The sequence below is a fragment of the Chamaea fasciata genome, unplaced genomic scaffold (assembly GCF_029207755.1).
Source record: "Chamaea fasciata isolate MVZ Bird 193981 ecotype frontalis unplaced genomic scaffold, bChaFas1.0.hap1 SCAF_32, whole genome shotgun sequence".
Lineage (NCBI taxonomy): Eukaryota > Metazoa > Chordata > Aves > Passeriformes > Sylviidae > Chamaea > Chamaea fasciata.
Window position 1 is genome coordinate 3110604 of NW_027094117.1, and position 144179 is coordinate 3254782.

Consider the following 144179-nt stretch of genomic DNA (forward strand, 5'->3'; position numbering starts at 1 on the left):
CAGGATGTGGTCAGACAGACACGCATGGCTGAAGGAGACATGGCAGCTGTCAGTCGGGAGGTGAGGGATCCTGCTTGTGCCTCCCATGGCTTGGACACGATGCTCCTTCCAGAAGGGCAGGAGAAGAGGAGCGGCTCCACGCTCAGGGCTTTGTTTCTGTCTTGTTTTTATGAGCTGGAGAGGAAAGAGCCACTGAAATGAATGGCCTGCCAACATCACTGCACTTCTGTTCTTGTCCCCTTTCCTGCTGTTGGGGTCCTCTGTCTTTTTTGGGTTTGATTTGCTCTTCTCAGCTTTGCCTTGGAACCATTTGCCTGGAGCTTGTGTGCACTGCACTCCTGGCCTGTCACAGCAAAGTTTCTGCTGGCAGAATTCTAAACTCTCCTTTCTTGGCTGATATATTCCTGCCATTGATTTTTACCCTGGTGTTTCTTTTTCTCTCTCAGTGTCTGCAGGGCCTGGATTTCCTCCATTCCAACCAGGTGATCCACAGAGATCTGAAGAGCTCCAACATCCTTCTGGGAATGGACGGCTCTGTCAAGCTGGGTGAGTGTTCCTGGCCAGGCACGGCGCTCCCGGGCTGCGGGTGTGGGGCTGCTTGCCAGTGGCGGCCAGAGCCCCACAAGTGCTGCTGGTGGCACTGCCACAAACGCTCCTGCTGCCCCTGCAGAGAGCTCAGGGGAGGAGCAGGAGTGTCAGGAGTGGCTTTGCTCTGGCTATGGCCCTTGCAGAGGGGCAGGAGTTGGAATGGAAATCTTCAAGGGAATCAGTAAAAGCCACTGCATGAAAGCTGAGGGTTTCTTGAAGGGTCCAGTTCCATCTTTCCTTGCCTCCAGCCGTGAGGACTTTTGCAGCTGTATTCACGACTGCATTCTCACACTGAGAGTGGGGAATCTTTGGGGTTGGTTTCCTCATTCCAGCTGCCTTTGACAGGGTTTGTTTCTGTCCTCAGCTGATTTTGGCCTCTGCGCTCAGCTCAGCCCTGAGCAGGACCAGCCCAGCTCCATGGTGGGCACTGCTCACTGGATGGCCCCAGAAGTTGTCACCAGTTCTCCTTACGGCCCCAAGGTGGACATCTGGTCCTTGGGCATTGTGACCATCGAGATGGTGGAAGGAGAACCTCCTTACTTCAAGGAAACGGCGGCCATGGTAAGAGGCAGATTCTCCAGTGTTTGCAGAGGCCTGTGAGCACAGCGTGGCCCTGCCCTGGCAGGAGCAGCTGAAGGTTTCTGGACATGGGGAAGGGAATTCCCAGAGGACTCGAGCCTGAACACAGAACAATATTCTGCAGTCTCTGGCAACAATGTGCTTTGGGCTTTAAGGTGTTCAGCTCTTCTATCTGTGAAAATGACCTGAAAACGTCAAGCCAGTATCAGCTCCAATGTTATCTTGCAAAAAAACCCCAAACGAACCCCAAAAGCCACCCCCAAACACAAGAAATCTATGAAGGAGTTTGTAAAACAGGTTTGGCGAGATTAAGTCCCTCCCGGCTCTTCTCACTGGGAAAGTTGTCTAACACCTCAAGATGATTATTTAACATGCCCAAAGTCTAACACGTTTCTTTCCTAGCCCAAGCTCCTTTCTCCATGTCACCAAGCCTGAGCTTTCAGCAACACAAACCTGTTTCTTGTCTGGCAGTTTCTGGCATGGGGCATCACAAATGAATTTCCTTGAGTGTCAGTGTCCCTGCAGAGATGCGTTGGATGTAAGAATCCTTTGAAATAACAGTCAGACCACAGTGACTCTTGCAAATGGCCTGGAACGCTGGTGTCGGTATTTGGAGAAGCGAAATCTGCTCTTTCTGATGGAAGTGCCTACTAAGAAAGCCAATGAGATTGGCTCTCCAGGCCAGATCATTTGGATGTTGCAATGGCTGTGGCTGCATCAGGCTTTGGGTTTTTTGGTTGGTAAAGAAAAATGAGCTGTGAGCAGCATCTCTGCCAGGGAGGAAAGTGCCCCTGGAGCTGGGGCTGAGAAGCAGGGCTCAATGTGAGCACTGTGAGTGTGACGGAAGCTGGCAGAGCGCTGTGTTTGCTTTTCCTGCAGGCTCGCACTCTGATCCGGCAGAACGGGACCCCGCGGCTGCAGGAGCCCCGGCGCCTATCGGCTCTGCTGCGGGACTTCCTCGAGTGCAGCCTGGAGTGGGACGAGGAGCGGCGCTGGTCTGCCCAGGAGCTGCTGCAGGTGAATGCCAAGCGGCTGCAGGGGAAACAGCAGCGGCAGGGAGGGGTTTTCTTCTGGGGCCCTCTCCCGTAATCTCCAGGCTGGCTGCTTTGCACGCGCAAAGCAAGCAGAATCCTCGCCCGGTTTGGCTTGGCAGGCTCCTTTCCAGGTCCTCTGCACCTGGTGCCCTCAATGGGCGCAGACATCTTCAAGCAGATCAGGTGCCCCAGAGCCCTGCCTGAGCTGAGCTTGGCTCTTTCCAGGGAGGAGGCACCTCCCACATCTCTGGGCACCTTCTGTCAGTGTGTTCCCCACTCTCCTGGTAAAAAACCAAAATTCTCCCTTACATCTAATCTGAGCCTGCTTCCCTCCCTGCAGTTCAAATCCATTCCCCTTTGTCCTGTTGCAGCAGAGCCTGGGAGGAACTTGACTTTGGAAAGTAACGCTTCACTTCTTTCTTTTTTATCCTTTGGCCAGCACCCATTTTTAGCATCAGCCAAGCCTCTCTCCAGCCTGACCCCTCTGATCACTGCAGCAAAGCAACTGAAAGAGCAGCGGAGGACATGAAGCGCTTTCTCTTCTACTTGGGACAACTACTCAGTTCTGGTAGTTAGCACTGCCAGTTAGTTCTGGTAGTTAGGACAGCCTGTTTGTTCTGGTTGTTGTGACACCCTGTTTGTTACGGCAGCTTTTGGAATAAAAACTCCCTTCAACCTCAACTCCCTTGACATGTGCCATCCTTCTCCCCCTGTGACTCAGCTGCGCGGAGCAATGCGAGGCCACAGTGGGCCCAGCCTTGCCCAGAGCTGAGCCCCAGCAGAGGCCTGGCAGAGGCCAGAGCAGCCTCGGCATCTGCAGAGTCAGCCTGGAAGGACTTGCTTGGAGCCTTCTGGGCTGCACTCGACTCTGGGTTACAAACTGCGTGTGGCGGAAAATGCCACTGGTTCTGCAAGAGGGCAGAAGGGGCCTGGGGAAGGCCAGAAGGGCCATGGGGAAGGCTCCATGCTAGAGAAAAAACCTGCCCTGTGTTGGAGAAAAACCATGCCTTTATCCCCTCGGACAGAGGCAAGAAAATTGAATCCTAACCCAAGGCAAAGAGAGGCAGGGGAGCAGCCCCGGCCCTTCCGCTCCTGCCAACCAAAGCGTCCCTCACCTGCTTCTGAGCCCTCGGGCGCTGGTGGCCCGTGGCTGTTGGTTTTTGTCAGGCTGGCTGCCACCAGCCCAGGACAGGCTGGGCACTGGAGGCTTCAGGTGGGGAGATGGGATCCTGAGATGCATTTGATGGCACCTGCCAGCGCAAGCAGGGGAATGGGCTCAGCCGAGGCAGCGGCGGGAAGGAGACCGCGGGCAGCCGCTCCCGCAGCGTGTCACGATCCGCTCCCAGAGGCGGGGCTCAGGATGGTTCGTTTTAGGGATCTCAGACTACAAAAGACACAGCGGGGGACAAACTCAGTTTACTCAATCACAAATGCACTTTGATTTCGTGCCAACAAATGCCATAGTGGGGAGAGAAAAGAGAATAGCAAGAAAGACAGAAAAGAGGGCAAGGGGATTCTAGCTACCAGCATGGAGGGTGGAGTCTTCGAGGCTTTTGAAGATGCCTATAGACGTGAGTTTCTCCATTGGGGTGATCACAAAGTCTGTGTTAACTCAGGGGTTTTTATAGTCCTCTCCGAAGCGACAGGCAGTTGGCCAAACAGGTGGGGGAAATCATTGCAGTGCGTTCATTTAGAGAACTCAGAACAAGTCGGTCGTCAGCAGGTACGGTGTCGACCAGTACGAGTCAGCAGGCGCGGTCACTTCACCGTGACTTGCCCATTGTTTCTGCTCAGGTCCTGATGTTCCCATGTGGGTGCTGGGTTTTTCCATCAAACACACCTGCAGGCAGCACTTGGCCAACATCCCAGCTCAGCCAGGCCACAACTCCCGTCTTGAGATTTTCAAGTCCCTTCAAGGGGTTTCAGTCTCTGTCCTTGACCATGGTGGTGAGGCAGATGAGGGATCTTCAGACCGTCTCTTACAGTCTGGAAGCTCCAATCTGGTAAGACACTGCAGGGGGGTCAGGAAGGGGCATCCACCCAGCACCGCTCCGGGAATCCTGTGCCACTGACACTGATCCCACTTTGTTTCCCAAGGGAAGAGGGACAGGAATGGATACAACATGGCAGCCAGTGAGTGCCAGTGGCAGATCCAGCTCTGGATCCCCTCTGTGTGGATCCCAGGATGGATGCTGGGATTAATCCTGGTGTGTGATCTGTGCTGGAATCTGATGGATCTTCTCTTTCTGCAGGAAAAGATGTGGGAACCAAGGGCCTGACCTTAGGTACGGAAGGGGATCAGCGTGGGATTCCAGAGGGAGATTGGGGCAGGATGGACGGACTTGGATCAGGGGGGGATTCCAATCAGAGCAGGGGTCCAGAGCAGGATTAGATGAAATTGTGGAGTGGGATCGGGGCTGGATGCTGGAGGGGGATCAGTTGGGATGGATGAGGCAGGATTGGTGCAGGTTGGATGGAGCAGGATCAGTGGGCATGGATAGATGAGGCAGGTTTGGTGCAGGATGAATGGGGCAGGATTGGTGTGGAATGGATGGAGCAGGATCAGGCTTGGATTCTGGAGTGGGAACAGGTGGCATGGGTGGAGCAGGACTGGGACAGGGTGGATGAAGCAGGATCAGGTGGGATTTGGGAGCAGCTCCCGCTCTCCATGGGCTCCACAGCCCAGGTCCATTGTTGAAGAATGGTTAGCAGAGCAAGGCCACGGATCATTAGAGGCCTTATGGCCCGATACCAAGTGCTAGCAGCCTACATGCTGCTAAGACAAGCTGTCCTTGGGACAGCAGTAAGCACGGTTACTGGCCAAAGATAAAAGAACTTGTGGTTAATAGAGCGTAGCAGTAAGCACGTATCCAAAGTTTTCAGCATGCCAAGGGGAAGAACCTTCTCACGCTTGATATAGCCAATCAAGTATAGATGAGTAGTGGATGCTAACCAATTATAATTTGACAAGTACGCTGAACGCTTCGGGGAAAAGTATAATAACGGATGTTATGAGCAATAAAGTTGAACAATGCTTTACCAATCATAATGATTGATTGCATTCTTCCATCGCCGAAATCCTCCGCAGTCCATCTTGTGCACCTGGGACAAGATAACACCACGACCCACTCTCATCCCTGCAGGAATCACCGCCTGTGCAGTCCTGCGCAAGGAGCTGCATCCAGCCCCTTTCCTCTTCCCAGGGAAAGCCAAGAGCTCCCGCAAGAGCTCATCCCGCTGCTCCCACCCACCCGGCCCTGCCACCTCTCTTCCCCATGGATCAACTTCCCATTTTCCCCTGTTTCAAGCCAAGAATTAGTTTTTAGAACTAGAACAAAGATGCCAGATGGAAGGAGCCTTGCTGGTTTCAGTCAGAAGCATCAGTGACCAAAGGTCACGTTTCCTTTGGTTTTCTCCCATCCTTGTTCCTCCTCAGTGTTCAGGCTGGGCTATCAGGCGTCCTTAGGGCTGCATTTTCACAGTTCCTCTTGCATCCTTTGGGCAATAGCCTGTGCCCTGGGAGGATTCTTTCTGCTCCTTGGTGACACAGGAGAACCTTCCAGGCGGTTTTTGCATGAGCTGCTGCTGTGATGTCACAGGAGCATTGCCACGTCCCCGTGGTGTTGCTCTTGCTGTGGGACACAGAGGCCGCAGTGTCCAGAGCGACTCTGGGTGCCTGCTCCTTGCAGGAGGATTCTCCTGTCCGAGGCATTCCCAGCGGTCAGCCCACACCCTGACGGCTGTCCTTCTGTGCTTGCAGGGCTACAGTCTGCAGACGTGTGCAGCGCAGCCAAAATGTTCCAGAATTTGGTTGCTGCAGTTTGCAGCCTGTACTCTGTGGCTTATTCGGTGTATTTCTTGACCCACTTGGCACGTAAGTCAAGCTTTTCCCTCGGTGCAGCATCTGTGGCTTTGAACTTGCTGTGTGCTTTCTGTTCTTCCTCGGGAACTGGGTTGACTTTGTAACCAAATTGCCATGAAGACACCATTGGTTTGGGAGAGCTGCTGCCAGCAGCTGCAGCTGAAAAAAGGGGGTGTCTGCAGCCAGCAGGGTGTGCACAGCATTTGCAGGGGAGAGTTGCTGGGGGAGTTCCGTACTCTCAAGGGGAGAGTGTGTGGCAGCCGAGCCTGGAACTCCCTCCGTTTGCTTGTCGGGCCCAGAACTGACACAGCCCAGTATTTGGTGCTGTTCTCTTGCTTGCTGTGTGAAGGGACTGTGGCTCCTGGAGGGATGCTGTGAAAGCAAAATGCTCTCTTGGGCTTGCTTTGCTCTGTGGCATTTCCCACCACAGGCATTTCTTTTCCTGACAGCATCTGCTTCATGTTCCTTCTCCCATTGCAGGGCACCTGACAGGTGGATCTCGAGCAGCTCCTCCTTTGGTGAGTTCAAAGGGAACCTTTGGTGTTTGGAATTGTGCAGCAAGTTGTGAGCTGAGCGTGTGGCAGCCGAGTGCAAGCCTGGGAGGCTGAAGGAAAGTTCCTGTCAGTGTCTTTGCAGCAGCAGCAGCAGCAGCAGCAGCAAAGGCATCCCTGGCAGTTTTCTCCTTTTCTGTTGAAATGCTTTTGAAGAGCTGCAGGTGTGGTTTTGCAGGCAGAAGATTGCTTGCTGGCTTTAGCCATGGTGGAGTATCAAATTCCCAACAATAAGTGGCAATGTCGACTTTAGCCCATTGATTGTTTGTTTGAACAGCTGGGAACCCTATTTCTGCTTAGTGCAGCTGGATGTGTAGCTGAGGATAAATAAGGTGATAACTGAGATGGAACTTCCCGTCCCTCACACTACCGTCTGTCCACAGGGCACAAAAGCAGCATCAGCACCTCCTCCAGCTCCCTCTGCCTCCAAAGAGGAGGCCAAAGAGGAGGAAGGCAGCGGTGAACTTCCCACTCTTCAGGGAGATAATGGTGAACTTCCCTCTGTGCCGGGAGACGACAGTGAACTTCCCGCTCTTCTGGGAGATGAGAGTGAACATCCCGCCGATTGGGAATACAACGGCGAGGCTCCCGCCGTGTGGGACAAGGACAGTGGACATCTCCCAGCATGGGACGAGGATGGTGGACGTCACTCGGCACAGGGCGAGAATGGCCAAGCTGCCATGGCGTGGGACGAGGATGACGGACATCTCCCGGTGTGGGATGAGGACAGAGGACATCCTGTGGCTTGGGAAGAGGAGGGTGAATGTCTCCCAGCATGGGAAGTGGAGGGTGAACGTCCCATGGCTTGGAAAGACGATGGCCAACCTGCAGCGTTTTGGGAAGAGGACGGAGAAGCTGCAGCGTTTTGCGAAGAGGACGGAGAACCTCCCTCTGCTGCGGGATCCTGGGCTGAAGGTTCTGGCAGCAGCACAGCCCTGCAGGCAGAGGAAAGAGGGGAGCAGTGCCTGATGCAGCTGAGTACGTCTGCTCTGTTCCTGTGTGCCAGAGCAGGTGCTGTGTGTGTGTGTCAGCATCAGCTGCAGCCGGTGTTGCTCTGCAGCTGAATGTCCCAGAGTGACTGATTGTCCTTCCCCAGCTGAGAACAAGGGCCCCCAGGGAGGGGGGCTGCATTCTGGCTCTGCTGCAAGGTGGGGTCTCTGTCTGGGAGAGAGTGTCTTCCATGTGGTTTCTTTCAGGAAACAGCGTGAGCGTGGGGGAGCCTGCGGAGAAATACCTGGAACTGGAGCAGATTGGCCAAGGGTGAGTGAAAGGCAGTTACTTCTACACGAGCAGGGCCCAGGTATTTTGCTGGTGCAGGATCAAGTGAGAAGTCAGGAGAGCTGCAGACACCTTCAGGCACTGGGGGATGATGCTGCTGTCTCTCAGTCCTGATCAGAATTGACAACTGTGGTCAGATGGCACCTCCAAAAGCCCCGGAGGCTGGCAGTGTCTTGCCTGCAGCAAGGAGCAGGACATGGAAGATCTTCTGTCCATGCAATTGGATTGCCTAAGAGAGCAACTCACCATCTGCTGACTGTTGGAGAAGAGTTCTCAACAAGATTGCTTTCAAATCTTTTACTTGCAAAACTATTCACCGCTCAGGATTATCAAGAGAATGGCTTCCAAACAGAAAGCAGAGATGAACTAAGAAGGGCTCTTTTCAGCACAAGTAGTAGACCCCACACATCCAGTAACAGACACAGAGCTGCTGCACTCAAGGGGAAAATGCATGATGCCCTGATGCAGGGCTCTTGTGGATCCTGCAGCTCTTAGGCAGGAAACGCAAAAGGATGAAATACATTCTTTTCTAGTTCTTTAGACAGCCGGCCCCCAGCCCAGGTTTTGAACTAAAGGAATTCATCACGGACATTTGGGGTTTGCTCCAGCACTTTTCCTTCATGTTTGGCCTCAGTTTTCCCTTGCACACCTTGCATGGCAGAGGGCTGGTGGCTGCCGCGCCCTTCTTTCAAGGCTTGACACACCCAGGTGTTTTCTGAATGCTACAGGTAGAAAAGATCTCCTGTCTGCCTGACTTTCACTCCCAGGGTCTAAAGCACTGCTTCTTTCCTCTCTGCTGTTTTGTCTGCAGGGCTTTCGGAGCCGTTTGTAAAGGACTCGACAGGGCCACTGGACGAGAGGTGAGTGTCTGCTGACAGAGAGAGAGGGAGAGCAATGAGAAGATGGATGTCCAGAGCAAAGCTCTCTCCTAAAGCCTGCAGTTGTCTTTGGCTCTGGTGTGGGTGCCAGCCTGTGACAGGGATCATCTGAGCATGGGATGTGTGTGTTTGCTTTGTTGTGCAAGCCCAAGCAGAGCAGCTGCGTTTGAAATCATGAGCAAATGCCATAGAATTGCTAAAGGGTTCCCAGCTCTTTTGCTCTGTTTGCACAGAACCAGAATTACCTCCTGCTTGCAAAATGTGTTTGAATAATAATGAACATCATCATCATCATTCTAAGAGTGGTGGTAAACTAGAGCCATTTGAGAAGAGTGTAGGTGCAGGGAAGGTTGTTAGAGCTTTGAAGCTGAGGGACCATTTCTGCAGAGCTCACAAGGCCAAATGTCTCTGGCCACGTGTCCTGTAAGCAGCCCCCAGCCAGCAGAGCAATGGGCTGTGGGAATGGCACTTGCTGAGCTCTGGTGTCCCATCCCAAGGCAGTTTGGCACAGCCTGGCTGCGGCGCTCCAAAAAGACTCGCTCCGTGTTTGCTGTGGCCTCCTGCCACAGACTCCTCCAGTTGAAGGTCTGCAATGTCCCTTCAGGTGGCCATAAAGAAAATGAGTCTCCGAGGGCAGAAGAGGGAACGAGCTGTGAATGAGCTCCTGCTCCTGAAGGACAAGAAGAACCCCAACATTATCAACTCTTTGGACAGGTGAGTGCTTCAGCTCTCATCCCGTGCACGAGCCCTGCGTTAATCTTTCCTGGCATCCGCAGTCCGTAGCCTGTTTTGAGAAGCCTGACCCGGCCATATCTTGCCAAAACAACAGCCTGGCAGTTCACTCCCTCCATGTTCCTTTGTTGCACCACTTTGGTTTTCTCTTCAAGCGGACCCTATTTTCTGTGTCTTACAACAAGTGCTGATAATCCATGGCAGAAATTATTTCCCTTGGTGTCTTCTTCCCAAATCTTTTCCATTGCTTCAGTTACCAGGAAGAGCAGGTTCTTGTTTCCAGAAAGGCCTCATCTGCCCATTTTTCAATGGCCCTGCCTGTTGCTGAAGAGACTTTCTGCAAGGTTTTCCAAAGAGTTGACCACTTTTATCCCAAGTGCTGCACGGCCTCCCTCCCTGGATAGCTCTGAAAGTTGTGTTGCCTTGTTGTGGAGTGAATGGTGGAAGTGATGAGTTCAGATGCTGAAGCAGCTGGGGGCAAGTGTTGTGGTTTCACATTGATCTGGGCTGTTGCTAAAAGTGCATCTTTCACTTGCTTGCCATCTAAGGCCTCTCCTTTTTCACAGGTGTCTCCTGTGAAAATCAGATGGGATTCTGTCCTCATTGACAAGTGACCTGGAAAGAAAACCCCACTGGAGGCTTTGCCATGGGGGAATTGAGCACTGCACATTCATCTCTGTGCCATTGTTTTCCTTTTCCAGCTTCCTTGTTGATGGAGATCTCTGGCTGGTGATGGAATACATGGATGGAGGAACTTTGCAGGATGTGGTCAGACAGACACGCATGGCTGAAGGAGACATGGCAGCTGTCAGTCGGGAGGTGAGGGATCCTGCTTGTGCCTCCCATGGCTTGGACACGATGCTCCTTCCAGAAGGGCAGGAGAAGAGGAGCGGCTCCACGCTCAGGGCTTTGTTTCTGTCTTGTTTTTATGAGCTGGAGAGGAAAGAGCCACTGAAATGAATGGCCTGCCAACATCACTGCACTTCTGTTCTTGTCCCCTTTCCTGCTGTTGGGGTCCTCTGTCTTTTTTGGGTTTGATTTGCTCTTCTCAGCTTTGCCTTGGAACCATTTGCCTGGAGCTTGTGTGCACTGCACTCCTGGCCTGTCACAGCAAAGTTTCTGCTGGCAGAATTCTAAACTCTCCTTTCTTGGCTGATATATTCCCGCCATTGATTTTTACCCTGGTGTTTCTTTTTCTCTCTCAGTGTCTGCAGGGCCTGGATTTCCTCCATTCCAACCAGGTGATCCACAGAGATCTGAAGAGCTCCAACATCCTTCTGGGAATGGACGGCTCTGTCAAGCTGGGTGAGTGTTCCTGGCCAGGCACGGCGCTCCCGGGCTGCGGGTGTGGGGCTGCTTGCCAGTGGCGGCCAGAGCCCCACAAGTGCTGCTGGTGGCACTGCCACAAGCGCTCCTGCTGCCCCTGCAGAGAGCTCAGGGGAGGAGCAGGAGTGTCAGGAGTGGCTTTGCTCTGGCTATGGGCCTTGCAGAGGGGCAGGACTTGGAATGGAAATCTTCAAGGGAATCAGTAAAAGCCACTGCATGAAAGCTGAGGGTTTCTTGAAGGGTCCAGTTCCATCTTTCCTTGCCTCCAGCCGTGAGGACTTTTGCAGCTGTATTCACGACTGCATTCTCACACTGAGAGTGGGGAATCTTTGGGGTTGGTTTCCTCATTCCAGCTGCCTTTGACAGGGTTTGTTTCTGTCCTCAGCTGATTTTGGCCTCTGCGCTCAGCTCAGCCCTGAGCAGGACCAGCCCAGCTCCATGGTGGGCACTGCTCACTGGATGGCCCCAGAAGTTGTCACCAGTTCTCCTTACGGCCCCAAGGTGGACATCTGGTCCTTGGGCATTGTGACCATCGAGATGGTGGAAGGAGAACCTCCTTACTTCAAGGAAACGGCGGCCATGGTAAGAGGCAGATTCTCCAGTGTTTGCAGAGGCCTGTGAGCACAGCGTGACCCTGCACTGGCAGGAGCAGCTGAAAGTTTCTGGACATGGGGAAGGGAATTCCCAGAGGACTCGAGCCTGAACACAGACCAATATTCTGCAGTCTCTGGCAACAATGTGCTTTGGGCTTAAAGGTGTTCAGCTCTTCTATCTGTGAGGATGACCTGAAAGCGTGAAGCCAGTATCAGCTCCAATGTTATCTTGCAAAAAAACCCCAAACGCACCCCAAAAGCCAGCCCCAAACACAAGAAATCTATGAAGGAGTTTGTAAAACAGGTTTGGCGAGATTAAGTCCCTCCCGGCTCTTCTCACTGGGAAAGTTGTCTAACACGTCAAGATGATTATTTAACATGCCCAAAGTCTAACACGTTTCTTTCCTAGCCCAAGCTCCTTTCTCCATGTCACCAAGCCTGAGCTTTCAGCAACACAAACCTGTTTCTTGTCTGGCAGTTTCTGGCATGGGGCATCACAAATGAATTTCCTTGAGTGTCAGTGTCCCTGCAGAGATGCGTTTGATGTAAGAATCCTTTGAAATAACAGTCAGACCACAGTGACTCTTGCAAATGGCCTGTAATGCTGGTGTCGGTATTTGGAGAAGCAAAATCTGCTCTTTCTGATGGAAGTGCCTACTAAGAAAGCCAATGAGATTGGCTCTCCAGGCCAGATCATTTGGATGTTGCAATGGCTGTGGCTGCATCAGGCTTTGGGTTTTTTGGTTGGTAAAGAAAAATGAGCAGCATCTCTGCCAGGGAGGAAAGTGCCCCTGGAGCTGGGGCTGAGAAGCAGGGCTCGATGTGAGCACTGTGGGTGTGACGGAAGCTGGCAGAGCGCTGTGTTTGCTTTTCCTGCAGGCTCGCACTCTGATCCGGCAGAACGGGACCCCGCGGCTGCAGGAGCCCCGGCGCCTGTCGGCTCTGCTGCGGGACTTCCTCGAGTGCAGCCTGGAGTGGGACGAGGAGCGGCGCTGGTCTGCCCAGGAGCTGCTGCAGGTGAATGCCAAGCGGCTGCAGGGGAAACAGCAGCGGCAGGGAGGGGTTTTCTTCTGGGGCCCTCTCCCGTAATCTCCAGGCTGGCTGCTTTGCACGCGCAAAGCAAGCAGAATCCTCGCCCGGTTTGGCTTGGCAGGCTCCTTTCCAGGTCCTCTGCACCTGGTGCCCTCAATGGGCGCAGACATCTTCAAGCAGATCAGGTGCCCCAGAGCCCTGCCTGAGCTGAGCTTGGCTCTTTCCAGGGAGGAGGCACCTCCCACATCTCTGGGCACCTTCTGTCAGTGTGTTCCCCACTCTCCTGGTAAAAAACCAAAATTCTTCCTTACATCTAATCTGAGCCTGCTTCCCTCCCTGCAGTTCAAATCCATTCCCCTTTGTCCTGTTGCAACAGAGCCTGGGAGGAACTTGACTTTGGAAAGTAACGCTTCACTTCTTTCTTTTTTATCCTTTGGCCAGCACCCATTTTTAGCATCAGCCAAGCCTCTCTCCAGCCTGACCCCTCTGATCACTGCAGCAAAGCAACTGAAAGAGCAGCGGAGGACATGAAGCGCTTTCTTCTCTACTTGGGACAACTACTTAGTTATGGTAGTTAGCACTGCCAGTTAGTTCTGGTAGTTAGGACAGCCTGTTTGTTCTGGTTGTTGTGACACCCTGTTTGTTACGGCAGCTTTTGGAATAAAAACTCCCTTCAACCTCAACTCCCTTGACATGTGCCATCCTTCTCCCCCTGTGACTCAGCTGCGCGGAGCAATGCGAGGCCACAGTGGGCCCAGCCTTGCCCAGAGCTGAGCCCCAGCAGAGGCCTGGCAGAGGCCAGAGCAGCCTCGGCATCTGCAGAGTCAGCCTGGAAGGACTTGCTTGGAGCCTTCTGGGCTGCACTCGACTCTGGGTTACAAACTGTGTGTGGCAAAAAATGCCACTGGTTCTGCAAGAGGGCAGAAGGGGCCTGGGGAAGGCCAGAAGGGCCATGGGGAAGGCTCCATGCTAGGGAAAAACCTGCCCTGTGTTGGAGAAAAACCATGCCTTTATCCCCTCGGACAGAGGCAAGAAAATTGAATCCTAAACCAAGGCAAAGAGAGGCAGGGGAGCAGCCCCGGCCCTTCCGCTCCTGCCAACCAAAGCGTCCCTCACCTGCTTCTGAGCCCCTGGGCGCTGGTGGCCCGTGGCTGTTGGTTTTTTGTCAGGCTGGCTGCCACCAGCCCAGGACAGGCTGGGCACTGGAGGCTTCAGATGGGGAGATGGGATCCTGAGATGCATTTGATGGCACCTGCCAGCGCAAGCAGGGGAATGGGCTCAGCCGAGGCAGCGGCGGGAAGGAGACCGCGGGCAGCCGCTCCCGCAGCGCCCTCAGGCCACGGGGAACACGGCGCCGACACGGCACAAGGAACCCGCCAGAGCCCCCTGCCGCCCCCTCCGCCCGCAGCCAGCCCCGAGCCCCGGCAGAACCGAGCGCGGCTCACACCTGCGCTGGGGCCGCCTCCGAGCTCCGCCACCGCCTCAGTGGTGGTTCCTGGTCACCCCCAGGATGTTCCAAATCGCCCCCGCTAGGATCCCAGTTGTCCACAACATGGTCCCAGTGGCTCCCACTCATGCCCTGTACGGTTCCTTTCAGTCCCTCTCAGGAACACCTCAGTGTGGCCCCAGTCAATTCCACTATGAACCCAGTGACACCTTCTATGATGCCATTTGCCCCTGCTGTGGTCCCACTTGCTCACAGTGTAAGTCCAGTTACCCAGTATGATCCCGGTAACCTCCCGACACTCCCAGTATCAGTCCAGTTTGATCCCTGTCTCACCCAGTATGATCCCAGACACCCCCAGGACTTTGCCAGTCACTCCAAGTGATCTTGTATGACCCCAGCATGACCCCAGCATGGGCCCACCTCCTCCCAGCATGATCCCAGTTATTCCCTGCATTGTTCCAGTTTCTCTTGTTCACTCCTACGATAGATCTGATCACTCCCAGTATGATTTCAGTCAGTGTCAGGATGATCCAAACCACTCCCAGTCTCTCGCAGTACATCTCAGTTGTCCCCAGCATGCTCCCAGTCATGCTCATCTGCTCCCAGTTGTCTCCAGTATGCTCCCAGTAGCCCTCAGTGTGGTCCCAGTAGATCCCAGTACGATCCCTGTTGCCCCAATTCTGCTGCCAATGGGTTCTTGTCCCAGTCCTGGCGTGTCTCAGCGTCCCAGTCTGTCCCAGTCCATCCCTCTCTGTCCCGGTCCCTTCCTGGCAACCACCACTGTTTCCCAGATCCTACCCCCCTGCCGCGTTCCTGGGCACTGGGACCCCCCTGCATCTCCATCCTCAGCTCCGGGATGCCCTGCAGCCCCTTATCTCCCACCAACACCCCCCTGCACCCTCTTTCCTGCCTATCCTCCTCTCCCAGACCCTTGATCCCCTGTTTCCGTGGCCTCGGGGGCCCCCAGACCCACACTCCTGGCCATCCTGGGGCACCTCACACCCAGGCCTCCCTTTCCTGGGAAACCTGAACTTGCAATGGGGCTCTTAAGCTGCTCTGGGATTTATGATCACCCAAAGGGAGAGAGAGGAGAGGAGAGGAGAGGAGAGGAGAGGAGAGGAGAGGAGAGGAGAGGAGAGGAGAGGAGAGGAGAGGAGAGGAGAGGAGAGGAGAGGAGAGGAGAGGAGAGGAGAGGAGAGGAGAGGAGAGGAGAGGAGAGGAGAGGAGAGGAGAGGAGAGGAGAGGAGAGGAGAGGAGAGGAGAGGAGAGGAGAGGAGAGGAGAGGAGAGGAGAGGAGAGGAGAGGAGAGGAGAGGAGAGGAGAGGAGAGGAGAGGAGAGGAGAGGAGAGGAGAGGAGAGGAGAGGAGAGGAGAGGAGAGGAGAGGAGAGGAGAGGAGAGGAGAGGAGAGGAGAGGAGATTTGGAATCAGGGATTGGAGTCCCAGTGCCCAGTCCTACTCCCCTGGGGATGGGAACCTCTGGTGGTGGGTTTTGTTAAGCTGTTTTGGAGTTGGATCCCAATGGTTCATCCCTGCTTCTCCCCCCAATAAATCAGGTACCGTCCAAAGGTATCTCCTCCCCTGTCCCTCTGTCCATCTCTCCTGACCCTGCCCTTGCTCTGGAAGCTTTGGTCAGTGTCCTGGGTTGAAGTATATTCTATCACCATCTTCAAGAACTGTTGAAACCAGGTGAGGCAGTGCTCCCTGCCTCCTCCACTCTGGCTTATCTTCTGTTAATGGGCCATCAGCACCTTTGCTACACAGCTCACAGATAACCCCCTCCTGGACTACCTCCTGTTAATGGGCCCATCAGGCCTTATCACATGACTCACCATCCCATTGTGGGATGCTCCGCCCAGAGGGAGAAACCAAGCATTCCAGCCTGGATGTAAGCTGAGACTCTGAACACCAGAGGGGCGCTTACCCACTGGATTCCCAGAGGACCCGAGCTACCAGACTTTTCTACAGGATCACTGCTTCAGGAAGACCACCTCATCTGGACTGCTTCCATCACTACGCTCAGGTTGTATTCTGACTCTGTCAGTGGTCTTTTGTATTATTGCATTGATTTTATTTTACTTTCTTTCCTTTTTTTCTTTTTTTCCTATTAAATTGTATCTCTGACTTGGAGCCTCTCATTTGTTTTGCCTTCAAACTACTACATTTTTGGCGCCCAACGTGCGGCACAAGGCACTGAGAAAAGTCAGAATTACAATTTTGTATTGAAGAAGACACCTGTTCGCTATGATGCTCAACATGCTTACATGTGTCTTATATCTATCTCTCTATATTTTTCCACAACTGGGGTACTATCTGCCAGTCTTAATGCTCCTGCGTAGACCAGGGTATGGTACTAAAATTGCTTTAGTAGTCTATTATGTCCATTGCTTGATAAACTCTGAGGCAATGAACATTATTCAGAATATACACCCAGTTTTGTTTTCTTGTTCTGGTCTAGGATGCTACATCTGGGGCCTCAACAATCTCACCCAGCCCCTGTGGGGAGGGGTGAAGAATGATTTTTTCCAGCTTTTTAGGCATGACACAGCAGTTTTTGAAAATATGGAATACCCTCTGGATGCCAAGGACAGCATGATGTTGTTGTTAGTCCTGCTTTGTCTTCTCTGCACGGCCCGCACCATGCTTAGAATCAAAACACTACATGGTGTGATACAGCGTGTTCTGAAGGAAGAGGAAGAGGGAAAAAGAAGCAGAGCAACGATATCAGTGTCTACACAGAGTGTCACAGAGGTGAAAGGAACCAAAGGCAAGGCAACAGTGTCCTCATCTACACAGACCGTCACAGAGGAGAAAGAAGCCAAAAGTGAGGCAACAGTGTCCACATCTACGCAGACTGTCACAGAGGAGAAAGGGACTAAGGGTGCCATCAGCATCTCCACACAAACCATCACCGAACCTGAACAGCCTAAACCAGTAGCAGTTGCCCCCGTTCAGAAGAAGAAATCAAGGACCAAATCAGTCCGCATAGTGACTGATGAGGGTGCAGCAGGACCTTCACAATCAGCAGAAGAGACAGAGCCAGAAATCGTCACTCGCTCTCTATCCCTGGGTGAGCTGCGTGACCTGCGAAGGGAATTCACCCGCCAGACCAACGAGTCCATCCTGACCTGGCTGCTCCGCATCTGGGACGCTGCAGCCAATGACACCATTCTGGATGGAAGTGAGGCCAGGCAACTGGGATCGTTGTCCCGGGATGTGGTCATTGACCAGGGGATTGGGAAAAGCCAAGAACCTCTCAGCCTCTGGCAGCGACTGCTAACAAGTGTGAAGGATAGATACCTTTGTAAAGAAGACCTCCAAGTGCACCAAGGAAAATGGAACACAATAGAACAAGGTATCCGATGCCTGAGGGAATTGGCTGTGTTGGAAATCATTTTTTCAGAAGATGAGAGATTTCCTAAAAACCCAGATGGTGTCCAGTGCACATCACGGATGTGGTTGAGATTTGCACGGCTTGGACCCGAGATGTACTCACGTTACCTGGCAACACTGCAATGGAGGGAAGGTGAGGACAGGGTAGGTGTCTTGGCTAATAAACTAAGAATTTACGAGGACACTGTCACTGCCCCAGTTCGTACCCATGTCTCATCTGTGGAAACAAGACTGGCTGAGCAAGTCCGGAACTTGATTGAAGAAGGCCATCAGAAACTGAAAAAAGAACTTAAGGAAGAAATTTACCATATCCAGCCAGAGCCAATGAGAGTCTCTGCCATTAGGAGCAGGCGCTCCCCAGCCAGGGAGAGAGGATACACACCCCGAGGTAACCTCTGGTCTTTTCTTCGGGAGCATGGAGAAGACATGAGGAAGTGGGATGGAAAACCCACCTCCTCCTTAGCAGCCCGGGTACGTGAACTGAAAAGAGAAACACCTACCACAAAGAGCCCATCTAGAATCAATGTTGCTCCGGTCTCTCGTGCACAGAACTCCAGACGGTACAGGAATGACGATATGACTGATCCTCTTGAAGGGACCTCAGAAACATATTTACAAGAAGAGAGCAATGTATGCCATGACCAGGAATAGGGGGGCCCTGCCTCTAGCCAGGTAGAGGAAAGGGACAATCGGATCTACTGGACTGTGTGGATCCGATGGCCTGGAACATCTGACCCACAAAGATATACGGCTCTGGTTGATACCGGTGCTCAGTGTACTCTGATGCCATCAAGGTACGTGGGAGCAGAACCCATTTCCATTTCTGGGGTGACAGGAGGATCCCAGGAGCTGACTGTACTGGAAGCTGAAGTAAGTCTAACTGGGAAAGAATGGCAGAAACACCCCATTGTGACTGGTCCAGAGGCCCCATGCATTTTGGGCATAGACTGTCTCAGAAATGGGTATTTCAAAGACCCAAGAGGATACCGCTGGGTTTTTGGCATAGCTGCTCTAGAGACAGAAGGCATCAGACAACTGAGTACCTTGCCTGGACTCTCAGACGACCCCTCTGCTGTGGGACTACTGAAAGTTGAAGAACAACAGGTGCCGATCGCCCGAGCAACAGTGCACCGTCGGCAATATCGCACCGACAGAGACTCTGTGGTCCCCATCCATAAGATGATTCGTGAGCTAGAGAGCCAAGGGGTGGTAAGCAAGGCTCGTTCACCCTTTAATAGCCCTATATGGCCCGTGTGTAAGTCCAGTGGAGAATGGAGACTGACAGTGGATTACCGTGGCCTGAATGAAGTCACACCACCACTGAGCGCTGCCGTACCAGACATGTTGGAGCTTCAGTATGAGCTGGAATCCAAGGCAGCAAAATAGTATGCGACCATTGATATTGCAAATGCCTTTTTCTCCATTCCTCTGGCAGCAGAATGCAGGCCTCAGTTTGCCTTCACCTGGAGGGGCGTGCAGTACACCTGGAACCGACTGCCCCAGGGGTGGAAGCACAGTCCCACCATTTGCCATGGACTGATCCAGGCTGCACTGGAAAAGGGTGAGGCTCCAGAACACCTGCAATACATTGACGACATTATCGTGTGGGGAAACACCGCAACAGAAGTCTTTGAGAAAGGAGAGAAGATCATTCAGATTCTCCTGAAGGCCAGCTTCGCCATCAAGAGGAGCAAAGTCAAGGGACCTGCTCGAGAGATCCAGTTCCTGGGAGTGAAGTGGCAAGATGGACGGCGTCAGATTCCCACTGAAGTCATCAATAAGATCACTGCAATGTCTCCACCGACCAACAAGAAGGAAACACAAGCTTTCCTAGGTGCCATAGGTTTCTGGAGGATGCACATTCCCGAGTATAGCCAAATTGTGAGCCCTCTCTACCTGGTCACCCGCAAGAAGAACGATTTCCACTGGGGCCCAGAACAGCAGCAAGCTTTCGCCCAGATCAAGCAGGAAATCGCTCATGCAGTAGCCCTTGGCCCAGTCAGGACGGGATCAGAGGTGAAGAATGTGCTTTACTCTGCAGCCGGGAGCCATGGTCTGTCATGGAGCCTTTGGCAGAAGGTGCCGGGTGAGACTCGGGGACGACCACTGGGATTCTGGAGCCGAAGCTACAGAGGATCCGAAGCCAACTACACTCCCACAGAGAAGGAAATCTTAGCCGCCTATGAAGGAGTCCAAGCTGCCTCAGAGGTGATTGGTACTGAAGCACAGCTGCTTCTGGCACCTCGACTACCGGTGCTGGGGTGGATGTTCAAGGGAAAGGTTCCTACCACACATCACGCCACCGACACCACGTGGAGCAAATGGATCGCCCTGATCACGCAGCGCGCCCGTATTGGAAACCTGAATCGCCCTGGGATTCTGGAAATTATAACAAACTGGCCTGAAGGTGAGACCTTTGGATTATCCTCTGAAGAAGAGGAGGAGCAAGTGACACGGGCCGAGGAAGCCCCACCATATAACGAGCTACCAGAGAGTGAGAGACGATATGCCCTTTTCACCGACGGTTCCTGCCGAATTGTAGGTGCTAACCGGAAATGGAAAGCTGCTGTATGGAGCCCCACACGACGAGTTGCACAGGCTACCGAGGGAGAAGGTGGATCGAGTCAGGTCGCAGAGCTTAAAGCTGTCCAGCTGGCTTTGGATATTGCTGAACGAGAGAAGTGGCCAAGGCTCTATCTCTACACTGACTCATGGATGGTAGCTAATGCTCTGTGGGGATGGCTGGACCGCTGGAGAAAGGCCAACTGGCAGCGCAGAGGGAAACCCATCTGGGCTGCTGAGATTTGGCAGGACATCGCCACCCGAGTAGAAAGGCTGACCGTGAAGGTTCGACACGTGGATGCGCATGTACCCAAGAGTCGGGCTAATGAAGAACATCATAACAACGAGCAGGTGGATCGAGCTGCCAAGGTGAAAGTATCTCAGGTTGATCTAGACTGGCAGCACAAAGGAGAATTGTTCCTAGCTCGTTGGGCTCATGATGCCTCTGGTCATCAAGGGAGAGATGCAACATATCGATGGGCTCGTGACCGAGGGGTGGACATTACTATGGACAGCATCTCCCAGGCTATCCATGACTGCGAGACCTGTGCTGCGATCAAACAGGCCAAGCGAGTGAAGCCTCTGTGGTATGGCGGACGATGGTCAAAGTATAGGTATGGGGAAGCCTGGCAAATTGACTACATCACCCTTCCCCAAACCCGCCAAGGCAAGCGCTACGTGCTCACCATGGTGGAAGCAACCACTGGATGGCTGGAGACCTACCCTGTGCCTCATGCTACTGCCCGGAACACCATCTTGGGCCTGGAAAAGCAGGTCCTGTGGAGACATGGCACCCCTGAGAGAATTGAGTCAGACAACGGGACTCATTTCAAGAATGGCCTCATAAGCACTTGGGCCAGAGAACACGGAATCGAATGGATATACCATATCCCATACCATGCACCAGCTGCCGGGAAGGTGGAACGCTGCAATGGACTGCTTAAAACTACCCTTAAGGCACTTGGTGGAGGGACCTTCAAAAATTGGGAACAGAACTTAGCGAAGGCCACCTGGATGGTCAATACCCGAGGGTCCATCAATCGAGCTGGTCCTGCCCAGTCTGAATCCTTGCATACAGTGGATGGAGATAGGGTCCCTGTGGTACACATGAGAGGTATGTTAGGAAAGACTGTTTGGATTAATCCCACCTCGGGCAAGGGCAAACCCATCCGTGGGGTTGTCTTTGCACAAGGACCTGGTTACACTTGGTGGGTGATGCAAAAGGATAGGGACACCCACTGTGTACCACAAGGAGACCTTATTTTAAGTGAGAACTGTGTGTAGGATTTCATTATATATATATATGTGTGTGTGTGTAGTTTAAGGAAGGTATTGATTTGGGATGATGTAGATGGTAATAGAATAAGGGGTGGATAATGTCCTGGGTTGAAGTATATTCTATCACCATCTTCAAGAACTGTTGAAACCAGGTGAGGCAGTGCTCCCTGCCTCCTCCACTCTGGCTTATCTTCTGTTAATGGGCCATCAGCACCTTTGCTACACAGCTCACAGATAACCCCCTCCTGGACTACCTCCTGTTAATGGGCCCATCAGGCCTTATCACATGACTCACCATCCCATTGTGGGATGCTCCGCCCAGAGGGAGAAACCAAGCATTCCAGCCTGGATGTAAGCTGAGACTCTGAACACCAGAGGGGCGCTTACCCACTGGATTCCCAGAGGACCCGAGCTACCAGACTTTTCTACAGGATCACTGCTTCAGGAAGACCACCTCATCTGGACTGCTTCCATCACTACGCTCAGGTTGTATTCTGACTCTGTCAGTGGTCTTTTGTATTATTGCATTGATTTTATTTTACTTTCTTTCCTTTTTTTCTTTTTTTCCTATTAAATTGTATCTCTGACTTGGAGCCTCTCATTTGTTTTGCCTTCAAACTACTACAGTCAGCTGTCCATTTTCCCCCTGACCCTGCCCTATGTTATAGAGAAATACCTGTCAGTCCAGCCTGGGGTCAATCACCTTTCTGCTTCGCGCTCTCTATCCCCCAGTTGAAAGGTGGGCACACAGGCTTTGTTCGATCTCTTTTTCGTCCCCCCTCTCTTCGGGAATAAAGATCTCTGAGAAACCATATGGAAAAGAGCCTTCTCTGATCCTTGCTCTGAAACCTGGACACTCCAACACCTGTTGCCGTAGAACAACAGCCTTGTTCTGCACCATTACCTGAGACTGCAAGCAGATTCAGGAACGGCCCCTGGCGCTGCCAGCAATCAGAGCTAACTGGGGATCTACCAGCCCAGGGTCAGGAACCCCTCCCCACAAGAAAAACTGGATCCACTGCTCCCGCTGCTTCCCCTGCTTTGGGACAAACCCAGCAAGTTGCAGGCAGAGTTTGAGTGCAGGGCCCCAGAGCTCAGCACAGCCCGGCCCGGGGGTCCCAGAGTGCGTGGCCATGGAGGGTGTCAGGGCAGTCCGGGGAGATCCAGGGAGGTCTGAGGAGGGGACCCAGGTGAATTCCCTAATATTCCCCCTTTCCCCCTGTCCCCTCACACTCCCTCTGTCACTTTCACTTCCCCCTCTCCCAAACTGCACCACCGGGATCTGCCCGCCTCTCTCAGCCCCAGCCCTGGCTTTCAAGTGACCTGGGGACCCCCCGCAGAATGGGGGGTCCCTCCTGTGTCCCCCGGGTGTTGGGTGGGGGGATGTGAGGGCTGGGCGCGCTCAGGACAGCCCCGTCCTCACAGCCAGAGGCTCTTTACTGCTCCAGGGGAGAGGTTCATATCCCATCCCAAGGTCACTCTGGTCCTGGCTCTGCTCGTGATCCTGGTCCTGGCTTTGGTGCCGGCCTTGGCTGTGCTGTCAGGTAAGGGAGGGGCAGCTGCCTCAGCCCAGCCCCTGGGGGCACAGCAGGGTCCCTATTGCCTGTGGAGGGGAATCCTGGACCTTCTCCTCTCCCCTCTGCAGGGGGAAGACAAGGAAATATTCCAGTTTTTCCTGACACTCCGCAGCTGCTGGCCTGTCCTGCTGGGTGGGTTGGGTACAATGGGATGTGCCACTTCCTCTCGAAGGATGAGCGCACCTGGGATCAGGGTCAGGCTCAGTGCTCTGAGCTCGGGGCCTCCCTGGCCGTGCTCAGGGATGAGGAAATGGTGAGTGAGGGGCTGGGAGGGTGTGGGGTGGCCGAGGGGAGCCTGGGGGGCTCCTGGGCTGGGGGTGCAGCTCCCACTGCCGGCTCCTCTCCACTTCCCAGGAGTTCCTATTCCGCCTCAGCTGGAAAGTCGGTTACTGGCTTAGGCTTCGCAGACGGGGACAGCAGCTTCAGTGGGAGGACGGCAGCAGCTTCAACTCCTGGTGAGTCCCAGGGAGCCGAGCAGGACCTGGGGGGCATGTCGGGGCATGTGGGAATGAACAGGGGATGGGGCAGGAAGTGTCCTTTTGTGTGCCAGCATTGTCTCTGCTCCTCCTTGCAGGGTTCCTGTCCTGGGCAATGCAGAGTGTGTATACCTGGCTGAGAATCATTTTGGGAGTGTGACCTGCTCAAATCCAATGCCCTATCTGTGCAGCAGACCCCAAACTCGCCTGTGACAGGGGATGGACAAAGCACCTTCTCTGTGCTGGGCAATCACAGCTTTGCCCCTTTTTCAAACCCTGGGATGTCCATCCTCAGGCGCAGTGTCTGCCTTGCACTGACCCTCAGGGTCACCTCAGTACCTGATCTCATCAACATCTCACCCTGTTTGGTCTCAGGGTCACCTCAGTGCCTGGTCTCCAGGAGATGAACCTGCAGGAATAGGACGTGATGTGGAAGCTGACGTGTGGCTGCCTGTGCAGGGCCTGGGGGTTCCTTTCTCCTTCTGCAGCCACTCCAGGACTCATCCTGTTTCTCTTGCACTACACATTTATACACTAAGCCTGTATATATATGTAGGTACAACACTCTGGAAACAGATTTCAAATGCATTCTTCTAACACTGTATTTACACACTAAGCTTTTATATCTATATTGGTATAACACTGTGAATACAGACCACAAACAAGTGCTTCCATGTGGATGTGACCTTGGTTGGGGCAAGGTGCCAATAATGCCAATGTGTGATTTAACCTCACAGGTACCATTACCTTAAGGGTTGGACTCGATCCTTGTGGGTCCCTTCCAATTCAGAGCCTTCTGAGGAATGACCCTGCATGTCCTCCATCAGTATTTAGGGTGCCACTGTTGCTGCTGTTTTTGTATTCTTTATAATTTTGGGGTTTTTACTGAATGCTTGCAAAGTGCCCCCGGTGTCCCTCGTGTTCCCCCGGCGCCGGCAGCCCCGTCCCTTCCCTGCTCCCCCTCCCACGTCCCGTCCCGGCTGGCGGAGCCTTGGAGCTGCCGTGGGGGCCGTGGGGCTGCCCCGGGGGCTGCGCCCTGAGCCGGGGCCCCTTCCCAGCGCTCCCAGTCTGCCCATCCAGCCCGGAGCAGCCGGCGAGGGCTTCAGCTGGGACGGCAGGGGGGCGACGCCGAGGGGTGGGACCCACCTCGCTTGGGTTTGGTTTGCTCTTCCCAGCCTCAGGAAAAAAGATTTTTGGAAGTTTCTGCCAGAAATCTCTCCCCTCCTCCACTCAGCCCAAGGGCCTGGGGGGTTTTCCCTTTTATTTGGCGAAATCAAAGCCGTGCACTTCATGCTCATAATTAGGGCCAGGAGAAGTGACGGCTTTCCTCGGAGCCGGTGCCGGGGAACACGCCGGGCTGGGAAAGGCGGGCCGGGAGGTGCGGAGAAGTTTGTTTGTGTTTCCAGCTCAATCCCGACTCGGGCCCGGGCCCGTCCCAGCGCTGTTCCTCATCTGCGGCTTTCCCCTCACACAGCCCGGGGGCGGGGCCTGAGAGCGCGGGGCGGGTGTGGGCCGTGCACAGAGCCCGCCCTTGGCTCGCTGCCATTGGCGAATTGTGGCCTCACTCCAGAATCTCGCGCGCCGATTGGGCCGAGCGGGGCCAAGCCCGGCCCCGGGGCCGCCCCCCGGGCTGCCGTTGACCGGCAGAGGCGCCATTGGCGGAGCGTGTGTGCGGGCCCGGGAGCGGCGGCAGCGGCCGGAGCCCGGTGAGGCGGCGGCGGAGCTCGGAGGCGGCCCCAGCGCGGGTGGGAGCCGCGCTCGGTTCTGCCGGGGCTCGGGGCCGGCTGCGGGCGGAGGGGGCGGCAGGGGGCTCTGGCGGGTTCCTTGTGCCGTGTCGGCGCCGTGTTCCCCGTGGCCTGAGGGCGCTGCGGGAGCGGCTGCCCGCGGTCTCCTTCCCGCCGCTGCCTCGGCAGGAGCCGGTGCCGGAGCAGCGCTGCCTCGTCCCGCTTCCTGCGGGTAGGACGGAGGTGGCCGCCCTGTCCCCGGGGCTGTGCGGGAAAATTCCCGTGGCCAGCGGTTTGTGTCCCCGGAGGAGACCGAGGAGTCCTGTAAAAGTGACTTTATTCCTGAACAAAGGGAGAGGCCGTGCGGCGTTTGCCGTGGGGTCTCTCCAGTTGTTGTCGTACTCGACCTCCTTTTTATCCTGATTTTCCCTTCTGCATCTCCCTGTCCCTTTGCCCAGTGGCGAAGGTCCTTGGAAAGTTCCGACTTCCCGATCCGCCGCCTGCATGTCCTCGTTAATATGCACCCCCCTTTTGTATAACATCCGATATTCATGGCTCTGTTCAGTCTTTTTTCTTCTTTTTGATGTTAAGGAATTTCGCAGGACCTTGGCTGAGCAGCAGTCCATGTCAATGAGTAACGTTTTCTGAAACTGATGGTTTTTCTCATTCCTTCCGTTCTCCAAGTCCCTGTCCCTATGTCCAAGCAGATTCACTGATTCACTCTGTTTTTTCTTGCTGGGTCCTCTTTGACTTTGGGATTATTGTCAGTGCCCTCATTCCCTGTCCTTTTGTAGCCGTGTGTGGATCAGGAGGCCTGGCTGCCACCTGCATCCCCTTGCTCAGCTGCTGAATGAGCTGCCCTCAGCGAGGTGTCCTGCACGGTCCAAAGATGAGAGTTGCTGGAGCACAACAGAGGAGAAAGAGCATTCGTTTAACCCATGGTGTGCCAGGGAACCACGAAACCGTGTCCCATTCCCATCCTTTCCACGTTTGGACCGGCACATGAGCTGCTTTCTTATTTCCTTTGTTATCTGTTTCACCAGTTTTCTGTTGTCATCTATTTGTCAACGACATCTTGAGTCATTTAATTTTCCACCCTGTCCTCCTCCTTCTGCTAATATATAATCTGATCCCATCCCCCGGTGAAATGTTGCATTCTTCGTTTGAGTGGATTGGTGAGCCAGACTGAGGAGCTGGATCTGTCTTGTGGACGTCTTGTAATCTAATTCTGCCATTGAAATGATCAGTGGGTTCTCTGGCCCCTGATCTGAATTGGTTCGGGTTCCCTGGGGCTGGTCCATGGTGTTGCAGGATTTGTTCTGATGGCCGTTCATCTTTTCCCCATTTTTGGGTGCTCCCTCCAGCCAGGGCTGCAACAATTGATCTCTTTTTTCTAATTAAATCCTCACACACTTGGATTCCCAAGTGATTTCTCTGAACTTGTGGTAGCACAAACACCCCAGTGGTCTAATGCTCCCTGTGTGACACAGACAGTGAGAGCACATGTTGGAGTGGGGAGAGGGATGATTCCCCCCCTCTTATTTTAGTGAAGTTTTCACAACATTCTCCATTTGCTGTTTCCCTTTGCAGCTGAAGCAATTTGTGTTGCAGAGTCAGATCTCCTCACTGTGGGCTCTGCCTTTGGCTGTGCCAATTCCATCTGTGCCAGCAGGCAGAGCTTGGGGTGAGGGACAGAGGGAATCAGCCCAATTCCTCCCCCGGGCAAGTAGAGCCTGGTGCATTGTCCACACTTTTCCCCAGCAGTGTTAATTTGCATTTCTAAAGCTCCTCTCCTGGCTGCCTGGAAGGAAGCTTCTCTTCCAGACCAGCGATTGAATGACTCTCATGTGGTTCCCTACAATCTACTTTTGTTTTAACTGTGAATTTAACTGTTTAATTCTTTTCACTGTTTACTGTTAAAGGCTCGCTTTTAAAGCTCTTCTGGTTTTGTAAAATGCAACCTAACGGTGAACATCGAAAAACCCATACCAAAATTTTGCCATCACTAAATGCCTTCCACAAACATACACAAAAACATTCCGAAGCCATCAAGTTTTTTCTGCTTCTTCTCCTAGGACTAAAAATTGTTTCTCACACCCCTGGTCCAAACATTACTGACAATTTAAAAGTAGGATTATTATGAGAGATTATTCTGATGGTGCAATCGTTTCTCTGAAACTGCGAGAAAAACAGTAATTCTCCAATAATACATTTAGTGTTAGAGAGTCAAGGCATTACTTGATTTTGGCCAGGATGTGCAACAGAAACCATTTCATCTACACGTAGCCTGGGTGTGCAGCAAAAATCATTCCATGACACGTGAGTTTTACTGGATTTTCCCTAAACTTTCTACAGTCTGACCCACAGATCCAGCAGAGGATCTGTGGGCAGGCACAGGGGCTTCCCCCGCTGCGGAGCCCTGGCTGCTGCTCCGGTGCCTTCAGTGCGGGGTCAGTCGTGGCCTGTTTAACATGCACAGACAATTCCAATTCCTTTTGGGAGTCTGGGAGAGCCATGGCTGGGGCATCGATCATGTTCGTTTTTTCATTTTCTCATGTTTTGTTCTCTTTCTCATGTCCATACCATAACATTGAGGCTGTCTGGGGTTAAAATGTCACACAATGTTCTGGGTAGAACAGAGAGTCCTCAATCCAGTCCTCCAATTCCCTATTAATCCTCAGAATTGTTGCAGCTCCTTTTTATCCTGGGTAAAGTTACTTCTGAGATTCCCTTGACCTTCTGTTGGTCAATTCACTACAAACTTTCAGTCAAATAATGCCCCAAATATTTAACTTCTTTCTCCACCTTTTGCGCTTTTTCTTTCAAATACTCCAAAATGCTTTTTAGCCTGAAAATGGAGCCATTCCACAGAGGCTTCTTCTACCACTTCGTGTCCTCCTGACTGGAGCAAGTCATCCTCATCCTGCATTATCCCTGTCCCTGGGGGTGAGGTAAATTCTTTTGATATTTTCTGCAAAGCTTGCCCGAATAAGGCTGGTGCTTCTGTGCATCCCTGCAGAAGGACCGTCCATGTCTTTCCCATTTTCCCTTCTCCCTCTTGTTCCCACTCAAAGGCCAAATCCTGTTCAGCATCCTGTGTCAGTGGGCATCCCCCAAAGCATCTTTGACATCAAATCCTGAATGGCAGCAGTGTGAGGAGGGAACCTGGTTCCAGGTGGTGTAAGGATCTGAGACTGTGGGGTGCCTGGGTTTGATAATCTCATTTCTTCTTAGGTCCTGCACCATTCTGTGGATTCCATCTGATTTCTTGGTTGGCAGCATAGGAGGAGCATTATAGGGAGAGATGCCTGGCTCCCAAAGCCCTGCCTTGAACAGGGGCTCAGTAACAGGCTGTAAGCCCTTCCTTCCCTCCCTTGGAATAGGGGATTGCTTTTAGACACCACTTGTCCTGGTTGCTGCAGAGTCATTTGGAGAGGCTGGGTATCTGATTTTCCCTCTTTCCCTGCCGCTGCCCACACTTGTGGGTTCACTTCAGCACAGGCCTTGCCAGACATTTGACACAAAGGTACCACAGAACTGGCCTCTGTATCATCTTTTACAGTATTAATTTGCATTCCCAGTTTAGCCATCAAATGCCTTCCCAGTAAATTACAATCACAATTAGGAACAAGTAAAAATTCCTGCATTTCAAACCCATCCCCCACATCTGCCGATAGTGGTTGACTAAAACACATCTGCTCATCTTTCCCACTTGTCCCTGAATAATCAAAGACATTTTAGGGATTTATCAGTTCCTTAAATCCAGCTTCTGCTTATCAAAAGGGAAGTCTATCTGTCTTACTTCAGCAATATCTGGTTTAACTAAAATCTTTAATTCTTCAAAATTAATGTTACAAGAGCAGCAGGCTGCGTGGTCAGTTAATATTTTCTGGAAGTGATGCCTTCTTCTGTCCCTTCCTTATGTCCGAGTGCCTGGCCCTATCCCCAAGCAGATTCGCAGCATCTGTTTGTAAAGACACTTTCCTCTTCTCCCTTTCATGGGGGTTCCCCGTTTGCGGGACATCCCCCCTGGAGCAGGGTGTCCCCCGTTGCTGCAGCCCCACCCCTCGGGCAGGCTCAGCCAATGGGAGCGCGCGGCGCTGATGACTCACCAGTTGCCAGGCAGACCCGCAGGTCCCAGCGGTGCCCCCCGGACCCCACGTGCGCCCTGCCCTCGGCCCCAGCGCCCCCGCGAGGGGAATTTGGGGAGGTGGGAGGGGGGAGGTTTTGCGAGGGGCTGAATCTTTATATTGTGGAAAAGTTTTTGTCTGAGTCTCGATGTGTGGGGAGTTTTTGATCTGTGTCGATGTTTGGAGGACTTCTAGGCTGAATCTTGGTGTTTTGGAGATTTTCACAGACACAAGGTGCCCGCTGACTTTTTGAGAATAACTTGGGCAAGGAGGAACCCCCAGCCTAAGGTGCTCTCCTCTTGTTTTCTCCCTAAACCAGGATCTGTCATTCCCAAGGAGTGCCCAGATGGAGAAGGAGGAAAAGCCCAGGACATCCCGCAGGAGGAGGGGCTGCAAACCCAGCCCAGGGAGCTGCGAGGAGGAAAGACCTGCCCTGTGCCAGGAGGGCGGCCGGAGATCCAGCCGGAGCTCAGAGCTGGTGGAGAAGCCTCATGGAGGGGAGAAGCCCCACAAGTGCCTGGAATGTGGGAAGGGTTTCAGCTACAGCTGCCACCTGATCCGGCACCAGAGGATCCACAGTGGGGAACGGCCCTATGAGTGTGGGGAATGTGGGAAGAGCTTCAGCCACAGCAGTAACCTGAGGAGACATGAGAGGATCCACACTGGGGAAAAACCCTACAAGTGTGGGGAGTGTGGGAACAGCTTCAGGAACAGCTCCGCCCTGTGGAAACACCAGATGATCCACACTGGGGAAAAACCCTACGAGTGTGGGGAATGTGGGAACAGCTTCAGAGACAGCTCTACCCTGTGGAAACACCAGATGATCCACAGTGGGGAAAAACCATACGTGTGTGGGGAATGTGGGAGGAGCTTCAGAGACAGCTCCAGTCTCGCCCAGCACCCAGTGATCCACACGGGGGAAGGGCCCTACACCTGCTTGGAATGTGGGAAGAGCTTTGGATTGTGCTCCGACCTGAGAAAACACCAGCGCATCCACAGCTGGGAGAGGCCCTACGAGTGTCTCCAGTGTGGGAAGAGGTTTGCAAGGAGCTCCACTCTCCTCTTACATCAGCGGATTCACACGGATGAGAGGCCCTTCCGCTGCCCCGACTGCGGGAAGGGCTTCAACCGCAACTCACACCTCACTGTCCACCGGCGCATCCACACCGGGGAGAGGCCCTGCAAGTGTCCTGAGTGTGGGGAGAGCTTCTCAGACAGATCTAAAGTGACCAGACACCAACGGAGGCAGCACTAAGGGAAGCCCTGCGAGTGCCCGAGTGCGGGAAGAGCTTCGTGCGCTGCTCCAGCTCCATCCCCCATGGGAGGATCGGCGTTGGATGATCCCCAGTGACCCCCGTTGGGCAGAGCCCTGGTGATCCGTGGTCCTGGTGATCTGTGTTGGGAAGAGATGTGGCTGAGGGGGCTCCACATCTTCCTGTCTCCCTGTGGGCACCTGGATGAACACAGGGGCAGGAACATCCATCGGGACACAGACCGACATTGGGAATTCCTTGGGGAGAGCGGATTTGTTGACTTTCAACCCCAGAAAATCTTTTGTGCTCAGTCCTATCTTCTGGGGGCATCAAGGAATGCTGGATGGTCTTGGAGGTAATTTCCAGTGTCAGGATTCCACGATTTTGCTTTCCTGTTGCCCATGGGTGTTTTCCACAGACAAATGGTGATGAACTGGGGCAAAGACCATGACTGTGGAGGCAGTGGGGTGGAAACTGCTCCAAAAAAGGTTCTTCCCTCCCACCCAAGCATGTGGATCCTCAGCTGGCACAGACAGGAATATCCTTTTCTTTTGGCCTTGATTTGCTTTTCATTTCTCTTCATGCCTTTTAAATGTCCAACAGTGGGGTAAAAATAAAGACGTTGAACTAAGACATGGCTGGGGACATAAGACATGGGGAGTGACTTTGGGACACATGGACATGGAGGGTGACGTGGCCATTCATGGGGACATGAGGGGACACGGGCACAGATGGAGACGTGGGGGACAATGACAAGGATGGAGACACGGTGGGGAGGCAGCCATGGGTGAGGACATGGTGGGACGTGGCCAGTGGCAAGTGGGGACATGGCCATGGCCGGTGCCATGGGGGGAACTTGCAGGGGCTGTGGGGGATGCTGGGTTTGAGGGAGTTGAGGGTTCCTGGGAGGGCCTTGGGGCTTGCTGAGGGCTTTGGGGACCCCAGGCCCAGCGGCTCCGGCTGCGTTGGGAGACCCTGGTGGAGGTTCTGGGGCAGCTGCTCAAGGACCTCCTGACCTGGACCCCCAGCCGGGCATTGGGCTCCTGGAAAGGAATGAACGTCCTTGTCCCCAGGAGGGAAATCCCAGCACTCCCAGGGTGTCGTGGGCAGCTGAGAGGCCACAAAAGGGAGGGGAAAGCCAGTCAGAGCTGTCCCCCCTAACAACTGCACCCCAAAAATCCCAAACTCAGGGATTCCTCCCAGAAAAAAAGCTGCCAGGAGCTGCCTGAATTCAGGGAAAGGGGGGATGGGACCCCCAGACTGAGCAGGAAGGGCCTGGAACCCCTAGAACCAAGCATGGGGAGATGGTGGTGGGGGATTGGGGGGCAGTGGGGAAGAGGTGGAAGAGTGGGGGAAATGGGGGGCCTGGGACCCCAAAAGAGTGGGGGAGGGGTTGGGACCACCAGATTGCTTTGGGAGGGGTCCTACTCTGTCAAGCTGTTCGTGGGTATAGGGTCTTAAATGGCCAAGAACATTTTCTGGTTATTACGAGTTGTTTATTATATAAATGCATCGATCCAAAAAGCAGGAGTCCTAAGTATGTAGTCTTACTAAAAGTTGCAATACTTAAAGTCCCAGTGGGGCGTAGAAGCAGGTTAACAGACAGTTCCAACCTCGGGGGCAATAACTTACTAACAAGGAATCCCAGCCACGGGGGGAAGGCAGATTGACAGGGGCTCCCAGCCAGAAGGAAAAGGCAGATTCCTGGCCCAGAGTCCCGTTGCGAGCAGCGTTCTCTGCAGCAGTGGCCGCAGCAGCAAAGGCTTCAGCTGTAACAGCGGCAGCAGCAGCTGCACCCCCCAAGTGGTGATACCTGACAAAGTCCTGGCCACGGCCCCCTGGCCACGGCTCCCTGGCAGAGCCCCGTTGTCTCTTGTTGTAGATGGCAGGAGGATGGATCCGTCATTGAAGAATCGATGAGTCGATGCCATTGCCCCCGAAACAGGATTTTTATCCATGAACCATAAATGCATATTCATATCCTTATCTATAGGTTTTCCAGTTAAATAAGAACACAATTCTAAAACATTCTTTCTACACCAATCTAAACTTAATTTTGAAAGTATTTAAAACTGGGAAGGATGGTATCAATCCTTACACAAAGGCATATAGCATATCTATTAACATAAAAGGTTCTATCATATAACGTATCTATTAACGTAAAAGGTTCTATCTCACTCATGTAAAAATTGTACCTTTTCTGTCTAGTTCTGTGAGCGATGTTTTTGTTATGTCTAAAGCCAAATCACCAGGCCTTAGGGCTCTGGGCTCTGTGCTAGTGACGCACGCCCTCAGTCACCGGTGTCCCACTGGCTCCAGGGGGCACAGCCGTGCTGCGCCAGGAGTGGGGAACTGCCCTGGCATTAGCCTTGCCACGGGCAGAACCTTAGAGCCACCAGCTCTAGGACCCTGTGCCAGACGGCATTGAGGACCAGGTAAAGGAGGAGACGAAGGCTCTCGGTCTGAGGTTCCAGCAGGGTAGGTTTATTGCTGAAGGGTTCAGGAGCTGAGGAGAGCTGCCAGCAGGAGTGAACACGGTTTTTAAACAGGGGTGGAACAGTGGGTGGACACAACAGCATGACCAATCAGAATTCAACAGGGCAGGAGTGCAGGGAGGGACTTTCAAAGCCCACAACCAATGGGGTGGTAGAGGGGGTGGATACAATTTGAACTGACTAATAGGGCTTCGAGGATTAGGGGAATTGCAGGGAGGGGGCACGGCAAGGGGTTGGGACAACCAGGGCTTGACAGAGAGGGTTCTGGAGGAAGGGGTAGGATTAACTTGCTAGATAGAAAAAGGGAGGGAACGACCTTAGGGCTGAACCAGCTCCGGGAAGAACGGTGGGGAACTCAGGTACAAACCACTGGGAGAAACATGCACCACAACATGCTAGCCAGCAAATTCTTAAGGCACTTAGAGTCTGTTTACTTAAAACTAAAGTCTAAACTACATATTTATGTGGTTTAATATATTTTAATTTCTCTAAAGGCTTTAATTCAATCCCTGTATCTTTCTCCCTCCCTGGAGAACCCGGGGGGGGGGGGGGGGGGTGCACTTCGACATCTCCTTGTTGATTCATGTAGATTCCCTTAATAGCTTTGTTAATTTTTTGTTGAGTGCATTGGAGCAAACAAGGCATCATGATTCGCTTAAATGTGCAATCCCATTTTTAGAAATCTTTTCATCCATGATGTCAAATTCCCTCCATCAAACAGGCTATCTAACCAAGTCCCATTGATAAAAACAGGGCAGGAGACCTTTCCTCTTTTTTAACACCCTTATTGGAATCAGCTCAGGGTGGGGGCCCGACGGGTCGCGCGCACACCGCCGCTGCTCCCAGAAGCGACTCGGGGGAGGAGGTGTGCAGCTCTTCCCACTGGAGTGCAATGCAGGCAGAGCCGGGACTTCTGTCCTCGCGGGAACACCCGGAGTCGCTGTTGGCTCGAAAGTCCAGGGGTGTCTCTCTGGGTCAGTCTCATGCTGGTCATGGCGGGGAGGGCAAAGCTGGGGGATGATGCCCCTCTTTCCCGACTGCAACATGTGCTCTTTGGTTTTCTATTCCAAGCATTGACTCATTGTCTGTCAGAATTTTTCTGTCAGGATGGTGTTGTGCCGGTGGCTGATTTGCATTCACGTCCTGTCACCATCCTGGGGAGCAGCAGGGCCTGACCGTGACTGGACGGAAAGGGAAACACTTACAGGGGGTTACCGGGGACACTGAACTGCCAACACAGAACACTGAACTGACAACCTGGAACACAGCAACATGGAATACTGAACCACAACTTCAGTCATTTCTGGGGTAGGGCTTATTTATCTCACCATCATTAACTCCAATTTTTGATACACCTTCCTTAAGTTGTTGTATGCTTTTGCGGATAGATTCTGAGTGATCAGACAAATTCATACAACACATTCCCTCAAAATCTTCACATTCATGTCCCTGTGCTAATAAAAGAAAAATTGCAGCCCTTTTTTACAAAATTGCGTGCCTGTTACTTAATGCAAGAGAAGTAAAATTGAACTCCTTACTCAGCCAACGCCCCAATTTACATTGGGTGTTAGCAGAGTAAGTTTTCCAATGCTACGTGGTCCACCTACAATATGTGCTGGGATAGCAGGCTAAGTTCTGTCATCACAAATAAAAATATTTGTCATGGCAATTGATAGGAAATGTTACTGATTGCAGACTGCACTAAAGCAGTATGATTACATCAAAAGCTCTGATTTTTATATATATCATGATAGGGAGAAATATCTTTAACCAAAGCTTGATTTTTTTCCTGTGTAATTAAATTTGGCACAAAAGGTCATTTTCACGGAACCAAAGATTTCTAATTTTTAAGGTTCGAGAGATGCCTTGGGAAGGTGAGGAACCCACCAATCCCACTCATCTACTGGGGTCCAAGATCCTATATAGCTGTTTCTATATATATATACCTTGCATGGCTTCATCAATTTCTTTTGGAATTGGCCAGTTGTCCACTGGTATACCAACTAAACTGGTGGAAAATGGTTTTTCTGGGGTTGTGTAAGACAAACATAGTATCTAAACCTTAAGCATTAGCTAAAGCTACCCAAATATTTGTTCTAGGTTGACCAATGGGTAAATCTGTGCTACTAAAAGCAAGCAAAGCAAAAGAGCAAAAGCATACAATTGATCCCCATGCTGACCAACAGAAGGTTCTACATTACTACTGATTCCCACACTAAATCCCAAAGTTCACAGCCTCCAATGGCTGAAACACACGACAGCAGGTGCAAGCTGGAGTCTCTGCACAGTTCACGTCTGTGTGCTCTCTTCTTTGCCTGCAGAGTGGTCAGTGTTTTTCTGTGCTTGATATGTCCTTCACATTCTTTGTTGGAATAATTCACCTGGGTTCTAAATCTGCAGAAATGGAAGCAAGCCCCTTTGCCCCAAGTTAATAGAGGAAGTGGACCTTCAATTTGTCCTGTCTCTGGATTTCTGAGCTAAATGATTTTCTTTTAATTTTCCCTGTGTACCAATGTACAATTGGACTTAAAGATATATCCACTGACAGATGGATATTTTGTATTTCTCAAAAAATGAGTATTTGATAAGATTTGTTTACTATAATCACAAGCTCTTCAATTGTCATGAGTTGACTGCTCCTGTAGATACAGGGGGTTGCACCAGCTGATAGACTGCACATGTATTTATGTTTGCTTTAATTTGGTACCTGGAAATACAAACATTGCATAAGTGCATAGGTACTCTGAAAAAATGTATGACTCTTAAGAACTGATAGCAATCAGGAAAAATTCAGGTATAACAATTAAGAATATTTCAGATGAAAAGCGTAATTAATGGTTGTTAACGATAACACGTGTGAAATCGGATAATTATTAATTACTAAAATATTGCACTATCATCTCAGAGTCTGCAAACAGCTTATAGAATCTTTTTCCAGTGAGGACCAGGACACCCTTTCCCTGGCAAGGTGCTCAAGTGCACTCCAAAAATCGGTCCAGCTGTCTTACTTATAAGGTCAAATTGCCAAGTGAAAGTGACTTGAATTTATTTTTGATGCAAAAAACATCGGAGCTTGTTGGCAGAACATCCATCCAGACAAAGTGAAGGGTCTGGCCAGGACTCAAGCTCTAAACTGGAGTGATGTCCCTTAATACATTTTTTAAAACAAGGCTCTTAACAATCGACATTATAAAATGCTTAAACAGTTAAAAAATAAAAGGAAGGATCTTGAAGTTCACATGTCTTTTGGATAATTAGAAAAAGGATATTCAAGCATATTAAAAAAATCAGCTGTAAGTTAGGAAAATTAACAAATTTACATTATATAATTAATACATAAACACTAATCATCTTAGGAAGTTGAAATAACACCTTTCTAAACTATCATACTTATGACCTACAAAAAACCCCACTAAAACAGCTTACGACGTGGATTTGTGAAATTGTACCAAGCAATAAAACCTTTCATGAAACCAAGGATGTGGTAAACTGCATCTTCTTCCATCCCCAAACAGGTGTTTACCAATATTTCATCACAGCTGTTTCGGTCAAAGTGTCTTCTCTCTAAAAATAATTAAACTTTGCAAATAAGATGAGCATATTTTAACAGAGCTTCAGGTAATTCTAAAATCAAACAGTGCTTAATATGAATAAATTTTGACAGAGTTTTAAATTATATGAAAGAATTTTTAAATTATATGAGCTAATAAAAGTTACATGTAATAAAACCTTAAATTAATAGGATATAGACTTAATATCATCTAAATTCTATAAAAATTAAACTTGTCAAAACTTAAAAATAACCTGAATTTAACAGGGCCCAAACTTAACAGAACTTAAAACAACATAATTCAACTGACCAATACTTAGCCTATACTTAAACCAAACCACACAGAAATTAATCTTGACAGAATATTAAAATATAACTTAACTCAGACATAAATACACTAAGTGACTCCAAGTAAAATTTCACTCTACTTTACTCCCCATTGCGATAAGTTTCTGTACAATGAAGGGGCGAATAGCTGCTTCAGGTCCTTTAACTGTAATCGTGCATCTACTTTGTAGACATCCGGTGACTCCCCCAGTTTCTGTAGGAGGATCTAAAGGTGTCACCAAAGTCCAGCCCCTTGGCCAGCACAGATGAGAAATCACTGTGACCTGCGCTCCTGAATCCAGGAGACCTGTAACTCTGATTGTTTTGTTAATATAGATCAGACTACAAGTTAGGTATTGTTCTGTTTGGTAGTGGCTACTTTCCCTACGACCGGACTGAAGGAGCCTGGAAGGGATGCTAGACAGAGGTTTGGAGTGGCACTGCTTGGCATGGTGTCTTTTCTTTTTACATCTTGGACAGCAGAAAGGTGGGTTTGAGTTTTGTGCTGGCTCTGCAAAACTTTGATATGTGTCCAGGCTTCCCACATCGGAAACACAGTCTCTTGTCATTCTGTGATGTCTTGTTGTTTTGCTGAAGTGCTGAGCTGAGAACTTCAAGGGCTTTTACTGATTTTTCACCCCTTGCTTCTGCTTGAGGTGTTACCTTTAGAGCAGCAATAGTCTTTGTAATATATGGTGAAATTTCTTTTTCTCTACAAACCTAGATCATTTGATGTATAGAAGGCTGTGGATCATGCAAGGCTCTAATTATTTGTTTACTTTCTTCACTAGTATTAACAAAGGCAAAATTTTGAAGCAGATAAAGACATGCCAGGTCATCCTTGCATTGTCTCTCTATTGCATCTATCAGGCAATCTACGAATGTAAGAAATGGCTCTGATGTTCCTTGCTTTATTTCTGTATAAGTCCTTTCAGGGATTCCCACCAGCTGAGTCAACAGCAGAGCTTTGCAAACAGCATTTTCAATGTATTCATGATTCGGTGGTTCCCACCTTGATTGACACCCCCTCTGGCATCGGTAACTGGCAAAGCTAAAAGCGGTCCTTCAGCCAAATTAAAGTCCTTGTCTTTGATTGCTTGGCGTCTGACTGCTGCCCAGTCTGTTAGAGACAGATGCTGAGTCCTTCTCGGAGGGTGCCTTGACTCAGGCAGAGCTGGGCGGTGTACCTGGTCAGGGGACAGAAAGTCTCTTTCCCAGTTTGAGTCCGCTATATCTGAGATAGATGAATCCGAATCATTGTCTGAAACAATATCACTGGTGCCTCCCCTCTGATCCATAACAGCCCTCTGGTGTCTTCCATCAATGCCTTGTCCTGGTGTCCCGTCATGTTCCCTCCTCATTCCCCTCCTTGTTGACACGTTATTGTTGTGGCCCATGTCCAGTGCTGGGGTTGGGAGGGTGGGAGCAGCCCAGGGGGTGTGAGGAGACACTTTGGGTGATGTGGAGGGCGATGACAACCGCAGGCACAGTCAGCAGGATGGCGTGGTGTCTGCAGGATGGCGTGGTGTCTGCAGGATGGCGTGGTGTCGGCAGGATGGCGTGGTGTCAGCAGGATGGTGTGGTGTCAGCAGGATGGCGTGGTGTCAGCAGGATGGCGTGGTGTCGGCAGGTGGTGTCAGCAGGATGGCGTGGTGTCGGCAGCATGGCGTGGTGTTGGCAGGATGGCGTGGTGTCAGCAGGATGGCGCGGTGTCGGCAGCATGGCGTGGTGTCGGCAGGATGGCGTGGTGTTGGCAGGATGGCATGGTGTCGGCAGGATGGCGAGGTGTCAGCAGGATGGCGTGGTGTCGGCAGGATGGCGTGGTGTCGGCAGCATGGCGTGGTGTCGGCAGCATGGCGTGGTGTCGGCAGCATGGCGTGGTGTCGGCAGCATGGCGTGGTGTCGGCAGCATGGCGTGGTTCAGCGCTGGGGTGACGTGAATCGGATGTGCTGGGCCCCTTCCACGTTCAGGGGGATTCACGTGGCGCGACAACGGCGGCACTGACGCTGCTGGAGATGTTTTTGGCTCCGAGGCACGGTACGGGCTGGGTGGTGGGTCGGGGCGCGCAGCAACTTCCGCACGGTCCCTTGTGTGCTGAGCATGGGCGGTGGCTTCCAGGGGTGTCCCCATTAACAGTGGATTTTATCCATAAACCATAAATGCATATTCATATCCTTATCTATAGGTTTTCCAATTAACTAAGAACACAAATCTAAAACATTCTTTCTACACCAGTCTAAAGCTAATTTTGAAAGTACATAAAACTACAAAAAACTGTGAAGGATGGTATCAATCCTTACACAAAAACCTACGCATATAGCATCTCTATTAATGTAAAAGGTTCTATCTCATTCACGTAAAAATTGTACCTGTTCTATCTAGTACTGTGAGCGATGTTTTTGTTATGTGTAAAGCCAAATCACCAGGCCTTAGGGCTCTGGGCTACCTAGCAAATTCTTAAGGCACTTAGAGTCTGTTTACTTACAACTAAAGTCTAAACTTCTACTTCATATTTACATGGCTTAATATATTTTAATTTCTCTAAAGACTTTAATTCAACCCCTGTATCCTTCTGTCCCCCTGGGGAACCCAGTGGGGCATGCACTACATCTCCTCTCTAATCCCCAGGATGGAGCCGGGGTAGGTCGGGCTGGGGCAGCTCTGGGCTCTTGGCCCGGCCTGGGCACCCCCCCCCTCAAATTTCCCTGGTGGCTTAGAGGGGTCCCTGCACATTTTGGGGATCGCTGGGTGCCGTGCTGGGGTTCAGGTGTCTCCCAAGGAGTCTGAGAGTGGGGTGACATAGGGGGGACACATGGGGCTCCCCATTCTCGATCCATCCCAGGACGGTTCTGCCTCCATCGCCAATCATGGTCCACCCACAGGGTGCCCCCAGGTCCCTCCCCACTGCCCCCCCATAACTGGGACTGGGTCTAACTGGGAAGCTTTACTGGGAACACTGGGAGCAGCCGGGCAGGGACAGAGTGACAGCGGGGCTGGGGGGACACACGACCCCCCAAAAATCAGCACGGGGACAGAGTGGGGGGTCCCGGCCGGGCCCGAGGCCACGGGGAGGGGCAGCGGCCGCCAGCGGCTCAGGAGCTCTGTGGGCAGAGAAAAGGGGGTGACACCGGGCCGGGGGCCCCGGGGGGAGCGCACACGCTCCGGCCATGGGGGGCCACCAGCCCCGGGACCCCCCCTCACCTTCTTGCGCAGGTAGAAGCCCAGCCCCAGCGCCAGGAACACTGAGCCCAACATGAAGCCCCCGATCCCCGTCAGCATCTTGCTGCGGGCGGCATCCAGCGGCATCTCTGGAGGGGCCGTGGGGCTCAGAACCCCCCAAAACCTCTCACAGACACCCCAAGCCCCTCCAAGTTCCCTCCTGCTTTCCCCCAGCCCACCCAGGAGCCCCTGAAACCTCCTCCCAACCCCTTCCCGGCCTCCCCACCACCCACCAAAGCCCCTCCTGTCCCTCTCGGCATCCCACAACCCCCTCCCACTTGCCTCCCAGGACCTCCAAACCCTCTCCCAGTCCCTTCCCAGCCCCTCCAGGACTCTCCCACACCCCTCCCAGTCTCTTCCCAGAACAACCAACCTCAGCCCGAGCCCCTCTTTCCCATCGCCCAGCTCCTCCCAGCCCCTCCAGCCTCACTCCGATCCCTCCCAGTTCCACCCAGCACCCCCAAACTCCCTCCCGGCGCCCACCAGCACCCCCGCAACCCCATCCCATCCTCCCCAGCATCCTCCAAACTCCTGCCCAGCCCTTCCACAGCCCCCCAGCCCCTCTCCCACTTCCCACCGGCCTCTCCCCAGCTCCCTCCCAGTCACTCCCAGCACATCCCAGTGCCTCTGCCAGCCCGGCCAGTGGCTCCCCCGTAGCCCAGTGCCGGCTCAGGGGCTGCTCCAGGCTGACCTGCTCCACTTGGCACGTGTAGGTGAGCCCGTGCCGGGGCCGCGTTTCCAGCAGCACCAGCAGCTGATGGGTCCAGTCCCCGTTGGGGACCACGTCGGTGGCCACCACGTGTCCCGACAGCTCCTGCTGGCCCTGGAACCACCTCACCTGGATGTGGGCGGGGTAGAAATCCATCACGGAGCACAGCAGGCCTCTGGGGCCGGCCTGGGAGCTGAAGGGCAGCAGCGAGATGGAAACGCTGGGGGGCACTGGGAGAGAGCGGGGACACACTGGGATCAGCTGGGGGAAACTGGGAGAGAGAGGGGAGGGGCGGTGTGGGCTTGGGATGGACTGGGAAGGACGGGGAGGGACTGGGAATGAAGTGCGCGGCGCTGGGAGGCCGAGTCCAGCGCGGGGAACTCGGCGCTGAGAGTCTGCCTGGCAACTGGTGAGTCATCAGAGAGACGCGCTCTCATTGGCTGAGAGGCGTCATCTCCACGCGGGGCCGGGATGAACGCGCGGGGGAACACTGGGATGGACTGGGATGGACTGGGAGACCACGGGTTTCACTGGGATGGACAGGAGTCCCCGGGGACGGTCCCAAGGAGGGCTGACGCCTCTGGGGTGATTCGCAGGGAGGTTTTGAGGAACTCCAGGGTCATTGCCAGGGCAGGGCCCCGGGGGACACGCTCTGCCCTACGCTCACCTTTGCGCTCCACGCTGAACGGGGCACAAATCATGTAGTTCTGCCGGCAGCAACTGTCCCCAAAACCCCGTATGTATTCCATCCATTTCGGGTCGCTGTTCCATGCCGGGCCCACTTCTCCCCCCAGGGCGTGTAGCCCACGAAGCGCCCCACGTCGCTGTCGAATATCGTGTTCTGCTCCCGGTTGTAGATGTGACGAACCTCACTTTCTCCGTGCCGTTAATGAAGTGACACTCGGCCTTATGCACCTCCTGGAACACCGCTGAGTGTGCAGGACACAGGTCAGGGGGTGCCCCCCCAGCACCCCCAGAGCTCCGGGGCCAGCCCGGATCCCCACTCCGCACCCCTGTGCCCCACGGCCGCCATGGGACCCTCCTGCCCGCGCTGCGGCTTCCCCTTTCCCACCCTTCCCCCCACTTCCCCTTTCACACCCTCTCCCTTCCCCTCCCACCTCCAGCCACGCCGCAAATCTATTTTGGGGTCCCGTTCCGCTTATTTGCGCTTTTCCCGCCTTTCCCCACATTTTAAACACAATCCCCCCAATTTCCAGCCCTCTCCCGCTCACTTTTCGTGTCCCACCCTCCCCTTTTCCCCTTTTTCCCACCCTCTCCCAGCCCTCCCTCACCTTCCCCCGACCCTCAGCCCATGACGCTCTTCCTTTCGGGGGTCCCCTACTCCCCCTCCCCCGGCTCCATTCCGGGCTCCCCCCTTTGCCCCCTTCTCCCCCCCTGCCCCACCGCCTCCCGCCCCCCGCTCACCCGACAGCCCCGCGCCCGCAGCCGGGGGCGCTCCCAGCACCACCAGTGCCACCAGTCGGGCCCCAGCTGCCGCCACTCGCCCCATGGCCAGCGCCGGCCAGGGGCCGCCAGCCCCAAAGCAGCCGCGCTGCCCGGGGAGCACCAGCCCGGACACAGCGCGGGCTCAGCAGCAGCAAAGCCGCGCGCTCTGATTGGCCGAGAGCACTTTTGGGAGCCGATTTTCCCCAGGCTCTACCCGGCCAGTGATGAGGCCCAAAAACACCAACTCGCGCTCTCATTGGCTGCAGCGCGCCCCGCCCGTGTTGGGATTGGCTGAGCGGGTTCCGGGCCGCCGCAGCCCCGCCCCGGGGTTTTTTGGGTGGTTTTGGGGGTTTTTGGGCACGGCGGAACCCCGGGCTGCGGGGCAGGTGGGAGCTCAGGTGTGGCCAGAAATGTGTCGGCAGGTGCGGCGCGGGATGTGGGCGGTGCCCGTGGCCAGGGCTGAGGCCGGCCCGGTGCCGGGCACCCACCAAAGCCGCTCTGTCCCTGCCCCCGCAGCCGCGCGGGGCACAGCAAATGGCACCCCGCATCACCGAGGGCCCTGACACCGCCCGTGTCACAAAGGGCCACACCCGGCCCCCAACAGCAGAGGGACAGACTGGAAGCGCCCGGAGCAGCCCCGGCCTTGTGGCCTTGTAGCCCGTGCCGTGCCCAGAGCCCCGGGAGGCTTTGGCCACGGTGCCCCCGACAGCCCCAGCCCCGCCCTGCAGAGCCCTGGGGCTGCAGCCCGGGCTGACCCTGCGGGCCCCCAGAGATGCCGCCGGACGCTGCCCACAGCAAGGTGCTGACGGGGATCGGGGGCTTCGGGTTGGGCTTGGTCTTCCCGGCACTGGGGCTGGGCTTCTACCTGCGCAAGAAGGTGAGGGGGGCTCCTTGGGGTCGTGTCCACCCTCCCCCGCAGCGTGTGTGCTCCCCCCGGGGCCCCCGGCCCGGTGTCACCCCCCTTTTCTCTGCCCACAGAGCTCCTGAGCCGCCGGCGGCCGCTGCCCCTCCCCGTGGCCTCCGGCCCGGCCGGGCCCCCCTGCTCCGTCCCCGCGCTGATTTGGGGGGATCATGTGTCCCTCCAAGCCCTGCTGTCACTCTGGTTGCCACCCAGACGATCTCAGTGCTCCCAATAAAGCTTCCCAGTTCGCCCCAGTCCCAGGGAGCAGCTGGAGCAGCTGCCCCAGAACCTCCACCAGGGTCTCCCAGTGCAGCTGGAGCTGCTCGGTCTGGGGTCCCCAAAGCCCTCAGCAAGCCCCAAGGCCCTCCCAGGAACCCTCAACTCCCTCAAACCCAGCATCCCCCACAGCCCCTGCAAGTTCCCCCCATGGCACCAGCCCTGGCCACGTCCCCACATGTCACTGGCCATGTCCCACCATGTCCTCACCCACGACTGTCTCCCCACCATGTTTCCATCCCTGTCATTGTCCCCCACATCCTTATCTGTGCCCGTGTTCCCCCCGTGTCCCCATGAATGGCCACGTCCCACTCAAATGTCCATGTGCGCCCATGCCACTCTCCATGTCTCTGTCCCACCATGTCTATGTCCTCCCATCATCCCAACCACGTCTCAGTTCAATGACTCTATTTTTACCCCAGCGTTGGATATTTTAAATGGATGAAGAGAAATGAAAAGCAAATCAAGGCCAAAAGAAAAGGATTTCCCTGTCCATGCCGGCTGAGGATCCACATTCTTGGGTGGGAGGGAAGAACCTTTTATGGAGGGGTTCCCACCCCACTGCCTCCAAAATCTTGGTCTTGGCCCCAGATCATCACCATGTGGCTGCACAAGATGCCCTCGGGCAATAGGAAATCAAAATCGTGTGGAATCCCTGAGGTTGGAAAAGATCTCGAAGACCATCCAGTATTCCTTGATGCCACCAAAAGATAGGACTGAACAAAAAAAAATTTTCTGGGGTTGAAAGTCAACAAATCCACTCTCCCCAAGGAATTGCCAATGTCAGTCTGCGTCACAAGGGATGTTTCTGCCCCTGTGTTCATCCAGGTGCCCACGGGGAGACAGGAAGATGTGGATCCCCCACAGCCAGGTGTCTTCCCAACATGGATCACCAGGACCACGGATCACCAGGGCTCTGCCCAATGGGGGTCACTGGGGATCATCCAATGCCGATCCTCCCATGGGGGATGGAGCTGGAGCAGCGCACGAAGCTCTTCCCGCACTCGGGGCACTCGCAGGGCTTCCCTTAGTGCTGCCTCCGTTGGTGTCTGGTCAAGATAGAGCTACTGGAGAAGCTCTTCCCACACTCAGGACACTCGTAGGGCCTCTCCCCAGTGTGGATGCGCCGGTGGACAGTGAGGGTGGAGTTTTGCTTGAAACCCTTCCCGCAGTCAGGGCAGCGGAAGGGCCTCTCCTCCGTGTGAATGTGCTGATGTTTGAGGAGATTGGAGCTCCTTGCAAACCTCTTCCCACACTCAGGACACTCGTAGGGCCTCTCCCCGGTGTGGATGCGCTGGTGTTTTCTCAGGTCAGAGCACAATCCAAAGCACTTCCCACATTCCAAGCAGGTGTAGGGCCCTTCCCCCGTGTGGATCACTCGGTGCCGGACGAGACTGGAGCTGTCTCTGAAGCTCCTCCCACATTCCCCACACACGTATGGTTTTTCCCCACTGTGGATCATCTGGTGTTTCCACAGGGTAGAGCTGTCTCTGAAGCTGTTCCCACATTCCCCACACTCGTAGGGTTTCCCCAGTGTGGATCATCTGGTGTTTCCACAGGGCGGAGCTGTTACTGAAGCTGTTCCCACACTCCCCACACTTGTAGGGTTTTTCCCCAGTGTGGATCCTCTCATGTCTCCTCAGGTTACTGCTGTGGCTGAAGCTCTTCCCACATTCCCCACACTCATAGGGCCGTTCCCCACTGTGGATCCTCTGGTGTCGGATCAGGCGGGAGCTGTTGCTGAAACCCTTCCCACATTCCAGGCACTTGTGGGGCTTCTCCCCTCCATGAGGCTTCTGCACCAGTTCTGAGCTCCGGCTGGATCTCTGGCCGCCCTCCTGGCACAGGGCGGGTCTTTCCTCCTCGCAGCTCCCTGGGCTGGGTTTGCAGCCCCTCCTCCGGAGGGATCTCCGGGGCTTTTCCTCCTTCTCCATCTGGGCACTCCTTGGGAATGACAAATCCTGGTTTAGGGAGAAAACAAGAGGAGAGCACCTTAGGCTGGGGGTTCCTCCTTGCCCAAGTTATTCTCAAAAAGTCAGCGGCCACCTTGTGTCTGTGAAAACCTCCAAAACACCAAGATTCAGCCTAGAACTCCTCCAAACATCGACACAGATCAAAAACTCCCCACACATCGAGACTCAGACAAAAACTTTTCTATAACATAAAGATTCAGCCCCTCGCAAAACCTCCCCCCTCCCACCTCCCCAAATTCCCCTCGCGGGGGCGCTGCGGCCGAGGGCGGGGCGCACGTGGGGTCCAGGGGGGCACCGCTGGGACCTGCGGGTCTGCCTGGCAACTGGTGAGTCATCAGCGCCGCGCGCTCCCATTGGCTGAGCCTGCCCGAGGGGTGGGGCTGCAGCAACGGGGGAGACCCTGCTCCAGGGGGGATGTCCCGCAAACGGGGAACCCCCATGAAAGGGAGAAGAGGAAAGTGTCTTTACAAACAGATGCTGCGAATCTGCTTGGGGATAGGGCCAGGCACTCGGACATATGGAAGGGACAGAAGAAGGCATCAGTTCCAGAAAATATTAACTGACCACGCAGCCTGCTGCTCTTGTAACATTAATTTTGAAGAATTAAAGATTTTAGTTAAACCAGATATTGCTGAAGTAAGACAGATAGACTTCCCTTTTGATAAGCAGAAGCCGGATTTAAGGAACTGATAAATCATGAGGCCTGTCAACTTATGTTTGTGTATTCTGACTAATCAATAGGCTTCAAGAAGGACAATGAATTCAGAAATCAAATACTCCTGGGAAAACAGGATTCAGTTGTCACACAACACTAAAAGGTTAAAAAGTCAAAGCGAAGAAGACTCACTTACTTCATCATTTTGAGACCCTGCCCCATAAAAAAGACCACTGACCCATTTCAAAGAACAAACCATGCATGCTTAATAGCTTTTGGCTAATTACCATACGAAGCGGGGAATGGGATGTACTAAAGTCATGAATATACATTTGTGTTTTGGGTATTCAATCCTTCTGTACATAGAAGGACCCTGTGATCTTCTGTAGGTGCGCGTGTGTTTGGGAGCTATCCCGCACGCTGCCCGGCGTCGTCATTAAACGTACACTTCCTAACTTTAAACTGTTAGAGAGCCTTTTGTCCGTCATAGTTGGATATCGGCATTAGGGCGATATTCATATTTTTTTAATAATTCACTCTGCCAAGGTCCTGCTAAATTCATCAACTGCGACAAGAAGAACAAAGACTGAACAGAGCTGTGACTATCGTTATCTATACAGAAGTGGGGTGCATATTAAGGGAGGTATGTCGTAGGTGGATTGGGAAGTCTGTACCTCTCAAGTTCTTCAGCCAATGGGGAAAAGAAGTAAAGGAAAATTAGGATGAAAAGGAGGCTGCGTTCTCCAACAATTGGAGAGATCCCATGGGAAATGTCCCACGGCCTCTCCATGTTTTTATGAATGAGATTACTCTTACAGGACTCCTCTGCCTACTTTGTGGACACAAACCCCTGGTGATGTCAATTTTTCCACACACCTTGGGGCTCCTCTGGAATTCCTTCCACCGTCCGGGGCGGCGGGCAGTGAGTGGAGCTGAAGGTGCCTCACCCAGTTTGGGTGATCGGCTCCCTGGGGTGGCGGCGGCACCGGAGGTTTGACTGGGGACCCCAGAGTGTCCAGGAGACAGATCAGCAGTGACACATCAGGGGGGTCTGTGAAGAGTCGGCAGGGAGAGAGCACTGAAAATCTCATCAGTGAGGACACTGGGATCTTCAGGGAGTGAACATGGCAGGGCACCCATGGAGGGTGGAAAAGGGAAAGCCAGGAAGGCGTCCTGGCAAAAGGGATGACTATCGCAAAATAACTCTGAAGGGTCCCTTGGGAGAATGCTGAGGTAGTTTGCCCAGAGTTTTACCTTTCATGTTTTTCAGATTCTGCGCTGCATAGGGGTGTAGTTCTGAGCCTCAGATTAAGTGCTGCTAAGCTCTCATCACAGAGTAGGTACACAAAACAAATCCTTTTCCTGCTGAAGACCAAGGAAAACAAGCACAACTTTCAAGCCCAAATACATAAAAAACGGTGGACTAAAGAGACAAACAAGGAGCACGACACCTCACAACCTGAGGCTGTGGTTGGACAACTGGGCTCCAATATGCAAATGGCCCAAACTTAACAAAATTTAGGACCTTGTGACCAGTCGTCCATTTTGTGACCATTCTATGTCCCCCTGGAGTGTAGCCCTGGTCAGGCTCCTGCCCTGCCCAAGGTGTACCCTAAAGAGCTTTCAATAAATATCGACTTTATTCTCTAGCTCTGTGCAGTCCCTGTTACAGTTCAGCCTTCTCAAGGCATCGTTCTCCCAGAGGTAATTAAGGACATGGACACCCAGAGGGGCAATAAGGGAGGTCGAGAAAGGATTTAGACAACAGGGGATGGATGGTGTTGGTGTGCTGGGTGAGGGTGAAGGGGAGGGTGCAAGAGTTTGATCAAGGCAAGAAGCAGCAGGAGGAATCTCTGCGGTAAGAAAAAATACGATGGAAAAGAGGAGGAAGAGAGAAATACTGAGGACTGGGACATTTTTCAGCAGGGTCTTATCCTCTAAATTTGCCAGCTGCTGCAGATCCTTTGTGCCCCCAGTTTCCAGGAGAGGAAAACAAGGAGGTCAGGATCCCAGGGAGTTTCTCCGTGCTGGGGGGTGGCAGCAGCGGGCGCAGAGGTGCGGCACCGGGAGCACGGGCTGGGGGCCTGTGGGGAGCTGTGGGGCAGCCGGGGCTCAGCAGGAAGGAAGGAACAGCTGGGAAATGTGGATTACTCCGGGAAGGATCGAGATTCTCCTTTAAGGATTTTGTTTGGGTCGCTGGAGAAAGGAATGACTCTGCAGAAAGCTCAGCAGCTGTCAGAGGAGGAGCACCCACAGGCACTCAGGGGGGATGCAGGAGCGGCACAAGAAGCCCCTGGAGCACTTGGGCACAAAGGCACAGCAGGTGAAGGCAAGAAGGGAGGAGGAAAAGGCCAAGCTGAAGGCAAAGGCCATGGCAGAGTTTCTACAGCCCCGGAGGGATAAACCCCAGCGCCCAAGGGGGCCCCAGCACCGAGGGAACGGGCTCGGCCACAAGCACCTGGCACAGGCATTGCCCTCCTCGGCGGGGGAGAGCCCACCCAAACAGCCCCTGGCAAGGAAGCAGGGTTCCATCTGCAGGCCACAAGGACACTGCAGGCACACACGGCAGCACCCTCAGCAGGAGCAAGTCCAGCCCTGCATGGACATGGATTCCTGGGGCTGCCAGAGCTCCCATTCCACCAGGGACCCACCACACTGCAGCCCTTGACAACATTCAGGCTGGGGCTGCATCCACACGAGGCCTTTCCTCATACACACAGGGGCCTCTCCATCCACTCTGCATCTTAGACCTAAGGGGGGAAAATCCCAAAAATGTCTTTGATTATTCAGGGACAAGTGGGAAAGATGTGTTTTATTCAACTACTATCAGCAGATGTGGGGGATGGGTTTGAAATGCAGGAATTTTTATTTGCTCCTAATTGTGATTGTAATTTAATGGGGAGGTATTTGATGGCTATATTGGAAATGCAAATCAATATTGTAAAAGGTGAAACACAGGCCAGTTCTCTTGTACCTTTGTGTCAAATGTCTGGCAAGGCCTGTGCTGAAGTGAACCCACAAGTGTGGGCAGCCCCAGGGAAAGAGGGAAAATCAGACACCCAGCCTCTCCAAATTACTCTGCAGCAACCAGGACAAGTGGTGTCTAAAAGCAATCCCGTGTTCCAAGGGAGGGAAGGAAGGGCTTACAGCCTGATATTGAATCCCTGTAATGCAGGATGTGGATGACGTGCTTCAGTCAGGACGTCAAGAAGTGGTAGAAGAAGCCTCTGTGAATTGGCTCAATTTTCAGGCTAAAAAGCATCATGGAGTATTTGAAAAAAAACCAAAACAACCCCCAAAAAACCAAAAAAAAAAGCGCAAAAGCTGGAGAAAAAAGTTAAATATTTGGGGCATATTTTGACTGAAGGTTTGTGGTGTATGGACCCACATAGGGTCCAGGGAATCTCAGAAGTAATGTTACCCAGGACTAAAATGGAGCTGGGACAACTCTGAGGATTAATGGGGAATTGAAGGACCTGGATTGAGGATTCTCTGTTCTACTCAGAACATTGTATGACTTTTTAACCCCAGACAGCCTCAATTTTGCGGTATGGACATGAGAAAGAGAACTTGAGAAAATGAAAAAACAAAATGATTGATGCCCCAGCCATGGCTCTCCCAGACTCCCAAAAGGAATTGGAATTGTCTGTGGATGTTAAACAGGCCACGACTGACCCCGCACTGAAGGCACCGGAGCAGCAGCCAGGGCTCCACAGCGGGGGAAGCCCCTGTGCCTGCCCACAGATCCTCTGCTGGAATCGTCTGCCTGGGCACCTCCTGGGGCATCTCCACACACTGGGGGCCAAGCCTTGCTGCCACTGCTGGAGCTTCAGTGGTTTCTGTGCCTGCACTCGCCACAGGGCTGGGGAAGACAACGGGAGAATTCCACTCTGGCTCTCAATCACACTCACACACTGGGCTGGAAGGGATTACATTGTGGGAAAACATACCGGCTTTAAATTTAGGGGGTTTTGAATTTCTCCACTCAGGCTTGGTTTGCCTTTGCCCTGGGGAAAGGAATTTTAGATGATTTTTTTAAAAGGGATGTTACACCACTCAACAGAGATGAGTTTAACATCTCAACAGACTGGGAATAGCCCAAAAGACACCCACAGAGATAACGACCAGCAACAAAACATCAACGACCATCAGCAAACAGCAACCAACATCTACCCCAGACACTGCCCCTGGAATAGCTGGAGACACCTGGTCTGGAAAAGGCTGGTAAGGAAATCCAGGAATGCCGACCTAATTAACAGCAGAGGCAAAGAAATCCAGCTCCAATAGGAAACCAAATACTGAGAACTTCACAACTTGGAGGCAATGAATATCAAACCTATGGATTTCTATGGGTTCAGACTGTTTAACGTTTAGGGAAAATCCAGTAAAACTCACGTGAAACATTAATTTTGAAGAATTAAAGATTTTAGTTAAACCAGATATTGCTGAAGTAAGACAGATAGACTTCTCTTTTGCTAAGCAGAAGCCGGATTTAAGGAACTGATAAATCATGAGGCCTGTCAACTTATGTTTGTGTATTCTGACTAATCAATAGGCTTCAAGAAGGACAATGAATTCATAAATCAAATACTCCTGGGAAAACAGGATTCAGATGTCACACAACACTAAAAGGTTAAAAAGTCAAAGCGAAGAAGACTCACTTACTTCATCATTTTGAGACCCTGCCCCATAAAAAAGACCACTGACCCATTTCAAAGAACAAACCACGCATGCTTAATAGCTTTTGGCTAATTACCATACGAAGCGGGGAATGGGATGTACTGAAGTCATGAATATACATTTGTGTTTTGGGTATTCAATACTTCTGTACATAAAAAGACCCTGTGATCTTCTGAAGGGGCGCGTGTGTTTGGGAGCTATCCCGCACGCTGCCCGGCGTCGTCATTAAACATACACTTTCTAACTTTAAACTGTTAGAGAGTCTTTTGTCCGTCAGAGTTGGATATCGGCATTAGGGCGATATTCATATTTTTTTAATAATTCACAGGTGTCATGGAATGATTTTCTCTGCAAACCCGGGCTGTGTGTGGATGAAATTATTTGTGTTGCACATCCTGGCCAAAATGAAGTAATGCCTTGACTCTCTAACAGTAAAAATATTGTTGGAGAGTTTTCGTTTCTCTCACAGTTTAAGTGAAAGGATTACACCATTGGAACATTTTCGGTAATATTCCTACTTTTATGTGGTCAGTTAGATTTGACCAGGGGTGTGAGAAACAATTTTTAGTCTCAGGAGAAGAAGAAACTTGATTGTTTTGGAATGTTTTTTGTGTATGTTTGTGGGAGGCTCTAAGTGATGGCAAAACTTTGGTATGGGTTTTTCGATGGGCAAAGGGACAGGGAGATGCAGAAGGGAAAATCAGGATAAAAAGGAGGCCGAGTACGACAACAACTGGAGAGACCCCACGGCAAATGCCGCACGGCCTCTCCCTTTGTTCAGGAATAAAGTCACTTTTACAGGACTCCTCGGTCTCCTCCGGGGACACAAACCTCTGGCCACGGGAATTTTCCCGCACAGCCCCGGGGACAGGGCGGCCACCTCCGTCCTACCCGCAGGAAGCGGGACGAGGCAGCGCTGCTCCGGCACCGGCTCCTGCCGAGGCAGCGGCGGGAAGGAGACCGCGGGCAGCCGCTCCCGCAGCGCCCTCAGGCCACGGGGAACACGGCGCCGACACGGCACAAGGAACCCGCCAGAGCCCCCTGCCGCCCCCTCCGCCCGCAGCCGGCCCCGAGCCCCGGCAGAACCGAGCGCGGCTCCCACCCGCGCTGGGGCCGCCTCCGAGCTCCGCCGCCGCCTCACCGGGCTCCGGCCGCTGCCGCCGCTCCCGGGCCCGCACACACGCTCCGCCAATGGCGCCTCTGCCGAGCCACGCCCGCCCGGGGGGCGGCCCCGGGGCCGGGCTTGGCCCCGCTCGGCCCAATCGGCGCGTGAGAATTTTGTGTGACGGCAAAATCCACCAATGGAAGTGCGTCAAGGGCGGGCTCTGCACACGGCCGACACCCGCCCCGCGCTCTCAGGCCCCGCCCCCGGGCTGTGTGAGGGGAAAGCCGCAGATGAGGAGCAGCGCTGGGACGGGCCCGGGCCCGAGTCGGGATTGAGCTGGAAACACAAACAAACTTCTCCGCACCTCCCGGCCCGCCTTTCCCAGCCCGGCGTGTTCCCCGGCACCGGCTCCGAGGAAAGCCGTCACTTCTCCTGGCCCTAATTATGAGCATGAAGTGCATGGCTTTGATTTCGCCAAATAAAAGGGAAAACCCCCCAGGCCCTTGGGCTGAGTGGACGAGGGGAGAGATTTCTGGCAGAAACTTCCAAAAATCTTTTTTCCTGAGGCTGGGAAGAACAAAGCAAACCCAAGCGAGGTGGGTCCCACCCCTCAGCATCGCCCCCCTGCCGTCCCAGCTGAAGCCCTCGCCGGCTGCTCCGGGCTGGATGGGCAGACTGGGAGCGCTGGGAAGGGGCCCCGGCTCAGGGCGCAGCCCCCGGGGCAGCCCCACGGCCCCCACGGCAGCTCCAAGGCTCCGCCAGCCGGGACGGGACGTGGGAGGGGGAGCAGGGCAGGGACGGGGCTGCCGGCGCCGGGGGAACACGAGGGACACTGGGGGCACTTCGCAAGCATTTAATGCAAAAGATAAAATTGATGAGGGAGACAAAAGCAACAGCAACAGTGGCACCATAGCACGGGGGCACACAAGGACGTGTCCCATTGTAGTGGGGTGGTGCTGTCCGATGCCAGGCACCCACCAAAGCTGCTCTGTCAGTGCCCTCCACAGCAGGACAGGGGAGAGAAAATTTAACCAAGGGTTCATGAGTTAAGGAGCAAGAGAGTTTCCTCATCAAACATCGTCATGGGCAGAACAGGCTCCAAACTGGAGATATGAATTGAATTTATTGCTAACAAACTCAGAGTAGGATAATGAGAGGAAAAAACCCTTCAAAACACCATCCCCAGCTCTCCCTCCTTCCACCTCTACCTCCTACCCCGGTAGTGCAGGGACACAGGGAAGGGGGGGCCACGCTCAGTTCATGCCCCTCAGTTCAGGCTTCTTCCTCTGCTAAGGGACAGGAGCCATTCTCCTGCTGCACCCTGGGGAACTCCCACTGGACAGTTCTCCGGAACTTCTCCAACCTCAGTCCATCCCATAGGCAACAGCCCCCCTCAAACTGCTGCAGCATGGGTCCCCTGCCACGGGGTCAGTCCTTCAGAGACAGGCTGCTCCAGCGGGGGCCCCTCTGTCCACAGGGTCACAGCCTCCTGTCAGGCATCCCCCTGCTCCAGCGTTGCTCCTCCAGGGGCTGCGGGGAGATCTCTGCATCCCCATGGATCTCTAGGGGCTGCAGGGGGGTCTCTGCATCTGGCACCACTGTCTTTGGAGGCACCAGGAATAGGCTGAGCTCCGCCTGAAGCTCATCTCACATTCCCCGTTCTTGTAGGGCCCAATCCCCAGTGTGGATGTTCTGATGTCTCCTCAGCTCAAAGCTCCACCTGGAGCCCTTTCCACATTCCAAGCACCCGTGGGGCTTCTCACTGGCCTGAGCCTTCTCCACCAGCTCCAAGATCTGGCTGTATCTCCGGCCAACTCCCCAGCACAGGGGTGGGGGTCTTTCCTCCTCACAGCTCTTTGGGCTTGGTCTGCAGCCCCTCCTTGCGTGGGTGCTCGTGGGCTTTTCCTCCCCATTGGATTCCTGTGCCAGGGAGCCACTCAAAACAGCCTCTTCCACAAGATTCCGTGGCAGGGATTTCTTCTCCCTGGTCTCTGTCTGCAGCTCAGTGCCTGGAGTAAGGAAAGACAAGGAGAGGAAGGAATGAGGAAGGAAGCAGGACAGAATGACGAGAGGAAGGAAGGAGAGGATAGGATTTGCCTCTGTCAGAGGGAAGGGGAAGGAGATCCCCCCAGCCTACCCCTGGCAGGACAGCGTCGGCAGTGGGGTTGTCCTGCAGCCGGGGGTGAGGCTGGGCTGGGAGATGCAGCAGAGGAGAGGGGGAAAGGGGCAATGACTTCCTCCTCACCTTCCTCAGTATCCCAGGCATCTTCTTTTTTCCTTGCAGTCTCCTTTACCTCCATCAAGACACAGTCTGAGATTGACAAATCCTGGCTTGGGGGAAAAGGCAGGGGTGAGCACCTTGGGTTAGCTGGTCCCGCTGCCCAAGTCCCGCTCAGGAAGTCACCACCTGTTGACCACTGGGTGGGCCGAGACCCTGCTCATCTCTATCCTCCCCCACCCTGCCAGGCTGCTGAGGAACCCTAGCTTCGGGATCTCCCCATGCTGCTCTCCCCACTCCTCGCGAGCCCCAAAACCGATGTCACCCCCCACGTCCTCCGGTACTGGGCAATCACCGTGTGGATCCTCCATGATTCTCCCAGGGGACATTTGTGGCTCAACTTTCAGGTCCTGTGAGATCCAAACATCCCAGCCGTTGCAAAAGGCCCTCCAGGACACCCTCTGAGAGATGTGGGGCGAGCTTCCCCTCCCTGTTCACCTGCTGGGGCCGGGGAATCTGCGGACTCAGCAGGAGGGTGGGGGAACCACGTGGTTCTACTGCTGCTCCTTCTCTTTCTGCTCCTGTTCCTGCTCCTCCTTTTCCCCCTCCTTGTCCTCCCTCCCTCCTCTTCCTCCTGCTCCTCCTAACCACCAAACCCAGACCCCCCCTTTCCCACCCCCTTGCCCCATGGCCGCTGAAGCACTGGATGCTGTGTGGGAAACCCCCTATGAGCCCCCCAGGGATGAGCAGGGGGCTTGGGGACCCCTCCAGTGCAGATCCATCCTGCCTCCCCACCCCGAGACCCAGGGAATCACTCCAGGGATGGAATGACGGGGACAAGAAAGGACCCACATGAAACCCCTTTTCATGTCCCAGCCTCACTTTTCCCTCCCCTCCCCCATTGTTTCTCCAACCCAAAGACCCCTCCCAACTCAGTTTGGGGGTCCCACACCTCTCTCACTCTCTTTGGGGATCCCAGACCTCTCTTTCTCCCCCTCTTCTCTGCCTTCCTCATCATCCCCCCAGTCCCCACCACCCTTCTCCCCTGTGCTTGGTTTGGGGGATTCCAGGCCCCTACTGCTCAGACTGCAGGTACCATCCCCCTTGCCCTCAATTCAGGCAGCTCCTGGCAGCTTTTTTCTGGAAGGATCCCTGAGTTTTGGGATTTTTGGGATGCAGTTTTGGAGGGGGACAGCTCTGTCTGGCTTTCCCCTTCCCTGTTGTGGCCTCTCAGCTGCCCCTGACACCCCGAGGCTGCTGGGATTTCCCTCCTGGGGACAAGGATGTTCATTCCCTCCCAGGAGCCCAATGCCCGGCTGGGGGTCCAGGTCAGGGGCTCCTTGAGCAGCTGCCCCAGAACCTCCACCAGGGTCTCCCAGTGCAGCTGGAGCTGCTCGGTCTGGGGTCCCCAAAGCCCTCAGCAAGCCCCAAGGCCCTCCCAGGAACCCTCAACTCCCTCAAACCCAGCATCCCCCACAGCCCCTGCAAGTTCCCCCCATGGCACCGGCCATGGCCATGTCCCCACATGCCACTGGCCATGTCCCACCATGTCCTCACCCATTGGCTGTTTCCCCACCACATTCCCATCCCTGTCATTGTCCCCCATACCTCTGTCCATGCTCGTGTCCTCTCACATCCCCACGAATGGCCACGTCCCCATCCATGTCCACATGTCCCCATGTCAGTGTTCCACCATGTCTATATCCTTCCATGTCCCCACCCATGTCTCAGTTCAATGTCTTTATTTTTACTCCAATTTCAGATGTTTTGAAAGAATGAAAAGAAATGAAAAGCAAATCAAGGCCAAAAGAAAAGGATTTCCATGTCTGTGCTGGGTGAGGATCCACGTGCTTCAGTGGAAGGGAAGAAGCTTTTTCAGAAGGGTTTCCACCCCGCTGTCTCCAAAATCTTGGTCTTTGCCCAATCCATCACCATTTGGCTGCAGAAGAAGCCTTTGGGCCATAGAAAATCAGAATGGAATCATTGAGGTTGGAAAAGACCTCAAGACCTCAAGTGTTGCTTGATGCCACCAGAAGATATGATTGAACTCAAAAGATTTTTTGGGGGTTGAAAGACAACAAATCCACTCTCCCCAGTGAATTCCTGATGTCGGTTTGCATCCCTATGGATCTTGCTGCCCCTGCATTCACCCAGGTTACCACAGGGAGCCAGGAAGCGGTGGAGCCCCCCAGCCAGGTGTCTTCCCAACACGGATCACCAGGACCATAAATCACCCGGGCTCTGCCCAACGCGGGTCACTGGGGATCATCCAACGCTGATCCTCCCATGGGGGATGGAGCTGGAGCAGCGCACGAAGCTCTTCCCGCACTCAGGGCACTCGCAGGGCTTCCCTTAGTGCTGCCTCCATTGGAGTTTGGTCTAGTGAGAGCTCTGTGAGAAGCTCTTCCCACACTTGGGACACTGGTACGGCCTCTCCACAGTGTGAAAGTGCTGGTGTCTTCTCAGGTCAACCCTCCAGCTAAAGCTGTTCCCACATTCCCCACGCTTGTGGGGCCATTCCCCAGTGTGGATCCTCTGGTGCCGGCTCAGGTCAGAGCTGTAGCTGAAGCTCTTCTCACATTCCAAGCACTTCTGGGGCTTCTCCACAGCCTGGGGCTCTGAGCTCCAGCTGGGTCTCTGGCCGCCTTCCCAGCACAGGGAGGGTCTTTCCTCCTTGCAACTCCCTGGGGTGGGTTTGCAGCCCCTCCTTGTGTGGAGGGCTTTTCTCTAGGGCGCTTCCTCCTCCTCCATCTGACCACAGCTTGAGAATGACAAATCCTGGTTTGGGAGGAAAAATAAGGGCTGAGTGCCATGGGGGGGGGGGGGGGTTCCTACTGCCCAGGTCTAGCTCTGGATGTCTCTGGGTGTTTTGTATCCATAAAAGTCCCAAGCAGCCACAATTCAGCCCAAAACACCCTTTGCGGAGTTCCTCCTCTCTGATGTCTCCACTTTGGGGTTCTGGGCGTCTCCCTTCCCTGGGCTAATGGGGGTCCCGTGGCTCCTGAGATTTCCCCCTCTCTGGGGGATGTCCCGCTGAGGGATGATCCGGGCGGGTTTTGGGAGTCCCAGGGGCCCTTTCTGCTCACTCTCTGCTCTGGCATTCCTGGGATCCCAGGGATTCCCCCTTATCCAGGCTCCCCCCGTCTCCAAGCTGCTGGGGGTTCCCCAGCTCCGGGATCGCCCCTTCCCCCAGCCCCGGGCTCCCGGCGTTCCCCTCCACCTCTCTCCCGGGGGGACCCCAAGACCGATGTCCGCCTCCCACGCTGGCACCGGGCGATCACCACGTGGAGACCCCAAACATCTCCCAAAGGGGTATTTGCGGCTCAGCTTTGGGGTCCCGCAGGATCCAAACATCCCCCCCACCCCAAAATGAAACCCTCCCAGGGACCCTTACCGATATTTGGGGCTCAAACCCGGAACCTGCGAGTTCCAAACACGCCCCAAGAAAAATGGCCGCTCGGGGACCCCCTGAGAGATTTGGGGCGAGCTCCCCATCTCAGCCCACCTGCGAGATGTGGGGAAGCCGAGCCCCAGCGCCAGGAAGATGAAGCCCCCAATCCCCATCAGCAGCTTGCTGCAGGTGGTGTCCAGCGGCATCTCTGGGGGGTCTGCAGGGCCCAGGACCCCCAAAACCTCTCAGACACCCCAAGCCCCTCCAAGCACCCTTCCAGTTGCCCCCAACCCACCCAGGAGGCCCTGAAACCTCCTCCCAATCCCTTCCCAGCCTCCCCAGGACCCACCAAAGCCCCTCCCAGCCATCCCCCTGCTCCTGCAGGGGCTGCTCCAGGGGCCGCGGGTGGATCTCTGCATCCCCATGGATCTCTGCATGCGGCACCTCCATCTTCAGAGCCACCACGGATTGGCTCTGCCAGACACAGAGGACGCTTCCAGCAGCTTCTCTCAGAACCCACCCCGCTACCAAAACAAGGCTGTGTGCAAACCCAATAGATCCCAAAAAGTGGGGTCCCAGATATCCAGCAGCTCAGGTGCACCCCAGAATGGGGATGGAGATTTCCAGGGGCTCAGGTGTGCCCAAAACTTAGACCCCAGCTAAAGTTGTTCACTGCTTGGCTGAGTGCTGCTTGAGGGCTGGGGCTGCAGCAAAGGGGGGACACCCTCCTCCAGCAGGGATGTCCCACAAACAGGGGATCCCCAGAAGCCCCTCGGAACCCTGAGGCTGAGCTGGCCCTGCCTGGATGCCTGGGAGCCACCAAAACCACCCTGTCCCTGCCCTCTGGAGCTGCACAGGGAGAGGAAATAAAAGGAAAGGCTCAGGTGGTAATAAAATAACCAGAAGAGATCTTGCCCTTAGGACCCGCATGGGCACAACAGACCCAGCCTGGCCACAGGGAGGGAATTTGTTACCAAGCAAATCAGAGCAGGAAAAAGACAAGGGGAAGAAATCTCTCCAACACCTTCCCTCCACTCAATGGGGATGACCCAGAGCAGGAGTCACCACGGCTCTGCCCAAAGGGGGTCACTGGGGATCTTTCAGTGTTGATTCTCCCCTGGGGGACGGAGCTGGAGCAGCGCACAAAGCTCTTCCCACACTCGAGGCACTCGCAGGGCTTCCCTTATGGTGTCTCCGTTGGTGTTGGGTCAAGTGGGAGGTCTGGGTGAAGCTCATCCCACACTCAGGAATTCGTAGGACCTCTCAACAATGTGGATGTTCTGGTGTTCCCTCGAGTGGGAGCTGTAGATAAAGCTCTTCTCACATTCCAAGCATTTGTGGGACATTTCTTCCTCCTCCATCTAGCTTTGGCTTGGGAATGACAAATCCTTGTTTGGGGGAAAAAGCGGGGGGCCTCCTTGGGCTGAGGCCTCCTTGGGCTGCTGCCCAAATCCATCTCTAGAACACAGCAGGCATTTTGCATCCATGAAAGTCTCCAAATTATCAAGATTCAGCCCAAAAAACCCTCCCCTGTGTTCCTGATCTCTGATCTCTATGCTTTGGGGTTCCAGAGGTTTCTCTTCCCTGGGGGTCCCATGGCTCCAGGCATTCCCCTCTCTCCGAGGTCCTGCTAAGGGATGATCCAGGGGCTTTTGGTGGGGGCCCATGGGGTCCCGTCTCCCCTGATGCTCTAGTTTGAGATCCCAGGGATCCCTCCTCGACAGGCTCATCCCTTTCCAGCCTGCCAGGGGTCCCCCAGCTCTGGGATCATCCCTCTCTGCTCTCCCCACCCTGAGGGTCCAAGGGTTTTCCCTCCTCTGCTCTCCCAGGGGTCCCCAGGACCAATGTCCTCCCTCCGCAGATATCGAGCGACGGCCACGTGGACCCCCAAAGATCCCCCCAAGGGGCTCAGCTTTGGGGTCCTGCAAGATCCACACCTACACACACCAATGGGTAACTCCCAGGGATGGCAGATGATATCTGGGACTCAATTCTGGAACCTGCGAGCTCCAAACACACCCCAATAAAAAGACTCTCAGGGAAGCCCCGGTAGATTTAGGACAAAGTTCCCCTCCCTGCTCACCTCACCACGGGACGCTGTGGGGGTGATTGTCCCCTGGCCGGGGTGCTGCGGACACAGGGGGCATTGGAACCTCCTGTTTCTCTTTCTTTTCCCGCCCATACTCCTCGCCTTCCTACTCCTCCTTTTCCTGTCTCCCTCCTAGTCCTGCTCCTCCTCGTTCCTAATCCCACCTCCACCCCAGTTCCTGCCTTCTGTATATTTAGAGTGGAGAATCTTGTTTGTTTTTAGAACTAGAACAAAGATGCCAGATGGAAGGAGCCTTGCTGGGTTTAGTCAGAAGCATCAGTGACCAAAGGACACGTTTCCTTTGGTTTTCTCCCATCCTTGTTCCTCCTCAGTGTTCAGGCTGGGCTATCAGGCGTCCTTAGGGCTGCATTTTCACAGTTCCTCTTGCATCCTTTGGGCAATAGCCTGTGCCCTGGGAGGATTCTTTCTGCTCCTTGGTGACACAGGAGAACCTTCCAGGCGGTTTTTGCATGAGCTGCTGCTGTGATGTCACAGGAGCATTGCCACGTCCCCGTGGTGTTGCTCTTGCTGTGGGACACAGAGGCCGCAGTGTCCAGAGCGACTCTGGGCGCCTGCTCCTTGCAGGAGGATTCTCCTGCCCGAGGCATTCCCAGTGGTCAGCCCACACCCTGACGGCTGTCCTTCTGTGCTTGCAGGGCTACAGTCTGCAGACGTGTGCAGCGCAGCCAAAATGTTCCAGAATTTGGTTGCTGCAGTTTGCAGCCTGTACTCTGTGGCTTATTCGGTGTATTTCTTGACCCACTTGGCACGTAAGTCAAGCTTTTCCCTCGGTGCAGCATCTGTGGCTTTGAGCTTGCTGTGTGCTTTCTGTTCTTCCTCTGGAGCTGGGTTGACTTTGTAACCAAATTGCCATGAAGACACCATTGTTTTGGCAGAGCTGCTGCCAGCAGCTGCAGCTGAAAAAAGGGGGTGTCTGCAGCCAGCAGGGTGTGCACAGCATTTGCAGGGGAGAGTTGCTGGGGGAGTTCCGTACTCTCAAGGGGAGAGTGTGTGGCAGCCGAGCCTGGAACTCCCTCCGTTTGCTGGTCTGGCCCAGAACTGACACAGCCCAGTATTTGGTGCTGTTCTCTTGCTTGCTGTGTGAAGGGACTGTGGCTCCTGGAGGGATGCTGTGAAAGCAAAATGCTCTCTTGGGGTTGCTTTGCTCTGTGGCATTTCCCACCACAGGCATTTCTTTTCCTGACAGCATCTGGTTCATGTTCCTTCTCCCATTGCAGGGCACCTGACAGGTGGATCTCGAGCAGCTCCTCCTTTGGTGAGTTCAAAGGGAACCTTTGGTGTTTGGAATTGTGCAGCAAGTTGTGAGCTCAGCGTGTGGCAGCCGAGTGCAAGCCTGGGAGGCTGAAGGAAAGTTCCTGTCAGTGTCTTTGCAGCAGCAGCAGCAGCAGCAGCAAAGGCATCCCCGGCAGTTTTCTCCTTTTCTGTTGAAATGCTTTTGAAGAGCTGCAGGTGTGGTTTTGCAGGCAGAAGATTGCTTGCTGGCTTTAGCCATGGTGGAGTATCAAATTCCCAACAATAAGTGGCAATGTCGACTTTAGCCCATTGTTTGTTTGTTTGAACAGCTGGGAAGCCTATTTCTGCTTAGTGCAGCTGGATGTGTAGCTGAGGATAAATAAGGTGATAACTGAGATGGAACTTCCCGTCCCTCACACTACCGTCTGTCCACAGGGCACAAAAGCAGCATCAGCACCTCCTCCAGCTCCCTCTGCCTCCAAAGAGGAGGCCAAAGAGGAGGAAGGCAGCGGTGAACTTCCCACTCTTCAGGGAGATAATGGTGAACTTCCCTCTGTGCCGGGAGACGACAGTGAACTTCCCGCTCTTCTGGGAGATGAGGGTGAACATCCCGCCGATTGGGAATACAACGGCGAGGCTCCCGCAGTGTGGGACAAGGACAGTGGACATCTCCCAGCGTGGGACGAGGATGGTGGACGTCACTCGGCACAGGGCGAGAATGGCCAAGCTGCCATGGCGTGGGACGAGGATGACGGACATCTCCCGGTGTGGGATGAGGACGGAGGACATCCTGTGGCTTGGGAAGAGGAGGGTGAATGTCTCCCAGCATGGGAAGTGGAGGCTGAACGTCCCATGGCTTGGAAAGACGATGGCCAACCTGCAGCGTTTTGGGAAGAGGACGGAGAACCTGCAGCATTTTGCGAAGAGGACGGAGAACCTCCCTCTGCTGCGGGATCCTGGGCTGAAGGTTCTGGCAGCAGCACAGCCCTGCAGGCAGAGGAAAGAGGGGAGCAGTGCCTGATGCAGCTGAGTACGTCTGCTCTGTTCCTGTGTGCCAGAGCAGGTGCTGTGTGTGTGTGTCAGCATCAGCTGCAGCCGGTGTTGCTCTGCAGCTGAATGTCCCAGAGTGACTGATTGTCCTTCCCCAGCTGAGAACAAGGGCCCCCAGGGAGTGGGGCTGCATTCTGGCTCTGCTGCAAGGTGGGGTCTCTGTCTGGGAGAGAGTGTCTTCCATGTGGTTTCTTTCAGGAAACAGCGTGAGCGTGGGGGAGCCTGCGGAGAAATACCTGGAACTGGAGCAGATTGGCCAAGGGTAAGTGCAAGGCAGTTACTTCTACACGAGTAGGGCCCAGGTATTTTGCTGGTGCAGTATCAAGTGAGAAGTCAGGAGAGCTGCAGACACCTTCAGGCACTGGGGGATGATGCTGCTGTCTCTCAGTCCTGATCAGAATTGACAACTGTGGTCAGATGGCACCTCCAAAGGCCCCTGAGGCTGGCAGTGTCCTGCCTGCAGCAAGGAGCAGGACATGGAAGATCTTCTGTCCATGCAATTGGATTGCCTAAGAGAGCAACTCACCATCTGCTGACTGTCAGACAAGAGTTCTCAACAAGATTGCTTTCAAATCTTTTACTTGCAAAACTATTCACCGCTCAGGATTATCAAGAGAATGGCTTCCAAACAGAAAGCAGAGATGAACTAAGAAGGGCTCTTTTCAGCACAAGTAGTAGACCCCACACATCCAGTAACAGACACAGAGCTGCTGCACTCAAGGGGAAAATGCATGATGCCCTGATGCAGGGCTCTTGTGGATCCTGCAGCTCTTAGGCAGGAAACGCAAAAGGATGAAATACATTCTTTTCTAGTTCTTTAGACAGCCGGCCCCCAGCCCGGGTTTTGAACTAAAGGAATTCATCACGGACATTTGGGGTTTGCTCCAGCACTTTTCCTTCATCTTTGGCCTCAGTTTTCCCTTGCACACCTTGCATGGCAGAGGGCTGGTGGCTGCCGCGCCCTTCTTTCAAGGCTTGACGCGCCCAGGTGTTTTCTGAATGCTACAGGTAGAAAAGATCTCCTGTCTGCCTGACTTTCACTCCCAGGGTCTAAAGCACTGCTTCTTTCCTCTCTGCTGTTTTGTCTGCAGGGCTTTCGGAGCCGTTTGTAAAGGACTCGACAGGGCCACTGGACGAGAGGTGAGTGTCTGCTGACAGAGAGAGAGGGAGAGCAATGAGAAGATGGATGTCCAGAGCAAAGCTCTCTCCTAAAGCCTGCAGTTGTCTTTGGCTCTGGTGTGGGTGCCGGCCTGTGACAGGGATCATCTGAGCATGGGATGTGTGTGTTTGCTTTGTTGTGCAAGCCCAAGCAGAGCAGCTGCGTTTGAAATCATGAGCAAATGCCATAGAATTGCTAAAGGGTTCCCAGCTCTTTTGCTCTGTTTGCACAGAACCAGAATTACCTCCTGCTTGCAAAATGTGTTTGAATAATAATGAACATCATCATCATCATTCTAAGAGTGGTGGTAAACTAGGGCCATTTGAGAAGAGTGTAGGTGCAGAGAAGGTTGTTAGAGCTTTGAAGCTGAGGGACCATTTCTGCAGAGCTCACAAGGCCAAATGTCTCTGGCCACGTGTCCTGTAAGCAGCCCCCAGCCAGCAGAGCAATGGGCTGTGGGAATGGCACTTGCTGAGCTCTGGTGTCCCATCCCAAGGCAGTTTGGCACAGCCTGGCTGCGGCGCTCCAAAAAGACTCGCTCCGTGTTTGCTGTGGCCTCCTGCCACAGACTCCTCCAGTTGAAGGTCTGCAATGTCCCTTCAGGTGGCCATAAAGAAAATGAGTCTCCGAGGGCAGAAGAGGGAACGAGCTGTGAATGAGCTCCTGCTCCTGAAGGACAAGAAGAACCCCAACATTATCAACTCTTTGGACAGGTGAGTGCTTCAGCTCTCATCCCGTGCACGAGCCCTGCGTTAATCTTTCCTGGCATCCGCAGTCCGTGGCCTGTTTTGAGAAGCCTGACCCGGCCATATCTTGCCAAAACAGCAGCCTGGCAGTTCACTCCCTCCATGTTCCTTTGTTGCACCACTTTGGTTTTCTCTTCAAGCAGACCCTATTTTCTGTGTCTTACAACAAGTGCTGATAATCCATGGCAGAAATTATTTCCCTTGGTGTCTTCTTCCCAAATCTTTTCCATTGCTTCAGTTACCAGGAAGAGCAGGTTCTTGTTTCCAGAAAGGCCTCATCTGCCCATTTTTCAATGGCCCTGCCTGTTGCTGAAGAGACTTTCTGCAAGGTTTTCCAAAGAGTTGACCACTTTTATCCCAAGTGCTGCACGGCCTCCCTCCCTGGATAGCTCCGGAAGTTGTGTTGCCTTGTTGTGGAGTGAATGGTGGAAGTGATGAGTTCAGATGCTGAAGCAGCTGGGGGCAAGTGTTGTGGTTTCACATTGATCTGGGCTGTCGCTAAAAGTGCATTTTTCACTTGCTTGCCATCTAAGGCCTCTCCTTTTTCACAGGTGTCTCCTGTGAAAATCAGATGGGATTCTGTCCTCATTGACAAGTGACCTGGAAAGAAAAGCCCACTGGAGGCTTTGCCATGGGGGAATTGAGCACTGCACATTCATCTCTGTGCCATTGTTTTCCTTTTCCAGCTTCCTTGTTGATGGAGATCTCTGGCTGGTGATGGAATACATGGATGGAGGAACTTTGCAGGATGTGGTCAGACAGACACGCATGGCTGAAGGAGACATGGCAGCTGTCAGTCGGGAGGTGAGGGATCCTGCTTGTGCCTCCCATGGCTTGGACACGATGCTCCTTCCAGAAGGGCAGGAGAAGAGGAGCGGCTCCATGCTCAGGGCTTTGTTTCTGCCTTGTTTTTATGAGCTGGAGAGGAAAGAGCCACTGAAATGAATGGCCTGCCAGCATCACTGCACTTCTGTTCTTGTCCCCTTTCCTGCTGTTGGGGTCCTCTGTCTTTTTTGGGTTTGATTTGCTCTTCTCAGCTTTGCCTTGGAACCATTTGCCTGGAGCTTGTGTGCACTGCACTCCTGGCCTGTCACAGCAAAGTTTCTGCTGGCAGAATTCTAAACTCTCCTTTCTTGGCTGATATATTCCCGCCATTGATTTTTACCCTGGTGTTTCTTTTTCTCTCTCAGTGTCTGCAGGGCCTGGATTTCCTCCATTCCAACCAGGTGATCCACAGGGATCTGAAGAGCTCCAACATCCTTCTGGGAATGGACGGCTCTGTCAAGCTGGGTGAGTGTTCCTGGCCAGGCACGGCGCTCCCGGGCTGCGGGTGTGGGGCTGCTTGCCAGTGGCGGCCAGAGCCCCACAAGTGCTGCTGGTGGCACTGCCACAAGCGCTCCTGCTGCCCCTGCAGAGAGCTCAGGGGAGGAGCAGGAGTGTCAGGAGTGGCTTTGCTCTGGCTATGGCCCTTGCAGAGGGGCAGGAGTTGGAATGGAAATCTTCAAGGGAATCAGTAAAAGCCACTGCATGAAAGCTGAGGGTTTCTTGAAGGGTCCAGTTCCATCTTTCCTTGCCTCCAGCCGTGAGGACTTTTGCAGCTGTATTCACGACTGCATTCTCACACTGAGAGTGGGGAATCTTTGGGGTTGGTTTCCTCATTCCAGCTGCCTTTGACAGGGTTTGTTTCTGTCCTCAGCTGATTTTGGCCTCTGCGCTCAGCTCAGCCCTGAGCAGGACCAGCCCAGCTCCATGGTGGGCACTGCTCACTGGATGGCCCCAGAAGTTGTCACCAGTTCTCCTTACGGCCCCAAGGTGGACATCTGGTCCTTGGGCATTGTGACCATCGAGATGGTGGAAGGAGAACCTCCTTACTTCAAGGAAACGGCGGCCATGGTAAGAGGCAGATTCTCCAGTGTTTGCAGAGGCCTGTGAGCACAGCGTGACCCTGCCCTGGCAGGAGCAGCTGAAGGTTTCTGGACATGGGGAAGGGAATTCCCAGAGGACTCGAGCCTGAACACAGACCAATATTCTGCAGTCTCTGGCAACAATGTGCTTTGGGCTTTAAGGTGTTCAGCTCTTCTATCTGTGAGGATGACCTGAAAACGTCAAGCCAGTATCAGCTCCAATGTTATCTTGCAAAAAAGCCCCAAACGCACCCCAAAAGCCACCCCCAAACACAAGAAATCTATGAAGGAGTTTGTAAAACAGGTTTGGCGAGATTAAGTCCCTCCCGGCTCTTCTCACTGGGAAAGTTGTCTAACACCTCAAGATGATTATTTAACATGCCCAAAGTCTAACACGTTTCTTTCCTAGCCCAAGCTCCTTTCTCCATGTCACCAAGCCTGAGCTTTCAGCAACACAAACCTGTTTCTTGTCTGACAGTTTCTGGGATGGGGCATCACAAATGAATTTCCTTGAGTGTCAGTGTCCCTGCAGAGATGCGTTTGATGTAAGAATCCTTTGAAATAACAGTCAGACCACAGTGACTCTTGCAAATGGCCTGGAACGCTGGTGTCGGTATTTGGAGAAGCAAAATCTGCTCTTTCTGATGGAAGTGCCTACTAAGAAAGCCAATGAGATTGGCTCTCCAGGCCAGATCATTTGGATGTTGCAATGGCTGTGGCTGCATCAGGCTTTGGGTTTTTTGGTTGGTAAAGAAAAATGAGCAGCATCTCTGCCAGGGAGGAAAGTGCCCCTGGAGCTGGGGCTGAGAAGCTGGGGTCGACGTGAGCACTGTGGGTGTGACGGAAGCTGGCAGAGCGCTGTGTTTGCTTTTCCTGCAGGCTCGCACTCTGATCCGGCAGAACGGGACCCCGCGGCTGCAGGAGCCCCGGCGCCTGTCGGCTCTGCTGCGGGACTTCCTCGAGTGCAGCCTGGAGTGGGACGAGGAGCGGCGCTGGTCTGCCCAGGAGCTGCTGCAGGTGAATGCCAAGCGGCTGCAGGGGAAAGAGCAGTGGCAGGGAGGGGTTTTCTTCTGGGGCTCTCTCCCGTAATCTCCAGGCTGGCTGCTTTGCACGCGCAAAGCAAGCAGAATCCTCGCCCGGTTTGGGTTGGCAGGCTCCTTTCCAGGTCCTCTGCACCTGGTGCCCTCAATGAGCGCAGACATCTTCAAGCAGATCAGGTGCCCCAGAGCCCTGCCTGAGCTGAGCTTGGCTCTTTCCAGGGAGGAGGCACCTCCCACATCTCTGGGCACCTTCTGTCAGTGTGTTCCCCACTCTCCTGGTAAAAAACCAAAATTCTCCCTTACAGCTAATCTGAGCCTGCTTCCCTCCCTGCAGTTCAAATCCATTCCCCTTTGTCCTGTTGCAACAGAGCCTGGGAGGAAGTCGACTTTGGAAAGTAACGCTTCACTTCTTTCTTTTTTATCCTTTGGCCAGCACCCATTTTTAGCATCAGCCAAGCCTCTCTCCAGCCTGACCCCTCTGATCACTGCAGCAAAGCAACTGAGGGAGCAGCGGAGGACATGAAGCGCTTTCTCTTCTACTTGGGACAACTACTTAGTTCTGGTAGTTAGCACTGCCAGTTAGTTCTGGTAGTTAGGACAGCCTGTTTGTTCTGGTTGTTGTGACACCCTGTTTGTTACGGCAGCTTTTGGAATAAAAACTCCCTTCAACCTCAACTCCCTTGATATGTGCCATCCTTCTCCCCCTGTGACTCAGCTGCGCGGAGCAATGCGAGGCCACAGTGGGCCCAGCCTTGCCCAGAGCTGAGCCCCAGCAGAGGCCTGGCAGAGGCCAGAGCAGCCTCGGCATCTGCAGAGTCAGCCTGGAAGGACTTGCTTGGAGCCTTCTGGGCTGCACTCGACTTTGGGTTACAAACTGTGTGTGGCGGAAAATGCCACTGGTTCTGCAAGAGAGCAGAAGGTGCCTGGGGAAGGCCAGAAGGGCCATGGGGAAGGCTCCATGCTAGGGAAAAACCTGCCCTGTGTTGGAGAAAAACCGTGCCTTTATTCCCTCTGTCTTGGTTTGGGAAGACAAATATCTACCATGTAATAAAAAAAAACAACTGCAGTTTCCTTATGAATGGAGAGTGTAAACCTCCTCCCCCCTCCATCCCTTTTTTTCTTTTTCAATTATAAATTACAATCAGAGGCTCTTATAGGGAAAGATTTGGGAAATAGGAATAGCAGTTCTTTACTTGTATGTATTACAAAGCTAACAAACAGAAAAAAACCCATCAAACAACTACAGCATTAATAACAAACGACAACAGTACCAAGAACCTTGAGGGCTTTGTTTCACAAAACCCAGGGCAGTTTGGTTTCGGTGTCCCTGCAGGATCCTCAGAGCACCAAGCTGAAACAGTGGAAAAGTCCCGGGCTGGTAGCTGGGATGGCAGGGTGTCCCGGCAGGCAGGGGCAGGATGTCCCGGCAGCGCAGGGGGTGCAGGGTCACGCTGCAGCAAGAGGAGCAGCGCCGAAGAAGCCGAAGGCGAGGCAGGGCCTGGACCAGCTCCCCGCGGGTGGCCGGGAAAACTCCGGATTCAGGCCGAACCGGTGATAGTAGATTTCCCAGGACTGGATCCCTTTGGCCACAGTGAAACCCTTCCAGCCAGCAACAGCTGTTTCCTCTCTCCCTGAACGCCGGAAAAAGAGCCCGCAGCTGCCTCAAGCTCTGTCTTTTACCTGCTTTATCCTCCCCCTTCCACCTTTGTCCACCTCTTTGTTTTGGTTAAGTACTCTCAATTATCTAACACTTGGTCTTTTTGGTAACTTATCGGGAAAAAATTCTTTAGAGAAAGAAGGAACAAACCTAACCCCCAACATTATCCACCCCGATTTTTTTTCCTATACTAACATATTACATTGAGTTTAAACTGTTAAAATATATATATATATATATATATATATATATACATGCAAATATGGATACGGTCACATATTCATGGGTAGTTTATTCTAAAACAAGGTCCCCTTGAGGTATGCATCGGGTCTCTCTATCCTTTTGCATCATCCACCAGGTGCAACCTGGTCTCTGAGCGAAGAGAACTCCACGGATGGGATTGTCTTTCTTGGAGGCAGGATTAATCCAAACAGTTTTTCTTAGCATACCTTTCATGTGTACCACTGGAACCTTATTTTTTTTGTCGTTTGCAAGGGCTCAGATTGGGCAGGACTTGCTCAGTTGGTGGAACCTCGAGTGTTCACCAACCAGGTGGCCATTGCTCAATTAATATCCCAATTCTTAAAGGTTCCCCCACCCAGTGCCTTCAAGGTAGTTTTAAGCAGGTCATTGCACCGTTCAACTTTCCCGGCCGCTGGTGCATGATAAGGAATATGGTACACCCACTCAATGCCATGTTCTCTAGCCCAGGTGCTTATAAGACTATTCTTGAAATGGGTCCCATTGTCCGACTCGATTCTCTCAGGGGTGCCATGTCTTCACAGGACTTGTTTTTCCAGGCCCAGGATGGTGTTCTGGGCAGTAGCATGAGGCACAAGGTAGGTCTCCAACCATCCAATGGTGGCTTCCACTATGGTTAGCACATAGCGCTTGCCCTGGCGGGTTTGGGGAAGGGTGATGTAGTCAATCTGCCAGGCTTCCCCATATTTATATTTGGACCACCGCCCACCATACCATAAGGGCTTCACCCGCTTGGCTTGCTTGATTGCAGCACATGTCTCACAGTCATGGATAACTTGAGAAATACTGTCCATGGTTAAATCCACCCCTCGGTCTCGGGCCCACTTATAGGTGGCATCTCTGCCCTGATGACCCGAGGCATCATGGGCCCATTGAGCTAGGAACAACTCTCCCTTGTGTTGCCAATCTAAATCTATCTTTGACACTTCTATCTTGGCAGCCTGATCTACCTGCTTGTTGTTTCGGTGTTCCTCATTAGCCCGACTCTTGGGAACATGGGCATCTACATGGCGGACTTTCACAGGCAGCTTCTCTACACGAGTGGCAACGTCCTTCCATTCATCAGCAGCCCAGATTGGTTTTCCCCTACACTGCCAGTTGGCCTTTTTCCACCTTTCCAGCCAGCCCCACAGAGCATTGGCTACCATCCACGAATCAGTGTAGAGGTAGAGCTTTGGCCACTTCTCTCTTTCAGCAACGTCAAGGGCTAATTGAACAGCTTTGAGTTCAGCAAGCTGACTTGATCCTCTTTCTCCTTCAGTGGCTTCTGCAACTTGTCGTGTGGGGCTCCATACGGCTGCTTTCCACTTACGGTTCATTCCCACGATGCGACAGGAACCATCAGTGAAAAGAGCGTAGTGTGTTTCTTCTGCTGGCAGTTGGTTGTACGGAGGAGCTTCTTCAGCCCGTGTCACTTGTTCCTGCTCCTCTTCATCCGTGAGACTGAAGTTTTCTCCTTCCGGCCAGTTTATAATTATCTCCAAAATCCCAGGGCAATTTGGGTTTCCAATACGGGCACGCTGTGTGATGAGGGCAGTCCATTTGCTCCATGTGGCATCGGTGGCATGGTGGGTGGAGGGAGACTTTCCTTTAAACATCCACCCCAGCACTGGTAGTCGGGGCGCCAAGAGGAGTTGTGCTTCTGTGCCAATCACTTCTGAGGCGGCTTGAACTCCTTCATAGGCGGCCAAGATCTCCTTCTCTGTGGGAGTGTAGTTGGCTTCAGATCCTCTGTAACTTCGACTCCAGAATCCCAGTGGTCGGCCTCGGGTCTCCCCTGGCACCTTCTGCCAAAGGCTCCAGGACAAACTGTTGTTCCCGGCTGCAGAATAAAGCACATTCTTCACATCTGGTCCCGTCCTGACTGGGCCAAGGGCTACTGCATGAGCAATCTCCTGCTTGATCTGGGCAAAGGCGTGTTGCTGTTCAGGGCCCCAGTGGAAATTGTTCTTCTTGCGGGTAACCAGGTAGAGAGGGCTCACGATCTGACTGTACTCAGGAATGTGCATCCTCCAAAAACCTATGGCTCCTGGGAAAGTTTGTGTTTCCTTTTTGCTGGTCGGTGGAGACATTGCTGTGATCTTATCAATGACCTCAGTGGGGATCTGCTGCCGTCCATCTTGCCACTTTACTCCCAGGAACTGGATCTCTCCGGCAGGTCCCTTGACTTTGCTCTTCTTGATGGCAAACCCGGCTTTCAGCAAAATCTGGATGATCCTCTCTCCTTTCTCGAACACTTCAGCTGCAGTCTTTCCCCACACAATGATGTCATCGATGTACTGTAGATGTTCTGGTGCCTCACCCTTCTCCAGTGCAGCCTGGATCAGCCCATGGCAGATGGTGGGGCTGTGTTTCCACTCCTGGGGCAGCCGGTTCCAGGTGTACTGCACGCCCCTCCAGGTGAAAGCAAACTGAGGCCTGCATTCTGCAGCCAGAGGAATGGAGAAAAATGCATTGGCAATGTCAATAGTGGCATACCACCTCGCTGCCTTGGACTCCAGCTCGTACTGGAGCTCCAGCATGTCCGGCACAGCAGCGCTCAGCGGTGGAGTCACTTCATTCAATGCACGATAGTCCACAGTCAGTCTCCATTCTCCATCAGACTTGCGCACAGGCCAGATGGGGCTGTTGAAGGGTGAGTGGGTTTTGCTGACCACCCCTTGGCTCTCCAGCTCACGGATCATCTTGTGGATGGGGATCACGGCGTCCCGATTTGTCCAACACTGCCGACGGTGCACTGTCGAGGTGGCAACAGGTACTTGTTGTTCTTCTACCTTCAGGAGTCCCACTGCAGATGGGTTCTCTGATAGTCCCGGCAAGGTGTTCAACTGCTTAATGTTCTCTGTCTCCACAGCAGCTATTCCAAAAGCCCATCTGAGTCCTTTAGGGTCTTTATAATATCCATTCCTGAGGAAGTCTATGCCCAGAATACACGGAGCCTCTGGGCCAGTCACAATCGGAAGTTTCTGCCACTCCTTCCCAGTCAGGCTCACCTCGGCTTCAACCAGAGTCAATTCCTGTGATCCCCCCGTCACCCCAGCAATGGAAATCGGTTCTGCCCCCACATGTCCCGATGGCATTAGAGTACACTGCGACCCAGTATCTACTAAAGCTTCATATTTTTGTGGCTCTGATGTGCCAGGCCATCGAATCCACACAGTTCAAAAAACTCGATTTTCCCGTGCCTCTTCCTGGCTAGAGGCAGGGCCCCTCTAGCACTGGTTATTATTCCCTTCTTGGACATACAGGGTAGAGGTTCCTTCGAGGAAATCTGACACAGCATTCCCACCTCCGTAATACCTGGCAGCTTGCTCATGGGAGGCTGAGGCTACCTTCATTCTAGTGGAACTCCCTCTGTTAGCGTTTCTCTCCTTGAGCTCACGTACCCGTGCTGCCAGGACAGAAGTAGGTTTCCCATGCCACGCTCCCATGTCCTCCCCATGGTCCCGCAGTTAAAACCACAGGTCAGCTCGAGGGGTGTACCCTCTCTCTCTCGCTGGGGGATGTTGGGCTCTGATTCTGGGGCCTGTGACTCGCACCGGTGCTACATGGGAACTGTTCCTTCTCATCTCCTCTCTCATTTCCCTCATCTCCTCTTTGAGTTCCTTCACCACTGCAGAGACATGAGCCTGCATTGGGCCACTGATCATACTTTCATAATTTCTGAGCTTGTTGGCAACAGAACCCACTGTCTCTCGGTTATCCTCGGCATTAATTGTTGCGATGAATGTGGCGTATTGAGATGGTGCATGAGTTGCCAGATTCCACAACATGTGCCCTGTGCATTTAACCTTGTCGGGGTCATTATCATGCTGTCCGGTCCTCCCAAAAAGTACTTCCAATACTGCCACTTCTCTCAACTGTTGGATTCCTTCCTCAAGGGTCTTCCATTGCATTCTATTGTTGTGCTCTTGCATTCTGTCTCTGTGGACAAATCTCTCTCTCACACTCATTAGAAGTCGTTCCCAAAGGGGAAGGGGCCTTTGCTCTCTTACAAATACCTGATTTATACCTGAGTCTTGGGTCAAGGGTCCCAAATTCCTTGCTTCAGCACTATCCAGTAGTACGCCTGTACCCATAAGGTCCCAGACTCGAAGTAGCCAGGCTGTATAAGCCTCACGTCCTCGTCGTGCAATATCTTTTTGCAGATTACGTAGACTTTCATACGTCAGGGACTCAGTGATGATCTCAACCTGTGGCTCTTCTGTGGGCTGTGAGGACCCTCCTTTCTTATCCTTAATACCAGGATCTGACGATTTCACTTTACGCTTCCTTATTTCCACAGGGGCGACTGCTGCTGGCTGTGGCTGCCCTTGTGGTTCAGCTGGAACCTGGACAGTTGTAACGTTTGAGGGTTCTACTGCTGCACCATCAGTCTCTGCCTTCTTGGGGCAGGAGGAGGGTTTTTCATGAGCTGGGGAAATGTACTCCTTCAGCATCTGGCCCATCTCATGCATCTCTTTTACCAGAACCTCAACCCAATCCGGGTGGGTCCTTTCTGAGGCAGGCTGTGGGGCCGAGTCAGGCTCTGGGGTATCATCCCTATTCTGTGGGGTAGGTATCAGGGTGGTTATCCAGGTCAATCTTCCCTTATCTCTGAATGCTAAATAGAATATGCATATTAGCAGCACCAGCCATTGTATGATATCATTAGCATTCAGAGAGGATTTAAACCCTTCAAAAACTGGTGGGGCAGACCCAAAGAGATGGGTAAAGGGTTGGGAAAAAGAAACTTCCCCCGGTGTCATTTCCTCACAGTAGGTACCATTGTTAAAGTAACTCCAAAAACACACAGTTAGTGTACGATAGCCCTGAATCCATGTGCCTGCCTTCCAGAGGAAATTAAAAATCCATGAGTTCTTCACCTTATTAAGCCATAAAATAAACCGGATGACAGTCACAGTAGCCTTAGTTATAGGGCCCATGTTTAGATAAGGGCCTGCAAATGGAAGGAATACAGCCACAACCACATGCCACCCAAACCAGGCTAAGTTAGACCACATGATGCAGCCTAATGAGGTTTTTATATCCAACGCACACAAAAGAAAGTACTAGGTTAGTTAAGAACTGCTATTTCTCTTCCCTTTTCTTTTCTCAGTGCCCTCAAGCCCCACACTTGGGCGCCAAAATCTGTCTTGGTTTAGGAAGACAGGTATCTGCTAGGTAAAATTACAATCAGAGGCTCTTTGGCAAAGATTTGGGAAATAGGAATAGCAGTTCTTTACTAGTATGTAATACAAAGCAAACAAACACAAAAACAAAAAAAAACAAACAAACAAAAAAAACTCCCCCCCCACCAAACAACTACGGCATTAATGACAAACGACAACAGTACCAAGAACCTTGAGGGCTTTGTTTCACAAAACCCAGGGCAGTTTGGTTTCGGTGTCCCTGCAGGATCCTCAGAGCACCAAGCTGAAACAGTGGAAAAGTCCCGGGCTGGTAGCTGGGATGGCAGGGTGTCCTGGCAGGCAGGGGCAGGATGTCCCGGCAGCGCAGGGGGTGCAGGGTCACGCTGTAGCAAGCGGAGCAGCGCTGAAGGAGCCGAAGGCGAGGCAGAGCCGGCCCAGCTCCCGCGGGTGACAGAGAAAACTCAGGATTCAGGCCGAACCGGTGATAGTAGATTTCCCAGGACGGGATCCCTTTGGCCACAGTGAAACTCCTCCAGCCAGCAACAGCCGTTCTCCCCTCGGCGTGCTTTGCAGCGGCTGAGCTCCTCGAGGAGCGGCAGACACGCGTCTCCCCGAACGCCCTGCGTTATCTCCCCCTTCCACCTTTGTCAACCTCTTTGTTTCAGTTAAGTACTCTCAAGTATCCAACACTTGGTCTCCTTGGTAACTTGTGGGGAAAAAATTCTTTAGAAAAAGAAGGAACAAACCTAACCCCCAACAGCCTTTTTTTTTTTTTTTCAAATACTCCACGGTGGTTTTTAGCCTGAAAATTGAGCCAATTCACAGAGGCTTCTTCTACCACTTCTTGTCCTCCTGACTGGAGCAAGTCATCCACATCCTGCATTACACGATTCAATACCAGCCTGTAAGCCCTTCCTTCCCTCCCTTGGAATAGGGGATTGCTTTTAGACACCACTTGTCCTGGTGACTTCTGAGTAATTTGGAGAGCCTGGGTATGTAATTTTCCCTCTTTCCCTGGGGCTGCCCACACTTGTGGGTTCACTTCAGCACAGGCCTTGCCAGACATTTGACACAAAGGTACAAGAGAACAAACCTGTGTTTCACCTTTTACAATATTGATTTGCATTTCAAATTTAGCCATCAAATCCCTTCCCAGTAAATTACAATACGAATTATGAGCAAATAAAAATTCCTGCATTTCAAACCCATCTCCCACATCTGCTGATAGTGGTTGAATAAAACACATCTGCTCATCTTTCCCACTTAGCCCCTGAATAATCAAAGACATTTTTGGCATTTTCCCCCCTTAGGTCTAAGATCCAGAGTGGATGGAGAGGCCCCTGTGTGTATGAGGAAAGGCCTCGTGTGGATGCAGCCCCAGCCTGAATGTTGTCAAGGGCTGCAGTGTGTTGGTTCCCTGGTGGAATGGGAGCTCTGGCAGCCCCAGGAATCCATGTCCATGCAGGGCTGGACTTGCTCCTGCTGAGGGTGCTGCCGTGTGTGCCTGCAGTGTCCTTGTGGCCTGCAGATGGAACCCTGCTTCCTTGCCAGGGGAATCTGGGGAGGTGGGAGGGGGGAGCGCCAAGGCCGGGCCCCCCGCGCTGTCGTGGCGGGAGCGGCTGCAGTGGGCAGCGAGTGCGGGCAGGAGCGGCCGAGAGCCCAGCGCTGCCCCAGCCCGACCTGCCCCAGCTGCATCCGTGCCCCTGCGGTGGGACGCTGTGGGTTTGGGGGGAAGAGGGAGCTGGCAGTGGGTGCTGGGCCTGGGGGCAGGAGGAGAAGGGAAGGAGCAGCAGGGCTGAAGGACTGAATGTTCAAAGGATGGACGTGGGAGGAGGGGGTGGGATTGTGCAGGAGAAGGAGAAAAAGGAGGAGGAAGAGGAGTGTGAGGAAGACTAGGGACACAGGAGGAGGAGTAGGAAAAGGAGGCTGCACAAGGTTCCACCGCTCCCTGTATCTGCAGCCTCCCCCCAGCCCCGGCAGCGTTGCCCCCTCCACATGCAGCAGCTGATCCATGATTTTCATGGAGGTGAATTTTAGTGTTTCTGAGCTTTATTGGGTTGAATGTTGGTGCTTTGTTTTTTTGTAAGGGGCTGAATCTCTATATTTTAGAAGAGGTTTTGGCTGAGTCTGGGTGACTGGGGTGTTTTTGATCTATGTTGTGATGTTTGGAGGATTTTTGGGCTGAATCTTGATGTTTTGGAGGTTCTTACAGACATAAGGTGTCCACTGACTTCCTGAGATGAACATGGGCAAGGAGGAAACCTGAGCCTAAGGCACTCTCCTGTTGTTTTCTCCCCAAACCAGGATTTTCATTCCCATGGAGTGTCCAGATAGAGGAGGAGGAAAAACCCTGGAGATCTCGCAGGAGGAGGGGCTGCAAACCCAGCCCAGGGAGCTGCGAGGAGGAGAGACCAGCCCTGTGCCAGGAGGGCGGCCGGAGATCCAGCCGGAGCTCAGAGCTGGTGGAGAAGCCTCATGGAGGGGAGAAGCCCCACAGGTGCCTGGAATGTGGGAAGGGTTTCAGCTACAGCTGCCACCTGATCCAGCACCAGGTTACCCACACTGGGGAACGGCCCTACGAGTGTGGGGAATGTGGGAAGAGCTTCAGGCACAGCTCCAGCCTGATCCAGCACAAGAGAATCCACACCGGGGAACGGACCTTTAAGTGTGGGGAGTGTGGGAACAGCTTCAGCTACAGATCCAGCCTGGTGGTACACTAGAGGATTCACAGTGGGGAAAAGCCCTACGAGTGTGGGGAATGTGGGAAGAGCTTCATCCGGAAGTACAGTCTGATTGAACACCAGGTGATCCACAGTGGGGAACGGCCCTGTGAGTGTGAAGAATGTGGGATGGGCTTCAGCCAGAAGGGCAATCTTATGCAACACCAGAGGATCCACACTGGGGAACGGCCCTATGAATGTGTGGAATGTGGGAAGAGCTTCAGGTACAGCTCCGGCCTGAGGAAACACCAGAGGATTCACACGGGGGAAAAGCCCTACAAGTGTGGGGAATGTGGGAAGAGCTTCAGAGACTGCTCCGGTCTCGTTCAGCACAGGGTGGTGCACACTGGGGAAAGGCCCTACACCTGCTCAAAATGTGGGAAGAGCTTTGCATGGAGCTCCCACCTGAGAATGCACCAGCGCATCCACAGCTGGGAGAGGCCCTACGAGTGTTTCCAGTGTGGGAAGAGGTTTGCAAGGAGCTCCACTCTCCTCTTACATCAGCGGATTCACACGGATGAGAGGCCCTTCCGCTGCCTTTAAGCAGTTAAAGGCGGCTCCTCCGGGCAGCGCTGGGCTTGTAGGGTGAGGAGTGGCAGCCGCCGGGCAGAGAGAGATGCGCGCACGCACCAGTGCGGAGAGATAGAGGAGGGATGGAGCGATGCACAGAGCCAAGAGGAGGTAGAGACACCCAGCAGGAGAGGGAGAAAGAGGGAGAGATGCCCAGAGCTGACGAGAACTGCACGGTGATCAGTGGAAAGGGGAGGACAGAGAGGCAGAAATGAGAGACATCTCTCAGGGGAGACGGACACTTGCGAGGGAAGAGCGGGTCCGGGAGGCTGCGACGACGCGCTAATCTGATCAACGGGGGAGCGAGCTACAGCCCTGAGAGGAGCGGCGGCGGCGGCAGCAGCAGCAGCAGCAGCAGCCACAGCGGGAGGCAGGTGGCACCTCCTCAGTCTCTGAGAGCTCCATGACCGAGTGCAGGCAGAGAGGAAAAAGTCACCTGGAAGCCTCTCTCCACCTCCCGCCTTCCCATCCCGTTTCTCCGGGGTGTCCCATGCCTGCCGTTATCTGGGATGGCAAAGCCCGAGAGCTGGCACAGAAGGAAATCGGGGCTCCTTCATATGCACTGTACGTAGGAGGGGAAAGAAGGAAAAAAAAAATCCCGCCCGTGAGGCTGTCAAGGTCCTCAGTATACAATTTTCTGTCTATCCCGGCGCCTCTCACCAAGCCGCCCCCTCCCCTTGCATGTGACGCAGATGTGCTCTGGGGCCGTCAGTGTGAAGAGACAGGGGAAAAAGAGATGCTTCAGGCTTCGTCGTGCAAGTAAGTCGGCAGGTCACTAACTGTCCCTCACAGCCTCCTCCTCTTCTCCCTCCAGTGCAGGTCTCCTCACCTTAGTATTTTGGTTCTGAGTCAGCTGTTTATTATTGGGAGCAAAATAAAGGACAACAACAAGTGTATCAGCAGCAGTAAACACAAAAAATGTGAATCATTGGAGTACAGACTAAATAGACTGCATGCAGACTGGATGAGGTTACAGGTTAACGATGTATTCTGCAGGCTCCATTCATTAGCCTGTTGGCTCAGTGCTGCCGTACCAGTAGAAAATATTGGCTAGAGGGACAGTGTGTCAAACAGAAATAGCACGACACATCTGCTTCCTACCTTTCATACCTGCTCTTAATGCAGTCTGACAGTGCTAAACCCAAGGGAGGTTCCTTTCACCACGTAAGAAATCTCCTTAGGAACATCTGCCCACTTGGGAGGGGTGTCACAGAGCACACTGCATCGGGGACATAATTACAGAATTAAAAGCTTCATGGCGAAATGCAGGAGAGGGATATGGCGGTGAAACTGCATATCGTCACCTGCTGGCTCATAAACCCCACACATGAAAAGTTGGTGGCAATAAGATGATACACAGAATACCTGCAATTCACCTCTACCTTACTAAGTAATGTTTTAGAATAAGATTTATCCCTAGGAAAGTGATGAAATAGGTTGCATTTTCAACCAGAAATTGTTTACATTGGCCAGCTGTACCCATGCACTCATGAGCTCTCAAAAGTTTGTTATTCTAACTCTGTGAAATCAATAAATAAGGTTGAAAGAATTATTTCCCTCGAGCTGGAGTGTTTTAACTTTTCATTCATAAAGTATTATAGCTTGAAAATTCCTCCAGGGAAGCACAAAAATCAAACACAAATTATAAATTTTATTACTGTTATATTTACTTCATGACAAGTACATTACTGTTTTGTTTAGTTAATCAGTGAAGTAGTGCTTCTGGATACAAACGAGTATTAGAGTTTGTGTTTAACACTGATAAAGTCTTGGATTTAACAGTACAAGAATTTAGGGCACCAAGTCCTGCTTTCAAAGGAAGAAAAAATTGCCACTGTGCATTTTAAATATTGATTTATGCCACAGGAGCGGGACTGAAAACTCTATGGTACCTCAGCTTTTTTCTCAGTATTCAGTGATAAAAAAGAGACAAAAGCCATTCTAAACCAAACAGAAGAGACAACTCATTTTTTATCCAGGAACTGATCTGAGTATGTGCTGCTTAGGAGAGCAGCAGGAAGAAATGCCTAGAAATCTTCATCTAGAATAGGACAGATGAAACTTCAATAATTTCTGGGAGTCTAGAAATGCATCTATATATATGCATGAAATATATGCAATCACCTCTAGTGAATACTGGCTACTTAGTTTCTAGTTACACACTCTAAAAGATGGGAGTATCTATATATAAAATAGTTCTAATCAATGAATGTAGAGATAGACAGAATGCTATCTCTTCTGTCTTTAATACCTCTTAACTGATTAGGTCTGTTCACATATTCTGATTTGAGGAGAATTGCATCATTTCCTTGCCATGTTATAGATCTTAGTCATTTTAAAATCTGCACTAATATTTAAATTGATCATTTGGTACATAAAAATATTAACTTAACTCTGTAATTTATCTATGCTTGCTTCTCCATCCAGAAGAAGAAAAAAATGGTTCTCCTACTGGAGTTCTAGGACTTTACTCATAGGAATTACACTAAGACAATTAGCTTACTGGTCGAATATGTCTTAGTCTACTCATATGGGATTGACATAGACATATGAACAGAACTATAAAATTACACTTATCTTTTAAGTTGTCTAAGGGAGACATTTTGATTTCTTGCAGCCTTCCATCCGTAGCTTATATGTTCACGGAATCACAGAATCACGGGTATTGAAGAGACCTTCAAGATCATCAAGTCCAACCCACCCCTAACACCTCAACTAAACCATGGCACTGAGTGCCACATCCAGTCTTTTTTTAAACACATCCAGGGATGGTGACTCCACCATCTCCCCAGGCAGACAATTTCAGTAGTTCCCTGAAGTGTAGCCAAAATAATAACCATCAGAGGTAAACTTTCCTGTCTGTTGGTTACACACTGTGTATCACTTCTATTTTTGTTGTTTATTAAACAGCATTTCTCAGCTTCCACCCCTGATATAGTTTCCCTGGATTATTCATTGCCACTCAAATCTTGAATAACTTTACAGATTTTGCTTGAAAGTATTCATGGCTCATTTTTTTTTTTGTATCTATTAGTCAGGCAAACTGATGAAAGTGGTTAATCTTTATGTTCCTGTTATGAGTCAGATTCCTGACACTTTCTCTTTGTGTTTCTGCCTTTCTAATGCTCTTCAAATGAAACAAATTCAAATAGTCGTGTCCCTAAGGAAGTCTCATGCTCATGTTTTGTAGGAAAACTGGCCTAGGGATATATATCCTTTTAATAAATCTTTCAAGTAGTAAAAAGCACTTCCAAAGAAAAGAAGCTTGAAGTAGGTATCCAAAAGAGTCAGATTTTATTAACCCTCGTTTTTTCCTTCTTTCCATTACAAAGGTTTGGAGCACTGTTTAGTTTTAGGCACATGATTTATGTCAAGCTATTTGCATATTGTACCTCAAGGAGAACTGGTGGATTAGGACTGAAGTTGAGTTTTAGTTGATTATTGATGGATAAAACAAGCAAAAAGGGAGCTATCATGCAGAGAAACCCCTTAGGATAAAGAGTAGTCTTAGTCTATGTGAGTCTCTGCATTACATAGTCAAAAGATACAGCAAGTCTGAGAGTGATGAGCTTATATGTGTACTGGGGAGTGATAGTTACTAGTAATAGATGGGATATACCTCTCAGCAAATTAAAAGGATAAAGCATAATTTTGGTTTTGAATTTTATCCTGTCACATATTTTAATCCAGAAGATGGTAAATTTCATTGAGAATAAGCAGGAAAAAAAAAAAAAGAGAGCAAGCCCTGTGCTTCTCACTTCTGTGTGGAAATTCTCACATGAATGAATGAACATGCAGTTCAGCTATAAAAATGCTTATTTTGTGGGTGGTTAATTATACATTCAGAGGCTAGAGAGTGTTAAAAAGATGCTGTGAAACAGAACTATAGAATACTCAAGCTAAAGAAAGTGGAGAAAAAAATTGATGGGACGAGACATCCATTGAGAGATCAGAACTCAGTGCAGAAAATGTCAGTGTGCTAAATGATTCAAGCAAATAAGTAATGCTTTAGAATTATTATTTAAAGTTCTGGTGTGTACAAAGCCTTTAAACAATTTTTATGATATATAGATATATTCTGAGTCTATTTTGATAAGTAAACTGAGAAACACTGGGAATAGATGGTAATAGGGGGAAATTAAACTCTTCAATTGTTTATAATGTATACACATAATGCTGTGGCATTCCTCTGAGTCAAATTGTTGAGTTGATTTTCTTCTCATAATAGTATGCAAAATCATATTTAAAATACTGTAGATATGCCTACACCTATTTACTATGATTGCTTTCTAAAGGCAAGAAAAGAATAACAAAGCCATACCAAAAGTAAACCAGAGCTGATTCACTTGTCAGTACTTGTATGTTTTTTTGTAGTGAGTTTTTAACTGAGATTGAACTTTTGAGAATTATTTTGCCTTCCATAAGTTAAAAAGTTAAATGGTGTAATTTCTCAAAATTAAAAGTGAGCTAGCACAGCACAGGCTAGGTTTCTGAAACTGTGGTGACATGACCAACTGCATATATTTCAGGTGGTAAAAAAAAATTGCTTCTCCACAGTTGTTGATGAGTGTCTCCTTAGTAATGCCAGATAAAAAAATGTTATATGAATTACCCCTAGTGGTGACTTGAGCAGATACATTTTATTTGGCATTGCAGGAGCCTAGAAGAGCAGTGACTTATCTTCTATAAGTTTGAGGGACAGTAATTTCTCAATCCATTTCATCGTGATCACAAGCACCTGTATAAACACACCCTCAAGCAGTTTTTAAATGGTTGGAGAATTTCCCTTCAGAAGTTTAAATGCTATAGGATTTGTCATAGGTAAAGATTCACAAGTAAACTAAGGCTAGAGAAAATGAAATCATGACACCAATAATTTTCAAAAACTAGGGAAGTTAAAGAATATAAAGCTTCTTAAATTCCTAAATAATTTCCCACAATTTCTCTGGTTGTAACATTGTCAGTTCAGTTGTGAAATACATAGCTTTTTTACCCACAGTTCCCAAGTTGACTATAAATCACCCTTATTTGAAGACAATGTCATGCCTTCTCTCCTATGTTATGATCAAGAGAAACAGCTGAACTCCATCTCCTACAGGTTTGGCAAAGCACGCACATTTCTGCTCCTATGCCACGCTCCACCTAATATCCTTAGACCCTGGCATTTGGAGGCCAGTCATCCATACCACTTGCTGATTCACATAGACACTACTACTATATATTTTAAGTTCTAGAATATCTTACAAAAATCACTATGTTGTTTTGTTTTTATCTCAGACTAAGACTTCTAGTGGTGTTTCTATGAATTACATCAATCTCTGTGGAAATACTAGTGATGCAAAAAATATAGGGTGGTTTTTCTTCAGTAGATCCAATAATAGTTGCTGTCATGTGGGGGTGCATTTTTGATTTAATGATTATTCACAAGTTAATGTCATATTGTCAAATGGTTTGTTCCTTGTACCCCTTTCTGTTATTTGCCTTTGGTTTCTCCCTGCCCTCTCTCCAGATACAGTTCTATGATTAATTGTTCCTTAGTGACAGTTATATGTCAATCATATGTTATATAACTCCCTGGTCCTGTCCATTACTTGGGGGCCCCTCCCTGCACCTAGAAGATTCCAGGAGAGGTGTTGAGTGATTGGACAGGATCAATGCTGCCCCCTCCCACTTCGTACTGATGGGTTGTTGTACATGTCTGTTATGTTGTGAGCCACTCCCCTGTTGCACCCTATTGGTCCCTGGTTGAACCCTCCCCTGTGTTACGCCCCCTTTAAAAGCTGCTCCCGTGGGACAGTTTTGGTCTCTCCTGAGGCAGACATCCCAAGGTGAGGGCTCCACGCTGGATCCCAATGAACTTGCGTTAAGTGAACCTCTCGAGAGTCCCTCCTTTCTCCTCCTTGCCATCGTCTTGCTAATGCTCCTGACCACCCCAGTCCCACCAGATTGCAGCGGTGCCAGGGCTGGCCCGAGCTTGATAACGCAGGCACCGCCGCACTGTCATTTTTTTGTGACTCAGAATCTTCTTAGAACGGATTTGCTTTCATGTTATTTTCAAAAAATATTCTGGCTGATCTTTTATTCAATGTTTATTTTTTAATCGGAATTGAAAACTTCCCAATAAATGTTGACAAATCACAGTAATAGAGACACTGATGGTTTGCAAAATAGGCTCTATAAAAAGGGAACTGCTAGAATTTTACAAATACACATGTAGTAGTAAATTATATTAGTCTTAATTAAATTAAATAGTGCCAATGTGACTGGCATAATATGGTCAATACTGATAAGGCATTGGTCTTAGAATGGTTTTTGGTTGTACAAACCAGTACCTTTCGACCTCATTCAGAAGTTAGCATAATTTGGGGAACATACTCAGTAGGCACTTTGAATACAGCCAGCATTTTGGAGGAAAGGAGCATTTAGCCATATGGAGGTAAGTGATGCCATGCCATTTGGCCTGGGTCCAGAGGCTGAACAGAGCAGAGAACAGGCACAGGGAGATTCTGTTTACTGTTCTAGACATGACCTTATGATGCTTCTATTTCAGCTTAAAGGTTCTTTTGAAGGTAAAAAATTATGATTTTGGGGGAATTTTGCCATTGAAAACCTTGTATGAGATATTTTTTAATGTCCCTCTGTGAACAGATTGTTTTAAAAGAAACTTGGGGGGGGAGGTTGTTTAATAAATCTGACCTATAATTTTCTTTGTTGTTTTATTTTATAGGAAAATATACACACACTAATAGGAGAAGCACTTCCCTATTTTCCCCATCTCTGATGGTATGTAAGACCCCTGCTCTCCCAGAGGTATATTCTCTCACTTGAGTTATTATATAGCACCAAACTTTTAGTACCTTATACTTCCAGTATTTTCTAGTCTCAGTAGACAGATTCCCAGATTCTGTAAAATTGTATATTTCCAGATTAAGAAGTTACCAGCTTTTTGTCCATGATAATAAACTTTCTAGTTGCAATCGAGATATTTGTTGATTGTATCAAGTGCCTTGTCGTCACATGAATTAGAATAGTTTAAAATTTTATATTGCATGGTTACAGATTTTTTTTCTGTTGTTTTCACGAAATGGTGGATGTTTGGACAACTTCTGTCTTCATGCTCTTTCTGGGAATCCTAACAAGAAAATGCACATGTAGTTATGCTCTTAGAAATCTCTGACTGCCATTTTAATTTTCAAGCAACTGTTAATGACAAGGAAATCTTTATTTACAATCCGTTTCATTCTTTCACATTTCATATCACAATCAGATAATGCATTAAGAAGAAGCGAAGAAGAAGTTCCAGTATTTTTTGCAGAAATATATTACTTCCTTAAAAGAATTCTTCAGCACTGAAGATAAGGCAATAAAACAAGCTCTTGTCTGCTTCTCTTATCCTTCCTTTTGAAAGGGAAATATGGGGCTTTGTCTATGATTATGTGTATAAATGGTCTTTTGATTGTTTACATTCAGTGTCTGACCAAATTAGAAAATCAAATATTTGAGAATTTTTTTTTAACTGCTTATTCACACTTTCATTTGAACTGAGGGTCCCAAAGTGTATACTGTTGAGATTTTCCCTTGAAAAAAATGCTTTGTGATTCAGATTAGAGTATTGTAATTTTTGAACAACCTGATAGTTTTCCATCCAAATGTCATCATACTTAGAGTAACAACTGTTAACATAACAATTTAAGATCAAAAATTGTTTGAAATTTTCTGGCTTTAAGTACATAGTACAAAAGTAGAAAGGTTTGACTCTATGTTATGGACACTATCAAATTATTTTTTACATTAGTATGTATTTGAAGTTTCACATAATTATAATTCTCTCTGTTTGCAGAATTGTTTTCATGCTGTGTTTTCTCTGATTTTACCTGACAAACTATGCCATATTTTTAATCCCTTGCTCACAGGTTTTTTTAGAGGTAGAATTTTGTGAGGACTTAAAGAATGCAGTTGCATTTCTCAAAACACTGTTAAAGAAAAAAGTTCCCATAAGATAAGCCACCACATCAGGAATTTGAGATAAGCACAGGTGGCAAAACAGGAAGGCCTTAATTCCATGTCTAACAAAGGTGAAGACTCACAGTTAGCACACCATAGTGTGCAGACTGTGGGGACTTGAGATAAGACTTATCCAGATGAAAAAATTTATATGGTCACAAACTGTGGGAAAGGATACACATACATGCCAGTCCAGGTTGTGGGAATGGCATCTCTGCCCTGGGGTTACCTGGGACTTGGACTGTTCAAAAGTGTTTTTGTAGACAAGAATGACTCTGGGACCCTACCTGTGGTGAAGAAGGACCGGCAGGATGCCACAAAAATCTATGTGGTGGTGATATCTTTCTACTTAATCTCTCTCTCATTCTGTTTCTCTTCTCCCCTTCTCCCCTCAACTTTCTCCTCAAAGTATAACTGCCAGATATTTTTCTGCTTTTAATGGAAAGTCTATTTCTTTTTTTCCAATTTATTCCAGTATGTAGCAGCTCCATGAGGTTACATATAAATAAAATTTAGGATGTAAAATCGAGGCATTGCTTTGTAGCTGCAAGTGTATAAATAAGGATGGAAATATTTTTCATAATTTTGTTATATCCTGAGCTTGGCAGTTCGATGGCTACAGCATATAACTAATAAGAAGGCATAATTAACAAAAAGGGTCAGTAATTAGGATACTGTGATGGTCAGAACATGTGTTACCTGTCCAGTAGAAGTTACATGGGCATTACAAAGCACTGCCACCTGGAAAATCAAAAAAGAGAAAGCTCATTATTTCTGGTAATCTAAAGAAAGAGACTGAAGAAAATACCAAGTAAGAGAATCATTATTGTAAACTTTTGGGCAATTTTCTTATTTGCCCCAAAATATTCATATGTGCAGTTTTGCTATCAGGATGTAGTTTTTAAGTGAAGACAACAGCAATCTTTCCTACTATTTTAAGCAAAAATGCATTACTGTCAGCAAACATTCAGTTTGCAGTTGTTTTGGAAGACAAACAACTGCAGTTTCTCAAGTCTCTTTGAATTTTAATGTGGTCTCCAAAGCCTATTCCAGTCTAAAGTGATCTGCAAATTGAATAATGTACTCTATTTTCTGTTATAAAACGATAAGTTTATTAAACAGTAGTTAAGGAAAGACAAATACGTATGTAAACATCCACAACATTTTTTCTTGTGCTACTTTGTGCAATGAATAGCAGCCGAGTACCATTTTCCAACCATTTATATTCTTACCTTGCAGCAGATTTTTCTTCACTGTAATTTTCTAGGTCATTTAAGAAAATAGTACCAGGCACTATCTGAAATACCTTGATATTTCAAACATACTAATGAGGTGAGGTATCTGGTTGGATGCTATTTTTTAGGGCATAATGTACTGTTAAACAATAAACATCTTTTGATATTCCATATTTTTGTACTAACATATTCTTCCACAATGGGACCCAGTTTGCCAGGGCAATTTTCCTCCATTAAAAAAAAAAAAAAAAAAAAAAAGTTTTTGCTCTTTTCTAATATTTTGGAAGATCATTTATTCTCTTTCCTCACTCACTTTTTTAAGTCCCCTGCAGGAAAGTTCATCAACAATAAAATTTCATCTGAGCTATATCTAAAAAACTTTTTCCTTATTTTGTCTTAGTGTGATGTCTATTAATCCCTAACCTCCTTAATGAAAGCTGAAGCAGAATTGTAAACACTTCATCCTTCCCAGCATCAGTGTTTGGTGCCCCTTAAGTAATGACTCAGCTCTTTCTTGCTTACCCTTTTGCTTCCAATACACTGACAGTATGTATTCCCTCCCTTGCCATGGCTATCTCGGCTGCTGTTAACTTGCTGAAGACAGGGAAAGGATCACAAGCCCAGTGACCAAATGGAGAAAGGCTGCTGAAACTTGGCCGTTTTAATGACAGATTAGTCTTGAAGATGACTAGTGACAGATTTGCCAAAAGGAGCCAGAAGTAATTTAGCAGTTAAGCATTGCAGACAATCAGAAGAGAAAATCTTTCCCTTGTTGTCTAAATTGGAGAGAAAAGGATTTGACGGGTGGACTGTTAGGTGAATGAGGAGTCAGTTGGAAAGTTGCATCTAGACAGAAGTGGTCAATGACTCAGAGTCCCTGTGGACATCTGAGATGAGTGGTGGCCCTCAAGGGTCCATACTGGGACCAGTGTTACGTAGTACGTTCATCAATGACGTAGGCAGTGAGATCAGGTTCACCCTCAGCAAATTTGCAGGTGACACTAAGCTGGATGATGATGTTGACACATCTGAAGGAGGGGATGCATCCAGAGGAAGCAGGACAAGTTTGAGGAGTGGGCCCATGAAAATGTCATTAGGTTCATTAAGATCAAATGGAAGGTGCTGCAACTGGGTTGGGTCAATCCCCAGTTTCAATGCAGGCTGGGGGTGAGCTGATGGAGAGCAGCCCTGCTGAGAAGGACTTGGGGGTGGTAGTGGGGGATGAGAGATGAAAAATGAACCAACATCGTACACTTAGACCACAAAGCTATAGATATCCTGGGCTGCATCAAAGGCAAGTCAAGAGAGGTGATTCTGCCTTCTACCCCTCTCTGGTGAGACCCCACCAGGAGTGCTGCACCCAGCTCTGCGGTCCCCAGTACAGGAAAGACTTTGACCCCTTGGAGCAAATCCAGAGGAGAGCCACCATGATTCAAGAGGAGAGCCAAGATGATTAGAGGGATGGAGCATCTCTCCTACAAGGAAGGGCTGGGAGAACTTAGTTTGTTCAGCTTGGAAAAGAGAAGAATTCGGAGTGACCTAATTGTGGTCTTCCAGTACCAGAACTGAGGCTACAACAAAGATGGAGAAAGACTTTTTGCAAGAGCATGTAGTGACAAGACAAGGAGGCAATGGGTTGAAACTGAAATAGGAAATGTTTAATTATGTATTCAGATTTTTTTTTTTTCCTGAGAGGGTGGTGAAGCACTAGAACAGATTGGCTGAAGATGTTGTGAATGTTCTATTCTTGGATGTGTGGCTGGAGTTCTGAGCGACCTGGTGTAATAAAATGTTCCCCACCCATGGCAGGGGGATTGGAAAAAGATCATCATCCATTCCAATCAAAACCATTCTATCGTTCTATGTGGATTTCAGGTTCAATAGTTATCTGAAATTTGCCTTCCGATTATTAATATTGGTATACTTTATAATTTTTAAAGAATAATTAATCTTAAAAATTGACATAAATTTCTCAATAATAAATATGCTTCTTTTTATTCGTGAATATTTATCTTTGTACCTTTAATGATAGCTGCTCACTGATATCTGACTCACAAAGCACCTAACATTTAATCATAAATTAAATCTCTTTGTTAAGTAGATTGTATGCTATTCTCAAATAAACTGGCTTTTATACCACTTGATATGTATTTAGTAAAATGTGTATCAAAATCAAATTTGAATTTTAGATATATTTTAAACTTTGTTGAACACCACTTATCTCTTGGCAATAGAAAAATGCTTTCCTTTTAATTCAAAATTTTTGTGAAATGCTGTCCTGATTAAATTTAAATTAGTATTCATTAACATTTGGCAGTAAACAATTCTTGGAAAATATCCCAGTATGGCATTTTTATTAACCTAAATTGTATGGGAAGTAATAATATGCTGTATTTGCCTCACATTTTCCATCTCAATGCAGTTGATAAGCAAAGCACTGAAGATACAGAAAAGAAATTTTGTAAGCCTTAATACTGCAGCTGCATTAGGTGTGCAGATCCAGCAAGTTTTAAGGTTAAATTACCATCTTAGTTACTTCTAGACTATATATAAAGGTGTCATATGGTTGAAAATATAAAGAATCCTGATGACCAGGAAGACAATAGAAGTATAAAATAACAGCTAAGGAAAGGATTTAACTACAAGTGTTGTCTACAGGATTTGAGGTATATCTGGATGGATATGAGTTAGGCATCTTCACAAAAGAATTTCAGAGCTGAAAGCCCTACTCTAAGTTTCTGACCAACTTACAGTAGACTTAATAGTGCAACTTTCTTTTTTAAACGGAGTCATAAAGGGCCTAGGATATTTCTTTTGGTAAGAATACAAATGCAAAACACAAAATTTGATGGCATATGCTGAAAGAAATGAAAAGTTGTTATTTACATTTCAGTCCATGTCTTTTTTGATTGATTTCTGGGGTTTCCCACATAATTTTTTTTCCAGAAATGTAAACTAGAGTGTTGCACAAGTCACTTCTGCAAGGAGAAGAACTTGCAGAATTAATTTGTGAAGCATTGCCTGCATCTGAGTTCCAAAGTCACTGCCGCCATTCCTGCTTACATCCATGTCTCCATCAGCTGAGTGTAGAGTGCTGTTGAGGCTGTAACTTCCACGGTGTTTTGACAACAGAAGGAACGTTTTCAAAGATACATCTGAAAACTGTCTCTGAATGTCAGAGTTGCTGAAATATGACAATTTTAATGAATATGACTCATACTGACTTGGAAAAAGAAACCCATAATGGACAGCTAAGTGAGGGCTTTACTTAAAACTGAAACCATTCCAGATTATACAGGGTTTTCTTTTCTAAATCTGCCTGCATACAAACTCTTCCTTCTTCATCTCTTAAAATAATTAAATAGCATCCTATAATTTGGTCACATAGTAACCCTTTTTTCATCTTGGCTGTACTGTGTGAAATTTGAAATGCTTCACAGTTTGATAAGCTTGCTTTTTTATTGAATCCACTAAACTGCTATAGAACAAAATCCTTATTGGATTTCATAATGTTACAAATGAAGGATTAATCTATAGAAGGTGAGATGGGAGCCTTCATTTCTCTAGATCCATATTTATTTTCTTCTAATCAAGAAAAGAAACTATCATTACTGGGGTAGACTTCTGCTGCTTCCATCTGAAAGTTTATGTTTTTCCTGCTCAGAGTTCATCATGTGTTGCTCCTTATGTGGAGCAAGATGTATAAATCTAAGATAAATGAAGTGAAAATATTTTAGTTTAATAAAAAATTACAGAAAAATCATTTTGCACAAGAAGTATAAGATACAGAGATGGATGGGCGGAGGGACTGCACAATTAGGTTCTGTTGAAATTTACTTGATAATAAAAGTAATACATATTTAGTCTTCTTGAAGCAATGGATTCTCTAACATGTAGCACTTGATTCTCAGCTCAGTAAATTACATTTTTTGTAGTTTATTCTGTATTTTGTTCATAGTAGGCGGTGAATATTTAAAGTTCTTCATTTGATCATAGAGCCTCCATGAAAAAAAGCAAACTGAATAAGGAATTTAACAAATACTTCTGAAAAAAAAAATTCTCTCTTCTCCCTAGTGCGTTTCATGTACTTAAGCTTATAGCTTTCTTGCTGACACCATTTAGGAGAGTTGCAGTCCAGCAATGTTGTATATGTGTATGCATGCGATACCAAATATTAAGGTGAGTAGGAACCATTTAATCACAATAAATTCAAGATACTAATTCAAGTTCTTCCTCAGGCACAGGAAACCAAGCTTCCCATATCTCAGGCAAAACTTTCCTAGTAGTTTAATCTATCCCATGTGTGTGCATAGTCTTCATTGTCTACCTTTTGCTTTTTTCCCCATCTCCATCTTTTTGTGAGTCTTGTAAGTCAAAAAAAAAGCATTCTGGTACTACTGAAAGTAAAAACTGTTACTTGTGCTTGGACAAATCCTAAACCATGAATACCAGCAATTAAAAAAAAATAATTCAGAAAACTATTGCTTTGACCTCTCCAAATTAATAAATGTTGACATTTTATTTCCATTGGATCCATTTTTCTTATTGCAAGTACAGCCGCAGCTGAAAAATCCAAAATATGAATTGCATGAATTGCGTGGAAATGTTTATGTCAAATTTTTGTTCTTGTTAGAAGCGGCAGGCATACGTGGGTGCTGTCGGGAACAAGACGTCACCTGGAGACACTCTGTTCTCCAGGTGTGCTCCTCTAAGGTGTCTTTCCTGCAGGGATGACTCCTGTGTTATGCTCAGAGGAACAAGTTTTGTCTACACTCCTGATTTAGGCTACAGTCATCAAGTGTAGGACTGCCCAGAAGGTGCACCCAGGCAGCACCAATTTCAACATTAACACACCTTATTACTGCTTTTCCTGTGTCTTGGCTCCCTTTTTGCCGCCTGCCTGTCTGTGCCCCAGCCTTCTCCTAACTGACCTCAATTACTTCTTCCCTATTGATCCCTGTTTTGCTGCATCCTTAAATGATCCTTACAAAGTTTGAACAGGGAAAAACAGTTAGTTACAAAGTTGTGGCTGAGAATTTTGCAGTCCATTGTATTTATGTTTTCTGTATGAAGATTTGTCATCAAGTTCGAGAATGAAAGATTTTAGCTAATTAAAAAATAGTTTACATTTGTGAGCACTGCAAGCACAATAAAATATTTCATTATGTTAAAATGTTATTAAGAGCAAACTGTGATTTAAGAAGTTAATTTAAAAATGCACTCAAAGTCAATTCTGCTTTCAGAGGTATTGATTATTCCTTCAGTGCTCTTCATTTTAGCCATAAAGAAAATTACCACCAATTGCTGGAGTTTTACTTTGAAAACTTAAAATTATTATCTCTATTTTAGCTATGTATTGCATTGCAATATTTATTTATGGAAGAAAATGTAGCTGAAGCATACCTATTAGTTATTATAATTTTGTACACTAAACTTCAAAAGATATTTGGATATTTTACGAGTGTGAAAATAGCCCGTCAGTGGGTCTGGTTTTCTGTACACATATTGTCTGGAACTTGGCCCTTCTCTGAATGTTTCTCACAATTAAAGTCTTTTTGGGGTTGCTGCTAACAAACAGAGCAAATGCAAAGTTTATAATCTCTAGTTCCCCTGCCCTGTACAGTGTTCAGGTCCTTTTCCAAATGTAGTTTAGGTTCTAAGGCAGATTTTAAATTATGGTTCTGTGAGCAGAAGACAGAAATTGGTAAGAACATAGAATAGAGTAAGTATAAGGTCATGCAAGATGCAAATGAGCACTGGACTGCACACACAAAAAAAATCTATTGTGCTCAGATTTCACATGTGGTTTTGAAAGTTAAATCTGTGCTTTGCATATTATGGTCAATGGTAAGATTTGGCACCATCAGTTGCCTTACCATTCAAAGTGACATGACAGATATAACACAGTCCCTGTGTCCTCCTCCTTCTCTCCTTCAAATTACAGATGTTTAAGGTACCTAACAACACGTCTTCTACTGACAATATTTTTTTTAATATTTGACATATTTCATTTACTAGTTCCTATTTATTAGGAATTTTTTTCACATTTCACTGTTTTATATATTTTTTTGCTATAGTGTATTAAAACCCTGTAGAAGTCTCTGATTTGCCTGTGCATTATGTTTGTGTTTACACAACATAAATTCTTAAATGATTCTTAACCAAGTGTATTATATGGACAGAAAGAAATATGATATCTGAGTCTCAGACTGAGCACTTGAAAGTTGGATGGCACCACAGCCGCTAAGTTGTCTTGTCAGTACTTCTTTACTTGTAACTTTGGATTTATATAGATGCTAGAAAGAATAACTGGTCAAAAACCTCGACTTTAATGAAGTTAGTGTCCAACAGAAATTACTGAAGCACAGACTAACCTCATTAGACTTCCATCTCATATTATTCCTCCTCAATAGAAAGATACCTGTGCAGATAGAAGTCTAACTTGATAATGTTTCCTGCAGAGCATCATGTATGGAATAGTTTTGGCCAAGTGCAATTCAGAAGTAAAAGTCCTCTATGACTGAAAAGTGATGCTAGATAAATGGGCGTGTAAATGATGAGATGAAGAATGGTTAAGAAGAGAAATTAAAACCAAAACAAAAAATAAGCAAATAAACCCTCCTCCTGCACTTGATTTTGCAATTGCTACGTTCCTTCTGTTGTTCTAAATTTTTTTTTTTTTGATCTTCATGCACTTTTTGGGAATAGTATTTTGGCAATATGATGGAAGAAACTGGAATGAATGAAGGTGGCAGAAGACATGACATAAGAAACTTTTTCATGAAGCATATGTCTTCTGTGAGAGTTGGGCATGTGTTCACTGATAAAGATTTATAGAACCTTTCTTCCTCCTATTTTAATTTAATTTGAAATGTATGGTTGAATTTACATTTTAAAAAAAAATCTATGCACAAGGTTTTAGAGGTGTTTTTCAGGATTTCATTTTCATTGAAAACAGAGCATAATGGTTTGCAGTGTGTTAGCCTGGCATTTAATAAGATAACCCGGAATCATAAAGAGACACCAAATTATGCTTTTTTGAATTCTTTCCACTGCCCAAATATTTACTCTGTTTGTACAGAAATTTGAGTTAATAACACAATATATAATAAAAATAATATATTTTTCTGTCATACAAACATCTCTCATTATGATCCTCAAATATAATTTATCTAGAGCTATATAGTCCAGAAAACTCAGGACTGCCTTCTGAGTTCTCTAAGAGCTCAAATCCCTTTTCTTGCTCGCATCTAGATAAGTCATATTTGTTAGGTCTCTCTTTTTGCTTTCACCAGACCGCTTGGGCAGATAAGGAATTATTTTTGCTTGATTGTTTGCTTTGATTTTATTTTTGGTTGTTTGCTTACTTTTCCAGAAGCAATTACAACTGTGTACTCCAAAATATGTCAATCCAATTTCATGACAAAAACTAGTTCAATTATGTTAAAAGCAAAATCTTTTCTTTTGTAGTTCCAAAATTGTTTCATGTAATTACCCTCCATATACTTTGTTTATGAATTGCTCATTTGGAAACACTAAAAAATATTTACAAAATATTGCTATAACAAACATGTTTCCAGTATGATTAACATGCTCCATTAATAGAAAGAAACAGTGTAAGTATTGTGTGAAATTAATTTGAGTTTAAATATGGAAAGGAATTTAGGCACTGCGGCATATTATTGTGGTTCCTCATTTTTAAGTCTATTTTTCAGATATGTTCATTGTAGACTGAAATCCCAGTCATTTTTGGTGGACTATTAGCTTCCTGAATGAATTGATATATTTGAGACTAACTAGAGTGTTGAATGATGAGCCAACAGTTAGCCAGTATGAGAAGTATGGGTTCAGTGTCATTACTCTTCAGACAATACCAGTCCCCAGGGAGGCTGTTTTCTCCATGCATGGTTAACAGTCCTTCTTCTAAAGATACAGAGCACAGTAAGAAGAGTTTTGTTTCCCTTTCAGTAGAAATTTATTAGGATATAGTAGGTGTAGATTCAGTTTTAAACATGCTTTTTTCTGGTGGGTTTAGTTTTATTTGGGTTGGTTGGTTTGTTTGTTTGTCATATCCCCTGTCCTCCAGTCAATAGATTATTGTGGAATAAAGATTGAAAATTTGAAAAGAAAGATTTTAAATATTTCTTTGTCTTGATAAAAAGAGAAAAACGTGCATAATCTACTGAATGATCTTATCTATCCACATATCAATTAATTCTGTCCTTCATAGCACCTTAATTTGTTTGGTATAAGAGTTACAAAGATATAGTTCTCTGCCTGCACATGAAAATGTATATAATGAGACAGGTTTACTCTGCAATCCAGATATCAGTGTAGTTTTAGACAAAATATCTTGTGGTTTTGCTAAAAATTCATGGGATTCTTTATGTGAGATGTTTTGTTCTTGTTTATTTATGCATGTGCCATAGCTTCTCCCACAATCCTTTTGATTTCAGATAAATCCTTTGCAGAGCCCTTTCCAGAAAGGATTCTGTGGGAACTGACCCCTTATGTCAATTGAATGGATTTAGGTACACAAAATTAAGTAATTTGAAAATAGTTACCATTTATTAAGCAGATTAGAAATTGTAACTTTTGAATTGAAAGCTTTATGTAATATAATTGTGGCCCATATTTTTACATTAACTGAGAACAAGAAAAACATGTAGAACATTCCTCAAACTTTAAAATTCTGTTTAAGTTCTTCTTGGATGCAATATGTTCAGTATTTCACCTATAATTAGTCTCCCTTTTTACATCCAGATCTCCAAGAACTTACTAGAAATTGTTCTTGCAGGTGTTAGTTTTCTACTTGAACCAGTTAACCCATTTTAGGTCAAATGATTTTTTTCTTAATGAAGGAATTGGAGTGTCTACTTGACCTATTGTTGAGTTCAAAATAGGCTGATAGTTTATTTAGCTGTGTCTACATAGTAATACCAAAGACATTCTGGGGCAAAATGTCTTTTATCTGGTGCCTCTAAAACGCAAGATGAGCACTTACAAGGTGTGTACATGACCCTGAGAGATTTAAGGTTCCTGAATTTTTATTGTTACTGAGAAGAGTCAGTAATATAGGATAAGACATTATTTTAATGATTATTTATCCTAAGAGTGGTGAACATTGCAACACAAAATTAAAGATAGTTCATCTGCTGTTGGATTAAATCTTCATGTTTTATTTCTGTAAAGAAAATAATTAAGGCTATCTTTTCACAATGTGTAAACTTTTCATTTCCTTTTAGTGGTATTTTAATTCTTAAGAACGTTTTGGATAATGAAAAGAATTTTTCTTTCAAATTTTGAATGCTACTGATACATGTTACCAAGATAAATTTATGTTCATTCCAGCAATACGAAACAAAATAATGTTGATTATCATTGTGAGGAGGAAGTTATTAAATCATGAATTTATTAACCTTTGACATGAATGAGAGCTAAATGTGAATGCTATATTTCAAAGGATGCTGTAAGTTCACTTGTTGAACTTAATTACTCATTACCTAAGGACTATTGGGCTAGTTATTCTTGCCAAGAACTACATATAAATAGATACAATATGAAACATGACGAAATTAATACCTAGCATAAATCATTGCTATATTAGAATAATATTACTGGAGAATAACTCAAGCCCACTATCCCTACAGTAATTCACATTCAAGAAAACAATGTAATATTCATAAATTGGATTTCTAAGTTACAAGAGATTCAAAGAAAACAGGAGCACTGATAATGATGTTGGCTGACTGTCTTGCTCATTTAATTACAATGCAGCAATAATTTATCATAAGATTAATAAAATATGACAACTGCTATGTTTTTCTGGTGGCACTGCTGGTTCTGCAAATGTCATATGTTATTTGAATTTTATACTATGTTGTCCTTAATTGTGTACTTGTAACCCTAAACAGCATTTGTGTGTTATAATTAGTCCTGATATACAAACATCTACATTAGATTATAGTTAGATAATTTTAATTGCCTATTTATATTTTCTCTGCATTGCAGTGGCAGAGATAAGTCTCTTTTTATGTTTTCGTCCATTCGCATCTTCTGATACAGAACACACTTTGATTATGCTTCCTAAACTCTCCTGTGGAAATGAGCTACAGTGTGTAACCTTAGGAGTCTTGCCAGCATGAAGATTTGACTATTACAAGCTGATACAAGGATCCATGGACCCAGGCTGGAAAGTAGCTGTGTTTTATGGGGGCCTTTCTAAAGTAGTAACTGCATGAATAACTGATAGATGCTACCTGAAACAAATGGTCCCCCTGAAATCTGATTACAGGCATGACACAATGGGATACTCTGCAGTCTTTATTTGGGATTTATAAATTTGGCTTTCTCAAACCCAAAACCTGGATTTGGCATGTAGTGTCAAGAAATATACTTCTATCCCTGTTTGACTTTAAATCACTGGTATCACTGTGCTTTATTTATGTGCAGGTTTGCAGGGAGTCTCATTTTGAGATTGGTTTGCATAACCAGTCTCTTTAATTTCGAAGCTGTGTACAGAGTCAAATGTCTTCTGAATGGCCATAAAGAAATCTCAAACCACAGTGAACAAAATTTGCCACCATGTTTGTCCCTCATAAACTGTAATAATAAACACTCTCAAAAAATATTATCAGTACAGTACTAGTAAAATAATCCACAATAATAGTGCATCAGATGAAAAGCTGAGAGTAGTTAAAAATTTAGCATTCATTTATCTCTCCCATTTCAGAATTTCAAAGTCATATCAACTTTGAGAGGATATAGGAGTAATTTTCACACTTGTGGTATTTTTCTAATACATTAAATATTATTTTTCTTGTTGGATATAAGCACCACTTCAAAAGAAGAAACCAAGAGAATTTATCTGCTTCAACCCAACATCTCTTTATATAATCTTTAAGGCTTTTTCCTGGGAAGTCCAGGATGTATACTTTTACCCTGTTCGTGTACAGTGTGGAGTCAACAAAGCTATTTGACAGCGTGGGCTGCTCCTCTGGCTGCAAAGAAATTATGTAAAATAGAAACAAGGTAGCAGTTTGTCTTGAAGCAGTTATGTAAAATTCAAAAAGTCACAAGTCTTGCCAAAGGCTTGGAAATGACACTGCAACCATACTTTTTTGGGTCTGCGGGATGTACGTGCTGGTTTACTTAAAGGTTCCGAAGGAGGTCACACCAAGGTACTTCTGTGGAAATTCAGAGCTAGGAAGGCACATAGTGAGTTCAGATGATCAATTCACAGCACTTGTGACTCATAAGGCTTGTACATATTTTAAAATCGAGATTCACTACATAGTTGTCCATATGGTATTCTGTAGTAAATGGGAACAATATGCCTGGATATAACGGTTTGAGACCTGTGACAAAGGCATGATTCATAAGACATGATTCTGCTAGAAGTTGTAGCAGGATAAAAAGCAGTAACTCAAAAGAACCAGTAGTAGCCAAGTGGAGGACACAATGACAAACTCTGCTGTACATTTCAAGTTTGAAAGAGCTTCTGCTCAAGATATCTCTGATTAAACCTGTTGAGTTCCATCTACTTGGAGATCTCTTTTTTTCTTTCATGGCTCAATGTCGCTTTCTTGTTTGGGTAATACTTTTTTGTGTATTTTTTTGAAGGAACATAAGATGCAACTTTCTGAGAAATCATAACAGAAAAAGACAGGAAAAGTTTGAAATTAAGTTAAAAGGAAAGCCACTACTTCTAATGATCTCTTTATTCTGAGTAAAACCATATTGGCTGGCCTATAAATCAGGCAGATACTCATTACTGGAGTTAATATTTTCAGGACATATATGTTTAAATAAATGGTTATCACTTCTTCATATATTCCAACATATTATTCATTGAATTATTATTCAGGGATACTTATTGGCAAAGTAGTTGCCAAAATTGTTTCCTTTTTTAGGCTCTGAAAAAAGCAGTAAAAAGGGGCTATGTTTTCAGTGAAATATGCAGAAAGTATACATTTATTATGGCCCATCCAAATATTGCCATTTTGGGCCTTAATTGCAAGTCAAAATTATCTGACAGTTTGATAAAGGAGCTGCTTTTATACTTAGTTTTCCAGCAATGGAAAGAAATAATAGGAAGTCCTATTATAAAGAAATTTAAATTCACAGATTCCAATGAGTTTGAGTATACATACATAGTTGCTTTCTTAGAAATATTTAAATGATAATGATTTACATCAGTATTCTGCAGCTGGAAATGACTGCATGATCAAGAGCACTATAGAATCGAATCCCTTTCTGTTTTACTAATATATTTTTACGTTGATTTCTAAGCATTTTCAAGTATTCTCTTTTGTTTAACAGAAGTCTGACTCTAAATGAGTTGATAGTTCTTAGAAACAAATTTCCATTTTTAGGTATAGTGTTTTATCTAATGACAAGTTTGATTTTAATCATTGAGAGCAGATGCACTTATTACTGAAAATAATAATATATTTTCTTGCTAGAATTGCCTCTTATTTTTTCCACTTTATTAATATTAATGGTGTTAATAATGTATTAGTAGTAGAAGGCCAAAATCTATTACAACAAAATTTGGAACACTTCCCTAAATTTTGTCGGACTAGATACAATAAAGCTGTCTAAGAAATGATGCAATTTCTAGCTGAATTCGTTTTTGAAAAATTTAATCTTAAAATCTACATTAAATAAGAATTATTTTCTTTTCTTTGTATTTCATTATCATTATATCAACCTTGTTCTTCTCATACATTATTTCTAAAAATAATCAGTGACTAAGAAAGGAGTGTATCTCTGAGGCTGTCAGAAACTAGATGAACTCCTTGGTGAAAGTGTCTAGCTTTCTGTTCTTCTAAAGACTGCCAAGTTTCATGAAGAGTTGTTGTATTTCTTGTATTTTCATTTATGATAATAAATGTAATATGTAAATTTTCCCCCTTTGCTTTTATTTATCCTTTCAGAGTGCTTACATTTAGAATTAGTCTGCTGCATTATTGTGTTAGATTTGCATACCACTTACCTGATTTTAGAAGATGCAGTTCCCATTGACTTAGGGTAGATTTGTGAAATAAAGACCTCTTTTTGCTAGTATTTTTACGGTAATTTATGTTTTAAAATGTAAGAACGTATAATTATTTTAAGGAGACATATGTCATCTTTGGAGGAAAAGACAGAAGGGAATTGGGAAAGCTATACTATTATATTACACCTGAATGTATTTTCTTTTGTGATTCTATCAGAGAGTCTTGCTACAATTTACTGCACTCAATTATTTTAAAGCTAATTAGTAATCTAAAGGATTCTATGAGCATATGATTGTATATGACTCCATATGCATGTGTGTGTATATATATGTATGCATTAAAACATTAAAAGAGTGTGTCGTTAGTGGTGAATTTTTACATTAACTAGTTTTCAGTCTTAATATTTATCTGGAAACCCTTGATTCCTTTTAAGTAAGCCTTTTGCTTTAGCAGCAAAATTCATGAAATTGTGACTGAGAAGCATGGGTACTCAAATCTCTACTTATCTCTAGGCATTGTTTGTTCTCAAGTAGTAAGGTGAGTGATAAGAATGACAGTTCTGTAAGACTAGTCAGGCTAGTAAGGCTGGGGTCCTTATTCAAGAACTTTTGGAGGGCTGAGCTTTAAATATGTGACAGCTGTCTGTATGGCTCCAGCATGCAGTCATTTAGAATTTACATAAACATTGTAAATTTTGCAGTAAATGAGCTTCCATACTGATACTCCAGAAATGGTCTTCATTTGTAATCAAATTGAGTGCTGAAAATTTGCCACAGAAATACAGTTGAATTTGAATGATTAAATTGTGCTGGAAAAACAAATCAATTAACAAAATCTCAGAATGTTATTTTCTAATTTCTCTCAGTAAAATTTCATGCTATGTATATGTTAGCAAAAGAAGTTAAAAAATAAAAATCAAGAAGGAAAATAGTTAAGGCCTTTTTTATTCTCTCATATGTCCTGCAAGTTGTTCTTTGTGTTTGTAAGAAAACACTAAAATTTGTCTGTAATTAATTTAAATTATTTATTCTAATTAACAAAATGTAGGAGGGGGACAGAAATTGTCCTCTTTTCTGCATAAAAGAGATATGCACATCTAATTTCCATTGTCAGTGATCAAGAATGGAATCAAAATAATTATTTCAATTTAATGTTTTCCACCAAATTTCAGAACTGCTCTCATTTAAAAATCAATAATAATGTTTCCAGGTTAACACTGCACTCATTTAATATACTGAGTCTCTAGGTGTAGGGGACATTTACACGGCAGCTCTTGAGTGATTTCATTTGCTAATTCTGCCGGTAAAATCAGATGATCTCCCAAATGGGGAGAACTAATTAAAAACTAGATGTCTTCCTCCTTTTTCACTTAGAATAAAACTCCAGAACTGGAATTTCACAGTCATTTTGTAGGGAAGATTTGTCAAATCTCTTTTCTTTGGGGCTGGTGAGCTTCTGGAAATGTAAAATTCAGGTCTTCAATTCACAGTTTAAATCGTCATGATATAAATAAGGGGTTTACACAAAGATGAAGAAAATTCCATGTCCTCATGTGTCTTAAAACTCTCTGGGATGCAGATGAGTCAGAACGACAGGAAGCAGAGAGAAAAGTGCTGTAAAACTACTTCACACAGAATACTTCCTTTTTTCTTTAATAGATAGACATCTTTATACAGTGCATATGAAGCTGCATCTGACAGTAAGGGTTTCTTAAACTTTTTGGCAGGTGCAGAATATTTGTTGACTGTTTAATTGACTTTGTACATAATCCCTGTAGAAGGTGGCCTCCAATGCTAAGAAGGCACTTTATCTTTCATGGGTTCGTTCACTATCATGGCCTCAAGCTAATTCATACATCAAGTCCCAGCTGGAATCTAAATGAATGTAAAAAGAACCTGTCAGCCATTTACAGCTTCTCTAAGCCAAACATCAAAAAGTAAAGAAAGACAGATATGATAGAAACAGAACAAAACCAACCACTAGGAGTAAGAGAGGACGCTTTTGAGAATTTCACATCCTGCTTGCTTTGTTTTCATTTTCTTTGAGTCTGATGTTCACAAAATTATAAGCAAGAAATTCATAAACAAGGTGATCATGTATACTAAAACAGAAGTATTATACCAAGAATATATTTAATAGTTATGCTCTAATCAAATCCTAACAAGAATTTTTTCTCTTTTAATTTTTTAATGTGTCTTAAATTCACTACTCTAAATACATATATAATATATATATACATATTCAGAGTAGTGAATTTATATAATACATATATATAAATACATATATAAAAAACACATCTGAAATGCTTGAAAAGTTAAAAAAAAGTCATTTAGCACTGCATTTGTCCAACTCAATCTTACCCCTGAAAACAGCCAAGACATCTCCCTCAAGTATTTGCAAAATAGTGATGCTAGTAACCTGAACAATATATAATCTTCTGTTCTGGCTTTAGCTCTGACTGGTAATACTTTGCTCTCAAGCACCTTTTTGGACTGACCCAAAAGGTGAAAATTTGTTGCTTTAAGGAGAGTTATGTGTTTGGAAGAAAATAAAAAAAAAGAACAACCAAATCCTTCCTTTTCAGATCAGGAAGCAGCTAGCTTACAAGTGAATAAAAACAGTAAACCTGCCTACTACAAGGAAAAAGTCAGTATTTCACATATAGTAGAAACAATGAAAATCATCATCCGCTAAGAGAGTCTTAAATCTTAGCAGCAAAGTATGAGACTGAGCTCTGAGAAAAGTGAGGAGGGAAGGAAAAAAAGAGTTGTGGTCTGTGCACAGAGTTAACATCATTTAAAGAGAGAGTTAACATCATTTAAATCTGATGTTAAATGTTCATGGACTGGACCTAAGTGGCAGGTTTGGGCATCTGGGAGCTGCCAGGTGCTCAGAAAGGAGGAGATCCTGAGGATTCAGTTGGCGCTGTTGTAAATATCCCAGTGCACCCCAAACTGCAGCCAGGCAGGGGATCCCCGTGTGCTCTGGTTCACATGTATTTAGGAAAGAGGGAGAGCCACGAAGCCCAGGAGACACACTGGGGAGTAACACTTTGGGAGATGTATGTGCAGAGGTGTATGAGGAAATGTGCTGAGGAGAGACAGCTGGGGAAGCCCATGGGGAGAGACTCTTGTGTAGACAGGGGGGACTGTGCTCTTGCAGAGACACGTGTAGAGGCTGGGCAAGGTGCTGGTGGAGACACACAGAAACACAGGCATGGGTGAGGGAAGAGAGATTCCTGGGGTGCAGAAGGAGAGGACCCAACACAGGACTGATGGGGCTGCAGAAAAAGCCCTGAAGGTGACACCCACAGGAGCCCACAGCACAGCCCTCTGATCACACACCACACAGCAGTGACTGCTGCTTTGACCCATCTGACATTTCTCCTGGTCTACCCCTTGAGACAGCAATGTTATCTAACTTCTAAAGTGCACATGTTTCTGAGATCAAAGTTTTTTTTATCTGCCAATGTCATCTCAAACAGTGAAGTTCAGGAGATTTGGTTCCATAATTCTATCGACACTATGGCTTTTTATTACCAGATAGCATGTAGTTATCAACACGTCCATCACTGTCATACAACTCCTGAAAGGAAGTAAAAAACCCAACCCAAACCAAACAAAAATACATAGGGTGTGCAGATTTCAATAATTTGGTCATGATTTCCATAGGTATCTTTCTGAGCAACCCTATTCTCATTGTGTAATTCTGTCCCTTCAGATTTAGAAATCAAAGAACATTCTGACTGGAAAGTAGAATGCAAAGAAAAAAGTCTGATAAACCATGTTTATAAACTGCAAATTTATTTCAATCCAATAAAGATATTGAATAAAATACATCTCAAAATAGCATTCAGAATTACTCTTAGAATAACAAAATGCAAAATAATTAACATATCTTATCCAACAGCAATATTTTAATAAAAGTCATTACAGGGGAGTTCATTAATATTTATTTTGACACTACTCCATAGCCAAAGGCATGCCAGTGTAACCCAGAAAAAAAAAAAAAAAAGAAGTTACATGTCTTTTTAAGTTTACTGGGGTCCTATGTATCTGAAGTACTTGATTTTATGTGCTCTTTTATGCGACATAATCTTTTACAGAACTTTTATTTGATTTCAGTGGTAACAGAATACGATGGGAAAACAATGTACCCTACCTAAAATATTTACCTAGAAAATAGATTATTATTATTTTTATTTTAAAAAATGTAATAATATATAAAAATCTGAGAACTAAATTATTTATTATTATTTTAAAAATTAGTCATATTATAGAGGAACTGCATCTTTGGTTTTATGCGTTAATATTTGAAACAATCTAAATCCATTTGCCAGCTTTACTCAAAAACAGCAGAAAACATTTACCAACATTTCACCAAAAATATTTTGTTAAAGAGAATTCCTATTATTTTAAGTTCTTATGAAATTTCTGAAACGTTTTATAAGATTTTTAAAAAAATGATAGCTTTGTGTCATTTTACTCCAGTGAAAACTCCAATTCTAGAGCATTCTTAACATTTTAAATTTATTCCAGTAAGTGCTAAGGACATGACTACCAACACTCAGAAGATGATTTTGAAAATTGGAAAAGTGATGAATAGCCACAAATGGATGCCCACTCATCCATTTTTAAACATTTAATATCTTGACTTTTCTGAAATAATTTTTAACACAGGCCCCAGGCTGAATTACAGCGCATAAGGATGTTTCTTCTTTATCAGTTATGTATTAAAAGAGTCTGCCTGCAAAACAGATTTTATTTTCCAGCTCTCAGCTATTTCGTATCAGACACTATCACGGACTGCTGCTTTATCCCATAAAAAGAGAAGTGGAATGTCAAGGCAGCAGTCAGAATAATGTGTTCTTTAAACATGCTGCAGTCTGTTTATCCTAGCAGGTTTATTCTTAAAGGGACTCTCTGCCTAATCCTGTGTTTATTAAATCCATTAGGAAGGATTACACTGAATCTATCCTGCATAAACTTCCAAGTCTGCATGAATAAGAAAAGAGATTAATTAAAATGTGACTTTTTAAACTCATGCTCTGTATGTAGCTCATAATTGTAAAATTATTGGAGGAAGTGACTTAGGATCATAGTTCCGTATCCTCAGGCAGAGTAGTGAAATAAATGAATGGAAGCCATATACTTCTTAGAAATGCTATATAACAGATGTAAACACTGGGAGAGACAGTGCAGGAATTGAAAAGAGAATAAGGTTATATTTAGGGAAGATAGTATTTCTAATAATGTTAGAGTTTAATTTTATATTTGCTAATGTTTATTATCTCTCTATTGTTTCAAATTAGTAAAACAGAAAAATATCAGTCAATGCTTCTCTTTCTACCCTTATTCCTTTGGAGACACCATTAACAAGACCTGAATATTACATAAGGGAATAATGAGATGAGCTTCCAAAGTACAGTAATATAAATGGGACAGAATTTACTGGGCTCATGTGTATAGGAACTTACAGAGTGAGTTTCTACTAGATTAACTGAAAGCTAATCAGTAAATTATTACTTCCCTGACCATAACTGTACTCTGCCAAATTAATACAGATCTGATAAAAATGAAGGGAAAGTGTAAAAAGTGCCCTGCTACTTCCAGTAGACATCAGAATTATTATACAAAGGTTTAGCAAAGGGAATAGAACAGAATATCCTATTTCAGTTGAAAAGTCTCTTCAGCAGTCATCCAGTCCAACTCCCTGACTACTGCTACTTAATAACAGAAGTTATTAAAGGGTTATTGCTTAAGTGCTTCTTAAACACTGACACTCTTGGGGCACTGACCACCTCTTTAGGAAGCCTGTCCCACTGTCTGACCGCTCTCTTGGTAAAGAAATGCTTCCTATCACTAGAAACAAAGAAGAGGCCAGTACCTCCCTCTCCTCAGGAAGCTGTAAGGAGCAATGAGGTCACTCCTCAGCCTCCCTTCCTTTTCTCTGAACTATAGAAACGAAGTCCTCAGCCGCTCCTCAGAGGACATTCCTTCCAGTTCCTCTGGGCACATTGGACTGCCTGAGCACTGTGGGGCCCAGAACTGCACAGAGCGCTCCAGAGTGAGGCCAGAGCAATGCTGTACACAGGATCGTAGATAACCACCTCTTTGACTGGCTTATGCTGTGCCTGATGCACCCCAGGATGCATTTTGTAACCTTGGCTGCCAGGGCACACTGCTAGCTCCTATTGAACCTGCTGTAAATTGGCCCTCCAGAACCTTTTCTGTAGGGCTGCTTTCAAGCCAATCTTCTCCCAATGTATACTAGTACTCAAAAAGATGACTTGACTGATTAGGAGACTATAAAAATTATGTTTAGGAGTAGCAGCTTCTAGCTACTATTAAAACAGATAAAATGAAGCTTGAAAATACAGTAGAGCATAAAAATAAGAGTTAATAAAGTTATGGGATAAATGTTGGTGCAAGAACAAAAGGGCATAAAACGACCATGAATAAAGTTAACATCTAAATTTGAACTTTCATTTAATAGCAGAATTGCTGAGACAAAAAATGGCCTATTTTAGGCTCTTGTTTCAGTGTAAAAAGGTCAGGTGCTGTGGGACTGGCCCTGCCCATGACTGCCCACAGCCAGTGCCAGGGTCACCCAGGGCTCCAGCTCAGGTCAGGGAGTAGCCCTGCTCTTTGCTGCTCCTTGACATACATGACTACATGTCCAGGATGTGTACCATCCTACCTTTTAATCACATGTGAAACATCTCCTGCTTATCCTCGGTATGCACGAGAGATTGTTGCATGTGACCATTTCTATATCTGCACAAACACTTTATATAGTGACTGTTTACAGGGGTCTTATTTACTCAGAGGTTGGTCAGTTCTGCACAGGAACCATTTGGAGTTTCTGAAAAGTCAGGTTTTTCACCCGAGGTGTTAGTCAATGCTTTGCACACATAGACTAATACAGATGACGTTTTTCACCTGGGAAAATCTTAGGGAGAGTTTGAAATACTCACCTGGAGAGGTCCTCTGCAAATTAGTCAAAGGCTTTGTTGGGAAGATGTCTAAGATTTCAGCAATAAACTTCTCTCCAGTCAGTCCATAATGTCAACTATGCAGATAGCTTCACAGGGAATTTCTGAACCACCCCGAGAACTTATGGTTTAAGTGCATTGGGTGTGCACAAAAGCTCAGAACTCATACCCTGTTATACAGCAATCATAGCTGGAGAACAAATTTGAGTCCAACTTGCAAATTCTATTTCATACCTTTTCACAAACAAGGGAGAAACTAACAAATGAAGTCTTCTGCTGATGCTGTGAACATGAGAATGGCAGAATGGTAACAGCTTAACTGTTATCATCTGAATATATCATATATATATATAAGTGAATATATCTCCTCACTCTAAATGAAAACAAGATTGGATATACTGAAAAATAAGACAGGAGAGATACCTGCCTACTTGAGGCTTCCAGGTCTGCAATGACAAGGCTTGCTTTGGCAAAAAGCTGAAATAACATTTTATTGAGCACAGTTCCCTCAAATATATCTCCTGGTTCCCCAATGCAGGGCATTCTTGGTCATCCTCATTAACATAAAACTTGACATAAAATTACACTAAAATAATTTGTAGTTGTCCATCTTAAAAATAGTCCCCTAAGCCTTGCAATCCATTGAGTTACTACCACCTCTCCAGATTTACAATGGCAATATGCACAGTAATGGTTTTGTTTTAAACAGAAATCATTTGAAGTACATTATTCAACAACATGAATTCAATCATATAAATATTTAAAGATGGGCATTTATTATAGGTATGAGTTAATGAGTATAGTACAACTGGGGCTGTTTTATTTTTATTTTATATTTAGGTGCTAGACAATATCTTGCTTCTCAGCTGAACTCCTGAAACATATACACACAATTTTAATTTTAAACTTAGAAGCACTTCTCCCAATAGATTAGATTTAAATGTCAATGTTCCAGACTCTAGCCAAATGCATCAAATGAAAATGTGATAATAAGAGATGTGATGAGTGTACAGCATCTATAATGCATTAATTGACATCACCTTGTAACATTTCTTACATGCAATATCTAAGTAGGACTCAGAGATTTTGTAGTCCCTCTCAGTTGCTAATTGTTAAAGTCACAATGATTATTATTTCCCCATGTTATTTTTTCTCCATGATTCTTTTTCTTGAAGGTACATAAACCATATTTCTGTGATCCTGTGCAGTATTCTTATCATATTCATTGTAGGAAATTTAAGAGAGACTGCAGGGTGAGCCTTTGCCTCACAATGACCACTTCTTCTTCCCCATTAGTTTCTGTTGGGATGTGATTCAGTTGCCTAAAAATAGAGATCTCACTTTAGGCTAGTGCTTTTTCAAAACTGCATTTAATCATGAGATAGCTCCCTAAAGGCAGACATCCTACTTCCCTATTTACACAATAGAAGACACTATGGATAGACAGCCTTCAGCTGGAGTGATTCAGGTGACTCAGTTTTATCAAGGTGACAACACAAAAATATGAAGGAAAAGTGCTGCAGGGCATCAGCCTCCTCCTCCTGCTCATTCCCTCCACACTTCTGCTCTGTCTTGCTCCTTCTTCAAATCCATCATTACCCTGCTTTGCAAAAACCACAAACTTTGGAGGTTTAATTTTCCTTCTCTGCTAGCAAGACCTCTTTCCCCTAACCCCAGATGAAATATCTAGAAAGCAGAAGATTCAATTTTCATGGACAAAAAGCTGTTCCTTCTCTAAGACAATTCTGAAAGAACAGTCACAGATTCCAGACTTACAGGAGCAGAAGGTTAACAAAACCCATCACACCTGGACGCCATGGTTCCCATCTGCCACAGCTAAAACCAATTAGGTAGGTTGTGCAGATATCACATATGTTCAGCCAATAAATATTGTAGTTGCTGTATGTAGTGCAGTGTGGTTGATGATTTACATGCTTAACTTCTTGCTCTAAGAGTCCAGAGATGCTGGCAGCTGAAAATTGCTGTATCACTGAGTAGCACGTAGGATGGGTAGTATTTTTCCACTTTGCCCTGTTAGGTGGAAGAAGACCTATGATATAAGACACTGACTGGAGGAGAGGGACTAATTAGGGATAGATGGGATTGTCAAAGAAAAGCATATAAAGGATGTTTTGAGTGGGCCTGGGAAGATTTACAGACACAGTTTCCTCTTTCTTAACTGTCATCACATTCTATACAGGATAAGAATATAGGAGTCAGAAGTACTGTATGCAGTTAATGCCTTCACTACAAGCACATATTGCAAGAATTCAGTACTGACAGATTTCTACAAGGACACAATCTCTTCACAGACTTGACAGCAATGTCTGACCTTTCCCATACTGATGTCAGCATTCATTGGACCAGGTAAACTGTTCAAGTTCCATGAATAATCAGTAATGTGGACTAAGGTCTCAGTGGATGGCTGCCCACAAACCACAAGAAGCCCGCACTGCTTCATCTAGCCTAAGCAGGAAGGAAGTGTTTGCTTAAGGTGCTCAGCACCATAAGTGCTTCATCATCAGCCTGAGCTTACATAAGTTCACTTTCTCTTGCAGCAAAACCAGTCAAAATATATAGTAACACAAGTTACAAGTTTATTTAAATAGACAGAGAAGCAGAAATCAGGGGCTCAGACACAAGACTAAGAAATCAAACTGTCACTGACATAAATACCATTTTATGCCATTTCGTTCAGTAGCTATTAGTAATTGAGTCCATATCCCTCCAACATGTGGAATACCTAAGGAGTAAAAAAAAAGCTTTATGAGAGATTTGATGTTTCTGTAGCTTTTATCCTCCTGCTCACAATCCTTTCCACACCATTAGTCTAAATTTTTGGAGTCTGATAGTTGAACAGTATTATGTCTCGTTCTGATCCCTACCTTCAGTTGCCAAATTCAATCTTATACAATATAAAAAGGGAGAAATTTTCAAATTTAATTTCCTTACACTATCAGTGAGTACGCTGAAAGGACATTTGAGATAAGGACCATGGGAGTCACATACTGAGAGGGAAGTGTTTGAGGCTGGATGGAAGCTCTCTGTGCCTTATAACTGTTCGTTCAAGGATCCATTCCCACGTCTGTAAAAAACTGTACTTCAAAGCATTAAGACTGTAGTTGAATGCATAAGGGAACTACATTTTGATGGCCTTTATCAAAAGGCAGTCAAAGAGATGGACAACATTTTATATTAGTTTGGAAGCAGCTGATTTTACACTGTCTTGGGTAAGTTACTTCTGTTGGTTCTGTTGCTTTACTCCAGATGTAAGTATAAATCAACATGAAGAGATAATTTTGATAGTATTCTATGGCACAATACAGTATCTATATCCAGATATATACGCTTGAAGAAAATTATGCAAGATTTTCAATAAATAATTATTCAAATTAATATAATTTGATATTAATATTATTTGATATTATTTGATATATTCAAGTTAATGTAATTATTCAAATTAAAACAAGTTAGAAGTATCTTTTATTTCCAGCATATGGTAAATACCTGAGTCTGTGTTGTAGAGCAATTCCAGTTTCCAGAACAAGCTCTTCATTTATGGAACTTGTACCAACGAGGAAAAAAGCTGGACAGCATTAAAAAGAAGCCCATTACTTTATTTCAAAAAATTCCTTTCTAAGAAGCATGCAGCAACAACTAAATAGCTCACCAGGAAGTTTAAGGGAAGAGTGGATGGATTTTATTTTTTTTTTTTATTCATTCATTCCTAGTGTCATCTTTAGCTGCAGAGGTGCACAGACCACAATGGCATCTTTGCTGATCTATTAATAATCAGTAAACAAATGAAAAGGCATGAAAAAATTCATAAAAAATAAGTTTAATAAATGGATTCCCATTTTATGCGGATTTTTTCATTCAGATATCTCTCCCATTCCTTGATTATCTATTTTTTCTTTGTAGACCCTTTTGCCAATCTGCACGCAGGGACTGATACCAGAGGAAGGTTGCTAAGCAACTTAAGATGAAAATCATATAGTGGACTATCAGGCATTTCTAATGAAGCCTTCTTGAGCCATACCTTAGTCTTCACACCTCACAAGTAAGCCTGGGATCACGAACTGGTGTAACAGATAGGAAGGGGTTTCCAATTAGTATACCCGAGTGTACAGAGAAGCAGCATGCCAGAAGGAAAGCCGTTAATGAGAGCAAGAAATACACTTAATATTCAAGGGCATCAGACTGAGAAATCATGGAATGACCAGCTAGAGAGGTTTATTGAATGCACAGTTGTGCAAGCTGCCTAAGCTTCAAGTAAAGATTTCAAAAGTAAATGGAATGGTAAACAACATCAATAGTGAAGCCTTTGGTGGCATCCATACTATTAAATAAAGCTCCTGGAAATGCTCCTGGACACTATTTCATACTCTGTTAGTCTTCTGGAATGGTCTCTGAAAAACTTGTGCCAGTTACAGTCTCCTAAAGCATTTCTTAGGACATTTAGGAGTTAAAACTGATTATGGGTGACCCCCAAAAGGCACTGTGGATATATTCATGATGTCCTGCAGCATAAGGGAGTTTAATAGTTTAATAGTATGAATGCAGATTTTTCCAGAGAATTGTCCTCAGTAATAGACAAAACTCTGATTCATATTAATTTGTTAGCATAGGCTGAGCTTGTCAGGATTCAGCTGTGCTTTTTGAACCTTGACAAATTTCTTGATTTCTGAGTCCTGATACTTTACCCAAATGTTCTGATTTGCATTTTCATACTTTCTTATGTGACATTCAGAAACTTTTGATCAAAACTAGAAACTATAGTTTTCTGAGAATCATTTTCTGAGTACAAGTGATACATATATCCAGTTACCAGACTGTCTATATCTGGTGCTTTACAATATAAAAATGGTTATTTGAATAATTCACCACCTGAATTTCAATTATTGAAAAAGTCTCATTACTCAGTTATATTATTCTGTGTATTTCCTTCTCTTTGCCATGTTACTTTGACAATTATGAGCATGCACAATGGCTATTGTGTTCCCATGGTGAGACATCAAATGTGCAGGCTTTTATAATTTTGTCACTGATTAAATAATACATAATCCCCGCAGGAAACTTGCAGGATGTCTCTCTTTGTCACTGCTTCTGTTTAGTTTCCTTACTCTTTTAAATCTTTCCCTGTCTTCCCAATCTTTTAAATCTTTCCCTGTCTTCCTACTCACACTCTGAGTAATCAGTTTCTGATTTTCTTGTCTATCTGGCTTTACCAATCTTTCTCTGAATTGGATGATTTTTAATTAAGCCATGAGAAGTTAAATAATTGTAACAGGAACAGTGCTACATTCAAAAACCTAATATATTTTTTGGGTTTTATTCACTGAAGAGTTAAAAAATGTGTCTTCAAATCTTCCTATGTGAAGAATATCTTGTGAATATCTTGAAAAATATCTATGTGCAGGTTTTTTGCAAACAGTTATGGTATAATCATTGCTTTAGCAAATTTTACAGAACTGCAGCATTGTGTGTTTTGCAGTTTACAGGGGGGGGTTTCTAGGTGTTGAGAGTGGGCTTTGTCTCACCTAACTTTAGACATCTGAAATTCATCTAGGTTTCCTAAACAGTCAATGAAATACAAGTAGCTGCACAGAGCTGGAGTGGGATTCACCCTACCACGTGTCTTTAAAAGGGGTATCTACATGTGAACAGATTATACTCAGAATTCTGTTCAGTGAGGTAAATAAAGTTTAGAGAGTAGATAATTTTATTCTGTAATATATATCCATAGAGGCTGAGGGGCTCTCCATGCTCCAGTGCGTACCAGTCTTCTCCATTATTCCAATCCTTGGTTGAATCCTAGCAGAAAAAAGTTTTCTCAAGGTGACCTTTACCAAAAGAATCAATGTCAAGTGGAACAAATCAATTACTTTTCTGTCAATTTAATATAAAAGAACACTAAAGACTAAATATATTTACTTAGGTGAGAGAAATTGTACTCTTTGTAGATGGCATGAATTGCACAGTATTGACAGCAGAAAGAAGCAAAAGAGCGTGCAAGGAAATGTGCAATGCAGCCAACAGAACTTAAAGCATATCAGTGAAAAATTGTATGTAAGATGAATCTAAGATATATGTGTAGAGTCCTTAATTATGTTTTTCATTCGCATTTAAAATGTGAAAGAGGATAAGATTATGATATAAAGAATTAATGGCTTTTAGTATTAGAGTATTTCTTTAGAGACGTGTACCCTGTGGATACATGTTTAGCCACCTATTAGCTTCCCCTAGGCAATTCTTTGCATTTTTAATACCCTTTACAATCTATAATTTAATACTTTTTTGGATAAACTTTTTATTCCTAATATTGCATAAGCTTTTTTTGTTGGAACACTAGCAAAAATTTCCAGAAATTGTCCAATTGACTGCTATGTCATTTGTACAATATTATAAAGCATTTATAGTGTCGCCTATAAAAGACAAACCCACAAAATAAAGGGTATTCTCCTAATAATTCTCCATTATTTCTCCCACATTGATCAAAGATCATTTTGAATTATTTCCAAGATCCCAGAACACACTCATAATTTATCAAACCAGAGCTTCTCATCAGACTTTTGAGATCAACATGCTCGCATGTTTATTTCTGCCACCTTGCTTGAAGGGCAGTTACCCCACTATTAGAATTTAGACTTGAAAAAATAAGTGCATCTCCTCACCTACTACCTAGTTCTTTTTCCTGGTGAATTAATTTGTAATGCTGCGAATACTGATTGTTGGAGGTTTTGGTTTCCAGTATTCTTCAAAAAAGTCAAAATATTTGGAAAAAAACTGCCACATTTCCAAAGCAGTGTAAAGAATTCTGCTGTAAATAAACGGTTAGTCCCAAGTAACTAGAAATAAAGGTGTCAAATGAGTGCTAGGTCACATCTGAAAAAAGTGAGAATTTTAATTTCACTGAGTTTATCCCTAGTATTCTAGATTATAGTGTTCTATGGAAATCAAATATTCTGAAACAGCATTCTCTTTAATAGGGTATCCACCTAATCAAATCATTTTTAGTGCTATAGAAACAAAAATGCCCGGCTATTACCTTGTACTTATATTTCAAGGTTGAAACACTCCCTTGTGTGAATTAGTTTATTTTTGAAAAAGCTGACATTAAAAATGTGTTTCTAGATAGTTGTTTAATGTTGCATTCTAGGCACTAACTTCTATATAAACTGTTGTAAATTTTACATACTTCCCAAATCAAAACCTAAATGTCTCCCGATAGGGTTAATTAACACCATAAGTAGTAAATATATCTTGTGTTAGAAACAAAATAAAACAAAGGAAAAAACCAAACCAAACCAAACCAAAACAAAAAACAAACAAACAAACAAACAAAAAACCCCACAAACCAAAAACTCAAACTCACAAACAAACTAACAAATGAAATGTTATTCAGTTTCCATTTTTTCACTTATCTTCCACAATGTAAAGGTAGATCTTGGAAGTTTAAGGAGTAGAAAGTATCCAAGTCTATTGGAAACCATATTACTTCTGAAAATATTTTGGCCTTAATATTGTTTCTAATATGATTTTCTGTACTAAGTAAGTAGCACTGCTTTCTTCTATGAGTTGTAATTGAAAATATTACTTGTAATTATTTCTATGGTTTTAAACAAAAATTGTGCAAGATGGTTTGGTTGCAGGAATAAAATACTCATATTCATCAACATATATATGTGTGTGTGTTTGTACATTATTGTACAAATCAGGTCAATTTCTTTTAATTTGTTTAATAGACTTTTCCTACGCTCCAAATTTCACTACTATGTTTTGCCAATAACTTTTAAAACATATTGCTGAAAAAGAAATCCTCACAATCAATTCCTAAGCATTTAGTTTTGAGAAGTGGAGAACCTAATTTTCATTGCATCTAAATATGGAAGATTAAATAACCAAATTTTCCCACTGAAAGTCAATTTTTAAAAGGGTAGAATAAGGAAATTATGGAGAACAATATTTATTCTACGTAATTCATAGGATGTATTGGATAGTGTGACCTTGCTGTTTCTGGTGAAACCATTTTAGATGTTCCAAAGGAGAAGGGAAGAAGGATGGTGGGAAAACCACTCACCTTTAAGCAATTGATAGGCAAGTTCCTAGAGTCACTACTTAGTGCCTCTGTCCTATAAATTCTCTGTATTCTAAAAGGAAATAGAAGAAGTGGAAAAATCTGGAAAAGGTTATTTAAATGTATGTGCTTTTAGTCACTACTTAAATTAAGGTTAAAATGAGCTGCCAGTTCAACAGAGTTTTGCCAGATGAGGACAAAGAAGTGTAGTGACATGCTGCAGCCCAGCCTCTGCTCTGTTCTCTTCAGTTACCAGCCTTTTAATAGATCGTAATTTCTACCTGAATTTATGGTGCATATGCTGTAATTTGCATATTTACAGTAATGGCTATTTTCTTATTTTGCAAGCTAGAAATAATGGATAGGGCACCGTATGTGCTCAACCTATTTTTTCACACCAAATTACCTTAAATTATGCTATAGCTCATACATTTTGGCAACTTGCAAGCAGGAATCCAGAAGGCCTGATAGGAACTTTGATACACTGCTGGTTATTTAAGTGCTTCCTGTGAAAACTGCTGTAATTAAACTAAGTACAATGAAAGATATTTATTTTCACCTTTTTTGATAGTATTTACACTTGGCAGAAGCACTGCAATATGATCTTGAAAACATATACATGACATATTTGCACCATTACCTTTTAATTAAAACCAGCTTGCATTTTCATTTATTGATCATATAATTTCTATTATGATTGATGTCCTGATTTTCAAGATGGCAAATTTATGATTTGTCCATTCAAAAGGATGTGTCTGTAATTTAATTAAATGTGTATTTATTGCACACCTCTTACAAACAAAGCCCCTATTGGACATTTTTATGGGCCTGAGGAATCAATATATATTTATTTCACTGTATTTGTAGTGCTTAGGCTTCCAGTAACAACCTCCAGAAATCCAAAAACTGAAAAAACGTTCAACTTCTTTCTTCAGTTGAAATCTGTTGGATCAAACTGTGTTTTTACTAATAACACTTAATAATTTTCTAAGTTCATCAAATCATGGTGAGGTATTCAGCCGGTCATTTTGGAATGGGTTTCTCACCATGTTGTTGCCTACATTCCACTTCTCACAAGCCTCTTACAAAGCAAATGAGCTTAGGTAAGTTTCCATAGTAGATTTCTTATTTTATTAGCAGTCAAAATCTTCAGAAAAAATGATATTAAATTTAACTATGTTTTTATAAGAATAATATTTGTAAAAACATGGACTTTGATAAAAGAAAATCTATTTTGAAGGTTATACCTACAATTTATCTATACTGATTGGTATTACCTAGACAGAACCCAAATATATTTGTGGTAGCTGATATTTGGAAAGCAAGGTGTTGGTTTTAATGGGAGCTTTTTTTGGATTTTAATGAATACAGAGTTAAATAATTGGGAAAATTAAATGTAGAGAGATTTCTTGAAAAAAATCCTTTAATAAAAAATGCATGCCATAGGATGTCTTCCTGCAAAAGATGATCTGTCATTGATGCGAGTATTCTTTAGTTGCCATAATACTTTAAGAAAAAATTTATGTAAGCAACCCAAGTTAGACTAAATGGTTCACATGAAGATGTAGTTTGAACAGTTTTTACCAAATATGTAATTCATTTTATTACCTTCAGATCTGGAAAAAATACCCCTTGACTTTGAGAACCAAAACTTACTGAACGGAAGAAAAATAGTCCCTCTTTTGAGAGACAAAATCACAAAGTCCCCTCTTTGGGACCCAAAATCACACAGATGTTTGCAGGAGGAAGAGGTGTATCTGTGTGTGTGAAGTGTACTCACCCACAAAACAGATTTAGTATTTAGTAGCCAACATGCAGTAAGTGTGAATGCATATAATTTTCTGATCCTTTTTTATCTTTTTTTAAAGGTAAATTTGCCTTTAAAGGTTTTCTAGTCAGTTGAAAAACCCTTCTGTCAGTCAATATGTTGACTATTTAGAATATTATATTTTCATCTGCATAAATCAATTTCCTTATTTTGGAAATATTTTTGTTTACCAAAGTAGCAAATTTTAGTATGTATTTTTCAGAAGTATGTTCTATAAAAAATTAAGATGATAATCTGTATCACAGGAATACAAAGAAAATTCCTTAAAACCATTTATTCCATAATTTTAATTTTGTATTTTTGAATTTTCCATACCTAACTCTCACTCAAACTCATAGCAGTGGTTTTGCTGCTGTGCCTGTTGGGATAGACAGTAAAATGAAGAAAAATATTTTTTCCTACCAGTTTGTTTCAATATTGGTACTAAGACTATTTTCCTGCTCTCAGGTGACAGCAAAAACTGTCAACAACTGGAATCCTTCAGAATTGTTAATGATATGAATCACATTTTTTTTAAATAAAATTAAAAATGTAAGTCATAACTATAAAACAGATAGAGTTTTTTAAAGATGAATGCACCATACATACTAAAATATTGTCCTAGATAATTATTGTGTGCTAAATCTGTTTAAAAGTCTAGAGCTCCTGGTAAAGAACTTGTACACAGCTGAGGTACCTAAATGATATTCTCATTTCAGATTAATTATACTCTTCATTCTCACCACCTCTACAAGCTGATTTCCATAAGTCCTTAGAAAACAGTAATTTTATTTTTTAGTTCTGTGAAAAGAAAAATAAAAGGTACAGTGACAGGAGTTATTTGCACTCCCTATTGTAGGATCATCCGCGGACGGCAGGGAGAAGGAATTCTGCTGACCTGAGATATTCTAGAATACGTGGTTTTATTGCAAGGGTCGTGGGTAAAAAGGGCCTTGCCTTCAGCCACCAGCCTCGGCTGAAGGGAAGTCCCAGAGAGAGCGAGAGGAAGAGCAAGGGGGTACGAGTTAAGAGAGAAGGGAGCAAGGGAGCCAGGTGGCAGGGGTCAGAGAGCAGGGGGAAGAGGTACGAGCAGAGCGAAGAGCAAGGAATTGAGAGGAAGAAGTAAGAGCTAAAAGAGGTAGAAGTAAGAGCCGGGAATAGAGCGTGAGGTCCTTCTCACAATACATTATATCTCCTTTTGTGATGAATATTCTAATTTACAGTGACAAACCAATACAAGACACAAAATCCTATAGAATCTACATATAGCCTATAAGAACTACTACATTACCATACCATGTTCTATTTTAAACTCTAAAAACTACTCTTTAGACTTTTCTGTTTTGCTACATTGACCTTTGGTTCCTTGGCTAGCAGAAGGGTATCATTCCATCTAAAGGGATTCTTCTTCAGCTAGCTAGGCTATTGTTTTCAGGTTATATAGTAACTAAGACTCGGTATCCTACAACTCAAAGTAAGCTTCCATTTCTACTATAGGTTTCATATTTTCAGAATCTTTTGCTAAACGATCATATTTATAAGGTATCCCTGACTCGTCTTCCCCAACGCCCTATTTTCTATAAAGCCTGAACATCAAGCCTTAAGAATTTTGTATTGAATTTTATTTCATATAAAACTAAATTTAAAGGGGGGGCAGAGGGAATGGGAGCTTCAAGATAAAGTATTTAGGCTTTTAATTCTTATATTGTCTTCTTACTTACCGATGACAATAACTGGAAAGAGAATAGATTAGAGTTAGCAGTTCATTGACATTTGCACTTACTCTTCCACTAAAGAAGAGGTCAAGGAAGGCTTTCTGGTCCTCCTCCCACAAGCTGCAGCTTCCTTCAAGGCACATCCACCTACTGTGGCGTGGAGCCTTCCCTGAGCTGCTGTGCAGGTATCTGTTCCTCCACGGTTCTCCAGGAGCTGCAGGGACACAACTTCACCATGCTTCAACATGCTTCACCATGATGTCCTCCAGGGGCTGTCGGGGATTCTCTGCTCTGCCAACTGGAGCACCTCCTCTTCCTCCTTGTCTCACCTTAGTATCTTAGTAGCATAGGGCTGCTTCTCACACTTTTTTCCCCCTCACTTGTCACTGCCTATTCACACATTTTTACGCTTTTTAAAATATATTTTCACGAAGACTGATGGGCTCAGTTGCAAAAAATGTGTCTTACTAGAAAATTACACGCTATACAAAACCATGATATTTTATAAAAGGATAGTGGAAGTAAAATAAACTGCTAAACCACTGGAAAACTGACAATGCTTCATTGTAATATGTCCCCTCATTTTGCCTTCTTTCTGCTTAAGATCTGGGAGGAATACTGTGCATAAGACAGTGTTGTTTTAAGGAAAAGATTTTTTTAGGATTATAGGGCATGTGTTCAAATTTCTGTTGAGAAAAGACACTTTGTCTTTTGTGATAAATATCATATGCTACAGAATATCCCTAGTGACAAATTCTGACCAACAACAGCAGCTCAAAATCTGGTGAGACCAAGTAATATACTTTTAGTGGCCAGGACAGAACCATAGAATCATAGAATCAGCTGAGTTGGAAGGGGTCCATCAGGATCATCGAGTCCAACTCCAGGCCCTGCACAGAACCATCCTCGAAAATCACACCATGTGCCCGAGATCACTGTCCAAAAGCTTCTTGGACTCAGACAGGTACGATGCTGTGACCACCCTCTTGGGAGGCCAGCCATCCTCTGGATAAAATCTTTTCCCTGATATCCAACCTAAACCTCCCCTGACTCAGCTGCATGTAGACCTCATATGAATGTTTCTAATAGCTTAATGTCTTTTTTTGTTGTGGCACCTAAAACTGCCCTCAGCACTTGAGGTGAAGCCACCCTAACTCAGAGAAGAGGGGGACAATCCCCTCCCTTGCCTGGCTGGTGATGCTGTACCTGATGCACCCGGGACAGGGTTGGCCCTCCTGGGTGCCAGGGCACTGCTGACTCATGTTCAACCTGGCATCAGCCAGGACCCCTTTCTGCAGTGCTTCTCTCCAGCCTCTTGGCTTCCTATTCTATATGCACACCAGGGCTGCCCTGCCCCAGGTGCTGAATCCAGCTCTTGCCCTTGTTAAACTTCATACAGTTGGTGATTTCCCATGTCTCTTGTCTGTTCAGCCTCTCTGCCCTCAAGGGAGTTAGTTCACAGCTCCTCCCATTTCAGTGTCTTTGGGAAACTTACTTAATATTCCTTCAAGTCCTGTGTCCAGGTTTTTAAAGCAGATGTTGAAGACAACTGGCCCAAGGATGATACTGTCTAGCCACTGAAATTAGCGCTTCATACTTTTTCTTGTTCCTTAGTGCAGGAATCACAACAAATGCCTTGTTATTTGTTTCTTTTATACCCATGCAGATATTTTTGGTTATGTTCATGGTTTTTTATCCCAACAGCAGCTGACTTGACATTTACACACCCACAGAAACAGCACACTTTTCTTACTATTACTAGACTTAACAATTTTGCAATCTGTGAATCAGTGACCTTTGCAACTAAATTCAGACCTTCAGCATTTCTGATAAAAATGGTAAAATATCCTCAGAAGAAGAGAAAACTTTGCTGCATATACTCAGTAGGACTACAGAATATATGATAATGGGTTAGCATCACAAGAATTTAAGCACAGCCCCTATACTTTAGCAGGGAAAAAAATTAAAAAAGAGCTATTTTACACAGCAACATATCTAAGAAACAAAATCTAGATCTTCAAAACCTAGGATCTTCAAAACTTCTCCCTGAAGTATAAATGTATTGTAAGAATATAGGAGATAAATTTGAAAGGCCTTTTGAAAGGCTACATCCTTGATAGACTAAATTGGATCTCATCCTGTAGATGAAAGATCAAGGAGCTCAAAGTGGAGATAGGGAGACACGTCCAGATAAAGGGATATAGCAAAGCATTTTTAAAGATAATTAAGGATTCTGGTGGACTGGGCAGTTAGGTGAAATCTGCCACACTCGTTCAGTTTGGGGGACTGAATTGTGAAGGAGTGCTAAACAATATCTGCTGCTGTATAAAGTAAGAGATCCATCAAAACTGTATGGTCAGTGTGAACACTCTCTCTATTGTAAAACATTTAACAAGATATTAAATAGTCTTGGTAACAAAATGAAAGAAAGCCGTTATACCATCTTGGAAGGGAAAAATACGTTCAAAATATTTTTTCCTTATGTTTTCTTCTCTTTTTTTCTCTCATAAGAAGTGAATTATAATTTTGAACATTCTGGAATGTTTTCAACAGATGAACACAGCATACTATTTTTATTACAGGCTCTTGCCCCTTACATGCTTCATTACAGTTTTGTAATATACTCTGCAGTCATTAGAATTCTTTTCTCTTTTGCCAGAAACACCTTTTAAAGGAATACTTAACCCCTATAAATCATATTTTGTCTGGTTTCTCAAAGCTTTTTGAGAGTGTTTTTTTTTCTTTTTTTCTTTAAAAATGCAGCATTCTTAATAGCATCAGACCCCCTATAAGCAGAAGTTAAAAATATACCTTATCTCAAAGAGACTGTTAAAGCTGATGAACTGCCAATCTTAGTACTTGTATCTTCTTAAATCCTTTTAATTTCAAGGTTGCCTTCCTGAATCCTCAGTTTAATTAGAAAACACTGTATTTATAAAACAGATCCAGTTCAATTGCTTCTGCAAATTCTCCCTTATTTTACATAATTTTACTTAAAGAAACCTCTAATTCAATCATTAAAAGTATAGATTTGACATCGTATGTGACCCTTTTCATATGTCTGAACTGTTTTTCATTGTGTGTTTCTCAGTTGCTTCAAATAAGGACAGATTCTTTTCAATTCATTTAGAATATTATCTGAAGATCTCCTGCCTGCTTTCTTCACTTGCTTTAATGGGAAGTGAAGGGAAATACATTCTGAATGTTATCTTTTATAGTCTACTTTTACCTACCAGTGTGTTTTATCTACTAGAACCAATTTCAGCTTGAAAGAATATATCAGAGAAAATCTGTTTACTAAAACGGCCAAAAACAATGCATAACATTTAGAATTTAAAAAGAATGCATTAGAACAATATCATTCTAGAGAACGCCATGTATCTATGAAAAGTGCAAAAAACTTGTATTTTCAAACACACATAAAAATCACCATTTTGAATTTTTTTTTTTTTTTAGGCTGTGGCACTTATCTGATTCCTTTTTGAGCTAGCTAGTTCAACTTGCTAATCTGGTAGGAAAGCAGTTAAAAATAAACAGAAAAACCTATGGGGAACAGGATGCCGCTTCACCCATATGTAGTAAAGTGTTAGGTCAGCCTTCTGTGTTGTAGAAATATGTCTGTCATGTATGAAAACCAATGCATAGCACTATCTTATTTTAAACTTTCTCAATGATACTGAATACCTGAATCATCAAGATGGTTTAAAGCCAAGCAACACTCAGCCTTCTAAGATACTCCCAAAACTATTGCAATGGAATAACTTTATCAGGTGAAGAGCTTGCTATGCAAAACCTGAGCATCATGTCAAGGATGATTTATTGGGGGTTACCATTGTTTGGAATTGTCTATACCTTACCCTGCCATGTAGGAATAGGAAAACAATTAAGTAGTCATAAGATTTTTACAGTTCTTTTTGTATTTTGGGACAGTAAGGATTTAGGGTAGTAAGCAAAACTGGTAAGTTTTACTATTTTGCTTTATTGCATTTTCACTTTGAATTAACTGTTTTGCATTTCAGCTTACCTATCAGCTTACATTATCAGTATAATGAGAAGAATAATCTCTTCCTTCCTGCTCAAAAGATATTTAATTAGTGCCTGTGATGTCATGGATTTAGAAATGAAAAACATTGTGATTAAAAGGAAGTATTGGCATGCCGCAAGGTAACTGTAGTGATCTGTGTTTCCTCCTCAGCTTCACTGGGGTTGTACAATTTTAATTAGAAGTTCCAAAAATTTATCTTAGCTGTAGTCTGATGACATATCTCAATAGAGCAGGATGTGTGACTTAGAGCTCTAATTATGGAATTGTTTATGTTGGAAAAGACCATTAAGAACATTGAGTCCAAATGTAATTAGCAAATTCAACCATAGATAAATATTTTGTTGTTCAAGGAGAACACACGTTTTATCTGGTAAGCTTTGCAAGTATTTGTGTCATCAAAAGCATTAGATGGGAATATAGTAGGAAACCTGTATAAATTAACAGAATGATTCTCAGGATAGGATATTTACATGATTAGCCCTTCTTCCTGATTTCTTCAAATGAATTCGTTTTATAAGTTAATGTTTGCAATTGTTAAAAATCTGTCTTTTGACAGTTCTTAGTGTATTATTCACATTTTTGGCCTATGGTTGCCAAATGAGTTAATTCACATAGTTTTCCAGATTAAGACCAAGATTTAGTGTTGCTTAAGCTGGAGAAAGAAGTGCTTAAATTCTACAGCCTCTTTCTTCGTACCTAATTTATATTATAAAATCAGTGCACAGTCTTGTCCCTTAAGGTCCAGCTGTCAGCCAACTGAGGTATCTCAGTTCACACCCATAGGGTGACATCAATATGGCTCACGGGATGCTGCACACAGAACCCCTCAGTGTGCAGCTGGAGCATACAGTAATTGTGTGTAGTTGGACACTCCCACTGCTGACTGGAGATCACCAGAAGAGTAGAACTATACAGATTTAATGGAAAGGTCTCTGGAGGAAGTGGCCTGAAGAAGACAGAAGAAATCCCATCTGTGTGTTTGTTCAAATAACTTAAATGCCATTTACTGAAAAGCATCTTCAAATGTATCTAGCTTTTCCTGCAGATTATTTGTAAACTATATGCATTACATGGACAGTTTCACAGAGCATCTGAAATACAGCTGGGTTTGAGTGAACTGAATCAGGGTTGCGAAGCAGTGAAATAAAGGTTTTCAGAAATACCTGACATCCAAGTCCTGCAGAAATTTATATATTTTTTTGTCCAGATGCTTTTAAAAATAATGCGTGACCATTTAGTTACCTAATATTTTTAATCTGAAATAGAAGGAAAATTTTAAAATGTAAGCGAAAACTCACATCTCTTATAGCTTGATTTTTTTTCATAGTTTATTTCCTGTTTTCTAATCCATTTATAGAAATCATATTATTAAGTAATGAGAACTCCCTTTGTATAAAAATATTTAATGATATACTTCCAAGTTAAGACTCTTTTTTCTTTCCTGGAACTGTTAAAAAAAAAAAAAGCCTATCTGGGTTCTCTCTACTCCACACTCATTATTTATTATATGAAAATATTTTAAATATTATATTTTGACCTTTCCTGGTGTAATTATATTCAGAAAATCAAGGCTTTATTACTAGATTGTTTACATAGTTCTCTGACTATTCCAGATTCCAGTAACAACTCTTTTCAGCTATATTATTTTGCTGTAAAGAATCACAGGGGTCTGTGAGAAGTTCTAATGTGAAGGAGAAATAACATGCAAGATACACGTGACATATTCTACATATTTCACTTCAGAAAGTTACAGTATGCTTGGACTGGATGAAGTAAATAGACTTAACAAAACATTTCTAAATTTCGGAAATCTATTACCTAGACTTTGACTCAGTTTGCAAGACTCTGTAAAAATGCAAACGTGAAGTCCAAGGAATGGAGCAGAAGGTGTATTGGGCAGGGGTGCAGAAGATTGCTTTGAAGGGTGATGTGAGCAAGATTGCATCCTATAAAGACAGAAGCTTCTTCAACGGGAGCAAATGTAGAAAATTTGTGCCACCAGCCTAGTTTTCTGGATACATTTGACCTCTACATTCTTGAGGACCTGCAAACGTGAATGAATCTGTTCTTCAATATTTTTTTTTCTTTTTTACTGTGTATGACCTCGTCTGGTATTGTGTACTGTACTGCATAGTTTTATAAAGACATGTTTTAACTGTTTCAAAGCAGTAGTTGAAAGTTAGGTTGCAATTATTAGTTGGCTGTCAAAATAATTAATTTTCTCGTTTAAGCAAAATGTCAATAGAAAAATTCAATCCATTCGTTTGATACAGATTCATTTTGAATTTACAGGGTGATTTGCATTAGTGGTTGTACTGCATGTGCAATAAATATGACTTGCTTGATTTCTAATGGTGATAATAGTCCTCTCTGCATTAGTATGAGAATTGAATCTACCATCATTATTTTCTTTATATTATTGTGCTGTAAAGGAAAAATAGTTTTGCATTAACCAAGGAGCAAAATGCATGTATTTAGCATCATTCCTGCTGGTAGTCCTCAATTATGAAAATACCTCTCAGAAGCTGCATCAAACGGGAAAGCTAGACAGATGGCAGAATACAGAAGCTGCCATTTAGGATTGAGTACAAAATGAAACCCAAGAAATTCTTCATGGATGCTGCATAAGTACAAAGGCACCATTAATTAAGGTTGAAAAATAGTCAATGTGAAACTTGTTAGATGAGAAAAGAACTATGCTGATCAAGAGACTACAGTGCCAAGTGTGCTACAAGGCATATCTGTAATTAACATAATTTCCAGCATGAAAAAATATTATTTTTATTGTAGATTGTTTTAGAGTGCACAACTGTTTGAAAAAAATGCTTTTATTTTTTCAATTTATAATAACTGTGTATCATTATAGGAGATAATGTAAATAAGTGCTCGAAAACAATGCTATTTGAAAGGTTAAGTATATTCATAAATACTTCACATGAAAAAATTTGGTCTGCTGTTAATCCTGAAGACTCTTAAAGGAAAATGTCCTTGTTGCATTCTCTTCTCACTGGTACAGGATCACAGTCTTACTTGCATTCCAATGCGTTTTTATGCTCCTGATGCATGGCCCAGATATCCTGGTCTCCATTACCATCATGATTTCCATATCAAGTGATGAGAATTTCAGTTCATGATTGCTGAAATTAAATTTCATAACATTCATGTAAAGTTGATTTGAAGTTTTTTGTTTGGTTTTTTTTTTCAAAAGGAATTTCTTCCTTCCTAATGAAAACCGTTTGCCATAGCAAACCTAGTCAGTTTTTCAGGAAGTGTAATAATACGTCTACAATCTACAATTTCCTTTATTTATTTCACCAGAAGAGGAAAACTGCTCTTTTCTTCCTCTTATATCACCTTAGATTTACTTTATTCTAAATAGTTATAAACCTTTGAGTTTCTGTTTATATCTAATTACTTTCACAGTGTGCTATAGTGTATGTATTGTAAAAGGCCATTTGTACAATTATATTATATTAAGGAAACATAAAGGTGCAAGAATATTTTTATCTTATACAAAATTAAAAAAAACCCAATTATTAAAACTGATACCAGAAAATGATGTCTGTAAGACTGTTGCTAGAGGTTTTCCCAAACAATGTGAAGTTCTTCCCAATCATATTTTTCCCTCTATTACTTCGTGCAAAAATATTTTTATACAGTGATCTAATGGTAGCATGTTATTACTGGGGTAGAGTATTGCCCCGCCAGCATTTGAATTGGCTCTATTGCAGTCATGTTCAAACTTGCTAATGAGACAAATCTTTTTGCTGAACACACTCAAGGAAGCAAGAGAGCCTCTTAGTCTTTAGATGCCATGAGTCCCAGAAAAAAGATGCATGGGGGGATGATGTGCCTTTTGTTCTGAAGAGAAATCAAAAACTTATTTCTGGGGTCACCCACCTCTTGGTACTGAAAGTGCACAGAGGGGTTTGAAGCAGCACTTTTACCCTCTTTGCATTCACTAGTAAAGTTGAGACAGAACTTTCGCCAAGGTTTGTGCAAAAAAATACTCTTTTCATGCAACTATTAATCAAGACAATATCTCCAGGAAAATTTACAGTGGCAGAAGGCAAGCCATTTCTGGGAAATCTACCGAAATCATTCAGAAGATATTGCCATTCACTGTTGCTAACCTCTGCTGTCTAGCTGTCAGATATGTTTGGGACCACATTGAAATATTTATAAACAATGTACTGATGCTGCAATATTGAGTAAACATAGGTATTTTCCATAGCTGTCATGGAAAAATATTTCTATTGGTAAAAATTAGTTTAATATTAAAAAAAAAAAATGGTAAAAAAAATATATATATCAATAGAATGAAGATGCCTAGAATTCTAATTTTTAAGTTACACAGAGTGACTATTTTCTAAATTAGGTTGTGACACTTATTAAGAAGTAGGAGTACATTCCACATGACTGGTGCACAAGTTCACGTTTCCAACTTATTAAAAACGTATTATTAAAAGCAAAATTTTCTGCCTCGTAGAAAAGTAGCCCATTAGTAATTTCATCAAAGGTAAGATTATAACAAGTATCCTCTCAAGATAGTAGTAGTACTATGAAAAGCCTTTTGGCATGTACTTAAATACAGAAAACTTGAGAAAGCAAAAGAGTGTAGCTATTTTCTCTTCTCACAAGGCTTTCCCTGCTGCTAGCTGTACTTACCCTTTGCTATTGCTGCTTAAAGAGTGTCTAAAGAAAACTTTTCAAAATAAGAATATTGTAATATAAACAACTGTAAATACTGATTGAGTTCCAGCCAACTCAATCAAATTCCAGAAAGTATGAGACACATGCTCTAGTTGAATATTCTAATGCAGAGATGGAGTGCATCACTTTATTACCATCACTAATAAATGGGAACTCTGGATATAGGAGCAGATGAACTTCAGGGAAGGGAATTATTGGACAGCTAGCTGCAGTCCCTCAACTTTACAAGAAATTATGTCCAGTAATCCCAACCAGAAACATATATAACTCCAGTTTGAAATGAGTTGCATTTATTGTCCTCTATTCTTCCTATATGAAGGAACTGTGAAGGAACTGAAAGAATCTTCAAAATGGTATGGCTAAAGACCTTATACGCCTTGAAGGTTATTTTTCCCCCAGAAACAACCATCTCAAAACCTCCTTAAAGCTGACTTTTCCCCTTAAGATGCCATATTTTAAAATAGCATCTTGTCACTTAACAGGGTATTCCGAATATCATTTACAAATTTAGACTAAAAGTAACACTCTTCCTCATAATCTTTCTTTTTTACAGCACAGTGCAAACGTGGGCAGCGAAGAAGAGAACAGACTGCAGCTCTTTCTGGAACATCTTGAAAAAATGCCATTGCTTATGTTATAATCATTCACTTCACCAAAAATACCTAACGATGAGGAAAAGGTTGTGAAGACCTCACTAGTAGTATCATATGGCAATGTGTGGGTGTGATTTATCAAGTGGAATTTGTATCACATAGATGACACTTGGCAAACAGCAAATTAAGTTTGTTTTTCTGATCTCAGACTGATGTTACATGTCAGTAATTTAATAAAAGGATTACGAGAATGATATTTTTTGAGTCAGCGAACATGAAACTTAATTACACCCCTACAATGGACATGTGAAAATTATGGATAGACAGTGGCTGATTTAGAAAAAAATAAAGAATTATCACAGTTTAAAGAAACATACGACAATGAACACTTTGCTGATGGAACACAGCCTATTCATTGGCTGAAATGAAGCAGATAGACAGGACGTATGAAATATTTTTTGTGGATCAAACATTTATTTTCTAAAGTGATGCTGACAGATGGTGAACTCACTAACTTGGATATTGCACAGTAGGTATGGGTACATAACTTGCTACACTTTCCTGAGGAATCATCATCCAAGGGGATTTTCCCCTGCCTCTGTGAAAAAAAATGTGCCTACCCTTTTCACAATGCTTTTACAACAGCATTGTCAGGCCTGATCAGTTTCCATAAAGGGTGAATTGTCAGTAGCAAGGTGACTGGCCAGGGTAATTTGCTTAAAGGGATTTTAATCTACAAGATACTTTGAAGATCTCTTTGTCAAACACAGCCTTTAAAAGGTCCAAAACAATTTTTCAGGCTGTGGGTCCCATGAAAAATGCTTCCTGGTGTCTGTACTGGGCTATATGCTCTTTATTCTCTCCCTCAACTTCTTCATTACCTCTCATCTGTCTCATATGAGCTGTGTTCAAGGTCCACATTATACTTTTGGCAGAATCTTGAGGCCTGGTGCAGTAAGAATGATGAATATAACACAGCTGGGATGAATTTCCCAGTTTGGACAAAATATATTGTTCAATGAGAAATCCAGTGAGAAGGTGTTCCCCCCATCCCCCAAAAAATCTTCTCTAGTACTAGAGTTCTACATAAACCGTATTCTAGTTGGAAAAAAAACCCCTTTTTTTTTGAGTGTGTCTGAAAGATTTGTATACAACACAGGTATCTGACATATGCAATTTTGTATATGAGAGGAAAAAGGATATTGTAAGAAGTTTGTACTTTTACTGGTTTTAATTTTAAATTCCATGCACTTTTTGAAAAAGTGTCAAGCTCAAATGCCCATCAGCATATTTTGGTAACCTGTAAGTTCTTATTAATATAAAATATGTTTCAAATCAAACTAATTTCAAATCTTTCCTAAAATTTTATATGCCTAGATTTATTATTTCTGACATATATTGGATAAAAGAATTAGATAAAGAATTTCTTCTTTACTGTGGGGGTTGTGGAACACTGGAACAGGTTGCCCAGAGAAATTGTGGATTTCCCATCCCTGAAACTGTTCAAGGTCGGGGTGGACAGGGCTTTGAGCAGCAACAAATGAGACTCTTGGTGATAATGAAATCAAGTTTGAATATAGAAGAAACTCAGATTTAAGTATAGGAGCAAGTGTTCTCTCAGCTTTTTTTGTTAATTCAAAGTTGTACAAAATTGCATTTATCTATGATTTTTACTACTGTAACAGAAAGGTTAATGAAAACAATGCAGAAGATTTCAAATTTTAAATTATACAAGGATTACAACATAAAATACATGGGATGGGTTTCAAAATGGGATATTATCAGAGGAAAACTCTATTTCAACACTTTATCATGTTAGGATTTCATGAAGTGAAAAAGAGACAAAACATCGTTCAGGGCATTAGTTACTGTAGTTTAGCCTGGCCATTAACAGTAGCTGGTGTTTTAACTAATGTAGATACAGCACACATACTTTCTATTCACTGAAAAATGACTGTTTACAATGTTTTATCCTGATTATATATGAACTTTTTTAGAAGAAAATATTTATAGAAATACAGCATGTGAGAAATAAGTAATTTTAATTTAAAAATTGAATTAAAATATTGTGCAAATAAAATGAAATAAAAAACTGTGGTTTAAATATGATGGAGATGTTAAACCGAATTTTCCCTTGATTGTATCAGATATTTTGCACAGGAAGAGAGATATTTAGCATTCAGTCTTTTCCAAGGGGTTAATGATCTGCTGTGCTGATCCCTGTGTGTGCCTGGGTGTGTGTGGTAGGGGGTGCATGTGAAGGGGAGTCTGTGTGTTTGCTTAACTGTTGAATCATTTAGAAGTTACTGGATTCAGAAATTTGAGGATAATAAATCACTGCTTATTATTATTGTTTTCCACAGAAAGTTTATTGCACCAAGGACTTCAATTACGACTAAAACTTAAATACATGCTGATCAGCTCAATATACCCAAATAAGTTTGTCGTAGTGAGAAATTAGCAGAAATTTTCTGTCTTTCTTGCTATTCTCTTTTCTCTCCCCACTATGGCATTTGTTGGCACGAAATCAAAGTGCATTTGTGATTGAGTAAACTGAGTTTGTCCCCCGCTGTGTCTTTTGTAGTCTGAGATCCCTAAAACGAACCATCCTGAACCCCGCCTCTGGGAGCGGATCGTGACACGCTGCGGGAGCGGCTGCCCGCGGTCTCCTTCCCGCCGCTGCCTCGGCTGAGCCCATTCCCCTGCTTGCGCTGGCAGGTGCCATCAAATGCATCTCAGGATCCCATCTCCCCACCTGAAGCCTCCAGTGCCCAGCCTGTCCTGGGCTGGTGGCAGCCAGCCTGACAAAAACCAACAGCCACGGGCCACCAGCGCCCAGGGGCTCAGAAGCAGGTGAGGGACGCTTTGGTTGGCAGGAGCGGAAGGGCCGGGGCTGCTCCCCTGCCTCTCTTTGCCTTGGTTTAGGATTCAATTTTCTTGACTCTGTCCGAGGGGATAAAGGCATGGTTTTTCTCCAACACAGGGCAGGTTTTTTCTCTAGCATGGAGCCTTCCCCATGGCCCTTCTGGCCTTCCCCAGGCCCCTTCTGCCCTCTTGCAGAACCAGTGGCATTTTCCGCCACACGCAGTTTGTAACCCAGAGTCGAGTGCAGCCCAGAAGGCTCCAAGCAAGTCCTTCCAGGCTGACTCTGCAGATGCCGAGGCTGCTCTGGCCTCTGCCAGGCCTCTGCTGGGGCTCAGCTCTGGGCAAGGCTGGGCCCACTGTGGCCTCGCATTGCTCCGTGCAGCTGAGTCACAGGGGGAGAAGGATGGCACATGTCAAGGGAGTTGAGGTTGAAGGGAGTTTTTATTCCAAAAGCTGCCGTAACAAACAGGGTGTCACAACAACCAGAACAAACAGGCTGTCCTAACTACCAGAACTAACTGGCAATGCTAACTACCAGAACTAAGTAGTTGTCCCAAGTAGAAGAGAAAGCGCTTCATGTCCTCCGCTGCTCTTTCACTTGCTTTGCTGCAGTGATCAGAGGGGTCAGGCTGGAGAGAGGCTTGGCTGATGCTAAAAATGGGTGCTGGCCAAAGGATAAAAAAGAAAGAAGTGAAGCGTTACTTTCCAAAGTCAAGTTCCTCCCAGGCTCTGTTGCAACAGGACAAAGGGGAATGGATTTGAAGTGCAGGGAGGGAAGCAGGCTCAGATTAGATGTAAGGGAGAATTTTGGTTTTTCACCAGGAGAGTGGGGAACACACTGACAGAAGGTGCCCAGAGATGTGGGAGGTGCCTCCTCCCTGGAAAGAGCCAAGCTCAGCTCAGGCAGGGCTCTGGGGCACCTGATCTGCTTGAAGATGTCTGCGCCCATTGAGGGCACCAGGTGCAGAGGACCTGGAAAGGAGCCTGCCAACCCAAACCGGGCGAGGATTCTGCTTGCTTTGCGCGTGCAAAGCAGCCAGCCTGGAGATTACGGGAGAGGGCCCCAGAAGAAAACCCCTCCCTGCCGCTGCTGTTTCCCCTGCAGCCGCTTGGCATTCACCTGCAGCAGCTCCTGGGCAGACCAGCGCCGCTCCTCGTCCCACTCCAGGCTGCACTCGAGGAAGTCCCGCAGCAGAGCCGACAGGCGCCGGGGCTCCTGCAGCCGCGGGGTCCCGTTCTGCCGGATCAGAGTGCGAGCCTGCAGGAAAAGCAAACACAGCGCTCTGCCAGCTTCCGTCACACCCACAGTGCTCACATTGAGCCCAGCTTCTCAGCCCCAGCTCCAGGGACACTTTCCTCCCTGGCAGAGATGCTGCTCATTTTTCTTTACCAACCAAAAAACCCAAAGCCTGATGCAGCCACAGCCATTGCAACATCCAAATGATCTGGCCTGGAGAGCCAATCTCATTGGCTTTCTTAGTAGGCACTTCCATCAGAAAGAGCAGATTTTGCTTCTCCAAATACCGACACCAGCGTTCCAGGCCATTTGCAAGAGTCACTGTGGTCTGACTGTTATTTCAAAGGATTCTTACATCAAACGCATCTCTGCAGGGACACTGACACTCAAGGAAATTCATTTGTGATGCCCCATCCCAGAAACTGCCAGACAAGAAACAGGTTTGTGTTGCTGAAAGCTCAGGCTTGGTGACATGGAGAAAGGAGCTTGGGCTAGGAAAGAAACGTGTTAGACTTTGGGCATGTTAAATAATCATCTTGAGGTGCTAGACAACTTTCCCAGTGAGAAGAGCCGGGAGGGACTTAATCTCGCCAAACCTGTTTTACAAACTCCTTCATAGATTTCTTGTGTTTGGGGGTGGCTTTTGGGGTGCGTTTCGGGCTTTTTTGCAAGATAACATTGGAGCTGATACTGGCTTCACGTTTTCAGGTCATCCTCACAGATAGAAGAGCTGAACACCTTAAAGCCCAAAGCACATTGTTGCCAGAGACTGCAGAATATTGGTCTGTGTTCAGGCTCGAGTCCTCTGGGAATTCCCTTCCCCATGTCCAGAAACCTTCAGCTGCTCCTGCCAGGGCAGGGCCACGCTGTGCTCACAGGCCTCTGCAAACACTGGAGAATCTGCCTCTTACCATGGCCGCCGTTTCCTTGAAGTAAGGAGGTTCTCCTTCCACCATCTCGATGGTCACAATGCCCAAGGACCAGATGTCCACCTTGGGGCCGTAAGGAGAACTGGTGACAACTTCTGGGGCCATCCAGTGAGCAGTGCCCACCATGGAGCTGGGCTGGTCCTGCTCAGGGCTGAGCTGAGCGCAGAGGCCAAAATCAGCTGAGGACAGAAACAAACCCTGTCAAAGGCAGCTGGAATGAGGAAACCAACCCCAAAGATTCCCCACTCTCAGTGTGAGAATGCAGTCGTGAATACAGCTGCAAAAGTCCTCACGGCTGGAGGCAAGGAAAGATGGAACTGGACCCTTCAAGAAACCCTCAGCTTTCATGCAGTGGCTTTTACTGATTCCCTTGAAGATTTCCATTCCAACTCCTGCCCCTCTGCAAGGGCCATAGCCAGAGCAAAGGCACTCCTGACACTCCTGCTCCTCCCCTGAGCTCTCTGCAGGGGCAGCAGGAGCGCTTGTGGCAGTGCCACCAGCAGCACTTGTGGGGCTCTGGCCGCCACTGGCAAGCAGCCCCACACCCGCAGCCCGGGAGCGCCGTGCCTGGCCAGGAACACTCACCCAGCTTGACAGAGCCGTCCATTCCCAGAAGGATGTTGGAGCTCTTCAGATCTCTGTGGATCACCTGGTTGGAATGGAGGAAATCCAGGCCCTGCAGACACTGAGAGAGAAAAAGAAACACCGGGGTAAAAATCAATGGCTGGAGTATATCAGCCAAGAAAGGAGAGTTTAGAATTCTGCCAGCAGAAACTTTGCTGTGACAGGCCAGGAGTGCAGTGCACACAAGCTCCAGGCAAATGGTTCCAAGGCAAAGCTGAGAAGAGCAAATCAAACCCAAAAAAGACAGAGTACCCCAACAGCAGGAAAGGGGACAAGAACAGAAGTGCAGTGATGCTGGCAGGCCATTCATTTCAGTGGCTCTTTCCTCTCCAGCTCATAAAAACAAGACAGAAACAAAGCCCTGAGCGTGGAGCCGCTCCTCTTCTCCTGCCCTTCTGGAAGGAGCATCGTGTCCAAGCCATGGGAGGCACAAGCAGGATCCCTCACCTCCCGACTGACAGCTGCCATGTCTCCTTCAGCCATGCGTGTCTGTCTGACCACATCCTGCAAAGTTCCTCCATCCATGTATTCCATCACCAGCCAGAGATCTCCATCAACAAGGAAGCTGGAAAAGGAAAACAATGGCACAGAGATGAATGTGCAGTGCTCAATTCCCCCACGGCAAAGCCTCCAGTGGGGTTTTCTTTCCAGGTCACTTGTCAATGAGGACAGAATCCCATCTGATTTTCACAGGAGACACCTGTGAAAAAGGAGAGGCCTTAGATGGCAAGCAAGTGAAAGATGCACTTTTAGCAACAGCCCAGATCAATGTGAAACCACAACACTTGCCCCCAGCTGCTTCAGCATCTGAACTCATCACTTCCACCATTCACTCCACAACAAGGCAACACAACTTCCGGAGCTATCCAGGGAGGGAGGCCGTGCAGCACTTGGGATAAAAGTGGTCAACTCTTTGGAAAACCTTGCAGAAAGTCTCTTCAGCAACAGGCAGGGCCATTGAAAAATGGGCAGATGAGGCCTTTCTGGAAACAAGAACCTGCTCTTCCTGGTAACTGAAGCAATGGAAAAGATTTGGGAAGAAGACACCAAGAGAAATAATTTCTGCCATGGATTATCAGCACTTGTTGTAAGACACAAAAAATAGGGTCCGCTTGAAGAGAAAACCAAAGTGGTGCAACAAAGGAACATGGAGGGAGTGAACTGCCAGGCTGTTGTTTTGGCAAGATATGGCCGGGTCAGGCTTCTCAAAACAGGCTACGGACTGCGGATGCCAGGAAAGATTAACGCAGGGCTCGTGCACGGGATGAGAGCTGAAGCACTCACCTGTCCAAAGAGTTGATAATGTTTGGGTTCTTCTTGTCCTTTAGGAGCAGGAGCTCATTCACAGCTCGTTCCCTCTTCTGCCCTCGGAGACTCATTTTCTTTATGGCCACCTGAAGGGACATTGCAGACCTTCAACTGGAGGAGTCTGTGGCAGGAGGCCACAGCAAACACGGAGCGAGTCTTTTTGGAGCGCCGCAGCCAGGCTGTGCCAAACTGCCTTGGGATGGGACACCAGAGCTCAGCAAGTGCCATTCCCACAGCCCATTGCTCTGCTGGCTGGGGGCTGCTTACAGGACACGTGGCCAGAGACATTTGGCCTTGTGAGCTCTGCAGAAATAGTCCCTCAGCTTCAAAGCTCTAATAACCTTCTCTGCACCTACACTCTTCTCAAATGGCCCTAGTTTACCACCACTCTTAGAATGATGATGATGATGATGTTCATTATTATTCAAACACATTTTGCAAGCAGGAGGTAATTCTGGTTCTGTGCAAACAGAGCAAAAGAGCTGGGAACCCTTTAGCAATTCTATGGCATTTGCTCATGATTTCAAACGCAGCTGCTCTGCTTGGGCTTGCACAACAAAGCAAACACACACATCCCATGCTCAGACGATCCCTGTCACAGGCTGGCAGCCACACCAGAGCCAAAGACAACTGCAGGCTTTAGGAGAGAGCTTTGCTCTGGACATCCATCTTCTCATTGCTCTCCCTCTCTCTCTGTCAGCAGACACTCACCTCTCGTCCAGTGGCCCTGTCGAGTCCTTTACAAACGGCTCCGAAAGCCCTGCAGACAAAACAGCAGAGAGGAAAGAAGCAGTGCTTTAGACCCTGGGAGTGAAAGTCAGGCAGACAGGAGATCTTTTCTACCTGTAGCATTCAGAAAACACCTGGGCGCGTCAAGCCTTGAAAGAAGGGCGCGGCAGCCACCAGCCCTCTGCCATGCAAGGTGTGCAAGGGAAAACTGAGGCCAAACATGAAGGAAAAGTGCTGGAGCAAACCCCAAATGTCCGTGATGAATTTCTTTAGTTCAAAACCTGGGCTGGGGGCCGGCTGTCTAAAGAACTAGAAAAGAATGTATTTCATCCTTTTGCACTTCCTGCCTAAGAGCTGCAGGATCCACAAGAGCCCTGCATCAGGGCATCATGCATTTTCCCCTTGAGTGCAGCAGCTCTGTGTCTGTTACTGGATGTGTGGGGTCTACTACTTGTGCTGAAAAGAGCCCTTCTTAGTTCATCTCTGCTTTCTGTTTGGAAGCCATTCTCTTGATAATCCTGAGCGGTGAATAGTTTTGCAAGTAAAAGATTTGAAAGCAATCTTCTTGAGAACTCTTGTCTGACAGTCAGCAGATGGTGAGTTGCTCTCTTAGGCAATCCAATTGCATGGACAGAAGATCTTCCATGTCCTGCTCCTTGCTGCAGGCAGGACACTGCCAGCCTCAGGGGCCTTTGGAGGTGCCATCTGACCACAGTTGTCAATTCTGATCAGGACTGAGAGACAGCAGCATCATCCCCCAGTGCCTGAAGGTGTCTGCAGCTCTCCTGACTTCTCACTTGATCCTGCACCAGCAAAATACCTGGGCCCTGCTTGTGTAGAAGTAACTGCCTTGCACTTACCCTTGGCCAATCTGCTCCAGTTCCAGGTATTTCTCCGCAGGCTCCCCCACGCTCACGCTGTTTCCTGAAAGAAACCACATGGAAGACACTCTCTCCCAGACAGAGACCCCACCTTGCAGCAGAGCCAGAATGCAGCCCCACTCCCTGGGGGCCCTTGTTCTCAGCTGGGGAAGGACAATCAGTCACTCTGGGACATTCAGCTGCAGAGCAACACCGGCTGCAGCTGATGCTGAGACACACACACAGCACCTGCTCTGGCACACAGGAACAGAGCAGACGTACTCAGCTGCATCAGGCACTGCTCCCCTCTTTCCTCTGCCTGCAGGGCTGTGCTGCTGCCAGAACCTTCAGCCCAGGATCCCGCAGCAGAGGGAGGTTCTCCGTCCTCTTCGCAAAACGCTGCAGGTTCTCCGTCCTCTTCCCAAAACGCTGCAGGTTGGCCATCGTCTTTCCAAGCCATGGGACGTTCACCCTCCACTTCCCATGCTGGGAGACATTCACCCTCCTCTTCCCAAGCCACAGGATGTCCTCCGTCCTCATCCCACACCGGGAGATGTCCGTCATCCTCGTCCCACGCCATGGCAGCTTGGCCATTCTCGCCCTGTGCCGAGTGACGTCCACCATCCTCGTCCCACGCTGGGAGATGTCCACTGTCCTTGTCCCACACTGCGGGAGCCTCGCCGTTGTATTCCCAATCGGCGGGATGTTCACCCTCATCTCCCAGAAGAGCGGGAAGTTCACTGTCGTCTCCCGGCACAGAGGGAAGTTCACCATTATCTCCCTGAAGAGTGGGAAGTTCACCGCTGCCTTCCTCCTCTTTGGCCTCCTCTTTGGAGGCAGAGGGAGCTGGAGGAGGTGCTGATGCTGCTTTTGTGCCCTGTGGACAGACGGTAGTGTGAGGGATGGGAAGTTCCATCTCAGTTATCACCTTATTTATCCTCAGCTACACATCCAGCTGCACTAAGCAGAAATAGGGTTCCCAGCTGTTCAAACAAACAAACAATGGGCTAAAGTCGACATTGCCACTTATTGTTGGGAATTTGATACTCCACTATGGCTAAAGCCAGCAAGCAATCTTCTGCCTGCAAAACCACACCTGCAGCTCTTCAAAAGCATTTCAACAGAAAAGGAGAAAACTGCCAGGGATGCCTTTGCTGCTGCTGCTGCTGCTGCTGCTGCAAAGACACTGACAGGAACTTTCCTTCAGCCTCCCAGGCTTGCACTCGGCTGCCACACGCTGAGCTCACAACTTGCTGCACAATTCCAAACACCAAAGGTTCCCTTTGAACTCACCAAAGGAGGAGCTGCTCGAGATCCACCTGTCAGGTGCCCTGCAATGGGAGAAGGAACATGAACCAGATGCTGTCAGGAAAAGAAATGCCTGTGGTGGGAAATGCCACAGAGCAAAGCAAGCCCAAGAGAGCATTTTGCTTTCACAGCATCCCTCCAGGAGCCACAGTCCCTTCACACAGCAAGCAAGAGAACAGCACCAAATACTGGGCTGTGTCAGTTCTGGGCCGGACCAGCAAACGGAGGGAGTTCCAGGCTCGGCTGCCACACACTCTCCCCTTGAGAGTACGGAACTCCCCCAGCAACTCTCCCCTGCAAATGCTGTGCACACCCTGCTGGCTGCAGACACCCCCTTTTTTCAGCTGCAGCTGCTGGCAGCAGCTCTCCCAAACCAATGGTGTCTTCATGGCAATTTGGTTACAAAGTCAACCCAGTTGCTGAGGAAGAACAGAAAGCAAGCTCAAAGCCACAGATGCTGCACTGAGGGAAAAGCTTGACTTACGTGCCAAGTGGGTCAAGAAATACACCGAATAAGCCACAGAGTACAGGCTGCAAACTGCAGCAACCAAATTCTGGAACATTTTGGCTGCGCTGCACACGTCTGCAGACTGTAGCCCTGCAAGCGCAGAAGGACAGTCGTCAGGGTGTGGGCTGACCGCTGGGAATGCCTCGGGCAGGAGGATCCTCCTGCAAGGAGCAGGTGCCCAGAGTTGCTCTGGACACTGCGGCCTCTGTGTCCCACAGCAAGAGCAACACCACGGGGACGTGGCAATGCTCCTGTGACATCACAGCAGCAGCTCATGCAAAAACCGCCTGGAAGGTTCTCCTGTGTCGCCAAGGAGCAGAAAGAATCCTCCCAGGGCACAGGCTATTGCCCAAAGGATGCAAGAGGAACTGTGAAAATGCAGCCCTAAGGACGCCTGATAGCCCAGCCTGAACACTGAGGAGGAACAAGGATGGGAGAAAACCAAAGGAAACGTGACCTTTGGTCACTGATGCTTCTGACTAAAACCAGCAAGCCTCCTTCCATCTGGGATCTTTGTTCTAGTTCTAAAAACAAACAAGATTCTCCACTCTAAATATACAGAAGGCAGGAACTGGGGTGAAGGTGGGATTAGGAACGAGGAGGAGCAGGACTAGGAGGGAGACAGGAAAAGGAGGAGTAGGAAGGCGAAGAGCATGGGTGGGAAAAGAAGGAGAAACAGGAGGTTCCAGTGCCCCCTGTGTCCGCAGCACCCCGGCCAGGGGACAATCACCCCCACAGCGTCCCGTGGTGAGGTGAGCAGGGAGGGGAACTTTGTGCTAAATCTACCGGGGCTTCCCTGTGAGTCTTTTTATTGGGGTGTTTTTGGAGCTCGCAGGTTCCAGAATTGAGTCCCAAATATCATCTGCCATCCCTGGGAGTTACCCATTGGTGTGTGTAGGTGTGGATCTTGCAGGACCCCAAAGCTGAGCCCCTTGGGGGGATCTTTGGAGGTCCACGTGGCCGTCGCTCGGTATCTGTGGAGGGAGGACATTGGTCCTGGGGACCCCTGAGAGAGCAGAGGAGGGAAAACCCTTGGACCCTCAGGGTGGGGAGAGCAGAGAGGGATGATCCCAGAGCTGGGGGACCCCTGGCAGGCTGGAAAGGGATGAGCCTGTCGAGGAGGGATCCCTGGGATCTCAAACTAGAGCATCAGGGGAGATGGGACCCCATGGGCCCCCACCAAAAGCCCCTGGATCATCCCTTAGCAGGACCTTGGAGAGAGGGGAATGCCTGGAGCCATGGGACCCCTAGGGAAGAGAAACCTCTGGAGCCCCAAAGTGTAGAGATCAGAGATGGGGAACAAAGGGGAGGGTTTTTTGGGCTGAATCTTGCTAATTTGGAGACTTTCATGGATGCAAGATGCCTGCTGTGTTCTAGAGATGGATTTGGGCAGCAGCCCAAGGAGGCCTCAGCCCAAGGAGGCTCCCCGTTTTTCCCCCAAACAAGGATTTGTCATTCTTAAGCCAAAGCTAAATGGAGCAGGAAGAAAAGTCCCACAAATGCTTGGAATGTGAGAAGAGCTTTGTCTACAGCTCCCACTTGAGGGAACACCAGAACATCCACATTGTTGAGAGGTCCTACGAATTCTTGAGTGTGGGATGAGCTTCACCCAGACCTCCCACTTGACCCAACACCAACGGAGACACCATAAGGGAAGCCCTGCGAGTGCCTCGAGTGTGGGAAGAGCTTTGTGCGCTGCTCCAGCTCCGTCCCCCAGGGGAGAATCAACACTAAATGATCCCCAGTGACCCCCATTGGGCAGAGCCGTGGTGACTCCTGCTCTGGGTCATCCCCATTGAGTGGAGGGAAGGTGTTGGAGAGATTTCTTCCCCTTGTCTTTTTCCTGCTCTGATTTGGTTGGTAACAAATTCCCTCCCTGTGGCCAGGCTGGGTCTGTTGTGCCCATGCGGGTGCTAAGGGCAAGATCTCTTCTGGTTATTTTATTACCTCCTGAGCCTTTCCTTTTATCTCCTCTCCCTGTGCAGCTCCAGAGGGCAGGGACAGGGTGGTTTTGGTGGCTCCCAGGCATCCAGGCAGGGCCAGCTCAGCCTCAGGGTTCCAAGGGGCTTGTGGGGATCCCCTGTTTGTGGGACATCCCTGCTGGAGGAGGGTGTCCCCCCTTTGCTGCAGCCCCAGCCCTCAAGCAGCACTCAGCCAAGCAGTGAACAACTTTAGCTGGGGCCTAGGTTTTGGGCACACCTGAGCCCATGGACATCTCCATCCCCATTCTGGAGTGCAGCTGAGCTGCTGGATATCTGGGACCCCACTTTTTGGGATCTACTGGGTTTGCACACAGCCTTGTTTTGGTAGCGGGGTGGGTTCTGAAAGAAGCTGCTGGAAGCGTCCTCCGTGTCTGGCAGAGCCAATCCGTGGTGGCTCTGAAGATGGAGGTGCCGCATGCAGAGATCCATGGGGATGCAGAGATCCACCCGCGGCCCCTGGAGCAGCCCCTGCAGGAGCAGGGGGATGGCTGGGAGGGGCTTTGGTGGGTCCTGGGGAGGCTGGGAAAGGATTGGGAGGAGGTTTCAGGGCCTCCTGGGTGGGTTGGGGGCAACTGGAAGGGTGCTTGGAGGGGCTTGGGGTGTCTGAGAGGTTTTGGGGGTCCTGGGCCCTGCAGATCCCCCAGAGATGCCGCTGGACACCACCTGCAGCAAGCTGCTGATGGGGATTGGGGGCTTCATCTTCCTGGCGCTGGGGCTCGGCTTCCCCACATCTCGCAGGTGAGCTGAGATGGGGAGCTCGCCCCAAATCTCTCAGGGGGTCCCCGAGCGGCCATTTTTCTTGGGGCGTGTTTGGAACTCGCAGGTTCCGGGTTTGAGCCCCAAATATCGGTAAGGGTCCCTGGAAGGGTTTCATTTTGGGGTGGGGAGGATGTTTGGATCCTGCGGGACCCCAAAGCTGAGCCGCAAATACCCCTTTGGGAGATGTTTGGGGTCTCCACGTGGTGATTGCGCGGTGCCAGCGTGGGAGGCGGACATCGGTCTTGGGGCCCCCCCAGGAGAGAGGTGGAGGGGAACGCCGGGAGCCCGGGGCAGGGGGGGAGGGGCAATCCCGGAGCTGGGGAACCCCCAGCAGCTTGGAGACGGGAGGAGCCTGGATAAGGGGGAATCCCTGGGATCCCAGGAATGCCAGAGCAGAGAGTGAGCAGAAAGAACCCCTGGGACTCCCAAAAGCTGCCCGGATCATCCCTCAGCGGGACCCCAGAGAGGGGGAAACCTCAGGAGTCACGGGACCCCCATCAGCCCAGGGAAGGGAGATGCCCAGAACCCCAAAGTGGAGACATCAGAGAGGAGGAACTCCAGGAAGGGTTTTTTGGGCTGAATTGTGGCTGCTTGGGACTTTTATGGATACAAAACACCCAGAGACATCCAGAGCTAGACCTGGGCAGTAGGAACCCCCCCCCCCCCTATGGCACTCAGCCCTTATTTTTCCTCCCAAACCAGGATTTGTCATTCTCAAGCTGTGGTCAGATGGAGGAGGAGGAAACACCCTAGAGAAAAGCCCTCCACACAAGGAGGGGCTGCAAACCCAGCCCAGGGAGTTGCAAGGAGGAAAGACCCTCCCTGTGCTGGGAAGGCGGCCAGAGACCCAGCTGGAGCTCAGAGCCCCAGGCTGTGGAGAAGCCCCAGAAGTGCTTGGAATGTGAGAAGAGCTTCAGCTACAGCTCTGACCTGAGCCAGCACCAGAGGATCCACACTGAGGAATGGCCCCACAAGCATGGTGAATGTGGGAACAGCTTTAGCTGGAGGGTTGACCTGAGAAGACACCAGCACTTTCACACTGTGGAGAGGCCGTGCCAGTGTCCCGAGTGTGGGAAGAGCTTCTCACAGAGCTCTCACTGGACCAAACTCCAATGGAGGCAGCACTGAGGGAAGCCCTGCGAGTGCCCTGAGTGCGGGAAGAGCTTCGTGCGCTGCTCCAGCTCCATCCCCCATGGGAGGATCGGCGTTGGATGATCCCCAGTGACCCGCGTTGGGCAGAGCCCGGGTGATTTATGGTCCTGGTGATCCGTGTTGGGAAGACACCTGGCTGGGGGGCTCCACCGCTTCCTGGCTCCCCGTGGTAACCTGGGTGAATGCAGGGGCAGCAAGATCCATAGGGATGCAAACCAACATCAGGAATTCACTGGGGAGAGTGGATTTGTTGTCTTTCAACCCCCAAAAAATCTTTTGAGTTCAGTCATATCTTCTGGTGGCATCAACAACACTTGAGGTCTTGAGGTCTTTTCCAACCTCAGTGATTCCATTCTGATTTTCTGTGGCCCAAAGGCTTCTTCTGCAGCCAAATGGTGATGGATTGGGCAAAGACCAAGATTTTGGAGACAGCGGGGTGGAAACCCTTCTGAAAAAGCTTCTTCCCTTCCACTGAAGCACGTGGATCCTCACCCAGCACAGACATGGAAATCCTTTTCTTTTGGCCTTGATTCGCTTTTCATTTCTTTTCATTCTTTCAAAACATCTGAAATGGGAGTAAAAATAAAGACATTGAACTGAGACGTGGGTGGGGACATGAAAGGATATAGACATGGTGGAACATTGACATGGGGACACGTGGACATGGATGGGGACGTGGCCATTTGTGGGGATGTGAGAGGACACGAGCATGGACAGAGGTATGGGGGACAATGACAGGGATGGGAATGTGGTGGGGAAACAGCCAATGGGTGAGGACATGGTGGGACATGGCCAGTGGCATGTGGGGACATGGCCATGGCCGGTGCCATGGGGGGAACTTGCAGGGGCTGTGGGGGATGCTGGGTTTGAGGGAGCTGAGGGTTCCTGGGAGGGCCTTGGGGCTTGCTGAGGGCTTTGGGGACCCCAGACCGAGCAGCTCCAGCTGCACTGGGAGACCCTGGTGGAGGTTCTGGGGCAGCTGCTCAAGGAGCCCCTGACCTGGACCCCCAGCCGGGCATTGGGCTCCTGGGAGGGAATGAACATCCTTGTCCCCAGGAGGGAAATCCCAGCAGCCTCGGGGTGTCAGGGGCAGCTGAGAGGCCACAACAGGGAAGGGGAAAGCCAGACAGAGCTGTCCCCCTCCAAAACTGCATCCCAAAAATCCCAAAACTCAGGGATCCTTCCAGAAAAAAGCTGCCAGGAGCTGCCTGAATTGAGGGCAAGGGGGATGGTACCTGCAGTCTGAGCAGTAGGGGCCTGGAATCCCCCAAACCAAGCACAGGGGAGAAGGGTGGTGGGGACTGGGGGGATGATGAGGAAGGCAGAGAAGAGGGGGAAAAAGAGAGGTCTGGGATCCCCAAAGAGAGTGAGAGAGGTGTGGGACCCCCAAACTGAGTTGGGAGGGGTCTTTGGGTTGGAGAAACAATGGGGGAGGGGAGGGAAAGGTGGGGTTGGGACATGAAAAGGGGTTTCATATGGGTCCTTTCTTGTCCCCGTCATTCCATCCCTGGAGTGATTCCCTGGGTCTCGGGGTGGGGAGGCAGGATGGATCTGCACTGGAGGGGTCCCCAAGCCCCCTGCTCATCCCTGGGGGGCTCATAGGGGGTTTCCCACACAGCATCCAGTGCTTCAGCGGCCATGGGGCAAGGGGGTGGGAAAGGGGGGGTCTGGGTTTGGTGGTTAGGAGGAGCAGGAGGAAGAGGAAGGAGGGAGGACAAGGAGGGGGAAAAGGAGGAGCAGGAACAGGAGCAGAAAGAGAAGGAGCAGCAGTAGAACCATGTGGTTCCCCCACCCTCCTGCTGAGTCCGCAGATTCCCCGGCCCCAGCAGGTGAACAGGGAGGGGAAGCTCGCCCCACATCTCTCAGAGGGTGTCCTGGAGGGCCTTTTGCAACGGCTGGGATGTTTGGATCTTGCAGGACCTGAAAGCTGAGCCACAAATGTCCCTTGGGAGAATCATGGAGGATCCACACGGTGATTGCCCAGTACCGGAGGACCTGGGGGGTGACATCGGTTTTGGGGCTCGCGAGGAGTGGGGAGAGCAGCATGGGGAGATCCCGAAGCTAGGGTTCCTCAGCAGCCTGGCAGGGTGGGGGAGGATAGAGATGAGCAGGGTCTCGGCCCACCCCGTGGTCAACAGGTGGTGACTTCTTGAGCGGGACTTGGGCAGTGGGACCAGCTAACCCAAGGTGCTCACCAATGCCTTTTCCCCCAAGCCAGGATTTGTCAACCTCAGACTGTGTCTAGATGGAGCTAAAGGAGGCTGCAAGGAAAAAAGAAGATGCCTGGGATACTGAGGCAGGTGAGGAGGAAGTCGTTGCCCCTTTCCCCCTCTCCTCTGCTCCATCTCCCAGCCCAGCCTCACCCCCGGCTGCAGGATAACCCCACTGCCGACGCTGTCCTGCCAGGGGTAGGCTGGGGGGATCTCCTTCCCCTTCCCTCTGACAGAGGCAAATCCTATCCTCTCCTTCCTTCCTCTCGTCATTCTGTCCTGCTTCCTTCCTCATTCCTTCCTCTCCTTGTCTTTCCTTACTCCAGGCACTGAGCTGCAGACAGAGACCAGGGAGAAGAAATCCCCGCCACGGAATCTTGTGGAAGAGGCTGTTTTGAGTGGCTCCCTGACACAGGAATCCAATGGGGAGGAAAAGCCCAAGAGCACCCACACAAGGAGGGGCTGCAGACCAAGCCCAAGGAGCTGTGAGGAGGAAAGACCCCCACCCCTGTGCTGGGGAGGTGGCCGGAGATACAGCCAGATCTTGGAGCTGGTGGAGAAGGCTCAGGCCAGTGAGAAGCCCCACGGGTGCTTGGAATGTGGAAAGGGCTCCAGGTGGAGCTTCGAGCTGAGGAGACATCAGAACATCCACACTGGGGATTGGGCCCTACAAGAACGGGGAATGTGAGATGAGCTTCAGGCGGA

At 47.1% G+C, this 144179-nt stretch overlaps 1 protein-coding gene, 1 long non-coding RNA gene and 2 pseudogenes across 3 annotated transcripts; 2 read left to right on the plus strand and 2 right to left on the minus strand.

Annotated features, from left to right (window-relative positions):
• Nucleotides 1–29352: 29352 nt before the first annotated feature.
• On the plus strand, nt 29353–76792 carry LOC136303290 (zinc finger protein 420-like; annotated as a pseudogene).
• Nucleotides 32755–42179, minus strand: LOC136303364 (class II histocompatibility antigen, B-L beta chain-like). Its single transcript, XM_066207054.1, is given in 6 exon segments — nt 32755–39973; nt 40542–40822; nt 41260–41364; nt 41367–41453; nt 41456–41521; nt 42018–42179. Coding segments are annotated over 6 exon segments (1068 nt in total). The 5' UTR covers nt 42103–42179; the 3' UTR covers nt 32755–39529.
• On the minus strand, nt 43394–51721 carry LOC136303346 (zinc finger protein 892-like; annotated as a pseudogene).
• Nucleotides 76793–82640: 5848 nt separating the features above from the next.
• On the plus strand, nt 82641–86299 carry LOC136303380 (uncharacterized). Of its 2 annotated transcripts, none has more exons than XR_010724217.1 (3): nt 82641–83255; nt 83547–83629; nt 84087–86299. It is a non-coding gene; the product is annotated as an uncharacterized lncRNA (long non-coding RNA). The 2 variants fall into 2 exon arrangements; XR_010724216.1 differs by having other exon boundaries at nt 83547–83602.
• Nucleotides 86300–144179: the final 57880 nt, after the last annotated feature.